General features: G+C 47.1%; 2 protein-coding genes across 3 annotated transcripts; one reads left to right on the forward strand and one right to left on the reverse strand.

Annotated features, from left to right (window-relative positions):
* Nucleotides 1–7448: 7448 nt before the first annotated feature.
* Nucleotides 7449–67781, reverse strand: NDRG1 (N-myc downstream regulated 1). 2 transcript variants are annotated; one of them, XM_004047554.5, is made up of 16 exons: nucleotides 67514–67781; nucleotides 54644–54724; nucleotides 50613–50648; nucleotides 34913–35018; nucleotides 32428–32548; nucleotides 29588–29650; nucleotides 28789–28849; nucleotides 27221–27307; nucleotides 24981–25037; nucleotides 20726–20829; nucleotides 19000–19056; nucleotides 18160–18211; nucleotides 16909–16956; nucleotides 14652–14687; nucleotides 12287–12338; nucleotides 7449–9388 (listed from the first exon to the last, which is right to left on the reverse strand). In XM_004047554.5, the coding sequence occupies exons 2-16, from the start codon at nucleotides 54704–54706 to the stop codon at nucleotides 9147–9149; spliced, it is 1185 nt and encodes a 394-aa protein (XP_004047602.1). In that variant the 5' UTR covers nucleotides 54707–54724; nucleotides 67514–67781; the 3' UTR covers nucleotides 7449–9146. The 2 variants fall into 2 exon arrangements, with proteins under 2 accessions (XP_004047602.1, XP_055205097.1); XM_055349122.2 differs by lacking the exons at nucleotides 50613–50648; nucleotides 54644–54724 and having other exon boundaries at nucleotides 67514–67652.
* Nucleotides 67782–95878: 28097 nt separating this feature from the next.
* Nucleotides 95879–96286, forward strand: LOC101151223 (large ribosomal subunit protein eL32-like). The gene is given in 1 exon segment (XM_055349123.1): nucleotides 95879–96286. A coding segment is annotated over 1 exon segment (408 nt).
* Nucleotides 96287–111677: the final 15391 nt, after the last annotated feature.

Genomic DNA, 111677 nt, shown 5'->3' on the forward strand with positions numbered 1-111677 from the left:
TTGTGTAGCGTGGAATGTGTTTGCTCAATGTGAAGGGTTTTCATTGCTCAATTTCTCTGTGTAAGTCTTTTCCTTAAGGTAATAAACCATCAGCAAAGTCACATACTGGAGCTGGTGGCTTTTCTTGTACAGGCAGTTGTCATGAGACAGTGATGGAGCATTGAGCATGTTCAATAAATGTGCAGATGGTGGAAACGAGGTCCCAGATACTTAATATACTGAAATTAAAATGGCTAAAAAAGTTTGGAAATGGGCTTAGAAACACAAATTTTAGAACTCAGAGAAGACAAGGGCTGCCAGTGTATCCAGGCTGGAAGACACCTCATGTAAATATAAAATGAAATTTTTGGCATTCATTCATTCACTTACTCACATATTCAGTGTCTTTCTACATCCCCAACGAGACTGAGTATCATGAGGTCAGGGACTGTAACTGCGTCCTCTGAGCCTAGCTCAGAAGCAGGCGCATGTCAAGAACTGAGTAAGCAAGGACTGGATGGATGGACAGAGTATCTATTGCCAGCTGCCTCAGGAAACAAGAGGAGGAAAAAGAAGCCTAAGGGAGGGTACAGATGCAATGGAAACAATCCTGACTTTGGGCCTCAAGTGGATCTTGATATACCTTTTTCCTGACTAGGCCCATCTGAGCCTCAGTTTCTCCAGCTGTAAGATGTAGAAAATGATAGTACCTACCCCTCAGTGGGATGCATATTGCATACAAAATTTTAAAATAGAACTTAGAATACTAAGCACTTAATAAACTTAGAACATTAAACACTTACTAAATACATCTATTATTAGCTGAGTTTCTTCATAAACTGGGGGTAATCAGCAAGGCAACAGTAAGAATTAATGTCAATGTGTGTGTTTGTATATTTACTTTATGTAGCCCTTATTTAAAATAGCAAATGTAAAGAAAACTATCTGTACTCAGTTATAGTGTCACTATCTATACTCAGTTGAATGCTCTTTTACCTCAACCATGGACTGCTTAGCCCCTTAAATTTTTGCTTTTTATGTTTTCATTTTATGCTGTAACTTGATTTGAAACCCAGCTTCTCTAAAGTAGGAAGGGTGTGTTATACTTTTCCATGTCTCCCAAGCCCAACACAGCACACAGCATATGCTGAGCTGTATGAACAGATGTGCAGATGGCTGGGGCACATTAAGTGAATGCCTCTTTTGATACCTCTTGGCCAAATCCCTCTCATCTACTTGCCCCCAGAACACATGATGAGAGTATAAAGAGTCAAGGGGAGGCTCCATTCCAATAAAAATATAATTGTCACACGAATTCTTTCTAGGAACACCTCTATCCTGAAGCATATTGGTTTCAAAATTGGAACTTAGATCGTGGAGTCCTGTGGGTGCCTCAGATTAAGATGAATGTATAGATGTTAGGGCAATGTTTTAGGACGTCAGGCGGCTGAATTGGGGGGGAAATGGGATTTAGGGGAAACGGCCAGAGCATTTTATTATGAAGCATTTTATTTTCAAAAGCATATTGCAGAGATGCCAGTGTTCTCCATCACCCCTACTGACAAAATCGGAATTCAAAGGCATCCTCTGTATTCAGAGAGCCAATTTCTAGTTGAATCTGGGTTCTTTCCAAATGTAGGACTGAGCAAAAATGGCTTCTGAGGAGACAAACAAGCTGTCACAAAGCCCGTGCACTGTTTCATATGTTTTATTCTGTAGCGAATGTCTCCAGATCTCCAGCCTAAACCTCACTGCTCTTGTTTTTCACACAACCCTAACAATGTAGATTTCTGAGTCCATTCCATAAAAAGGGAGAGGAAGCTGCCCGAAGCAGGCTTATTGATAGCAGAGGCCAGCCTGGCAGCAGAGGAGGAGGTGGAAAAATTAAAAACCAGATGAAAGATATAAAAGCAGGTCACCCAAGTCAGAGTGGGACTATCTAATAACAGAGGGACAAACACCCGCCGCAGTCAGTAACAACCTTACAGGCATCCACAGTCTTAGTTAGTCCCAGGAACTTACTGATGCTCCACAATCCCAAGACATCAATAGGTGGTGGCATGAGTCACGTGCTCAGTGAACTGTTTTAAAAGACAACAAGACAACAAGGGATTTAATCCGTTTTAGAAATGGCTGGGCAAGTGATTTAATCTCTCCGAGCCTTGGTTTTCTCATCTATGAAGCAAGGACAAGTCCTCACAAATAAATAGTAAAAACGGGGAAGAATCTATAAAGCACACTAAATATTATTAAAGGAAGTGTGCATCTGTTAATTTAACAAAAGTCTCCTGTTATGTGCCTTGCTCTATGCTGGCCCTGTCAATACAGAAGAAATCCCACCCGCCTGGCCAACATGGCAAAACCCCATCTCTACTAAAAATACCAAAAGTTAGCCAGGCATGGTGGCACGCCTGTAGTCCCAGCTACTTGGGAGGCTAAGGTAGGAGAATCGCTTGAATCCGGGAAGCAGAGGTTGCGGGGAGCCGAGATCACGCCACTACACTCCAGCCTGGGTGACAGAGCAAGACTCCATCTAAAAAAAAAAAAGAAGAAAAAAAAATCCCTAGTTTGCGAGAGAAAGGACACCCACAGTGACATGTGTTACAAATGCTAGATGTCCCATCTCTGCAGAGTGGCGCCTGCCTCGTGGGGCAGGCTGGGCATTCAGCAGACACTTCTCAAAGCAGGGATGAGAAAGGGCATGTTCTGCCACAGTGAGCTTGGCTGTCAATGGGCTCAATCATGCAACAGATACACTCAATTCACCACCACAACTACATCAATTACTCAGACACCTGCTGCATGTATGTGGGGGGAAGGGGGCAGGAGTAACATGAGCCCAGTCACAGTTGATTAGACAGGGAGTGGCACCTGAGTAGAGCTGGACCGATGAGATTCTTCCCCTTAAGAGACAGAAACACCTGATTAGTTTGGGGTTCAAGAACCAAAAGGTCAGGTAGCCCTTGGGTTAGGGCCACCATTTTATGCTTCAGAGTTACACAAAAATCTGATCTTAGAAAGGAGGAGGCTAACTCCTCCCCAGTCCTGTCTCCCACCCCATAAGGCCAAGCCTCACCTTCTGCTCTTGGATTCCATGTGGGACGCTAGCGAAGGGTTTCCATGTAGCCCATGAAGCCCAATATAAATACGTAAGCCAATGGATTTAGGCCAGATCTAGGGGTCAACCTAATGACTCTCTTAGGGAAACTACGGAAAGGGCCAAGGACAGACCCTGCACATCCTAATCTCAGCACACATTTGGCCTCCCAGATGCTGCTGAAACCCAAGAGTCAGGAGATTTGAAACCAAAACAAGCAGCTAGGAGACCAGAATCAGATCCCCAGCTGGCCAAACAGCCTTTGGGCATGTAGCTCTAAATAGCACTGATACATGTAAACACCTGCAACAGTTCCTTCCTCGAGGAAGCCAGACCACAGCAAGTCTCTGTGCCACACTGACTCCTCAAAGCTGGCACAGCCCCCCTGCTGTGATGCTTCCTCGCCAGTTCCTTCACCATCCGCTTTATCTTAGTTCCCGACTCACACAGGACACAGAGTAGGAAAGGCACTTCTTATGTTTGTTGAATAATCACAAGCCAACATGCTCCTCCCTCCCCTGACTTTAAACAGGGCTTCTTAACCTGGGGTCTCTGGGCCCTCCAAGGATCTATGTATAGAATTCAGAGGGCCCTGTTCTCAGATGGGGAAAAAAATGCATCTTTGTTGTTCCTAACCACCAATTGCAACTTAGCATTTCCTTCTATCTAAATGTAGGCGGCAAACCCTAATAGTATCAGCAACTGTAATCACAGATAATCCTCTTATTTCAATTGCAGCAGATAGCTCAAAGTACAGGACTTTGAAATTGCAGCGATGTTGAGATCTGCTTCCACATTACTGCTGAAGAAGCGCATGTGACTAGGTCACACAATAGTCACATCTGGATAATTATACTTCGCTATAAGTGGTTTTTGTAGTCTTATGTATTTTATTTTATGCATTTAAAACTCTTCGGAGGAGTCTGAAGCCTTCTCTTACTTATCAATAGGGCCATCCGTGGCACAAAGAAGCCCGAGGACCCTGCCTTCCCCTGAGCTCCTGCTGGGACAGGGTGGAGTTGTAAGGGAGTCACTCTCTCTGAAAGCATCACTCCAACCTCACCTCCTGCCATGCATAGCTCACAAGGTCATCTGCCCAGGTCTACATGGCACGTTCTTCACAAGGACACATACCAGGCTGGGCACGGTGGCTCACTCCTGTAATCCCAGCACTTTGGAGGCTGAGGCAGGCGGATCACCTGAGATCAGGAGTTCAAGACCTGCCTGACCAATGTGGTGAAATCCTGTCTCTACTAAAAATACAAAAAATTAGCTGGGCATGGTGGCACATGCTTGTAATCCCAGCTACTCCAGAGGCTGAGGCAGGAGAATCGCTTGAACCCAGGAGGCAGAAGTTGCAGTGAGCCGAGATCATGCCATTGCACTCCAGCCTGGGTGACAAGGGCAAAACTCCATCTCAAAAAAAAAAAAAAAAAAAAAGATGCATACCATCCACCCTCAGTGCTGGTGCCCAAACTGGCCCCTCTGCTGGGAACGCCCCCTTGCTCTTCTGTGCTGAGGTGATGTCCCCTCCTTCTTCCAAGTCTAGATCCTAAACAGCAGGGCTGTGAACTATGGCACATCCACATGCTGCACGATGGTGCAGACTTAGAAAGTGTTTACAGCTAAACATTTTACGCAGCCTAAGAAACTCTTCAAGGGAAGTGAAGAAAAACCAACATAGGGAACAGCATGATAGCTGTTTTCAGTGGAGGCATGTCCTTGAATGTGGGCTGCACTTAGTGACTTGCTTCTATGAAAGGAGAATCTTGGGGCCCCCAAAATCTCTAAGCTAAAGGGGAAAGTCAAGTTGGAAATTGATCAGGGCAAACCTGCCTATTTTATTCAAAGTCATCCCTCTGCTCCCTGAGATAGACGCATGTTCTGATTGCTTCCTTCGGAAAGGCTAACCAGAAGCTCAAAATGTGCATGTTGTGCACATGTACCCTAAAACTTAAAGTATAATAATAATAAAATAAAAATTAAAAAGAATGGAACCAAGTGTCTGTCTCTCACCTAACTGTGACCTGGAATTCCCCTCCCTGCTTCTAGTTGTCCCCGTTTCTGGATGGAACCTATGTACGGCTCTTTTTTTTTTTCTTTTTTTTTTTTTTTGAGACGGAGTCTCACTGTGTCACCCGGGCTGGAGTGCAGTGGTGCAATCTTGGCTCACTGCAGACTCCGCTTTCCGGGTTCACACCATTCTCCTGCCTCAGCTGGGACTACAGGCATCTGCCACCATGCCCGGCTAATTTTTTTGTATTTTTCGTAGAGACAGGGTTTCACCATGTTAGCCAGGATGGTCTCTATCTCCTGACCTCGTGACCCACCTGCCTCGGCCTCCCAAAGTGCTGGGATTACAGGCATGAGCCACCGCGCCCGGCTGTATGGTTCTTACATGTATGGATTGCGGTCTCATGTCTCCCTAAAATGTATAAAACCAAACTGTGCCCTGATCACCTTGGGCACAGGTCGTCAGGACCTTCTGAGGCTGTCACAGGCGCCTGTCCTCAGCCTTGGCAAAATAAACTTTCTAAATTAACGGAGACCTGTCTCAAATTTTGGGGGTTCACATTTCCAAAGAATGAATATGGAAAAGTGGAAAGGGTAACTTGATGATGGAGAAATCTGGCAAACACTACCCCAGCCAGGCCATCACCATTAATCCCATCAGTGATAAACCACAGTGATAGCGTGTGGCCTGGATATGATGTGAGAAGCAGGACAAATCACCTCTGTGGGTTTCCCCGAAAAACCCACAGCCCCAAGTTGTACTGTGAGAAAAACTACTTACAAACCTCAGTGGGGAGACTTGCGACAGAATGCCTGACTAGTGCTTCTCAACGCTGTCAAAGAAAAAGGAAAATCTGGCCGGTCGCGGTGGCTCACACCTGTAATCCAAGCACTTTGGGAGGCCAAGGCGGGTGGATTACCTGAGCTCAGAAGTTGGAGACCAGCCTGGACAACACAGTGAAAACCCGTCTCTACTAAAATACAAAAAAATTAGCTGGGCGTGGCAGCCTGCACCTGTAATCCCAGTTACTCGGGAGGGTGAGGTAGGAGAATTGCTTGAACCTGGGAGGCAGAGGTTGCAGTGAGCCGAGATCACACCACTGCACTCCAGCCTGGGCGACAGAGCAAGACTCCATCTCAAGTAAAAAAAAAAAAAAAAGTAAAATCTGAGAAACTGTTACAAGCCAGAGGAAGCTGACACATGATGACAAAATGTAATGGGGTGTCCCAGATGGGATCCTGGACAGAGACAGGACATTAGGGGAACCCCAGTGAATTCCCAATATGGTCCAGGGCTTAGTTAACAGCAACGTCCAACTGATCTCCCGGTTGTGACAAGTATGCAGTAAAGTCAGATATTAGTGACAGGGGTCACTAAGTACAGGCTATATGGCAACTCTCTGTATTGTTTGCAACTGTCTGTACATTTTAAACTAATCTTAGTTTAAATAAGAGGTTACACTAAAATCTTTTTTTAATGTAGAGTAGAAAACAAGCATTACAATGGTTGTCATTGGGCATGAGAAAAGGAATGATCTTTCCACATACATTTGTTTGTAATCCAAACAAAATGTAGCCTGGGTACGGTGACTCACGCCTGTAATCCCAGCACTCTGGGAGGCCTAGGTGGACGGATCACTTGAGGTCAGGAGTTCGAGACCAGCCTGGCCATGGCAAAAACCCCATCTCTACTAAAAATAAAAAATAAAAATAAAAATAAATTATCTGGACATGGTGGCGCATGCCTGTAATCCCAGCTACTCAGGCTGAGGCACGAGAACTGCTTGAACCTGGGAGGTGGAGGTTGCAATTAGCGAAGATTGTGCCACTGCACTTGAGCCTGGGTGACAAAGTGAGACTACGTCTCAAAAAATAAAAATAAATATTAAAAATAAAAAAGCTGTTTTCCTCGAATTATAGGTTGAAAAGTTTTTTATCCTCATCACTGTGCTGCCCAAGCTACTGGGCAATTGAAATGCAGCTGGTCTGAATGTGCTGCGAGTGTGAAACACACACTAGAGTTCCTAGAATGAAAAAAGAATGCAAAATACCTGGTCAATAGTTTTTATAGAAGTGGTAATATTTTAGACGTCTTGAGATAAATGAAATGTATTACTAAAATTAATTTCATCTGTTTCTTTCCACTTTTGAAAATGTGGCCACCGGGAAATTAGAATTAACATATGAGCTGACTTAAATTTCTGCTGGATGTGATGCTCTGAGGAAAGAATTCCAGAGATGAGGGGCTGGGGTCCCCTAGGTGTCAAGGACGGGCAACCCCCCAGTGAAACAGCCATCCCTGCACTGCAATGTTTCACACACACACATCTCTCAGGGACAGAAAAAAGACACAAGCCGCTGCAAAGTTACAAATTTATTGGTCTGGAAATAAATACAAATATCTCATTAAGAAACTCCTCTGGAAAGACTTGTGCACAATAGTTTCCCATCCGTACTCAGCCTCTCTTGCCCCGATCCCCGACTTTTCTACTCAAGGCCAGGGAAGGCCTCCAAGGTGATGGGCGGCAGGTAACGAGTCATTGCCTCTCACGCCACCTGGAAGGCTGGACTACTTCCTCCTCCCAACTGCGGGGTCCCAGAAATCCTCGGGTCCCAGTAGCTGACTTACAATATTCAATTCACTCTGACCAAACTTCCTATGAGAAAATCCACGGTGAGCCAAAATGAAAAGTACAAGGCAGTAGTACAGGAACCTGGCAGCCGCACTGGCCGCCCAGAAACGTCAGTGGTGCTGCCCCATTCGGCGAAAGGTTAGGGAGCAGGAAAAGAGGAAGCAGGAGAGGGAAGGAAAGTCCCATGGAATACGTATTCCAGAATCCTTACATTTTCTCAGCCACCGCTCCCCACATGAGTTCCCACCCCCACCCCGACAAGAGCAGAGTTCTGAGGACCCAAGAACGTGACCGGGTCAGACAGGTTCAGCTACTGAGTTCACGTTCTAGCCCAGCTGTCGAAAATTGAAAACTGGATTTAAGCCAATCACACAAAATTCCTGGAACCAAGCTGGGATCCACAGAAATCACAACTGCACTGGATCTCAACACAACCACAAGAAATCCCTTACATCGAGTAACCCCAATTCCGCCCCCACCCCAGTGCTCCTATCCCGGCCCCTGCAAGGACACTCATCACAGCCAGGGCAGCTGTGGAATGTTGCCCTCCATTCTAAGGAATGCAAAACAAATCTAAATGATCTTCTCCCTGAACAAGAATAATCACTGGCTCATGTATCAGGGGTGGGAGGTTGGGGCTGTGGAGGAGAGGCAGAAAGCAGAACTAAAGCCTTCAAAAACCATGATGCGCACCGTTTGCTGAAATATTTTTGTCTGTAAAGCCAGGAGATTTTGTTGCCTGCTTTTGCTGCACATTAAGAGGATGCTAGAAGAATCAAGCTTGTTTGCTTCTGCATTCAAAGCTTTCTAGATGCACCAACTTTAAAAATCGGTTTCTTCAAGTTAACTACATAGATTTGTTGTTGCAAATGCCTCTAGCCTCGACATAAATCCCACCTTTTCCCCCTTCCTGTTTTGCCTGTTTAAAAGAGGTGCCTGCATGTCACTATTACCCCCCTCCCCAAATGAGAAAAGGATTTTGTTTCCGGAAACTGGATCAGCTTCTCAGTTAAAGAGGAAACGGGAAGTGGGCGGCTGGCCTTCTGACCAGGCACCCATTTGAACCAGGATGCTCAGGGCAGCCTAGGCTTGGCTTTGTGAAGTGTGTGCTGCTACGCGTCTTGTTTTTGGCAGTTTGGTGTCTCTGAGGGAGGGGAGGAGAGTGGCAACCGGCCACTGGTTAATGGAAGAGGATGCGATGCGGAGATGCTTGCTTCCCTCCTTTGGTCCACCGCCACCCCGCCTTTGGAGAGGGCACCCATGTAATAGACCCCATTTGTCTCCACCAGAGCTCACTCTTACAAAATAAGCTTTGGATTAATACCGAGTTAGGCGCAGTGTGGCAGGCAGGGGGCGAAAAGGGGCTGGGGAGGAGGGGGCCACTACAAAGATCAGAGTCCGGGGGCGGCAGCTGGGCAGGCCGCCTAGCAGGAGACCTCCATGGACTTGGGCCCGGCGTTGTTCCCAGCAGCACCCGAGTTGGGGGTGATGTCCAGGTGGGCCCCCTCGCTGGTGTGGGAGCGGCTGCGGGTGCCCTCGCTGGTGTGGGAGCGGCTTCGGGTGCCCTCGCTGGTGTGGGAGCGGCTGCGGGTGCCATCCAGAGAAGTGACACTGGAACCAGAGGCTGTGCGGGACCGCATCAGGCGGGTCATACTAGCCGAGGGCACTAGGTGAACAAGAGACAGCCGGTTAGAGGGCAGGAGACTGCCAGGTGAGGAGCCAGGCATGCCCGTCCACCAGCCACATGCTCTTCTACATGCCAGCCCCAGAGAAGACTTGATCCCTGCAGCCATCCAGCTGCTGGTCCCCCATCCTCTCCACGTCCACTCGGAGAGAGAGATGGCGAGGCCCAGATGCGGGAAGGAACTGCCGCAATCACACCATGAGTGACTTGAACCCAGATCTGGGTCTGAACCCCAATTCTGCCACCTCTTAAAAACTGTGTAATTTTGAGAGTGTCCCCCTGAGCCTCCCTGTTGCCATCTGTAAAGCAAGTATGTTAAATACTGACCCCTGGTATCAGCACCTGTGTGTACGCCCATGACCCCATGCTGTCCATGATCACTGGAGCAGGGAGGACACCTGGGGTCAGTGGCCCTGCACATCACAGGTGGGGAAAGGGAGAGGGGCCACACAGCAAGTTCCTGGCACGGCTATTCGTTGTCATCTCTCCCAAAGAAGCCTGTCAGCCCAGGTGCTAACAAGGGCGCTGTCTATTCTTTGGGATCTTCTCTAAGACCTCAAATGCTCTTGCACATGGCACGTGCAAGTGGCACATGCTGATGGGGTGGCACGTGCTGATGGGGTGGAATGAGGAGGAACAATCCTGCCCACCTGTACCGGGTGGGACAGTGTCCCGGAAGATTCACACCTACCTGAAACTTCAGAAGGGAACCTTATTTGGAAATAGGGTCTTTGCATATGTAATTAGTTAAGGATCTTGAGATGAAATCATCCTGGGTTGAGAGGGAACCCTAAACCCAATGACTGTGATGTCCTTATAGAAACAGCACACAGGGATATGCAGGGGAGAAGTCCACGCAAAGACAGAGGCCGAGATTGGAGCGATGCAGCCACAAGCCACGTAAAGCCAAGGATTGCTGGGGCCACCAGAAGCCAGGAAGAGGCATGGAAGGTTCTTCCACAGCAGCGTTGGAGGGAGCAAGGCCCTGCCCACACCTTGATTTTGGACTTTAGGCCTCCTGAACTTTGAGAGAATGGATTTCTATTGTTTTCAGCCACCCAGTATGTGGAGATTTGTTACGGCAGCTTTAGGAAACTAGTACTCCACCCAACTGAAGCATCATGGCTAGGAGGCCACACTGAGTCAGACATCAGAAACAGGGGCAGTTGATCCACACCAAGCATGCAGGGCTTATGTTATCTCCTTGACAGGCACAGGGAGGGGCTTTTGATGGCAGGCACTCCCAAACAGAATTAATCCTTGCTGAATTATCTTAAAGAGCTAGTTTTGAATTCAGAAAGAATCGGGGTCAATGCCACATCCGCAGCTCACATATTTCTCTGAGCCCCTACTTCTCACCCACAAATCTGGAATGTCTACTGAGCAGGATGAGAAGCGTACAGTGAGCACTGATGTCAGGTGTGCAAAGGGTTCATCAAGCCAGCACCCCGTGATGTGCAGAAGGCCAGTGACCGGTTCCTTTTCTTCTCTTTGGCTGATGCCTTTGAGACCACAGCTCTTCCTGTTATTTTCCCCCCAAGACCTGCAGGAGGCTTTGGCTTTCTGGTAATAGAAGCCGATTTGGGGAGAAGGATGAGGTCTAGCATTCACTTCCTTTCTCTCCAGAACACACTCTCAAAGCAGAAATCCAAACCCTGGCGGGACCAAGACAAATGGGAGCCACAATTCACACCGTGCAGGGTAAAGCAGGGCTGCCCCGCGGCTGTCTCCATGGCTGTCTCCAATGACAGCCTTTGCCTGCAACTTCCGTCGGGGAAAGCAGGCTAGAAAGGCAGAAGCCCCACTAGCAGATAGCTTCTGTTGGAAGAGGGCACCTGGGGATGTGGATCCTGCCTGAGCCTGAGGCATGGAAATCAAACCTGCCAGCCTCGCCTTGCTACAGCTAATCATGGCTAAGGCCAATGCTAGGACTGCAGTCAGCTTACCAAGCATACTCTTACTATACATGGGCAAACAGTTTAAGGAAATGATAAAAGGGATCAGAAGTTCAATAACTTCCTAGTAAGGAAGGACACACGAATTATAGTTCCAAACAGTAGGGTCAGAAGAGCCACCAGTCATGTCAGGGCCGGACCATGGCTGACAAGCCCAAAGCACTGAGTGTGGCTGCTGTTCAGCCGAGTTACAACTCGCCAGGGTCTGTCCTAGTCCTGGGACAGCACTTCTGGAAAAAAGGCTGTATGTGTCTAACAAACTATAACTGCAAAATAAGAACGAGTGAGTTCCTGAATGATGCTTCCAATGTATCCTCCACTTCCCAAAGCTCATGACTTCACTATGGCATGCTCCACCCTGAATATAAGCACTTTGTTAGCCACTTCCACAGAGCTTCACAGTCTTCAAAGAATTTCCACAGATCCGCCCTCTGCTCCCTGCTTACAACCCTGAAGCCTCAGCTTCATCATTGATAAGATGGGCTAAGAATATGTCAAAGGAGTACTGTGATGGGTCAGTGAGATAAAATAATGCGTTAGTAATCTTTCATCATCATCGACACCATCTTCATCATCACTATAGCTGGTGGTCCCTTAAAACTTGTGATCAAAATTTTTAAAAATGTTATTGTTTCACTGTTGGTCATTGTCTTGGTGCTTAAAGGGACAGTCCTCATCTAAACCCCCCAAAATCCCTGGTGTGAAACAACTTCTGTTCAACAAAGGAGGAAAAATGAGCCTCACTGATAAATGAGAGGCTAGATCCTCCAGGCTGCCACATGCCCTTCACACACCTGTTTCCTCCCAGAAAGCTGAAGCTGGCCAGGGGGACACAGAATTGCTCATCCAAACCTGGCTCAGGACAGAGCACTTCCAATTCCGACACATGCCCCGACCCACTGCACACGGGGAACGCCATACTCACTGTATCCCATGCCCTGCACGAAGTACTTGAAGGCCTCAGCGAGCTTGGCCGGCTGCGAGAGACAAGGAGAGAAAATGCAGTCAGTTGCTGGGGAACCAGATCACCCGAGGCCATGGGGGGCTGTGCCTGTGGTCACCTTCATTTGAGAGTTTGGCTCAAGACAAAAGCCATCACGTGTTGACGGGACAAAACACAAAAGTAAAAGCAAGAGTATGGGATAATGATGGGAAATGCACCCCACAGCTGTGGAACTTGGACAAGTTACATGACCTGTCTGAGCCAGTTTCCTCACCTGTAATATAGGGCAGAGCATCACAGCTATTTCTGTGTGTTTCTGGGGAGACTACCTTCCACAAAGGGACATGTCTAACCCAGCAAGTGGAACATAACTGCATCGGCATCATGAGCCACTCCCAATGCGAGGGGCTTTGCTGCGTTCATTCATTTACTCCTGACAACCCCTCACGAGGTCAGTGCTACCTTAGATACATTTCATAGCTGAACAGATTTGGACAGGTAAATCCACTCAGGGTCCCACAGCAAGTAAGTGGTGGGTCCTGTACATTAACCCAGGGCTCTCCAAACCTAAAACACTTGTTCTTGAGGCAAGTCACCGTCAGCCTCAACAGCAGGCTGGCTGAAAGAAGGGATGATGGATAGATGGATGGGTGGAAAGAAAAGGATGGATGGAAAGAAGGAAGGAAAAAAGGAAGAAAGGAAGAGAAGGAAGGAAGGAAGGAAACATGGATTAAAAAAGAATTGATGGACAAAAGGAAGAAAAAAAGAGAAATATGAACAAAAGAAGGACAAATAAAAGGAAGAAAGGATATGAAGAAGAATGAACGGATGATGGTTGGACGGTTCGTTGGATGGGTAAACAAACCAATTAATTAACAACTAACTGGGCTTACTTTAAGTGAAATGCGTATGGAATGCTGAGACCACATCCAGTTCTACCAGTTCTCTCAGTTCATTTAATGTAAACTTGGAGGTGAATGCTCAAATATCAAGGGCATACGTGCAAGGCGTATCTGTTCTTCAGTTAATTCCAACTGTTCTATCCAGTGCCCTGGGTCCTATTCTCCTGAGGCAGTGAGAGGGCACTGGTAGAGGCTGGGCTGACCCCCCTCCCTGCTCTCCACTAACTCCTGCCAGGGTTCCACAAAGAGCCAAATGACATTTAAAAGAGCGGCTATGCTCAAATTGCCCTCTGGAATTTGTGTGACAGTGGAAGAAAGAGACAAGAGAAGCAGGTCAGGGCTGTAGGGAACAAGGATGCCTGTGTTCGAGATGGTGGAGAGAACCAAGAATACAGGCTTGAGAATGAGAACACTTGGGCCCAATTTTAGCTCCAGTTATCATGGGCAATCTCTCTCAACTTTTGGCCTCAGTTTCCTCTTCTGTGACACTGGGATAAAATGCTTGCTCTTCCCACCTCTGAGGACTATTGCAAGGACCTAATTTAATCAAGGATGGGAAAACCCTGTGTAAACATGCACCCAACCTGCAAGGGCATGAGGACGACAGTGTTACACAGGAATTGCTCCCCCCTGTGCTGGTGTCCTTGAAGCCTGTGCTCGTTGCACTCCTCTGAAGCTCTGAAAATTCTTTTAATTATGACCAGGGTTACATCTGTTCTCATTTTAAGTAGAGAAAGAAAAAAAGGAGGAAGAAAGGAGGCAGGGCAGGTTTTGGATAAAAAAGATGACCAAAAACTCTTATTTCATTTTAAGATGGAACACAAAACTGTCAGGATATAAAATTATAAGACAACAAATTAAAAGTTTACTTGTTAGGTTGGTGAGATTCTTTATAGGAGGGGAAATTGAAGGGATCTGTTATGTAGCAAACACATTACGTTGATCAATGTGTTTATTTGTACATGTGCACACACATTTACACATGCACACACAGACATGTGTACACATGCACACACAGACATGTGTACACATGCACACACACAGACGTGTACACATGCACACACACAAACATGCATGCACACACACACAATTTGGCTTAATCTCCTCCATGTCCCTCTGCTCTGGGCTGGAGCTCCTTGCAGCCCTTCACTCCAGCAGAAGCCCGTGGTCTTTGGGGCAGACATACACAGATTCTGACCCATGATGACCAAGGTGTGTCTACTCGGCAAATCCCCCAACCTCTGTGAACCGCAGTATCACCTACTCCACAGGGTTTGGTTCCTAGGGAATCAGAGTCCTCCTATATAGCACCTTTTCCCAACAGTCCACAAACTGTCATCCGATGTCACAGCAAGGTAATGAGGGAACAGGTGTCACAGAGGCACATGCACTCCACCCAGGGGGAAGCGACAGCTGTACAATGCAAAAGCCAACGTGGCACTCACCTGGGAGATCTGTGGGAGGCCGCCACAGTCCGCCATCTAGGAGAGAGGGAAGCTCGTTAGTGCCAAACACCACAGCCAAGGCCCTCTGAGCTCTATGAGTTTTTTCCGAAAGGATGCCCATCCGCCTGCTGCCCTGCCCTGCCTTGTCCTGCCTTACAAAGGAGCAACAGGGTGGACCGTGGGTAGGGAACACTCCAGCCCCACCAGGCAAGGCTGCTGGTGTCTCCGTGGCAATCATCACTTGCAGCTTGCTATGTGCCAGGCACTACGCTAGGCCCTACAGATAATTTCACTCCATTCCCCAAGAACCATGGAAGGTACAGCTGTCCCATTTTACAGGCAGAAACTGGGCCAGGAAGAGCTTGAGGGACTCGCAAGGTTCCAGGCCAGGATCTCTCTGACCCGAAAGGGTTTGATAAACAAGACCCTCTTCATATATTCCCTTGAAAGTTTCCCTCAAAAGGAAGTGGTTGAATTTGGGTCTTCAGGCCGGATTCAGCTCCTGACCGGTCCCCTTCCTAAATGGTGGACGTTCGAAGTCCCTGTGAAATCATCGAACCGCAAGAGGCCATTGCAGGCTGTGAGACTGTGCAGCCAGCCTGGAAATGGGCAGGGCTGACGGCAAGGGAGCAGGGGGAGGCTGCGGGGAGGGTGGCCTGGGGTGAAACGGAGCTGGAGGAGTTCGTGGGAGTGGTGAGGCTGTGGGCATCCTACAGCCCAGGGCGCCTCAAGTCTGGACCCCCAACACTAGCTACAAAGCGACACTGACCTGGGGCAGCCCTCAGCTCAACCAGCACGCAGGGAGCAGGATGCCCAAATTTTTCCTCCAGGCGGGGCACTCAGCACATTAGACTGGCACTGTGGAAGTCTCCAGAATCAGGCCTAAGTGAGTTCTGTTTCTGGATCTACCATCAAATCGGCCACCCCACCTCAGTCAGGCCACCTACCCTTCGCTGTAGGTTGTGGTTGAATTGTGTCCCCAAAATAGACATAGTGAAGTCCTAACCCCAGTACCTATCACTGCGGCTATACTTGGAAATAGGGTCTTTGCAGGTAAAATCAAGTTAAGATGAGGTCATATTGGATTAGAGCGGGCCCTAAATCTAACGGCTGATGTTATTAAAAGAAGAAGGAAATTTGGACATAGACGCAGAGATACAATAGGGAGAGTGCTGAGTGAGGATGGAGGCAGAGACTGGAGTGATGTGTCTACTAGCTAAGGTGAACCAATTGTGGCCAGCAGCCACCAGAAGCTGGAAGAGGCAGGCAGCATTCTCCCCTAGCACCTTCAGAGGGAGCACGGCCCTGCCCACACCTTGATTTCGGACTTTTAGCTTCCAGAACTAAAAGCGAATAAATATCTGTTGCTTTAAGCCACCCATTTAGTGATACTTGTGACAACCGCCCTCAAAGTACGGCATTATGCAAGCTTGACGCCCAGCAGCTTCTAATCTTGCAATTTCCTTTTGAGGGAATCTTGAAAGAAAATCTACGTAAAGAGCCCAATACAGGAAAACAGGCTCCCACTCAATAAGTATCGGACACCCCCTACATGCCTTTCAAAGGCATTCTACTTCTATGGGGGAAGTTGAGGGCACGGTGACCTACAGATGCCACCTCTTTGTCCCTCCCCCAGTGCGAGAGAGCTGCCTCATCTCCACCCAGGTCCCGCCAGGCACCCCTGCAGGGGTGCACCCCGGCTGAGAGGCCCCTCTGAAAGGTTCCCACTCTTGGGCTGCATCTCCGGACGAGGCCGCCACAAACAGCCAGTGGTTTGCATTGTGCAATCAGTCATAACTGGCAAGGGACTGGCGGAGGTTGCTACAGACCCTCAAATCCAGCTGCCAGTGAGCTGGCACACCATGTGCTCAGATGAACTTGCTGGACAAAGTCCTGACCTTCCCCGGCCGTGGGACACGTCTCTTCTTACTGTGACAAGCAGAGAGCCCCTCTTGGAGGAATGTCCTGGCCCCAGCCTATGGAGGGCCCTTGCCAAGCCATCCCTGGTCCCTCTATCCCCAAAGCCCCCAGACCAGCAGCCTATTGATTCCTGCAGTCCCAGAGAAGGATCCCTCATCTTTGCAGCCTCAGATCACCAGTCAGCACCCAATATATGTTCATAAACAGATAGATTAAATCATTAATGCTATGGTTTCTGATCGTGTGCCTTGCCTTTTTCAAGCCTAACTCAATGTTGCAGAAAACGTGAGAGTTTCTAAGAAATAACAAACGCGAACCCCCACTGTTTTCCCTGTACCTTGAGGAGAGTGGTCTTTGTTGGGTCCAATTTTGAGTTGCACTCCACCTGCACAAGAGGGAGGAAATCTGTTAATTTTCTACGTGAAGCCAAAGCCAAAACATCTCCCCCTTCTCCGCCACTCTGCCACCGTCACCAGAAACTCCAGTATTTCTGCTGGCAAAGAAGAAAGTATGTGGAGTTTGGGATTCAGCAGATGTGGCTTGAAATCCCAGCCTTGCCATTACCAGCTGTGACAACTTGGATAAGTGATTTAACTTCTTTGGGCCTCAGTTTCCTCATCAATAAAATGGAGCTAATATCTTTTTTCAAAAGGTTATTATGAAGATTAGCTGAAATGTAAACAGTACTGTAGAAATATCTGCTAAATAAATATCCTTGTTTAACCAGCAGCTGCCAGAGATTCTACAGGCTTAATATTCCCAGATCTAACAACTATTCTTCATGTAAAATCACACTGGTTTCTCTCTTCATTTTGTCAGTGACCCTCTTGAAAGGGGCATCTGGAATTGGGCAGAATACCCATATGTAACCCAGGATGTTCAAAATGCTTAAACTATCACCTCCCTTGATTTGAACAGTGTATCTCTATTGATGTATCCCATGATTATCTCCAGTCAGTCAGCCTGTAAGAAACTCATGGTTCACTAAGGCATGCCAGGTATTTACTACATGAACATTTGCAAATGTCACTCTGCAGATCACTGCACAAGGCATGGCAGTACTGCAGGACTCTGATCCATAGCCCCTAAGTCTTCCATCTCCCCAGCTGTGGGGTTGTCTGAAAGGCAGAGTCCTCTCTTTGCTGCCACAAAGTTGCAGATGGGAGTTAAGGGGTGAAAGGAGTCAGGAAGCTTTGCTAAGCCCTGCCTCCCAGTGCCTCTCTCCCCTGCCAGCTCATCAGGCACCAGTCAGTTTGGAAAGATCCAGCTGCTTCCCAAATAAGAGGCGAGTCTCTTGGCCAGGAAGCCAAGTGGCAAACACGCCCATATAAACAAGCCGATGGGACACAGATTGGTGGGTGAGGGGACCTGGGAGAGGAGACACTGCCAAGCAACCAGGGCTGGCAGCCACCAGGGAAAGAGACTGAGTGGCTGGGCCCTCTGCCCAAAGGCCAATATGGCATTTCAAAACACATCACCTGCCCTGATGGGGCAGAGGAGAGAAGAGGCAGGCAGGGCCACTTCAACAAAGTCAACCAGACTTTGCCTGTTGAATTAAACACAGAAATCAGCTGTGATTTCTACATACCACGGCATCCACTGCAGGCGAGCTGTCCCCAACCACCAACAGAGCAGGGCACCTGGGGTCAGGGATAGAGCAGAGAATTAGCACAAGGTTCCTTTAAAGATTGTCCCACTCCCAGGCCTGCCAGGCTGGGGCCTGCATTCTACAAACAATGTCATTTTGGTTTCCTCAACACTCTTTGCTCTTTTACTTCATTCTCCTTTGATCTTAGGATAAAATTGGTTACTAGTCATTCACAACTTAGTATGAATTTCAGCCAGGGAATTTCTGTGACTCAGTGCTTTTATTTTAAAGCATCTTCTCCTCAAGGATGGTTAAGCAGGACTTAGCTGGCAATCAAGACCGAAACAAGAACAGCATGAAGGACAAAGGCAATGACGTGCCAGGTTCCCAAGTGTCACACAATGCGGTGCATTAAGCCACAAAAAGACACCATCATTACTGGTGGAAACCCAGTTAGTTCTGTCCATGACTGTCTTTTCCTCCTAGGTGTATAGAGCACTTTAAGGCTGGGTTCTGTGCTATCCATCCCTAGGCTTCATGGAGCAAAGCCTCACACAGTTATTGATGTAGTAGGTGCTTAATAAATGCTGTCCCAAGTACAATCAACCATCCTTCTCCAAGATCAAAGGCCTAGGTCATGGGGACACCCTAGAAACGGATGCCACCGGCACAGGGAGAAGTCCAAGTCAGGCTGCGTAACGCTCAGTCTCTGGGTGGAATATATCCAGGTCTCACTGACACAATGTCCTGCCACACTCAGAAAGAAGGCCCTGCCAGCAAGGCCACCTTTACAGTGGGCAGCCCCGACTGCAAGTGCTGGGGGAGAGAAAAGCCACTCACTGCAGGGTGACTGTGTGGGTTCCCGGCATTGGTCGCTCAATCTCCAGGTCGCGCCGGCTGCAGGAAAAAATGCATCATTAGCATGAGGACCCCTCCCCTGGAGAAAGCTCCCACTCCCATCCAGCCAAGCCCAGGAGGTCCTGCCAGTGGCCATTCTGGTAAGCCATCCACATCCCCCAACTTGAGAGAGGCCCTGTGGCTTTCAGGACTCCACACCCTCTTGGTGTCCACAGACCTGGTTAGAGGGACAGCAGGACACATGCATTTCAAGCAGAGCCCCCTCATTTTGTCACAAATATTTGTGGGGCTTTTTTTTTCCAGGAGTAGAAGTCAGATTCTCCACCACAGAGGGTCCCCGCCTTCCCTGTCTCCCTAGTCAGAGCCCCCACCTGACAGAGGGGCCACCTCCCAAATGCTCTCGCAGCCTCTTAGTTTAAGTCCCAGCCTCACCAACTCTGAGTCCTCTATAAAGCACCCAAATGATCTCTTTAAAACTCAGGCCTCATCTTTCCATTCCCTGTCTCAAACCCTGTGGTGGTTTCCCACTGCACTCGTGTGAGGCCCAGTGTGGGTCCAGCCCAGTGCCGACCACCTTTCCTGCACGCAGCCACCCACCCTCTCTGCTATCTTGCAGCTCCCAACATGAGAAGCTCTTTCCCAGCTCACAGCCTGGAGTTAGACAAGCAGGATCCAAATCATGCTCTGTCACTTTCTAGCTGTGTGGCCTTGGGGAGAACACAGGATCTCTTTGCGCCTTTGCTTCCTCAACAGGAAATGACAGTAATTCCAGGACCTTCATAGTGGGATTTGGAGAGGGGTCAGTTAATTACGGTGCTATCTGCACGGGCAAGTTAACAGTGTGGAGTCTGCGGGCTGTGCTGGTCTCCTCTGTGTCTCCAGCGCCCAGCCGAATGCCTGACTCGCTCCAGTTCTCAGAAAGTGTTTACTAAGTGAACCGCACTGCCAGGTTTCGGTTTCTTCAGTCACATCCACAGTAAGGATGTTACCACTGAGATGAGGGCAGGATTGTAAAAGGAGGCAGATACTAAGCTCTGTTACAAATGTTAATTTCAAGAAGTCACGTTATTAACATTTGAGCAGAGATAAACACTATGAGGCTCATTTCTGTCTCCTGTTCCGCGAGCGTGGCAGAGCTAGCTCAGCAGGTTGAGCGAGCTCCCTGGAAGATTACAGAGTCTCTGGCTGACACCAATGGCCCTGAGCTGTCTCCTCCCCTAGCTGAGCTCCAGATAAGCGCCTAGCGCTGGTTGAGAGGGCCACGCCTTAGGCAAAGGCCATGTTCAGGTCCTCCTTATCCTTGGAATGACAAACTCCCAGAAGCCTGCCTGGATTATCCCCGGCCTCCAGGAGTGCTTTGCTGCTCTCTCACTTAGCTCTTCTTACATTTGGCCCTTCGTGAAGGTCAGCAGCGGGCACACATATTTACTCTCAACCCTCTGAGTGTGCGACTGCGTCCCTCTCACGTCTGCACCCCCAGTGGTCTGGAGTGTTTGTTCAGATCCCTGCAAGACGAGCTGAACGCCAGGAACCAGCTTACAGGCCAGGTGTCCTTCCTGGGGACACCTGTCCTATTAATCTATTTGCTCAAACTCAGAGCCTGCCTCTTCCGCTCATTTTATACCCTCCCTCTCACCTGTCCCACATTTCGGATCTACAGAAAACACCTCATAAATAGCAATGATGTGGCTGAACAACATCCTGATACCTGTTGTAGGCATTGATGAACAGGTGCAGGTTGCCGGGGTTCATGTCATTCACAATGTGCTGGCGGTAGGTGTGGACCACTTCCACGTTACTCTGCATTTCTTCCTGCATTTAGAGAGGTGAGAAGATGGTCCTCATTGCACTGTGGCCCTGAGCAGCTCCCTACTCTCTCCGTTCTCCAGGTTATTTGGATACAAAGTAAAGATAATAATGCCTAATCCACAAGACAGCGACTGACCAAAAAAAAAAAAACCTTTGGGAAAGCAGCACGACCAACCAGGTGCAGACAGGGGTTTCACTCTCTGCTGGGAGCAGAAAAGACCCCCATCCTGGAAAGGCCACACCCCACCTTTCCAAACTCATTACTTTGGGAGTTTCAATTTGAAGTCAGACATCCTGGATCTAGAGCTTAGCTTCATCACTGTCCCTTTCGTAGGCAAATCTTTCAACCTCTCTGAGCCTCAGATCTCTAAAAAAAAAAAAAAAAAAAAGGGAAGAGAGAGAATGTTGCCTACTTCACTAGGTTGCAGGACTTAATGGAGGTTGTATTCTCACCTCTACTAACAGTAAAAATTGGAGGCAAATGTTAGTAATTGTTTTCCAATGGGAAGAGCTGTAAAGAAGTTTTTCATGCTTGAAAAGCAAAATCAACTCATGCCACAGGAAGTTGCTGAAAAGAAGGGCAATTGCAACTCCCACCATGGCCAACCAGAGCCTTGGGGAAGTCGGCCTCAGCCTCCCCGTCTCTGGGTGCTTTTTGAATGTTATTTGCGACAAACAACTTGTTTGCTCTGTTTCTCGTTTGTACGAGGGCAGACACTGTAGGTTTCACACAAGGGTCTGATATGACCAGTGGCAACCAGATGAGAAGTTGGAGTTGGGGGTCAACGGAAGCCGGTGTCAAGCTTGAGCTGCATCAAACAGTCCAGGATCATTTAGGCAGCAAGGAGGTCAACTGGCTACTAAGAGCAAATTCTGGAAAAAAGAGTCAGGAACCATGCTGGGATTTCAGATCAAAACCAACTGTAGCGATCTGGGGGCACCCTCAGACACCATGGCCGGACCAACCAGTCTCCAAATAACTTGGGGTATAATCAGATCAGATGCTCAACGCTATGTCTGACATCCCTCCTCCAGTGAAACAGAGATAGTGGCTGTGAATTTTTCCCAATTCCTATCAGTTTCAGATTACACACTCAGGACAGGGAAAATGTGTCACATGCTGTGGAATGAATCGTGAAGGGGGAAAGAGGACTCTAGTGGGCTAAACTGTGGCCCTCAAAAGATATGTCCATGTCAAATCTCTTGAACTTGGGAATGCAAACTTGCTGGGAAAAAGGGTTTTTGCAGATGTAATTAATTAAGGATCTTGATATGAGATAATCCTGGATTACATGAGCCGGGATGAAATCCAATGGAAAGTATCCTTAAAAGAGGAAGGAGAGGTGGAAATAAAACAGACACAGAGGAGAAGACCATGTGAAGACAGAGGCACAGAGTGGTGTGAGCAGCCACTAGCCAAGGAATGCCGACAGCGACCTGGAGCAGTAAGAAGCAAGGACAAATTTCCCCTGGAGCCTGTGGCGGAGGGGCGGCCCTGCCAGCGCTTGACATCGGAGTTCTAGACTCAGAGCTGTGAGATAATACACTTTTGTTTTCCTTTTTCTCTTTTTTTTGAGACAGTCTCCCTCTGTCTCACCCAGGCTGCAGTGCATAGTGCAATCTTGGCTCACTACAGCCTCTGCCTCCCAGGTTCAAGTGCTTCTCCTGTCTCAGCCTCCCGCGTAGCTGGGATTACAGGAGCGTGCCACCACATCCGGTTAATTTTGTATTTTCAGTAGAGATGGGGTTTCACCATGTTGGCCAGGCTCGTCTCGAACTCCTGACCTCAGGTGATCCACTCACCTAAGCCTCCCAAAGTGCTGGGATTATAGGTGTGAGCCACCCCGCTCATCCCACTTTCGTTGTTCTAAGCCATCCTGTTTGTGGTAATTTGTTACAGAAGCCACAGGAAACCAACACAACAGGCAAACCTAGCAGTTGTACTCGCCAACTCCAGAGTGGAGCCTCTGTTCCCCTGGTACACCCGCCAACTCCAGAGTGGGGCGTCTATTCCCCGGTACACTCGCCAACTCCAGAGTGCAGCCTCTGTTCCCCGGTACACTCGCCAACTCCAGAGTGGGGCGTCTATTCCCCGGTACACTCGTCAACTCCAGAGTGGGGCATCTGTTTCCCTCATACACTCGCCAACTCCAGAGTGCAGCCTCTGTTCCCTGGTACACTCGCCAACTCCAGAGTCGGGCGTCTATTCCCCTGGTACACTCGCCAACTTCAGAGTGGGGCCTCTGTTTCCCTCGTACACTCGCCAGCTCCAGAGTGGGGCCTCTGTTCCCCTCGTACACTCGCCAACTCCAGAGTGGGGCCTCTATTGCCCTGGTACACTCGCCAACTCCAGAGTCGGGCGTCTATTCCCCTGGTACACTCGCCAACTTCAGAGTGGGGCCTCTGTTTCCCTCGTACACTCGCCAGCTCCAGAGTGGGGCCTCTCTTCCCCTCGTACACTCGCCAGCTCCAGAGTGGGGCCTCTGTTCCCCTCGTACACTCGCCAACTCCAGAGTGGGGCCTCTATTGCCCTGGTACACTTGCCAACTCCAGAGTGGGGCATCTGTTCCCCTGGTGTACTCGCCAGCTCCAGAGTGGAGGCTGTGTCCCCAGGACTCATGGGAGTGTCAGATGGTCACACGTGTTAGCTCAGAAGCAGACAGTGGTATGTAAGCAAAGCAGGTCACTGTAATTTCAGGCAACCAAGGGGTTTTCCAGACCCTGGGCTTGCAACCAAGCCCATGGCATACCCTTCCCGAGGGTAGCTGGCCCCAGCTAGAGACACAAAACCAGTGTCTGGGGCCAGGCAGGCTGGGCTGATAAGATGACCGCTCACTTCTAGCATGCTGTGAGGAGCTTGGCTCAATCCCCTTCAGTGGGGTGACTCTGCAGAACAGCAGCTCATCTCAGAGCCAGGCAGCAGCACAGGCAGCTGCCATCCTGCTGTGGTGACCAGAATGAAGCCAGATTCATAGGTTCTAATACCGGCCCCACCTCTCCCTGGCTGAGACCCTACGCAAGTCACTCAACCTCTCTGGTCTGTTTCCTCTTCCATAAACTGGGAATGAGAACAGAATTTATCACACAGGTCACAGAGCACCCGGGTGGAATCCTATTCCTATAGTTAACACTTGTAAAGCTCTTAGGACTGAGCCCAGCACATAGCTAACTCCACGGACATGTTTGCTACAGACCAGATTTATAACAGCCCAGAACTGGAAACAACTCAAAGGTCTTATCAACAGGTGAATGGAAAAACAAACTGTTGCACATACATAAAATGGAATACTTCTCAGCACTAAAAAGGAATAAACTTTTTTTTAAGAGACACGGCCTCTCTGTCACCTAGGCGGAATACAGTGGGCAATCCCAGCTCACTGCTCACTGTAGCCTCAAACTCCTGGGCTCAAGCAATCCTCCTGCCTCAGCCTCCCAAGTAGCTAGGACTATAGGCATGCAGAACCACCATGCCTGGCCAATTTTTAATTTTTCTGTAGAGACAAGGTGTCACTATGTTGCCCAGGCTGGTCTTGAACTCCTGGGCTCAAGCAATCCTCCTGCCATGGCCTCCCAAAGTGCTGGGATTATAGGAATGAGCACTGCACCCAGACTAGGAATAAACTATTGATCCACTCATTAACATGGACAAATCTCAAAATGGTTATGCTGAGTGAAAGAAGCCAGACCAAAAAAAAAAAAAAAAAAAAAGAGTACCTACTATATAATGCCATTTATATAAAAATCTAGGAATTGCAAAGCAATCTATAGAGGCCAATGATGATCAGAAGTTGCCTGAGGAGGAGGGAGAGGAGGACTATCAAGGGGCACAAGGAAACTCTTGGAGTGATGGAGACGTTATTCTCCTGATTACAGGGATGGTTTTACAAATGTATATACATGTCAATTGTACACTTTAAATATGTGCAGTTAATTGTACTTCAATCAGCTGTTTTTAAAAGACACATAAAAAAGAGAGAGAATGAATGACTTGTTGCTTATGAATGAATAATGTCATATTATCTCATGAGCACCAGCTCGGTGGCCCCCAGTTGATTGTGTCTTGTTCTCTCCACCCCCACATGGGGCCCTGTGCTGAGCACCACACAATGCATGGCTCAGCAGGAACAACAGATTCGCCAGACCACGCAACTCACCTTCCCAAAGAGGTGGGACACCACCATGTCCGGCAGGGCTTGGGTCCATCCGGAGATCTGGAAAGGAGTAAACTGGGTGGATGAGAAACCAGGAGCTAACAGTAGTTAACAAGGTCAGCAAAACCCCACTTCCCTGGGTGCAGGGTGGCATTGCTGGACTCCCCCCTACATGCAGGCCTCAAGGACATCCCCCTTGATAGAAACTCAGTTCCTGTCTCCAGTTCCCTCCTGGATCTGATCCCCCAAATGCAGGGCCTGGGACTATATCCAGTTCCTTATTTTCAGAGGCCCAGGCACAAGATGCACAGCAAATAAGTGCTGAATAAAGACCCAGCTACTGCTAGCTTACCCTGCTCCAAACATTCACCAAGTCCTCAGCAAAGAGGGCCGTCCATTCACCTCTTCTAAAAACACACTGAGCTCCCCAGTCTATACCCCAGGATATGCTTGGCTCCCAACTATCCCTCCTCTCTCATCTCCAAGCCAGTTTCCCCTTTCTAAGTATACTGATATTACCAAAGACACTGACAATCTTCTTTTCCTACCTCTCCCCAGTGACTAGGTTTGCAGCAGGAGCTCTATAAGTCCTAGTATACAGCAGAAGCTCCATAAATGTGTGCTGACCTAAGCATTAGGCAAAAATGAGTAGGAGAGAAGCTCCAGACCTAAGGGTCTTTGGCTGGCCCTTGCCTGCCACAGCCTAGCTGTGTGGCACTGGGCAGTCTGCATACCTCTGGGTCTCAGACTTCTAATCTGGAACTGGGAGTGCCAGGAACTTCAAGGCCACAAGGTCAAGGTAAGGACTGCAAGAAGTAACTGCACACATCACAGTATCTAATACCAATGCCTGGTAATCGAAAGGCTGGAGTTGAAAAAGAAGGGACTAGTACAGCTATTAAAGTTGTACTGAAGGGAACAGTACAGCTATTAAAGACAATCCTCAGGCTTCACATTAGCCAGTGGTCGACATCCCCAGACCTTCGAGTCTCACTCAGAACAGCTATCATGAAGCCCAGCGGGTTGACTGGAATGTCACTTCCTTTGCTGGAAAATCAAATAAAAAACAGGGAGTGTGTTCCACTCCAGAACGTCATACAGGCAGGAGGGAAGGGCTCCTGCATTCTGGAGGAATGTTCAAAGAACAAATGCAAAATCACAGTGGCTGGGACAGGGCGGGAGATGGGGCAAGAGGCAGGGCCCCTTCAAACCCTCGGTCCCTGGCAGCCACCCAAAATTGGGCAAATATGCACTTGCAAAATGAGAAGCTGGGATCACCTCAGCTTGAAAGACTCTGTCCTATTTCAACTGGAATGACCTCCCCCTCTCCTTGGCCAACACTGAGGCCTTTACAGGGAAAAAAAACAAAAACGAAAACACCACAATGATAATTTTTAAAAGATAAACAAGGAACCTTAGGACATCAGCCAGGACAGAGCTTCCCAAGACAGCACAGGTCCCTTCTCCTCCAGGCAGCCCACCCTGCTGGCCAGGCCTGCCTGTCTCCCACCCTGGACAGGAGCCCCAGGGGCAAGGGTGGTCAGGTCCACGAACCACAAAGTCAAAGCAAGCTGCATCCAGTCCCCGTTCTACTGCCTAGCTTTACGTGACCCTGGACAATCCCCTTAGCCACACCGAGTCCTCACCTCTGAAACGGTGATAAAAATTCTCACCTCCTAGAGTTACTATGAAGATTAACTGAGATCATGCACACACAGCAATGTAGGATGAAACTAGCACATGGTAAACTCTCAATCTACGTTAGCTAATTATTATCGTAAAATTCTGTGGCACAGTCCGTACTAAATACACATTTATTTTTCTTTAATAATATGTGAATGAATTCCTAAGATTCATTCCTAGAGGCTTTTGTCTTGTTCATCTCAAGAAGTCTTGTTCTTCAAGATGCTCAGCATCTTGACCAAAGCCTGGCACAAGTTATGTACCCCAGCTAATACTCATTAATCCAAGCAATGCTTCTCCAAGCTGGCTCAGGGACCTGTGTCCCAGTGCTTTCCCTGGCTTAGACAGCTTGGTGGTATTTAAGTCTTCTGAATGGCAAACGGCTGAGGTCATGTGTACTGTTCTAAGTAAAGCAGAGGGAACTGGAGTGGGCAGTAGAGGGTAGTGGAGAAGTGGGTAAAGAGAGAGCTCGTAGCTCCAGGGATCCCCCAGGCAGAGGCTGTGTGCACCTGTCCCTCTTCCTGCAGGGATCCCGCCGGCCTGACAGGCCCCCACCTCACCTTGGAGGCGGCCCAGTCCATCCAGCCTTCCGCACAAGGGTTCACGTTGATAAGGACGAGGCCCTCCACCATCTCAGGGTTGTTTAGCTGCAATTCAAGACACAAAGTGAGACAGACATCCCAGCAATCTGAAACACTAGGAACTTTCCAAGGCAAACCAAAGCTTGAGAGAAGTACCCAGAAAAAGGCAGTGTGGGCAGCAGAGCAGGCTGCTGCTCCCCGGCCCCACCCCATGCAAAACTGAGGTTCCAGCACAGCAGACACGGGATCGGGTCCTAGAGAGAGTGGGAAGGAGACAGAGGAAGTGCAGGAGAAGTAGGAAGCCCGCTGCTTTGCAGACCTGCCTTGGGCAAGTCACTTCAACCCACGGAGGCTCAGCTCCTCCAGCTGTCAAATGGTGTAACACACCATCAACCTCATCAATCAAACAGGGCGCACAAATGCTCTCTAGTTGTGGCAGTAACAACTGTATTACTTACTTCCAGGATAAACACATGCACACACACACACACACACACACACACAGAGTTATGCATCGCTGAATAACAGGGACACTTTCTGAGAAAATTCATCATTAGGAGATTTTGTCATTGTGTGAAGATCTCAGAGTATACTTACACACACCTAGACAGTATAGTCTACAACTCACCAAGGCTGTATAGTACAGCCCTTTGCTCCTAGGTTTGCTGTACAAACCTGTACAGCATATGACGCTACCCAATACTGCAGGGAATTGCAACACGATGCTAAGTATTGATGTATCTAAGCAAATCTAAACATAAAAATGGTACAGTAAAAATGAACCATTATAATCTTATGGAACCACTGTCAAATGTGCAGTCTGTCATTGACCAAAATGTCATTATGTGAGGCAGATACATACAGATATAGATATGTACACCTGGGGTACAGTTGAGACCATTTTTAATTTGCTGAGAGCCTATATGGCCAGACCATTTTGTATTCATGTCAGCATTCCTTTCTTTTTTTTTGTAAGATGGATGTTGTAGAATCATGTCAGTATTCCCAACCTCCAGCAAAGCCCAGCAAATAATGGGTAGTCAAAATACCAATGGATGAACAAAATGAGTATTGTTGCATTCTTACACAATTGCTCAGTGAGGATACAAAGGAACAGTGGCTCTTGACCTGAGCCCAGAGAAATAACAATGACAACTGTCATGAAAACTTCCTGTGTCTGATTCTAGTTTAGAATCAGTTATGACCCAGGAGTGTCCTGACTACAAAAACCTGTACAGCTGTTACAAAGCAGTGTCATAGCAGAGTACTCAGTGAGTGAGGAGCGTCCTCACTAGATGGCTAGGCGGACAAAGCCCATGACAAAAGAATGTGTCTAGTATCATCCTTGAGTGGAGGAAGAGAAAAGGCTGTGAGTATATATATGAGTACCCATGCACCACACACACACACACACACACACACACACAACTGTGGAGCATACGGGTCATTTCTTTTTTCCTTTTGGGTTTTTGATGCTTTTCCAATGTCTTCCTTCATCTTAAAATGTTATTTAAAATGCGATTTTCAAAAAATGCCAAAGCACTCACAGCAAATCGAGTTAGGATGTAGGCGCCTGCTCCTGTTCCCATGCCAATAATGCTTTTCAGCCTGGAAGCAAAAATACAAATGCATGTCACACAAGGACAGAGTGATGGGAGCCTCCAAGGACCCACTTAGAACTTCCTGAGGGTGACCGCCTGGCTAGGCAATGCAGGAGCATGCTGCCGTAACTGCCTGCACAGCTCTGAGGTCACCATGCTTTAGGACTGGACAGAGACCTCGACCTTGGAGAGCCGTGCCCCTTCTCCTCACTTCCCTCCTGGCCGCCACCCAGGCTCTGAGAGACCGTCTGACATTTACGGGAAGGCCCGTTACGGCATCATTTCTTCCCACTCTTAAGCTTTATTTTGGATTCTAAAACTTGGAATGAAAACAAATTGAGCAAGAACCATGAAGTTATCATTCTTTGAAGAGCTCAAGACAGAGAGGAACACTGGAAAAATGGTGTGGAGAGAAAAGCTAAGGTCTCAGGCAACTCCATTCCAGAACATTCCATGGGAAAGAGAAGGGAATGGAAGAACAGGAGGCAAGAGCAAATGGGTGGGGCAGCTGCCATCATGCAACATAACATTCACGCAAGAGGAAAACTGAAGTTACAGGAGACACACTAGAGCTCAGAGACTGTGTGAAGAACAGTGTTCACAGAGTGACGAGCTAATTTCTTGCCTCATCTTTAAATTGCAACCTTAATTTTAGTGGTCAGTCCAGATCAAAGCCAAGGGGCAGGAAGATGCTAGAAACCAGGCTTCTCTGCAGACAGAGGAGGAGCTGATCCTTCGCTCTTACCCAAACTGTTGAAGGACTCCAGGAAGCATTTCAGCCAGCTGATCCATGGAGGGGTACATGTACCTGGGGATGACACAGAGAAGCCATTAGTGAGCACCCGGACAGAAACGGGTAATCCAAACAAGGACACGCTTGAAGGGTGGGGACCATGCAGCAGCCTGCCCCATGCACCCAGGCCCCCCAGTTTAGTCCCTTCCCATCCTCCTTCCAAGACCCCTGCAGCACACTCTATCAGTTGCTTCCTACGCTCCAGGTCCCATGGACACATTCTGGGAATTAGCTCATTCAATTTTCACAATAACTCTAGGAGGCTGCTAGGATTTCCCCTCATAGCAAGATTATAAACATCACTGAGGCTGAGAGATGAGACACTTGGCCTCACAAGAGCAGTAGATGGTTAGCCAGAAACATGTCCTCACTGTGTTTGTCTGGTTTTGGGTCTAGGGTGTTGCAGAAACTGACTAGAAGGCATTTCACAATTCCAACGTCAGGGAGAAGGAATTAAAACAGGCATGAATGAGTTCCATCCGCAAAGGAGTGACTGATCCTCACACATGCCGGGCTCTTGGTGAGGCAATGGCAGGGGTCTGTGAGCAAAGCAGATGCAAACCAGGACAGGAGCCAGCCCTCAAGTCAACAGAAACAGGTGGGTGTGACTCATAACAAAGCCTATCGAAACAGAGACCTGCCGTGATCAGATGATCAGGGAGGGCTTCTTGGAAGAAGTGACGCTGAAGGGGTCATGGGAACCTGATGAGTAAAGCGTGTGGGCAGGGAAGCAGTGTATGCAGACGCCCTGGGAAGAGCCAGAAAGAGCCCGTATGGTGTGGCTCCACATCAACAGAGCCACTGAGCTGAGAAGCCGCAGGGCAGAAGTGGGGCAAAGACATGAAGCTCCTCTGAAATGGCCATGGCTCAATTTGGAGCCAGCAGCTCCTAAGGTGTGACACTGGAGAAGCCACTTAATTGCAGGGCCCTCTGTTTCTTCCCTGTTCCCCAGGGCTGGTGTGAGGCGAGGAAGCAGCAGAATTCTACTTCCAAGGTTCCTCCTGTGTAGGTGGTGGACACCGGGGCCAGGAGGAGCCCAGCCAGGGATCCCCTACCCTGCTCTGCTGTCTCGGCTTCAGAATATAGGGGGCTCACCCTTAAAGGGCCTGGGAGATGCTCCCTCACCCCTCCCAAGCCCCACACTCTCCTCTGCCCTACTCCAGGAGGAAGAAACAAGTCAGGTCCCACTCTGACAGTGGGTCCCACCAGATGCACACGAAAACCACATAGTAAACTAGGGGGAAAATGCGCTGTAATACCCAGACCAACTGAATAAAAATTCCTGGGGGTGGGGCTCAGGCCTCAGAATATTTGTAAAACTTCACCAGGGGGAACTAAGAGTCTCTGCTTTCCCCCAAGTCTTTCACACAACTGGTCCAACCAAAGATTTACGGACACACCTCTGGCTTTATCTGCTGGTTAACAATTAACCATGTCCCACTGTTTTAATACACTTTTAATTTTTGGTCCTGGCCCCATATGGTTGGCTGTCCCTTCCCTTCCTCTCTGATAAAGGTTAATTATTAAGGATAATTCTGAACACTAATAAAAAAAGCATATCTATTTATAAATGCCAAGAAGGACCCTTCTGCAAGACTTTAAGCACAAGAACCTGCTCCTGCCCTAGTTTAAGCACAGGTCGGGTGCAGGGACAAGAGGGGTTCTCTCTGAGGTCTGCCACCCCCACATGATGCTGACTGGGAGATCCAACAAGCTTGACCATAATTGCACAAGGGGAAATTGAAAGGCCATGCCCATACAGATCACGAGCTGACAAGGGCCAGGCAGTGTAAATACTCTCAACTAAGGCAGCCTGATGTTCCAAAGAGGATACACGTCTCAGTAGATAGGATCATAGCCAACTCCCCAGTCATCAGCTGTGCAACCTTTTTTTCTTTTTTGGAGACAGAGTCTTGCTCTGTCACCCAGGCTGGAGTGCAGTGGTGCGATCTTGGCTCACTGTAACCTCTGCCTCCCAGGTTCAAGGGATTCTCTGGCCTCAGCCTCCCGAGTAGCAGGGATTACAGCCACCCGCCACCACGCCCAGCTAATTTTTGTATTTTTAGTGGAGACAGGGTTTCACCATGTTGGCCAGGCTGGTCTCAAACTCCCAACCTCGGTGGTCCGCCCACCTTGGCCTCCCAAAGTGCTGAGATTACAGGCACGAACCACCATGCCCGGCCTCAGCCGTGCAACCTTCAGCAAGGTAGTTAATGCCTCCATGCCTCAATATGTTCGTCTGGAAAACGGAGCTAACAACAGCAGCCACACAGAGCTAGCTGTAAGGATTAAGCCCAATGTTAGATACAAATGAAGCCTAGCCCACAGGAAGGGCTCCATCAATGTTACTTCTCTCCCTGTTTCTCCCCAAACTTCTAGGTTTTTCTTCAGACTATTTGGTGGTGTCAAGTCCTCCTCCACTTCAGTCCTGTCCAGGCTGAGCACACCTATCGTAACGCCAGCCTTGCAGGAAGGCTGGGGGGATGGGGAGATAGCATCTGATAAGTATGTTGTTTCAGTTTGGGAAGATGAAAAAGTCCTGGAGATGGATGGTGGTGACGGCTGCACAACAATGTCTGCATGTCCTTAATGCCACTGAACTATATATTTAAAAATAGTGAAAGTGCTAACTTTTATGTTATGTATCTCTTCCCACAATTTAAAAAGTGCTTAAGATGATACGTTTTATATTTTACCACAGTTAAAAAGTATTTAAAAGAGCAAAGCAGCTGAACCCCTCCCCGACACCCAGTTTCCACCCTGTAGAGCTCATAGGGCAAGAGGCCTCTCACCCTGCAGGGAAGGAGGCTGCGCCGTCCTGCTGGCCAGGGGCGTCCACGTGGCAGACGGCAAAGTGCTGGGTGATCTCCTGCATGTCCTCATAGTTGAAGAGGGGGTTGTAGCAGGTTTTGTCTGAAGAACAGCAGTGAGGGAGAGAAGAGAAAAAAGTAAGATGAGAAAAAAATTAGGTGTCTCGGTGGCAAAGCACATTCATTTTGTTTCACTCCTATTCAGAAGTAGGAAGTGAACTTAGAAGAACACAGATGTTGGCGTTTTTTGTTTTTTGGTTTTGTCCCCATGCCCACTTTCCGCTGGTGATAAAAAGCAAGAGTAAGTTTCATGGGGCAAGGGAGTGGTAGCTGGCAGATGAGTCTTGCAGTTGGTGCTGGAAGGGGCTCCCAGGCTGGCTCCTGTAGCTCCTCCAGTCAGTCAAGGTCAGGATGGCCCTGGCATGAGATGGCTTTGCCCCCCTGATCCTCTCTTTCCATCTGGGTCCACTATACCCTCCCATCTGGGGTACTGGTCCAGAACACACATAATTTTCAAACGAGGAGGAGCATGGGAGGTGAGGCGTGCCTCCTCCTTTCATGTGGCCTGGATGAGTCTCCTCACTGCTGAAGCCTAAGGAAGTTGGGCTGCTCACCCTACCTCCTGTCCCTTTTCCTCCTGGGCACTCAGCTAGACGGTATTTCCCAAGCTCCCTTGCAATGAGAGGCAGCCATGTGATCTGTTTCTGGCCGATAGCCTGTGACCGTCACCATTTCCTCACCATACCTGCCACCCAGATTCTCTAAGATCCTCTAAGTTTCTCTCTTCTCTCATCTACCTGCCAGAAGCAGTTTCCAGCAGAAGGCTCTGCAGCCCCAGGGGATGGCAAACCCAAAAGCTAGAAGGAGCCTGGGTCCTTGAATTGCCAAATAGAACATGTCCCACTAAACACCCACTAAACTGTTACATGAGCGAGAAATAAAACATATACTGTGTTAAGCCACAGAGGGCTTGGCATCTTTTGTTACAGTGGTAAGCCTATTATAAACCAACAATGAGCCTCTCCGAATGCGGAGAGACGCTGCCATATGCAATTCCAGTTCCCTGTCAGAGTCAATAAAATAAGATAGTGTAAATCAAAATACCTAGCATGGACCTGGTACAAAATGGATATAAGGGAAACAGACAGGGGAAGAAGTGAGATAAAAGAAGGTGAGAATGAAGTGAAAAAGTGTTTTCAGTGGATTTCAGTGACACTATCCCCAGCCTCAAGGTATTAATAAGCTTTATAGAAACAAATGAAAATCAGGCAGTCCATCGTCAAAAATCAAGCAAGCTTGCAACACTCAAGTTCATAAAAATTACGGGACCAGTGAAACCTGTGTCTTCTGATTACTCACAGAAGAATTCACCTCTATTCCATGAAATTTCAACATTCAGTAGATTCCATTCCATTCTCATCTACGAAAAATGGGGAACCCACCTATGAAAACCCTCCTGGTAATCTTGGAATTCACAGTCTAAACATTCATAGCAGAGTTACTCACACAGCCAAAAAGTGAAAATGCCCCAAATGCCCATCAACTGAAGAATAGATGGCCGGGCCCAATGGCTCATGCCTGTAATCCCAGCACTTTGGGAGGTGGAGGTGGGTGGATCACCTGAGGTCAGGAGTTCGAGGTCAGCCTGGCCAACACAGTGAAACCCCGTCTCTACTAAAAATACAAAAATTAGCCAGGCGTGGTGGTGGGTGCCTGTAATCCCAGGTACTTGGGAGGCTGAGGCAAAAGAATTGCTTGAACCCAGTAGGTGGAGATTGCAGTGAGCCACGATCACACCGCTGCACTCCAGCCTGGGCAACAGAGCGAGATTCTGTCTCAGAAAAAAAAGAAAAAGAAAGAAAGAAAAAGAAAAAAGAAAGAATAAAGTGTGGTAAATCCATACAATGGAATATTATTATTCAATAAAGGAATAAAGGAAATACAAATATTAATGCATGGCCTGGATAAACCTTGAAAGCACTAAGAAAGAAGCCAGTTACAAAAAAAAATCACATGTTATTTGATTCAATGTATACAAAATTCCAGAATAGGCAAATTCACAGAAAAGGAAAGTCAATGAAGGGTCAGTCATCTGAGGGTGGGGTGACAGATAAAAGGTACAGGATTTTTTGGAAGGATGAAAATGTTCCAAAATTGTGCTGATCGTTGCACAATTCTGTGAAAAGACTGAAAACCATATGCGTGCATTAATATAGAAGTCACTGTCACAGATAGCAAACAGCTTCCTGTGTTCCCAGTGCCTCCGGGCACACAGACAACTCCGTGCCCACATGCAGCGCATTTCTGGCTTTTCCAGGCTGTGGCAAGAGTTCTTCCCAGAACAGCCCCAGGAAGTCCCAGGCAAAAAGAAACCACCAGCTCCCGGCCATCAGCCCTTCTCGGCTGCCTTTTTCCGCCACTCTCTTGGGAACCGGCTGACAGGGAATCAGAGCTCCTCAGAACTTACGGTTCATGCCGATGTCATGGTAGGTGAGGATGACAGGCCGGTTTCCCTTGGGAGTCCCACACAGCGTGACGTGAACAGAGCCGTGTAAAGTCTCAATGTCCTGCTCCTGAGGAGACACAGCAGACAGTGGGCTGGTCATGTGGGGTTCATGGCATCCGCGTGGCTGAAGACAGCCAGCCTGCTTCCAACTGTGTTTTGAGGAAGCTCACTTCTCATCTGGCCATAAAAGCCCTGGCTTCGGGCAGCAGCTCTCTCTGGCCAGAAGCCACTCCAAGGACCAGGGCTAGGAGGGGGACTCCCAGGAGGCAGGGGACAGAGGCCTGGCTCAGACTGTGCTGTTAAATGCACCAAATGCCGGGGAAAGGGCTTGCCCGCGGCCATCTCTGGCCGGTGGACTGTTTGCTCCGTCTGGAAAACAGGCCATCAACAGGCCTGTGCTTCCTTGCTTCCTTGCCCTCAGGCCCCACTGGCCCCACAGGTTACTGTACCTGTGACTAACATCTGCTGGCTTGGGGCTACACAGAATTCACTCCCCATTTCCAAGAACAGCCCTCAGTTTCCTTCAGGAACCCACCCAACCCTCACCCTCAGTCCTAAGTGTTCTGTTGACAGTGACCCCCCTCCCCACATTTCACAAGTCAAGGCCAGTTCATGCACTCCACCTCCCAGTTGCAAGGACTGGATCAGGAAAGAACACATGGGTTGGCTCAGGCCAACTAAAGCCAGCTGCACTTATTTCTAGTAATTGGGGAACTGGATTGGACGTGATGGAGCAAGGTTGGGAGCGCTGGATCTGTAGCAGCCACACTGACACCATGAGGCAAGGGCCTGCCTGAAAGTATGGCCAGCCCAGGGATGGAAAAGAGTGAAAGACGGTTTGGGGATGGCATCCACCACCTGGGATTTTCAGTTACATGGGCCACCAACTTCCAATCCCATGTAAGCCATGTTGAGTTGACCAAAAGATTCTGAATGATACCATGCCCATCCTCCCTCCTGCCCTTCCTTCTTGTTGGGCCAGATGGTTCTTTGGGTCAAGGCCAACTCTCCAGCTCGGCCAGCGACCCCCAGTCATCCCTGCGCCTCTCCGCACCAAACCTTCCTAACAGCTGAAGACCTGCTCACCTTTCTTCCTCTGGAAAAAAAAAAAAAAAAAAGGCACCCTGCCTTGGTTCCAAGCACCCCAGCTCACTCATGGACCAATCTGTCACCTGCCATGTTCATCTAAACTCCTGCAGAGGGTGGTCGTGACTCTTTCTCAATTGTCACTTCCACTCGCCCTTCACCCCATGCCTACCCTGGGCTTCCGCCCTCCTCAAGGTCACCCAGAAGTTCCCGAGGACCCCAGTCACTCATCTCCCTTGAGCAATTTCCACATCTGAGAGCAGTGACCTCCCCTTTGAAGTGCCCCACTCTGGGCTCTGCTCCCACAGGGCAGTTGGGGAGCAGGAGGCAAGGCCATCAGGCTGCTGAGACCTGCCAGGTGTCAAGGCAGTGCTGAACCATGTCCCTCCATGTCCTCACCCTCACAGGAGCCCTGCCAGAGCCATGTGACCCAGCTGGCTGAGGAAGTGAAGTCAGTATCCCAGAGTCACACGGGCAGGCAGCACAGAGGCAGGTCCCCCAGACAATCAGCCTCCGCGGGGCCCCAGGCTTCTCAGCACTTGACCCGCCCGCGAGCGGCGCACACTCAGGCCTCACGAGGCCACCTCAGCTCAGCACGCTGCATTGATTTTCCAAAGATTAAATGAGGCAGTGAAGTGGAACACAGAACACTCTAAATGCTGTTGAACCTGCTTCCAGAAGCTGGCAGAAATGTGACCCATACAGATCACTGCCGTGTGGCAGCAGAGAGGAAGGTCAGCGTTCACAAACTCACGCTTGAGAAGAAGGGATGGGACAGATCACCACTTAGGCACCCTGTGGGGGCAAGTCACCTCCTCCCCAGCTTGAATCTTTAAAACAGGAACAGCCTGGCCCTTCCTACCTCCTAGAGGTGCTGAAGGCCCAGAGAATGTAGGCTGCTCCATCTGCGAGTGACCCCCCGTGAAGTGGTACGAGGCAGCCACCCCCACGCCATCCACACACGCTGGTGATCGGATTCCACCTCTGCTACTTCTTACCCCTGATACTTAAGGCAGTTCAATTTCATCTGAGAAACATTCATTAGGCACCTATTGTATGCCAGGTCCCCTTTGTCCCCGCAGGGACGAGTGGGTGACAACTCACAAGCTAGTGGGAGCAGTGGAAATGGCCCCGGGGGGCTGCAGTTCCTCTGGGTCCTCTGAGAAAAGAGGAGAAAGAGGATTTAACCCACTGGGGGGTTGCTGGGAATGGGACCAGGAAAGCCTCCTGAATACCTTAAGACCAGCGATTCTCAACCTGAGGAACAGGTTCAAAAATAAAGAAAAATGGCATCCAATTCCCAGGTTCCCCCGCAGCGTATGAAAGCTCCGTACTGAGTTTCCAACAAGAACTCACCACCTCCCCCTCCCCAGCGGAGGAGTGCAGGGGCTCCCGACACTCACTTGGAGAACCCCGAAGCCAGCCAGCCCCAGGCCACCATCGTGCTTCTGCAGAAAGGAGACAAGCACCCCAGCTCACTTATGGACCAATCTCTCACCTGCCATGTTCATCTAAACTCCTGCAGAGGGTGGTCGTGACTCTTTCTCAATTGCCACTTCACTCGCCTGCCCTGGGTTTCCGCCCTCCTCAAGGTTACCTAAAAGTTCCCTGTTCCTGAATGGCACAGGGACGCAGCAGTGGTTACCAGGTGAGGGTGGTGACACATAAAGAGGCACTGTACAGAGCCAGGCCCAGCCCCCTGGGAGCACCCGGGCCCGCTCAGCACGGGGTCATCCTGGCACCTGCATTAGCCCCCAACACCGTTAAGTCCCCTGGCACACAGAGCTCAGCCCCATCTCCCTTCTCCCCTCTCTGCCCCTCAGGGCCCAACACTTCTTTCCTGCCCATAACAGGCACTGGAAAAATCCATAGATGAGGGAGCAGTGGCCCAGCTTCCAGCGGGGGCCGGAGATCATCTGCTGGGCCCAGCCCAGCCCTGAAGCCACTGTGGGAACAAAGGTCCATTTGTTTGTGGGGGCACATTCTTCATTGTCTCCCCAGCTGACCCACATGGCTCCCTCTAAAAGACAGGCCAGGGCAGGCGGTGTCCCCACCGCCACGGACATCAGAGTTCAAATCCAAGTCCTACCACTCCCCAAACTCTGAGCCTCCAGGTCCTCACCCCTGAGCTGGGAGAGCCGCCTACACCCCCGACTCCATAGCAGGGGAGGAGTCACCTGCACGGAGCCCAGAGCACAGCACCAGGCAGGATGGGGACTCCCGGTGCAGGCAGCAGAGGGTGCTAATGTGGCAGCAGGTATGGGACACGCCACCCCAGCTGGCATCAAGAATGTCCCTGGCAGCCCCCGGAGTTGCGAGTGGGTAGCAGATTTTTGACTCATCTCTTTGAAGGTCTTAAAATTATACAGCCATGGAACCAGAACTAAATTGGAAGATCTATTCCTCAGTCCAAGAAGGAAAAGCTGCCTGGGTCTCACTCACTTTCTGTCCACAGGCCTCTGCATAGCTGCCTGCTTTCAGTGGGCACCCGGCATCTGCTGGATAAGAGATCTGATCCCGACAGACAATGGTGAGCATTACACCCTAGAAAGGAACTTTATCTCCTAAGGGCATCGATCCATGTTGGGATCTTCCCCACTCTGCTCTTGGATTGGCCATGAGATGCTCAGCTCCCTCCTGATAAGACCCCCAGGGTTGGTGAGAGCCTCACAGAGCACTAACACTTCACCCCAGCTCATGAGTGTCAGGACCCTGGCTGCTGCCTCATCACTGCCCCAAACCTCAGCCTGAGCAGGACTCAAAAAAGAGGCTTTCGACATTGCTAGCCTTGGTGGGAAGGACAAAGACCCCGTCTGAGAACATGGAAGTGAAGTGGTGAAGGTCACACAGGGGCAGGGCTGCTTCCCAGGCATAGGTGAGCAGAGGTGAGGGAAAACATTTGCTAAGTGCCTACGAAGAGTAAGGCAGGGTATCAGACCTCCATGCCACCGGGAGGCCCATCAATCCCATTTTATAGGTAAAGAAGTTGAAGGGATTCTCCCAAGGTCATAGGTTTGTGGTGGTAGAACCAGGATTCGAACTCTCTCCGCTGGGCCCTTGCTCCTTTGTGCCAGGGTCTGCTGGCCCCCATCGGTCCTCCACTCAGTTCCTGGCCCCCCAGCACACACAGGAGGAGGAGGAAAAAAGCAAGTGTTGTCATCTTCCCTGTACCCAAGTCCCATCCCCTAAGTCACACACACACGCACACACATACACACACACACAACAAACACACCCACCAACAAACACACATGCACGCACGCGGTTCTAAGCCAGTCAGGAAGACTGTCTGAGATTGAATGGGAGAATTACAACACTCACAAACACAGGCCTTTGTCCTATTCAGTCCCAAAGGAATGTTCTGTCCTTCTGTCCCTGCGGGGATCAATCACTCAGTGTTCTGGAGAGAGGAACCCATCCCCTGTCTTCTATGTTTTCCCAAAGAGAAAGCACAAGGAACCCAGAACATCAGAACTGCAAGGTGCACTGTTCGTCCTCTTGCCTGAGAGAGCAAATTGCCTGTCTCGAAGCTCATGAGGGACCCCCCAACTTCTGGCTGGGACAAGGCTGGCAACACAAACACAACTCCTCCACCATCCAGAGCCCCACACCCAGCAATTCCACAGTTCAGGACCAGGCCACAGAAGACCCTGCTCACAGGGCCTGATCCAGACAAGAGGATGAAAAGACAAAAACCTGGCTGCACACACTTTCCTCTCACCTGCTCTGGAAGAGTCTAGAAAGCTGTTCTTTCAAGTCTAGAGGAGATGGCAGGGATGGGGGCAGTAATAAACAGCCACTGCATCTTACCCCATGCCCGCTTTGAGTTTCTCACACGTGTTTTCTCATTAAATACACAGAACAACCATTGCAGAGATGAGAAAGCTGAGGCTGAGAGAGATTAAGGACTTCATCCAAGGCCACACAGCTGGAATAATGGGGCAGGATCTGAACCAAGCTTGGATTCGAATGTCTGCATCCAAAGCCTGTTCTCTTTAACATCCTGTTTCACATTCTGTGCCGGGCAGAAGAGGGGAAGGAAACCTTTCTCTGCAACGTGCACTGTGACTCCCTAAAGGGGATGCAGCAAGTCAGATTTCCCACACTTATTTGACTGCAAAACACCTGTACCTCCCCAGCGTCTCCAAGGACGGGCCATCCATGCAGCACAGGCCGTTACACCACCGAACAGAATCGAGAAATAATATCTGCTGCTCCCATCCTCCTAAAACAGGCACCTGCCCCCAAACTGCACGCATGTGTGTCTTTGTGAGGAAGTGTGCCAACATTGGAAACACCTCAGCACAGACATCAGACGTCACCTCCTCCTTCCTGCTACCCACCATACACACGCCATGCAAACCCTGTTCTCTTCTTTGCAGCACGACCACAATTACAAATATATGTGTAACAGCTGCCTCCCCAGCCAGGCCGCCAATTCCCAGAGGGAAAGGCTGGCTCTCCAATTGACAGAGTCTGGCCCGGAGGGTACACTTAGAGATTTACAGTCTACACTGCCTGTATGCTGGCAAGTAGCAAACATGGCACGTACCACTATGGTCTACACCGCCTGGAAGCTGTCAAGTGGGGAAACAGACCTAACACTAAGCATGCCTTAAAGATTTCATCTCTTCGGCTGTCAACCCTGGCTTGGGAGCTTTAAAACTACGGCAGACTCTGTTGGTTGGCATCCCAAACATCTGTTGTTCCCTTCTTTTTGAGGATAGAATTCCAACTGATGTACTAGGCAGCAAAGCACCTGATAAAGTGGTCCCCTTCCTTACTCACCTCCCTTGTAACCAAAGATGGTCAGGAGGTTCAGTTCTGGCCAATGAGATGCCAGCAGAAATTCCTGCAGCTTCAAGGAGAGTATTTTAAAAAGGGTCAAACTTGACCTTTTGATTCTTGTCCTTTCACCCTCCTGCCTGCATCCTACTTGGAACATGGATGAGATGCTTGGGGGTTCGGTGGCTATCCTACCAATCTGAGGACCAAAGCCGCATGCTCAGGTGACAGTAGGAAGCTGTAAGGACTAACTCCAGCTGGGCTGGGTGACATTCATAGCTGGGGTGTTAGCTTTCTAGGTTGGTGAGAATAGCAAACATTTCCTTGGCACAGCACTGTTTTTTGAGCAATACTTATCCTAATGATATAACCACCACGTGCCCTTGGCCAAGTTATCAGCCTTCTCTGACAATCCCTGCCATCAGTTGTAAGCTGAGGTCAATGACAAGGCCTCCTGCTCCATTAAGATGCTCCCAAGACTAAAACCATGGTACAGACCTGAATGTGTTTTGCAAGCTGCAGCATTTCCCTCCATGTCAGTTGTTATGGACAACCGCTCCAGAGATGATTAGTGTGAAGCTCCCAGGGCCAGCCCCACTGGCTTAAGTCAACTCTATGGATGATCCGGAGGGGCTCTGGAGGCCAGCTGTGACTCCCCGCTGCCCCCGGTAATCCCCTCCTTCCCAGCAGGCCCTGGGCAGATGCCGACCGTTCTGGGCTCTAAGAGGATCACCGCATACCCAGGCTCTAAGTCAGTTGCTGGGCTTGTTGACCCTCCCTCAGTCTAGCAAGTGGGGTCCAAGCATGGCCAGAGCAGTTACGGTGCCCTCTGGAACAGCTGTCCAGGAAGCTGACTGTGGCTCATCAGCATAAAGTCAAGGCCCATGGCAGCAAGAAAGGCAAATCATGGGAACAGAGGCTCAAGAGAGAATGTCAGGGGCCTGCCCCCTCCCCACCATCTTTTCATAAAATGATACACTCCTCCCCCTATATTTTCCTGGTTCATCGCCTATGCCCATGGAGGAGGAGGTGGAGACACAGCAGTGCCATTCATCTTAATGATCCATTCCATTAAGTAACAAACATAGGCTAGGTGTGATGGCTCACACCTGTAACTTTGAGTTTGAGACCAGCATCTGCAACATAATGAGACCTCCTCTCTACAAAAAATAAAATTAGCCAGGCATGGTGGCTCACGCCTATAGTCCCAGCTACTAGGGAGGCTGAGGTAGGAGGATCACTTGAGCCCAGGAGGTCACAGTTGCAGTGAGCCGAGATCACACTACTACACTCCAGCGTAGGCAACAAAGGGAGACCCTGTCTAAAAAAAAAAAAAAAAAAAAAAAAAAAAGAGTAAAGAACACATAAAGTACCAGAGATAACCAGGGGAGGTGTGTGTAGCCAGGAGGAACACGATAAAAAGACAGCCACCCACTTACTGAGCAAGTCCGATAAAGCCAGCTTTGTCTCCTGTACTATATCATGACAGCCATTGAACAGCCTTTGGGGCTGAAGTATAGGTGCCCAATGAGATAACAGAATTAAGATTCAAGATAGACAGGTCCTTGGGCTTCCAAAGCCATGATTCACCTGCAAGCCTCACACAATGGAAGACCTTCAAGAGGTCAAGCTGGGCCTGTCACTTCTCGCTTCATTCCCCAGTCTTCTTTTATGTTGACATCAGGTCAAGAGAAATAAACAAAGTTACACAGAGTCAGGGAACAGGCTGCAGTGGGCAGAGGGTGTCAGCCTGGGAATACAGCATGCAACTGGAACCCACGCTGAAGCCCTCAGTTCTCCAAGGAAACAAGAATTAGGAAGAACATCTTTGTTTGGATTAGGGTGAAGAGATGGAGCAGACCCCATCATCCATGGAGCAGGGGAGGGCGACAAAGACCTGTGAGCTGAGCCTGCTGCTGTGTGCATTCAGTGTTTGCAATGCGCTCAGGGACAGCGATGCTCCCCACTGTTTCACAGATTAGGAAACTAAGCCCCAGGGAGGTCAAGCGAGTGGCCAAGGACATGCGAGTAGCAAATGACAGGGCTAGGTCTGCACTCGCTTCCGCTCACTGCACCCTTTCTGGGACACCAGGAGATGAGTGAGGTCAGCCTGGCAGAGCCTGGCCTGGACACACCTCGGAGGCCTGGGTATGAGCCCCACCTCTCCTGTTCCATTGGAGGGTGCTCCTAGGAAACCCACAGCAGAATTGCAGAAGAAGTATGCTGTGTTTATTTTCCAAAGCCTCATTTTGTACTGATCCAGATGAGCGTTCCTGCCATCTGTCACTCTAAGGGTTTGCTCTAAGTCCCAATGGCTTTGCTAGGAAGTAGGGCTGGGGGAGGACGAGAATGGGAAATGGCGAGTTGAGGATTTCCAGGCTTCTATCTGAGTTCTGCCCACCTTCAGTCATGGGGCATGAAAACAAGAAGCAACTGTGTGGAAAGAGAGAAATTAGCAAAAGGTCACCATTTCCATTTTCCCTGTGAGCTGGTCCGCTTCCAAGAAAAGGAGGGAAAACAGGCCCCCCCGAATGGGATTGTACATCCCTAAGACCAGCTCAGCTCTGCTGAACAAGAGGCCTTGCAGCAGAACGGGAGCCAGACCTCCAGAGCCCTGCCCGGCCCTGGTGCTGCCCCAGCCCCCTCCACCGCTCCACACGGAGGTCCTGTGGGTAACATCAGCTCATTTCCCAGGGAGCCCTGGTGAGCACACAAACACAGATTCCCATGGAAACCAAATCAAATCTAACCATCTGAATAACTCAAGATCCAGGTGGAGGGAATTAGAAGCAGCAAATCCAACAGAAAAAGCAATTTGAAGCCACAGAAAGTCACCCGGCCCACGAGGTACAATTTATCGGTGATGAAGTCAACTCTGCTGTCCCTTCCCCAAAACTCGTTAAATGAACTTTGGCTCCAGACGTGCGGATTGAATCAGCTTTCACCATCTATCTCACCATGGCGTGACACTGGGCAAATCCCTTCAGATTTTCTGGGCCTCGTATCTTCAACATAAAACAAGGATGGCAAGGATAGATGGCAAGGATACCTCCCTCAACAAGGTTTCATGAGGATCACATGAGCGGATGCAGGAAAATAGCCCAGCACGGTTTCTGACATACAGCAGAGCTCAAGAGAGGCCAGCCATTACGACTTCCATGACTATAACATTTTTCGGAAGCAGATGGATCTAAATCTAGGCCTATCTCTACAGTACCCTTTGGCAATTTCCGTAACATCTTCAAATGGGTCTCTCGCCTGCAAAAGAGGCCAACACCCCTCACCTTGGCAGGGAAGCCCTGAGACAATAAGTATGCAAATATTCATTCTTCCTCCTCTTCCCTCCCCCAGGTGGCCTTCCACAAAGCTCCCCAACTGGAGCAGAAGTCTTGGACTCTAGAATTCTAGCCAAAGAAAATAAGCTGGAACCCAAAATACTCCCACCCTCCCTACTCATCAAATTTGCAAACACAATTGCCTAAAACCTGATGCCGGAGGTCTCTCAGCAGAGCCAGATCAGACAGTGTCCTTCCTGCAACCCTGACACCTAGGCCAGCAGCCCGCCCACCCCGTGCTCTGAGGGTTCCGGAATCTTTTCAGGAACCAGAGCCAGGTGGGGGCCTGACAGCGCTGGCAGAACCTCATATGCAAATCACCAATCACTTTGCCCGAACATCACCCACGACAAAACAAAGAGACCACCTAAAGGCGATGCCAGTGATGGAGAGATAAGGCCTGATGCCATCTGCTTTGGCAGGCGAGCTGTCTCCAGAGACAGGCCACCCAGCAGCTCAATGCAGACTCCGTCAGCAGCTCCTCAGTGCCGAGCTCTGGGCTCAGTGTGTGTGTTTTGATTCATTTAAAAAACAAACCAAAAAAAAGCCTAAATTATTGACTACATTGGGAAAGGAAGTAGGAATCTGCCTGAGTTAGTCAAAGTGCTGAAGCAGCAATTATTTTTCAAGGAATGACATCGGCTGCTTTCAGATACACAAAATAAAGCAACTCAGACTCCTTAGACTGGACCAGGAGGGAAGCTATGCCCAGGGGAAGAACTGCCCAGGAGGGAGCCCTATTTTAACAAGCAGGTAAGAAACCAACTAAATGAATAGATAAAATTGATTTGCCATTAAGGCACAGCAACTCTTGAGTCCTACAACAACTCATTGTCAGTAGGCTAAACATAAGCCCAATGAAGTGTTGCTTAGATTATCTGCTTGGCTAGATTTTTTGACAAGTAGACGTGTCAAAGGTGAACCACAGTCTAGTCCATAAGGGCTTGATCAGCCTTTCCAGGAACAGGGCTATACTCAAGCATCACGGTTGAGAGAACTGTCTGCGTCAGACAGCCCTGGGCTCAATGTGGCTCATTTCACAGCTGCCGCCCCTGGGAAAGCCTCAGTTTCCTTATCTGTAAAGGAAGGATGATGGTACAGGTCCCCAAAGATTCAGCAAGAGGGCGTGGGAGGCCCTCAGTGCTGGCCTGGCTCATCAGAGGACACTGAAGTGCATGGCAGACAGGTGCTGTCCTGTCGCTTTGCTGCAACTCCCATGTGAATCTGAGGTCAGATTATGCTGACCAGTCCCCGGGCTGATACAGCCTGTAGGCCCCCTTGACCAAAGCTCTGTCCTTCTCAGTTCCTGGCCCTGGAACCCATCAGGCCCCAGAGAACTTCCGTCGTCACACTGCACTGCATCTTCTGAAGGAAATTCTACAGCAACCCTACACCCAAGATTTTGGAGACTGCTGAAAATCTGGGGGACGCTTTCATCAATCTCATGAGTCCCTAACACCTTCCAATCTAAGAAGCCAAATCTAAATGAATACAGTTTTATACAAAGATTTTCTTTTGGTAACAACCTTGAAAAGTGTCATTCAACACTCAGATTTCAGCTCAAATATTGTGACTTACTGGGAACACTGAGCCTGTTAACAGCTTACAGGAATAACACGTTTTTGCCCTTGGAAATTTCAGAATTCAGATCAGAAAGGCCTTTGCTTGTGCTGTTACCTCTGCCTGGAATGATCTATCCCCAGTCTCTTTGTCACGTGACTGGCTCTATCTATCTTTTAGGTTTCAGTGCAATGTCACCACTTAAAAAAAAGCCTCAACCTAAGACAGCACCCCAGCCATGCCCTATCCCATCACCTGGCTCCATATCACCCTTCACTGTTATCTTCAAAGCACCTACAGAAGCTGGAATGCTCACATTTGCTTGTTTGTATGTTTGTTTGACTCTTTCTTCTGAGGAATCAGGATTGGTTTCAAATATGTGCCCTGGAAGCACATGGCTTGAGGTCCCCTTTCCAGCTCTGCGATCTCAGGCAAGTTCCCTAACCTCTCTGTGCTTCAGGTCCTCTCTCTCCGTAGGATGGGGACAGGATCGCCATAAGCACACGTGGGGCACATTTGGCATGCTGCCAGACACATTCTGTGCTCGGCAGTGCTGAGCTATTATTCCAGAATTTAGGTTCCTGAAAACACAGGTCACTGCCTGTCATGCTCATCACTGCATCCCCAGCACCTAAACTAATGCCAGGCACAAAGTGGGCATTTGTTAAAGAAATAAAGGAAGGCACAATAGGGAAAATGCTCCGACCTCATAGGACAGCTTGGGGAATTAACTCAGAGGGCTCAGCCCAGGCTGATGCACAATGCTGGGAGATCTTATCCTGACCTCTGCTCTATCCTTCCAAAGCCTTCTCTGTGTGGTCCTCACTTTAATGATGTCCTAAGGGGCAGCGCCTTAGCTGACCCCAGCCTGAGCCACATAGGTTGACCTTCCCTGGGAGTAGGGGCAGGAGCTCCTATTCTCTGTTCTATCAGTTGCCTGTGTCCTGAGATGGGAGAATGTAAAAGTGTTTTGCAGACTTTCCAGAGAAACAAAAATGTGAGGAATTATCTTCGCAGGGAGCAGATAAACTATGCTTTCTAGGTTTCTCAGAATTGGTAACCAAGATTTTAAAATCCAAAATAACCATATGATCCAGTGATAGGGTTTGGCTGTGTCCCCACCCAAATCTCATCTTGAATTGTAGCTCCCATAATCCCCACGTGTCGTGGGAGGGAACCAGTGGGAGGTAATTGAATCATGGGGTCAGGTTTTGCCTGTGCTGTTCTCATGATAGTGAATGAGTCTCAAGAGATCTCACGGTTTTATAAAGAGCAAGAGATCTCATGGTTTTATAAACGGCAGTTCCCCTGCACACACACACTCTTGCCTGCTGCCATGTAAGGTGTGCCTTTGTTCCTCCTTCACCTTCTGCCATGAATGTGAGGCCTCCCCAGCCATGTGAAACTGTGAGTCCATTAAACCTCTTTTTCTTTATAAATTACCCAGTTTCTGATATGTCCTTATAGCAGCTTGAGAATGGACTGATACCTCTAGCAATTCCACTTCTGGGTATATGTCCCCCAAAACTGAAAGCAGGATCTCAAAGAGATATCTGTACACACATGTTCACAGCAGCAGTATTCACAATAGCCCAAAGTGCCCAAAGTGTCCATCAACGGACAAATGGATAAGCAAAATGTGGGGCATACATACAACAGAATATGATTCAGCCTTAAAAAGGAAGGAAATGCTGACACCTGCTACAACAGGGATGAACCCTGAGGACACGATGCTAACTTATACCAGCCAGACACTGGCAAAGAACAAATCAATGCAAATTAACAGTTTCATAATAATAATATAGTGTATGATTGCACTTGTATGAGGTACTTAGAGTAATCAAAATCTAGAGTAATCAAAATCACAGAGACAGAAAATAGAAGGATGACTGCCTAAAGCTAGAATGAGGAGTTGTTTAATGGGACAGAGTTTCAGTTCTGCAGGTTTTAAAGTTCTAGGGGTACAGTGGCTCAAGCCTCTAATTCCAGCACTTTGGGAGGCTGAGGCAGGCAGATCACTTGAAGTCAGGAGTTCGAGACCAGACTGGCCAACATGGAAAAACCCATCTCTACTAAAAATACAAAAATTAGCCCGGTGTGGTGGCGGGCACCTGTAATCCCAGCCACTCAGGAGGCTGGGGCATGAGAATTGCTTGAACCCAGGAGGTAAAGAAAGGTTGCAGTGAGCCAAGATCGCACCACTACACTCCAACCTGGATGACAGAGCAAGACTCTGTCTAAACACAAATAAAAATAAATAAATAAATACAGCTCTGAAGATGGATGATAGTGATGGTTGCACAGCAATATCCATGTACTTACTATGACGGAACTGTACATTTAAAAGTAGTTACGTTGATAAATTGGATGTTATGTGTATGTTTCCACAACAACAAAAATAATTCGGGAAAACACTCCATGATAGTTAGTGGATAGGGTGTGTGGTGTTTGGCCCGGCACTGATGCGGGAAGCACCACATCATTGGCCCTTGTCAGTGTCCTCTCTCCACTACCACTTAACAAGCCTGGAGCACTGTCTCCATTTCACAGGTGGGGAAACGGAGGTGAAGCATCTCGTGCTAAGGGTCAGTCACCAGGAAAGGACACCCATGGGGCTTGCGGTTCACTCCTCCTGGCTCTGGAATGGGGCCTTCACCTGAGGAGGATGGACAATCACATCCCCACTGCAGGAAGATACAACCTCAGTGCCAGCAAGCCGCTCCCCTGGGGAACACAAGGAGCTGACATTTCAGCCACAGGGAAGGTTGGCAAGGGCAGCTTCGATCAGGCTGAGGGAGGCTGGGGTGGCCCGGCCCATCCCTGAATGAGCAGATGACCCCTGGGGCTAACTTCCAGCTGTTCTCAGCTCAGAGAACCAGTCAAATAACCAAGGCCATGGTGCTGGTGCCACAGCCACTGCATCTATTGCAGCTCTGACTGCCCTGGGTGCATTTTTTCTCATTCTCAGGAGGGTGAAAAAGAGGATCCGCTACCATAACTCTTAGCTGCCCCACCATGCCACCCTCAATGAGTGACTTCCCCCTTTCTCTGTCCCTCAGGTTCCCCAGCTGTAAAATGAAGGCTTGGACTTGATAAACCTCAAGATAGTACATTCACCTCCCACCCTCCTGGAGCACCTTCGCATGCCCAGCGTCCTGCAACATAGAGAGGAACGGGATGGAGCTCTGGCCAGGGCATGGGAGAAGCCTGGACCTCAGCACATGAGTGGTGCAGGAAGAACATGGGCTTCCTTCCTGGTCAGGCAGAGCTAGGTGTGGCTCCCAGTCCCTCCACTCTGGCCTCAGTATACCCATCTGAAAAATAAGGCTAATGGTGCCTCTCATGTTATCATGAGATATTGAGGCATTACATGAGATATTGGCTGGCAAGCTCTCAGCACAGCACCTGGCAGGTAAGAAGCCCTTGCCAACATCATTAAAACCTACACAAGCAGCAAAGGGAGCACTCAGGGCTGGAAGAGGCGAGGCCCAGAGTCTGGCACCACTTCCCCAATCACTGCTGAGTGACCCCAGGCAAGTCACTTCCCAGTGCTGTCTCTCTTCTTCTTTTTTTTTTTTTGAGACAGAGTTTCACTCTTGTTGCCCAGGCTGGAGTGCAATGACGTGGTCTCGGCTCACTACAACCTCTGCCTCCCAGGTTCAAGCAATTCTCCTGCCTCAGCCCCCAAGTAGCTGGGGTTATAGGCGCTTACCACCATGCCTGGCTAATTTTTGTATTTTTAGTAGAGACAGGGTTTCTCCATGTTGGCCAGGCTGGTCTCGATCTCCTGACCTCAGGTGATCTGCCTGCCTCGGCCTTCCAAAGTGCTAGGATTACAGGCATGAGCCACTGCATCTGGCCCTTCTTCTTAAACACTGAGGTCAGGGTGATCTCTAGGGACAGCCTGACACAACCAGGATGATGAGAAAATACACACCTTGGTGGTGGTATAGAAAGCCTTGATCATCTACTAGCCAATGCTTCCAGCCCCTCTCCCATCCTTTCCTTTCCTTCCAAAGACAGTGCAAGATTCCTCGCCTCGGGATGGATGGGGGAGCATTCATGAAATCAGAGATTCAAGAGGAAAAGCGGAGTTGTTCTGAGGTAAGGAGATAAAATAGAGGAGTGAGATGCAGAGTGCAGAATGGGTCCCAAACTGGGGACACCTGTGCAACACATGGGTAGAGGTTCAGGTGAGAACACCTCAGCCACCTCTGGCTGGTCCAGGAGTGCGCTTCTCCTCCTTCAAGGAGACCACAAGCTCGCCATATGCTCAGGCTTTCTGCCCCACCCTCCAGAGCCCAGCACAGCATGGGACCCACCCGAGCTTGGGGCTAACGAGTCCAGGACTTAGATTTCCTGAAGTTCTGACCCAGCCCTCGGCTGAGAGAGCCCAGCCTGTTCTCCTGAGAGCCTGTTCTTGGACACGGCTGAGCTGCACCCCCTGGCCCGCCCTGCAATCCTGAGTGGGAATGGAGATACTTCAGTTCTGGGCCAGTAAACCACAGAGAAGGCTGGTTTCAGTTTCCCAAGTGGAGCCAAGAACATCAAGCTTTTGCTTCCGTTCCCTCCCCTCACAGGGTCCCAAGCCAGCCCAGCATCACACCATTTTCCCCACACACGCCCCACCGTTCTGGCCAGCTCTTTGGGGCTGAAACAGGCGGTGTCTCTGTCCTGCTTTCGTGGGAAGTGACTGGTTCCTGATTCTCTGGCCAGCACTCAAGTCAGCTTCTGTCTGGGAGCAGCAGCTGAGGGTGAGGACCTAGCTGAGACCACTGCCTTCTCTTCCCTTGCCCGCAATGTTTGCGCAATGATCTACTTAAACCAATGGAAAGAAAAAGGAAAAAGAGAAGATGGGATGAGGAAGGGGAAGGAAAGCCACATCCTCTACTTGCCTGGACATCAAACTCTTGCAGGAGGCCGGTGATGGTCTGTGGAAAGACAAAAAAATTGTCAATTTCATCTGTTTTTCTCTGTAAGAGAAATAATGTTGGGACATATGGGCCTTTCTATGACCTGAATCTGTACCTACACTTCCTCCTTTGTGGGGTCTCCTTAATTCCTCACAAAGGCAGGCTTTCCTTTTCTCTTTTTTTTTTTTTTTTTTTTTTTTTGAGACGGAGTCTTGCTCTGTCGCCCAGGTTAGAGTACAGTGGTGTGATCGCAGCTCACTGCAAGCTCCGCCTCCCAGGGTCACGCCATTCTCCTGCCTCAGCCTCCTGAGTAGCTGGGACTACAGGCACCCGCCACCACACCCAGTTAATTTTTTTTTTTTTTTTGTATTTTCAGTAGAGACGGGGTTTCACCATGTTAGCCAGGATGGTCTCAATTTCCTGACCTCACGATCCACCTGCCTCGGCCTCCCAAAGTGCTGGGATTACAGGTGTGAGCCACCACGCCCAGCCCAGACTTTCCTTTTCATCTCAAAATAGAAGTCCAGCGGAAAAGCAGACACATTAACTGGACTCCTTTCTGACAATAGCCTTGATAGATAAAAATCTGAAGGTCTAAGCTGATCACAAGCTTGAGAGATACAGAAATTTGATATCTGACTATTAACTGGTCTCCCTGGCTCCACCCATGTGCTATACTTTTAAAACTCAAACCTGACCACATCATGGTCCTCCTTACATTTTTTCCATGGCTGCTGTCATCTGGACCTGGATTAAATTTCAGTCTCTTGTGAGTAGAAGAGGCAGTGGAGACCTCTAAGCATTTCCCTCAATCTAAAAATTCTGAGTTTCAGGCTGGGTGCTGTGGCTCACGCCTGTAATCTCAGCACTTTGGGAGGCTGAGGCAGGAGGATCACCTGAGGTCGGGAGTTCGAGTCCAGCTTGACCAACATGGAGAAACCCCGTCTCTACTAAAAATACAAAATTAGCCAGACATGATGGCACATGCCTGTAATCCCAGCTACTCGGGAGGCTAAGGCAGGAGAATTCCTTGAACCCAGGAGACAGAGGTTGCAGTGAGCCTAGATCACACCATGGCACTCCAGCCTGGGCAACAAGAGTGAAACTCCGTCTCAAAAAAAAAAAAAAAAAAAAAAATCTGAGTTTCAGCCCAAATTCTATCTTTTACCAGAGCTGTCCATGGCAGGACAGGTCCAGGAAGACAGAGAAAAGTCCTGTGTCCCCTCTGGCCTGGTGAAAGTGTGACTCGGAGGACCAACTGGAGTCTTGGCTGGCCAACATTTCTAAGAGATGTTGCTGGCATGTTTTCCTCCTGACCCAGAGATGGAGTCCCAACACTCTGTGAAAACTGAGCCCCAGCCTCACCCACCACAAACCCCCAGAAAAGAAGACGGCTCAGCAGAGCGAAATGCAAAAGCGATGAGGGGAACAGGATGATGGAATGGAGCTCCCATTAGATGGCAGGGATTGGAAGACTAGATGACAACACAGGCCCTCGTGCTGGGGATTCAAATAGCTCCACATCCCCTGAGCTGTGGGCAAGAACATCAGGGACTTTGGGTAAATTCAAGTGGAAGCAAACGTGGCTGGCACCTATACCATTGCCCTGTGTGTGTATATGTGCATGTGAGTGTGTACTGGTGGGAAAGAATGGGGAAAGCCATTCTGTACAGCAAACACCAACCTTCAAAACGTCAGCAGAGTATAGTGGCAATCTAGATTGAGGACAGACGCAAGGAAGAACTTCCCAGTAGTCAAGTCTAACTCTAAATACTTTGCTGAGTCAATCTAAGGAACTGAAAGAAATTTATTTCCGTCTAAACCTTGAAAGAAAGGGTAAATATTCACTGAGAGATGCACTGGCATGTAACCCTGAATGGACAAGCTCTTAGACATGTGTTTCATACATAAAATGTTCTAAGGATTCCAGTAGGCTGCCTGAAATAAATAAAAAATGTTGTTTTAAATGCATTTACCCTTGGACCCAGCGATGCCACTTCTGAGAACTTTTTTCTAGGGCTGTACCTGCACATGTATGTAATGACACACATGAAAGATACAAGGGTGCAAATTTCTTGCAGTGCTGTCTGTAATAGCAAAAGGCTGGAAAGACACATGTGTTCATATACTGGGCACTGGGCAAATACATGTAGTGGAATACTATGTACCTAAAAAGAGAAAAGCAAGTGGATTATGGACTGATGTTGAAAAGATCTCCCAGAAATGTCAAGTGAATAAAGCAAAGTGTGGGATACTATTTTCACAGGGTTTTTTAAAAGGGAGAAATAAGAATATGGTGATATGTATTTGTTCTATCTAGAAGTTTCTGTTTGATTATTTCAGAAGACTATGTCACAGACCCAGAGTTAAGAGGACACGGATTTAGAAATTGCATAGTATACAGTAGGGGTTGGCACACTGCAATCTGCCTCACCACATTTTAAATTTTTGCTGGAACACATTAAGTACATTCACTTATATACTGTCTATGGCTGCTTTCTTGCTACAATGGCAAAGTTGAGCAGTTGCAACAGAGATCATGTGGCCTTCAGTGCCTAAGATATTTACTATTTGACCCTTTGCAGAAAAGGTTTGCAGACCCTAGTGTGGAATGATAAGCAAGCATCTGTAGCCTCCCCAGGCTTGGTTTCTAACTCTAGTTGTACCAGCTATCTGGATGAACTTCACCAATCCCCTTCCTGTCTAGGACCAGTTTGTTTTTATTTTTAAATCTGCAAAAGGGGAAAAGAGATGGTTGCCTCACACATTTGTAAAGAAAAGTCTATGAAATTATGAACCTAAAACAGAGCAGCCACATGTAGAGTCATAAGGAAATTAAATGAACAGTCTATTCACCAATGTCAGCTGGCCTGGGTTTGATTCCATGTCCCACACTTTGTAACTATGCAAAGAAGACAAATTAACCTCCCTAAGACCCAACTTCCTCCTCTACAAAATGAGTACAATCACAGAACCTGGGACCTGCATGAACCAAAGTTGAAATACGGTCGGCGGAGAAGCAGGCATGCAGGATGTGGTTAGTGCATGGTAATTATCACTTTTAAAAGCATTTAGTTGGCTTTAGACTAACTTCACTTTTGGACCAAAGCTTCCACATTTTTAAAAAGACATATCAGAGGCAGTTATGAGACTAAGTGAGAATTGGGATGTAAACATGTTTTGAAGCTACAGTGTCAACTGTGCAAATGTAAAGGTTCATTCATCTTCAGAACAATCAGCCCAGGCTGGGCCCTGCCAGCCCAGCCTATAGGACAGGGGCTTCTGTTTCCAACAGGAAGAGCTCTGTTGACAGAAGAGGTTTGCCCAAAAAGATAATAATAGCAAGTGAAAAAGTGACTATGCATTGCCCATCTCCTCTATGGCAAAGTTCTAACTGCTCCCTATGAAGTAGGTCACTCCATCCTCACTTGGCCCCATGAGGTAAGTCCTAATGTCACCATTTTACAGATGAAGAACTAGAATATGAAGATACTGAGAGGTTAGCAAGTGGACACCAAGCTGCAAAGTGTCACAGCTAGGATTTAAGCCCAGACAGTGCAGCCCCAGAGTATGTGGCTTTAATGAGAGCTGAGGCAGGCAGTCCCTATGGGCAACTGGGCCCCATGTTGCATGTTCTATAACCACAGAATGTTAGAGACGGGAAAGCTGAGAGAACCTCTGGTTCGATGTCTTCACTTTACAAATGACAGCAGAAAGGCCCAGAGAAGTGGGCAAGGGGCCCAGCCCTCGATCCTATGGGACTTGAACCAGAGCCTCTCACAACTTTGCATTTCAAGGAAGCAGTGGACACCTGTGTTATGTGTGTACGCATGTGTGTCTGTATGCTATGTACATGTGTGTGCAGCATGTTTGTATGCCGTGTGTATGCTGTATACATGTGTATTTGTGCAGTGTTTGCATGCCCATAAGTACAAGTGTGAGCTCCGGTGTGCCTGTGTGTGTCTATGTGCACATGTGCCTGTGATGGGGTAGCCAGGAAGATCTCCACTCACCTCCCCTTTCTCCACCAAAGGCTTCACCTCAGCGAGGTCTACGTCCTGCATCTCCCGAGACATGTCCCTGCTGTCACCTGCCTGCAAGGAGACAAAGGCCAAAAGGTCAACACTTCCTGCTGAGAGGTTTCCTAAAGGAAGCAAATCCAAGACCAATGGCAAGAAGGCCAGGCCTGCGCTCTGCCCAGCAGCTTCACCTCCCTCGTGATGCACTGCAGGGGATGAGGAAGCCCCTTGTACACACAGCCCATGGACCCAACCCAGTCTTCCCATTGGGGCCAGTGCAGTGGATTTCCTGGGAGAGGATACTGAGGCTCACAGACACTACCCTCCCAATGAAATGGATAGATCAGGCTCACAAACAGGTCCCCATACCAAGTTCAGGTCCACCACCGTACCCAGGACGCAGCTCACTGCATTCTAGAAGAGGACCTGCATTGCTGATCCCAAAGTCAGGCAGCCCCAGTGTGACAATGAAAGGGGAACACAAGCTCACACGATGCTTACCATGTATAGGCATAGTGCAAGCTTCAGCCTCACAGTTAGCCCTAACAGAAGGCTGGTGATGCGGATGCACAGACACACAGGCACACACATGCGCGTGCACACACATACACACCCCACGGTGCAGGACTCTCGGCTGCCTGCTAAAAGGGAAGAGGGGCAGAGGAAAACCTTAAGTCAAGGAGTTTGGCAGGCATTTGAATGCACAGTACAATTTTGTAAGAAAAAGGACCTCCAAGGCAGAAAGCACTTCCTGGATCAAAGCAGGGGATGGACCAGAGGGGTTACCTGTGCTCTAACACAGGGCAGGTGCTGAAGTGTGGGCTGCAAAACCAGACTGAAGCACAGCCCAGGAAGACTCGGAATGCTGCCACTGACTCCCTGGGGTGCAAGGCTTAGGCAGGTGGTGATATCTATTAAGCATGCCTCCAAGAGCTGAATCTAGAAACCAGAAGTATAAGCATGTATTCTTCTAGATCAGTAGTCAAGTTAGAAAAACGAAATGCCCATCAATCCCTGGGGTGAAGCATCAAAAATGCAGAATAAGGTCAAGTCTTACAGACAGCAGCAGAGGACCGGGGAAGAAGGAGTAAGTGACAAGAAGGAAGAGCCCAGGCCACCCACCCAGTTCACAGATCCAGACTTTCTGAATGGAAAACGCCTGACCAAAGCCCTCACACAGCCAGCTTCAGAGTGGGAACCTGGGCCCCGCACTGCCCAAGGCCCCTCGGATGCAATGGTCGAGAGAATGCTGTAAGCCTCTGAAATTCCTGCCTAGGGCTCCGCTGAAGACCCAGGAACTCCCAAGAACCTGGTGAAACACCTCTTAGAGGTCAGCCGGCAAGCGCGGGCCACCCCGAATCCACCCCGGATCCATCCCGTGTGCCAACACGTGGCATTCCGTGGGCAGATCCCGCTCTCCACTGGGGTGCTCTGGTCTGGGGCCCCAGCATGATTTTCCCCAGTAGATAACCAGCCCCACAAGAATGGCTTTATACAGACTTTGGAGTCTACGCTCCAGAACATTCTGAAAACAAAGTCGGTTTTATATTTGTGAGCATTCCTGGGCAGCTGCCAGCTTGGAGGCAGGAGGCATGAAAGGCCCGGGTCTGTTAGCCTTGCTAATTCAGCAGGTTTGTGGTCCCAAGACCCTGGCCTGTGGGACACCTCGCCTACACGGCCTAGGGAGCCTTCCAGAAACCCAGGGCCCTGCCAACACCACCCCTCATTCTGGGAGTGAAAGGACTTCTCATTTCACAGGAGCTTCTTAGCATACCCTGCTCAGCAAAACGCGCTAGGGTGAAGTCAGGGGGCTCTCACTGTCCCACGAGGTGGGTTCAAGCAGTCCTACCTGTGAGCTTCATCAAGCAGGTAGCTTGTTCTTTTCTCTACCTCTAGCTCCCAGCACGAGAGACTCTCCTAGGCAGAAAGTCAGGCTGCAACTCCCTCTCTGAATAAATGAGCAATGTAGCTCAACAGCATGCTTTCAGTAAAATTCACTTTTAAATTGTTGCTAAACCCCAAGAGTGCAATGTCTGGAAAACAACTTCTACATTTAAAAGGACTCGAGAAATGGTTCAGTCCAGTTTGGTCAGTTCTCTTTGGCTTCCAGAAACCGTGATCACATTAGGATATAGTGTCAGTCTCCACCAGCTCTCTCCTTCTCCAGAACAGAAAAGACAGAAATGTCCACCTTCCCCGTTTCCTCTATCTGGTGAAACCTCTTTACCCTACCCGGCACCTTTTTTATTCCTACAGCTTAGCTTCCCAGACCACATGAGGCAATGGGTTAAAAAATCGCTGTGTCTCCAAGAAATATCAAGTTCTTGAGCATCTGCTTTTGGGAGCTGGTGGGGCCTTCTCTGACCCAGCCCCCTCACTGCTAAAGGCCTTTGGGAAGTCTAGAGAAAAAACTGCTGAGGATGATCACGGGGTATATCTAAACTAGGGGGGATTTTCTCTCCCCGGGGACATTTGGCAATGTCTAGTGACATTATTTATTGTCCCCCAAATGATTCCATTGATTTTGAACCATTTAGGAAGTGTCCTAGACTCTGAAGTCTGCCGGGAGACTGGATAAAGCTTTGCACTAGTCTGGGGGGACTGTGGGGGCTGCAGGCCTCGGGGTAGCCTGCATGTTGGTCGCGTCCTGCAATACTAAGGCCGCATGAACCAAGGACTGCAGAAGGTGCTCTCTGCAGGTTGACTCAGCCAGCTGCTGGCGCTCCACCATCTGGCCAGCCTGCAGGGCAGGAAGAGAGCGGCTCCCTCACCTCAGTTCTCCCGAGTTGGGCCCATCAAGCAGCCCTTACCTTGTCCCTGATGCCTCAACCAAAAAACTTTTCAAACTTTTTTTGCAGGAGCTTTTATCCAAAGGAAATCATGTAAGGAGGTTCAACATATAAAAATGTTAAAAAATAAAAATTTTAAAATTTAAAAAGCCAAGGTGCTTCGGCTCAAGCCAGGGAAAGGGGCCTGAACCCCACTCCACCCCAGGACTTGGCTCCCTACAATCTGCCCACTCCCAGCCCCCACGCCACCAGGCTGGCCCTCAAAGAACATCTGAGTTCTCGGAAGCAGGCTGGAAAACTCAGGATTTATTCAGAGGTTTCTTCCCACTAGGTTCTATGTGCCCAACACAGAGCTCAGAACAAAAATAACACCAGCTATGGTGATGAGACTGGCTATGGGACTCACCTGGGGATCATGAGCAAACAGACCCAGTTCCTGCCCCCACGGAGCTCACAGTCCCGAGGGGACAGGCGCTCCCTTGGGCTCACTCATCAGGCTGCATCTGGGCTGTGTCCACTGTCCTGTCTGTCTCCCTAGAGGGCAGAGCGGATGCTGTCTGGACAGCATCCAGGACAGCATCTGTGCCTCCTGGACAGAGATCCTCAGCTCAGCACTGCTGACATTTGGGCCCCGCAAGCAGCCTCTGCCTTAGGGGCTGCCCTGAGCACGGGAGGAGGCTCAGCAGCATCCCTGGCCTCTGCCCACCACATGCCCACAGCATACACCCCACGCTGTGACCAGCAAAAGAATCTGCAAACGTTGCCAAATGTCCCCTGGTGCGACATCCACCCTCCTTTGGAATAGCTGATTTTAGTAATTCCTAGTAGGTAACAGTATCCAGAAAATGTCAGTTGGATGCATTCTTATTTAATCTAGTGCACGTGCGCGCACACACACACACACACACACTCTCGAATGCACTCACACAGTCCCTCACACTGACACACTTGCAAACTTTCATTCTCACACTCATGCTCACATTCACACACTTATACTCACACATACATACATTCTCACAAACACACTCATTCTCACACACTCACACTTTCTTACACACGGATACATTCTCACTTTCATGGACTCTCACATCCACAGTCATTTATACTCACATGCACTCACACGCACACGTGCACTCCCCACCACCTTCATTCACGGAGAAGGGGGCTGGGCCCAAGCGGCTGCCAGCTGTCCTGAGCTCACCCTGCTGGCTGCAGCACAGGGGCTGGAGTGGAACCAGATCCAATGTTCACACTCTTCCTTCACTCCACTCTCCCCAAAACACTTTTTCTGGGATTCAAAGTCACCACCCGAGAATCATGGAAGGACCCAGTTCTGACAGAAGCTGCTGTCTTCTGGTGTCTGTGATCTCCTTCTGCCAGCAGGAAATGGCAGGTGATACGTGACCTGGTTTGGCGGCTCGAGCTGGTACTTCTACTCCTGCTCCCTCCTCCCGGGCACCTGAGGCCCTCATGGCTTAGCAGGTGTGGCAGGTGGAGCCTGTCCCTGGGCTTGAGGTCCTTGCTGGACTCCAGTCCCTGCCCTCCCTCTGCCTCATGCAAAGTCCTAATCACAGAATGTTGGGACCCACTAGAAAGCATCAAAGAGGTCCTCCAGCAGGTGGGGTGGCAAGGCAGGGCCACACACAGCATGGCGGGGGAACCAGGACTGACTCGTAGCCCACCTGCCCACCTTTGGAGTGGCTTGGGACTGACAAACCGTGTCTCCATCTCCAAGGCCATCTTTGCTCCCCAAGAAGCACAGAAGAAACCCCTCCAGCAGGTCTCCTTCAGCTAAAACCCGGCTTAGCACCAAAAACAGGGCTCCAGGTCACAGCACCAGCTGCCAGCCTGTATCTTCACTTCTTTTCCCATCCACCTGCCTGGGAGGAATTCCGAGAAGACCAACGCCAGAGAAATGAAAGGTAGCCAGGAGCTGGGGGAAGGCTTGCAGGCCATGGTGTCACCATTTATTAGCTCTGTGATCCTGCATAATTTATCGAATCTCTTTTTAAAAATGTATTCTTCATCTTGTTTTTTAGAGAGACGGGGTCTTGCTATGTTGCCCAGACTGGTCTCAAACTCCTGGGTTCAAGTGATCCTCCTACTCCAGCCTCCTGAGTAGCTGAGATTACAGGCATATGCCACCACGCCTGGCTATCTAACCTCTTTGCCTCAGTTTGCTTGTCTGTCAATGGGCATGCTAACTCCTGCTCCCAATGATCAGCAGTGGGGCTTAAATTCAAGAATGGCATGGAGAACCTGGCAAACAGCTGCTTAATTCATCAGCATACTTTCCTTTCAGGGTTGCCTTGGAGATGCCAGGACATCTGTGAGGATGTGGCCTGGGTTTCAGTCCTAGAGTCCCAGCGAGGAGAGGGACACGTGGAAAATGCTCAGCAAATGCCACCAAGGTTTCTGATTATCAGGCCCAGTGCATCACCACTGGGGCCCTTCTCTCCACCAGCACTGTCTGTCAATGAGTAACGAGGGCCCAAGAGGGGCTACACAAATACCCTTCCAGTCCAGCAGACCCAGGAGAGTCAGAGGAGAGCTGGATCACAGGTTCCAGGCAAAGCCAAGGCCAGGATCTGCCCGAGGAAGAAAAGAACGTGACCCGTGACCCTGGGGCCTGGGAGGGCAGTGGGCAGAGGCATCTTCGGTAATCCGACACCACTTGAGAACTGTTCAACAGCCCCTGGGGGACTGAGGGGGACACACAGAGCCTGTGATTCCCAAAAACCTCAGTGGGGCAGCAGGAACGCTGGCCTAGGAATCAGGGCATGGGGACCCTGCCACTTTCCTATTCCGTGACTCTGAGCAAGTCACTTCCTCTCTGGGCCTTGGTTTCTCCATCTGTAAAGTAGGCACAGTGTACGTCTATGGAGATCACGCTGTCCACAACAAACTTACAGGCAAATGGAAACCCAGGCAGGAAGGTGCTTCACCAAGACAAAAGGGCCACAGGGTCTTACCAAGGCCCTGCCGGGCTCAGCTCTGGCCAGATTAGCCCCGCACCTTGGACCAAGGCCCCCACTTCTGCCAGCCTCAGACTCCTGTCTGTTAAGACTAGTGCCTTGCTCCAGCTCTGCCACCCATCTGCACACCCTCTTGAGCAAACTCTCCTGGGCCCCCCCACAACTCCCACAGGGTGGGGCTGAAGGGGTATCCAGCAGAGAAACATCCATGATCTGTTCTAGAAGTTCCAGGTTCCACCCACCAGGAAGAGCAGCCACAGGAAGGCAACAATGTAACCCTACACAGACACACCACAAAAACAGCACCAGGAACAGTATCTGTGGCACTAACTGGACTCTAAACCCGGTACTTCCTTTAAGCCTCACAGAAACCCTAGGAGGGAGGTGCCAGCATGTCACCATTTAACAGATGGGGAAACTGAGGCATCAAGAGGTTAAGATGTGTGCCCCAAGTCAGCAAGCATCAAGCTGGCTGCTTTAAGGTTAAAGCAACCTTAAAGGGAACGTTGACAATGATCTCACATTGCCCTAAATATATCCACAGCCCTCACCACCACCCGTGGCCCAGATACAACGTTGTAAGGTGGGCTGCACGTGACCGTGAGGCTTTCAGCGTGTGGAGGTCAGCTGGGACAGTCACATGCCTCTCCTCCACCCTGCAGTCACCACTGAGCCATCATGAGCAGGCTTGAGCTTTTGGCAAAACCGGCGTCTTGAACTTTTCTCCCTTCACAACACCCAGAAGGTTCTCTGTTTTCAGCTCCCCCCATAGTACCTTCCTAAGATGGCCAACTCAATGCTTTGGAAAAGCGTTCACTCAGCACACTGTTTCACTTGCTCCTCAAGGAGGCTGTCCCGGGAGAGGCTGGGTATTATACCCAGTTCACAAATGGGTAACCTGAGGCTCAAAAACAAACACAAAGGCCCACTTGACTTCCAAAGGCCACATGTCTAGATTCCTCCCTACTGAGGGAAAGGTGAAAAACTCACTGGTTTGTTGTGGGTGCAGGTGTGGCACTCACTCCCTCGGGGGAGGGCGGACAACAGTCCCCTGGAGGCCTTCAGTGAAGCAGATAAAGGGAGAGCAGGCGGGAATTGCTGACAAGGGTAGCATCGATTGTCACCAACAGCAACTGGCCCAGATTCCACCCTCCGTAACATGCCTGCTTTTAAGGCCACATGAAAGCCAGTGTTCTCTCCAGCACATTGTGCTCTTTATAGAACAGATTTTTAAAAGGAGGGAAAAAAATCAACGTGTGCTGTGGCTGTTTGCTGTAGCAACTTCCCCAGAAAATTGCCGAGAACAGCACCATTTCTGCCTGAACCTCAAGGAAAACCACCTTGAGACAGGCCCTGGATAGCCCTGCCTTACTGTGGATACAATCCTTTGTCATTTCTTTGCCAAAAGAGATTTTGAAGTCAAGCTACAAAGCAGTTCATGGGCTCTCTTGGTGTTTTCTGGCCCTTCGGAAACTCAAGGCCTTGGGGAGGGTGAGGAAGTTGGCAGTCTTCACGCACTGTCTTTCTTAACTAATCAACTCAGCAAACAATATGCGTGGATTCACTGGACCTTCAAGAAAGTTCCCTAGTTTAGAGGTTAGGGAAATGTATCAGAGCAATCAGAATCAAGGAAACAGTACAAATGTCACACAGAGAACAAAACCACACTAGGAACTCCTCGAGGGCCCCTGTACTTTGCAGTGGAGCCTGAAACCCAGGAGGCATCAGTGATGTCTGATATTCAAGGAATGAAAAAGGGATCACTAAGAAGGTGAACCCCACTGTCTCCCTCTCAGACAAGCCAAAGCCGCATTCACTCCCTGGGTGTGGGTCCAGAGGGGCTGGAGCTGAAACTGAACTGCTGTGTGTTCAACTTGAGCACAGCACCAGGGAGGTCAGCAAGAGTGTCCCAAACACAACAGCAGGAAGAGGGAGGTGTCAGGAATCTCGTCAGGGCCCACCTCTTTTCTGCAATACAACCGAGATCTTCCTGGAGATTCTCAGTGGAGTTTTGGCAGCACGAGTAATTTGTTTGGCAGACAGAAGACGATCGTCTGAGGGGACGAGGTGAATAACTGGAAGCCCAAAGGAGGACACTGGTCTCCTTAGAGGATTATTTTGTGAAATTGCAGGACAGGCATGAGCTGCGCTGGATGGTCTGAGATAATTTGTGGAAATCACACAAACGGAGCCAGTGTTAGCAGAGGACGAGGAAATGGCTTCCTCATACAGAACCCTTTGTCCCGAGATGGGATGCTAGCCACGCTAACAGGATCCTTCCCCAGAATGGTCTTGCAGTTTCCACCCTCTAGAATGGGCCTCCGATCTTGTCTATGCAAGATGGTCCAAGTTACTTCCTTAATCAATGGAGATGTCCTTTCCACCACCACTAACCCAACACCTGCTAAGGACAGGCTCTCAGGTTTCATGGGAGACATGGACAGGTCCCAGGAAGGACCCAACCCAGCCTCCCCTCCAGCAGAGGACAGCCAAGGAGGCCTTTCTGGAGAAAGGAGGAGAGTTCCATGATTAAAAAGGAGGAAGGAGAGGTGGTAAGCATTCCCAGCTGAGAGAGGCCATAGACCCACCTCCTAAATGGCCCTCTCACATCCATATTTGAAGAGGGTTACTTGGAATCTTCTTAGGTTCCGTGGGGGTGGGGCAGAGGGTGAAGGCAGGAGAACAGGGTGGAGACCCGGGCTCCCACCCACCTCTCTTCAAACAGAACTCCACACAGATTTAAAATGTATAGCTGCAGAAAGTCTCCCCACAGATTTAAAGAAAGGAAAGATTAAACTGCTGGGGAGGGCACTCAAGGCCCCCAGACTGTTAAGGAGCCTCACTTTCTACCAGCTCAGTTGCAAGAAAACCCGCTGGACTCAAAAGGTCAGAGATGGAGCCCAGGCAGGTAGGGCATAGGCAGGTCTGCAAACAATGTTAGGTGGGAAAGTCAAAGATCTGGGTCAAAGAGACCTGCTTATGGCCCCGATTGTGTAATCCATTCCCATTCTGTAGTGCTGGGGCTTACGCCCCACCCGAGGGAGCCCAGGTTTCTTTTCACATGGCCCCCACCCTGAGAACACGGCTCCAGGTTGGCACCTACTCATGGCCCTCTACCTCTGCAGCTGCCTTCCTGTGGGGCCTCAGTGTCCCCAGCCCTTCTGCCTACCTGCCTGGGCCAAGTTCTCAGCCAAGACCGCTATCTAGCCTGCCTCTGTCTCCAAGTTGAAAGATAAAAAGCAAGTGGACGCGCAGTACTTCCATCACACAGCCATCAAGAGAGAGAGGAACAACAGCCTGGGGTGGATCCAGCAAACCAAGCTCATTCTCAAAAGGTGGGCCCAGAGGGTGTGGGTGGCCTCCAAGTGCAATGTTGGAGTGTGGAAAGGGCTCAGGAGGCTCACCTTGGGCAGAACCCCACTCACGGGACTCTGGACAGAAGAGTCACCAGCCTGAGCCTCAATTTTCTGACCTGAGAGGTGGAAAGAATGTCTTCTATCTCAGTTAGCTGGTGTGATGCATTGAACCTCCAAGGCACTATAGCAAACAAGAGCTATTTACTGAGCACTTACTAATTCCCTGGCACTGTGGACACAGGGTGGCCTGAAGGTACAGCGGCATGTATGACTACACCTTCCTTTCTTCTCTCCCCTGTCATTCCAGAGCAGAGGTTCTCAACTCTGTCTGCCTGCAGGATACCCCATTCCCAGCCCAGCCAAAGGAGCTTTGAAACAATAGCATATCCCCTGATGGAGAGAGAATCACAGGAGACTGGGCCTGGAAATGTGCATTTCAGACAAGATTTTCATGACACTATTATGCAACCTACATAAGCTTAGCAAAAAGCAATACCTAGGTCAAGCATTTGCAGGCACTTTCACAGCCTTGGGTAGGTTTAGGACAAAGGGTCCCAGACTCTGCTTGCCAAGAAGACGCCTTGAGAATGTCTTCTGTGGGTGTTACTGACGGCAAACACCTACACGCTGTTTTCCACATGCTGAGTGCTGTTCTCAGGTTACACAGATTAATAGTTACACATTCTGATGACACCATGTCTGTTACTCTCATTTTACAGAAAAGCAAACTGAGGCATGGAGCTCCTGATTGCCTTTTCATTTGAGCCTGATTTCTTCAGGCGCCCCAACATGTTGTCATGGAAAAAAAACAAAGGCTCTGAAGTCCAACTGTCCGGGTTCAAAGTGTGGCTCTCCCACCTGAGCCATATGGTTACAGGCAAATCCTGAAACTCTCCTGGCCTCAGTTGCCTCATCCATTCAATGGAGCAATACAATCTAGGCAACGTTCTTGCGAGGATGAAGGCAGATGGAGGGAGACAGTGGCTGCTCTGGAGGGGGAGAGATGTCATGTCCCTCCCTGGCCTTCCTTCCAGGCTGAGTCAAACCTGAACCCTGCTTGAGTCTGAGATGCTGAGTCATCGTGCTTTCTCTCCCAGGACAATGCCTCTGAGTCACGTCTGGAGTGGGATTCTCTGGGGTTGGGTCCCAAGGAAGAACTGCAGCTTTGGGCCACCCGAAAAACACAATGCTATCTTTCTTTCAGGTCCATGTGGAGGCAAGTTCAGGCCAGCGGATTTCAACGTACCCCAGGGGGGCCCTCAGCTCAGTTGAGATCTGTCTTCTGTCATGGGGGGGCAGCCCCATTCAGTCAAAGGCCAACTCAGGGGGCTGCAGCCTCTAAGCCCCTGCTCTTCAGGCTGGCTTTGCTAATCTCTCAAGAACACCTGATTTACACTTAAAAAAAATCATTCCGCTCTGCCCCTTTGGCCTCAAAAGTTTCCTCACCAGAAATTCAGTGAAGATGCAATTTCCTTTCGCCCCTCCATAGCAGGCAGGCAAAATCCTGCCAGGAACCCTCTCCACTGCCTTCAGTCCCGCCCAGGAGCCTCTCACAAAGCTGAGCTCCAGCTCAGTTCAGCCTGGGCACATCCCTCCCCATCCCTGCGCCTCATTTTGCATCTGTAAAATGGAAAGAAGTTGGACTAGGTAGGTCCTGTGTGAGTTTTTTATTCCATTCCAAATGATCAAACTTTGTTGCTTCAAAAGAACTTCCTCACAAGAGACCCAAACAGACACTCCAGGATCCCTCAAAAGCAAAACCCAACACCTCCACCCATGCACAGTCTATTACCTCGCCCGAAACTCAACCTGCTGGTTCACAGGAGAATGGGGCAGAAGACCCAGAGCCATCCACTTCATCCCATGTGCGTATTTCAAATCCTCCCACCTGCCAGGCGCTGGGCCAGGGGCCAGGTTACAGGGCAGGGCAGGCAAATCCTCCTCCTTGCCCAGATGCAGTGGGAGACACGGTCCCACAAAGCTAAGAAGTCACAGGTCAAGGGAACACCCAGTTTTCCATCCACACCAAAACCCTCTCTCTCCCTTACACCTTCCTTCATCCCCGACATTGTGCCACCCCAGCCTGGGGCTGGCTCTGCCGCCACACACACCACACAGAACCGGTCTGCGTCTCCAGCCGTGTGTCTTCCCGACCAGAAGGCAGCCCTTCCAAGACAGGCGCTGGGGTTTGCCCCCTCTGTACCTTGCTTATTTCAATCACATTTGTGAAACTCAATAAGGACGCCAGAATTTCTCAACAGGAAGAGTCTAGACTGAAAAATTCGCCTTGAAACTGCATTTCTGCAGCAAGAACAGGGGGTTTGTATTTAGATATGTTCATTTGAGGCAGCTTAGGAGAAGGTCCCGTGCAGCTGATGGGTATTATTATAAGGATGTCTACCACCCTCCTGCCTGGCCACTGGCTGACTTCTGAATCTTAGGTATTTCCCAGTAGCTTAAAGAAACCAAACAAACTGAAGTGCCCCCAGCGTCCGTGAGGAAGGGGTGTTCTTGGATGGGCATAAGATAACCAAGGGCCCTGCCTCCCCCACCCACTGCCAGGCATCTCCCACTTCCAAGCCACAGAGGCGTGCTGTTCAGGGCCCCCAGGGACAGCAGGGACAACAGGCGGGGGGTATGGGGGAGGGGTGGGTAAGGAACCGACCCACTAAATCCCAGCTCCAGCTACTAATTTGACAGAGGCGTGACAGCGTGTTTCCCCCAGAACCAGCCGCATTCCCCAAGCCCAGCCCGAATCTCCTCTCCAGGCTGAATCAGAGACCGCGGCGAATCCCCCAAGAACGTCGAAGTAATTCCAGCTGTTTTCCCCCGTGGAGGGCAGGAGCAGCCAGCACCGGAGGCAGGGGAGGGGAGGAAAGCGGGGGAGGGTGGGCGGAGGCGAAAATGACGCCACTCCTAGCTGCAGCCAGCTCAAGGGGCCGCCAAATGTCCGCGAGACCCCTCTCGCCCAGGCCACTTCTCCCACGCCACCGATGCGCCAATCCCGGGTTCCTCCGGGGGCGCACCCTGCCCAGCGGCGCTCGCAGACACTTGCTCCGGCTCGCGTGTTGCACTGTGACACACCCTGGACCCTCCCCCCACACACACGCTTACACTCACACTCACATGCACACCGCCCTGTGTGTGCTACGGGACTGAAGCGCCACCAGCCTCTCGGATCCACACCCGTTCCCGACCCAGTCTGCAAGCCAGACACACCCACGCCCCCCTCTCCAGCCTCCTTGCCAGCGCCACTCACCTCTACCAACCCCTCATCTACACACTCCCGCGCAATCTCTCCGTTCCCAGACACAGACACACACACACACATACACACACACACTCACCTAGTCCCTTCTGCACCCACGTCCAGCGCGCACCCCTGCCAGCGGCGCCAGCTGGGATTCGGAGAGGACGCCAGGAAACGCTATCCTGGTATTTTTTCGGACCGTCTCATCGCCCCCTTCCCGACCTCCAGAACCCCAATCCCCAGCTAGGGGGGAGATGAATGGGACCCTGTCTTTTTTTCCTCCCTTTCCGTAATTGAACCCCCCACTTCAGCGGTGTCTGCACCCAAAGCCCCCTAGCGCCCGCGCCCCGGGGTGACCGCGCACTTGCAGCTCCGGGGCGCTTACTCCTGGAGTCCGCGGGGCTACAAAGGGCTGTCCTGGCGCTCCAGCGGCACCGCACGGGCGGCCCCTTTCTGCTCCGCGTCGCGCCTGGGAGAAGAAGGCGCGGGCTTACCTAACGCGAGGGAGAAAGGAAAGGACGGTGCCGAGGCTGGCGGCCCAGCGCCCCGCGGAAGCCGAAGGCGGATGGTGAGCTGACGAGCTTCTGCACCAGCTGGGAGCCAGGCGAGGTTTGTTTACGTCCGGGCGGAGGGCGACTTTATAGGCGCCGCGGCCCCGCCCCCGCGCCTCGCCCCTCCCAGACCCTCGCAGTCCCAGCACGCAGCCGGGACACACCCCTTCCCCGCTCCCTGCTCCCTCCTCCCGGGCGCGCCGGGCCGGGCTGGGCTCCGGCTTCGCGCGGCGGGCGCCCACTGGAGCCGCCGCCTGTTGCGCAAGCCGTCGTAGGGGCGCGGCCGGGAGGGGCATCGGGGCCCGGGTTGTGGGTCGGCTCTGCAGTCCCCTCCGAGTCCAGGGCCTCGGCCTGTGCAGCGGGCGCGTGTGCCCTGCCCGGAGGAGGCGTTTGTGTGCTTGTGCGTGTTCATGTGCGCGCTCGTGCGTGTGCATGTGGACTTCCTTGTGTCTCCGTATGGGCGGAGGTCCCCCATCTCTGCCTCAGAGTTTCTTCTAAGAGTCTCGTTGCGCCACGCCCTGAGCGACTCCCTTCACTTCCTGTAGGTCTCACCAGCTCGGCTCTCCAGCCGGATTCAGCTGCCTGCCCAGCAGCCGCCTTCCCTTTCGCCCTACAGGCTCCCTCCGATTCTCACCCTTCCTTGTCGCCAAAGCTCTCGCTGAAATCCTCGCTCCCGTTTAATCTCGTCCATCTTGCCCACCGCCGCCCAGCGCTTCCCCTTCCCCTCATCTTCCCAGTTCTAAGCACACTCACTGGACCTTGCCCACTGGGCTCTTCTCTCCTGCCCCACAAGCCCAGATGAGAGGATTCTCACCCCTTCCTATTCTGATTTCCTGAACTTTCATGACTCACCCTTTCCAACCTTAGCACTGTCCTGCTCTGCTGCTCTGTTTGTGCGTAACTATTGGCCTGCATGTTCCCATCTGGCCAAAGAAACCAGCAATTCTCAACCCCTACTGCATATGAGAAGTCCCAGAGGAGCCGCCAAATTAAAAAATAAATAAATAGATAGATAATAAAAAGAGAGAGATGGACTCCAGAACAGTTTAATCAGAATCTCAGGGGGTGCAAACCAACTGGGCATTGGGGTTTTTACAAAGCTACCCAGGAGGCTCCTAACGTGCAGCCAGGTTGAGAAGCACTGCATGGAGGAACATGATTTTATGAATAAAGGAAGTCTGACTCACAGCTGGCACCGTCATTGTCCTCAGGCCACCTGCCCAGCGTTGAATTTGCCACTGAGCCCAGGACCAGACCCAGGGCAAGCTCAGGTGACCCTCCCTGCGCCTCCACAGACACACGCGCGCACGCACAGCACTTCCTGCTGAATTGTAAACCTCTTTTCTGTGCCAACCCATGCTGTCCCCAAGGCAGGGGCCATGACTTTCCCCTCTGTATCCCCTCTGATTGTTAGGGCCAGTTTTGGAGAAGGGTTTTCTGGAACAAAAGAAATATGGAGAGGGGCAAACAGCACCTCTAGGACCCAGGACATCTGTGTTTCAGGCCTGTCTTTGACACTCTCGATCACAAATCAACAAATCTGGGCTTCAGAATTCTCACTGGCAAAGGGAGAGGATTAGACTCAATGATCTTTCAGAACCTATCTAGTGCTAAAACTCTGTTATTCTATTACAAATGACCAGTGTGAAGAACAGAGTTCCAGTGTCATGGGTTTTGCTGCTAGAAGAGTTTGGCTAAACTACAAAGTTTGGCTATTAGCTATGAAGTTTGGCTAAACTACAAAGTTGGCTACATTCAAGAATGCCTTGAATGTAGGACCACATTCCCCCACCCTAGAAAATTTAACATCTAGAATTAATGAGTGAATGAATGACCACTGGGCAGTCTTCCATTCTTTATGGATTTGATCTAGTTCAACTGCGGCATTCCCAGTGAGGGAAAATTTTTCTTATTTCAAATAAAATGTTGTGTCCAGGTAGAGTGGCTTACACCTGTAATCCCAGCACTTTGGGAGGCCAATGCAGAAGCCTCTCTTGAGTCCAGGAGTTTGAGACCAGCCTTCACAACATAGTGATGTCCCATCTCTACAAAAAATGTAAACAGTCAGTGCAATTGCACCCACATTCAGCTCCGTGAGCTTCTGCCACCTCAGCTGGCTGCAGTGGGGGATGTGGAGGTGCATGCAGCTCCTGGTGGCAAGTACCTGTAGTCCCAGCTACTTCAGAGGCAGAGGTGGGAGGATTGCTTGAGCCCAGGAGTTCCAGACAAGGCTGAGCAACATAATGAGACATCATCTCTACAAGAAAATAAAAAATCAGGTGGGCTTAGTGGCATGCAGCTGTAGTTCCAGCTACTTGGGAGGCTAAGGCAGGAGCCTTGCCTCCCTAGGCCCTGAAACTTATTTATTCTGTCATTCCACAAATGACAGAATTGAGCTGCTCTTATGAGCTGGGTCCTGTACTCCACCACTGGGAAAGGACTGAAAAGGCAAAAACATTTTCTACAGGTGCATAGCATGGTACAGCCCCAAGACGCAGTTTCTCCATCCATACAGCATGGTTGAGATGAACTCATTCATTCCCTAACTATATTAAGGACCTACTATGCCCAGGCACCATTCTAGACCCTGGGGACATGATCATGAACAACAACAACAACAAAAGTGCATCTCTGGGAGCCATCCTGCTGTCTAAAGACCCTCCCAGATCAAGCAGCCTGTGTGCCTGTTATCCTTTAGCCAGCTTACACATACCCATTTTCCCATAGGCTCCCCATTGCGGCGATTTATTGAGTGAGCACCTTTGGTTTTTTACCTGCTAAAGATACAAGAGTGTCAAGTTCAAAAGTGCGGAGTGTCAAGATAGGGAATGTCAAGTTCAAAGGCACAGGGAAGGCGGCCCATTTCTTCAGTAACAAATGGAACTCCTAGTGCGTGGAATTAGAAGGGCATTTTGCCAGGGGAGGCCCTTGCCTATCTCTTTGAGGAGGTCCTCAGGACAGAATGCGAAGAGCAGCCCAGATTTGCAGCTTGAAACCCCTAGGAGGTTGCCTGGCAGGAGGCTGGGCTTGTGTGGGAAGCCTAACCTTCTGGAAGACCATTAGCATTGAATAGGTCAGAAGACAGAGGAAGGAGAGTGGAGCCAAGAGAAAAGAGCAGAGAGGGGAGGCAAGAATTTGAGCAATGGAACACAATTTTCCAAGTGATGGCATTCTAAAATCAGAGTCCACATCACCTTGGAGAAGGCCTGAGGAAGACACCATTTGGATTCCACACTCCCCTCCCTCAGCCCAACACAGCCAATTTTCCTTCCCTGTTGAAAAGGATGTTTCCTTCCGCTGAGCACCAGATGAAGTAGTTTTCTTAGCTAAGTGTCACGCTGCAGGAGAAAGACTGTCTTTAGTACAGGCCTGGATGCACATAAAGCATAGAGGATGCCCACCCTATACAGAGGCCCCTCACTGGGACCTGGGAGCTGCATGCACCTCCACATCCCCCACCGCAGCCAGCTGAGGTGGCAGAAGCTCACGGAGCTGAATGTGGGTGCAATTGCACTGACTGTTTACATTATTCCTCTTTCTCGCTGGTCAGCAGTAGAATCAGATTTGCTTAGTAAATGCACACGCGCTGCAAATCCGTCACAGGACGAGACTGGATTTTCTGGACTAATGTCCACTGGAAATTTCTACTTAACAACAACTTAGATTTTATACTAGAATATTCTAACCAAATGTTCCAAAAATGACCATAGGAATCACCTATTCCCAACTGTCTTTCTTAAAACTCATGGGTACTCGGGGTTGGGAGAGACCAAAATGCAGCAGGGATTCATGGAGAAGAACCCAGTGGTCTGTGGCCCCCAACTCCAACTTCACCACTTATGAGCTGTAGTACCTGGGGCAAATTACTCCACCTCCCTGTGCGTGGAGGAAACGAGTGAGAGAAACCATCAGAACTTTCAATCACAATTTATGGGTCTACTGCTGCAGACCATCATCTTTTCTGTCTGTCAAAATGAAAAAGTGTCCGTAAAAGTGAGTGTCTTCCCACCTCCAGTCCTGGGCTCCCTCGGGACCCCCTCTCTCCTCCAGCATCCAGCTCTCCCTTTCTTCCGGATCAAACTAATCAACAAGTAAATATTCACTGCAATCAATGACCCACCCTAAACCAATCCCCTCTGATTCCCAAGTCCCCCATTCGTGTACTGCAGCCCAGTTCCTCTCACCCCTTCCTCCCTAAACTTTCCAAAACAAGCATCTGTACCCAAAGGCCCACCTCATCTCCTCTTCCTTTTGCTTTGTAGTGATTATCAAGTTTTTCTTGAACCTGGTCAAATAAGTCTTCAAAACTTGTTAGGAAAAACAACAGCCTTTGTCTCCCCACTTTTCCACTTCCCTATCCCCAGAAGTCACCACTGTCTGCTCTTGGAGAATTATTTCTATCTTATCTTTGCCACTTGCAGACTCTATGCTCTTGGGCAAGTTATTTCATTTCCTGCCTCTGCCTCCTCATGTATAAGATACACATAACAATATAGGGTCATTGTGATAAATATATGTGTTAATATATGTAAAGTGCCTAGAACAGTCCCTGGCACATAGAAAGCTCTCATTAAAGTGTTCACCCTCATCCTTACTGTCATCATCACCATCATCATCATCATCATCATCATCATCTTGTCTCATCCCTCTTGGCATCTTGCACACCTGACCGTAGAGAAGTTCAGTAAATATTGGTTGAAGAACTGAGCAAATGCAGATGTTTCTCTTTGAATTCATCCCATCTTATTCGGTCTTACTGCTTGGACTCTGTTAGGAGGGAAAAGGGGACCCTACCTGCTTCATGATCCCAGGTGGAGGGACCGCCATCTGGGATTTTTACTTAAGTAAAAGTAAATTATCCCAGTTATCTGCAAGCATGCCTGGCCTGTAATATCATGTTGTGAGCAATGAAAATTAAAAAAAAAAAAAAACCATGAAAGGAAAACAATTCCAAATGAGGGTGAAGGGTAGGCTATGTTCAGGATGTGTAATAAATCCTTTACTTTGAACATAAATGAAGAGTTGTGCAATGTTTGGCCCTTAGAAAATCAGTTTCTCCTCACTCCTTGCTTGCATGAGTTTCCTAGGACTGTCATAACAAATCACCATAAACTGGGTGGCTTGCAACAGCAGCCATGTATTCTCCCACCATTCTGGAGGCTAGAAATAAAAACTCCAGATGTGGACAGGGACCTGCTGCCTCTGAAGTCTCAGGGAAAAATCCTACCTTGCCCCTTCCTGGCTCCTGGTAGTTACTGGCAGTCCCTGCTGCTCCTTAGCTTATACATGCATCACTTCAATCTCGGCCTCTGTCAGCACATTCCTTCCTCTCTCGTCTCTCTGTGACCTCTCATCTTAACCTACCTAATTATATTCTGCAAACACCCTGTTTCCAAATACGGTAATTTTTGTTTGTTTGTTTTTTTAGAGATGGAATCTTGCTATCTTACTCAGGCTGGCCTCCAACTCCTGGGCTCAAGAGATCTTGCAATCTCAGCCTCCCAAGTAGCTGATACTACAGACATGCACCACCACACCAGGCTCTTTTGAAGTTTTGCATGGACGTGAATTTTTGGAGAGAAACTGTTCAACCCCATACATGGCTAATATGGATTTAGCAAGTATTTGTTCCATATTTGCTGAGAGATGTACTCAAGGGGCTGCTCAGAGCAGCCATGACAACACTGCAGTCGTAGGATCCCCCAGCAGCCCCCTTTTGTTCTCTGTCCCTCCCATGCACTTGATCACATGGCCGGTTCCATTGTCATCTTGATCCATCTAAATCATAGGTTCTGCCTCATTAGGCCTTTCATTGCTCCTGTTGCCTGCCGAGTTCACTACGCCATCCGTGGTGTGGCAATAGGGATATTCCTCGGTGAGCCCAAGCTTGTGTCTGCCTCCCCACATTCTCCTCCAGCCAGTCACTCACTGCTTTTCCTGAAAATACTCATCTTCACCTACATCTCTGAACTTTTGACTAAGCTGCTTTCTCCTCCTAGAGAGCCTTGCCACCCTCTTCACCTATGGTGACTTCACTCATTCACTCTTTCTGGAAACACAGCAGGGTTGATCACCACCCATTTCCGTTCCCCTTCTTCCTGCCCCTCCTTCCTTGAAGTCAGGCATGTCAGGGTGACTTGCACCGTCGATGGATGATGAGTGGAAGTGACCTGTGTCACTGTTGGGTGGGAACTTTTGTAACCACTGTGTGACTCAGCTGCTCTTCTGACTCTTGCCACTGTAACTAGCCAAACACCAAATGGTGGAGGCTCCATTCCCTGGGGCTTGGAGGAAGGAAACACGACGCAGAGCCTGCAACTGACCTAAAATGGACATGTAACGTGGCAGTTGCTAAGGCAGGAATGTGTGTGTCCCCACTGCCCCACAGATTCACATATTGAAAGCCAACCCTCAATGTGATGGTGTTAGCAGGTGGGGCTTCTGGAAGGATATCAGGTCATGAGCGTGAAGCCCTCCTGGATGGGACCAGTGCTCTTATCAAAGAAACCCCAGAGAGATGCTTTTACCCTTCTGCCTTGTGAGATTATAGTCAAAAGATGACTGTCTATGAGGAACAGGCCCTCACCAGGCACCAGGGCCTTGATCTGGGACTTCCCAGCCTTCAGAACCATGAGAAATAAATTTCTGCTGTTTATAAGCTACTCTGGTTATAATATTTTGTAACAGTAGACAGGAAAGAAAGAAAACCTGTTTCCATCTGTGGCTAAGATTATGAGGGAGGTTGTTACTGCAGCTTAACATGGCCCATCCTGACTGATCCCCATCCTCCAGGGCCCATGCAAACTGCCAGCTCCCCCAGCTAACCTCTCATTCTCCTGCAATGAAATTCTTTTTTAAAAATTCAGTACACATTTGTTGAGAATTCATATCCCACCAGGCACTGTGTGAGATACTAAGAATAAACAGATAAGCAACAAAAAAAGCATATTCCCTACCCTCATGACAGCCACATCAGACCAAAAAAATGGCATAATTATATAATTGCGATTGTTGCAAGTGAAGACTATATAACCCAAGAATCTCACCTACTCTGGAAAGTCAGGAAAAGCCCGCATGGATGAGCATGACCTTAACACCTTCAGATCTCCTGAGTATTGTGTATTTTTATTTTTATTAGTTAGAACTCTTTAATGCAGCCGGGCGTGGTGGCTGACATCTATAATTCCAGCACTTTGGAAGGCCGAGGCAGGCAGGTCACTTGAGGTCAGGAGTTCGAGACCAGCCTGGCCAACATGGCAAAACCCCGTCTCTACAAAAAGTACAAAACTGGCTGGGCTTGGTGGCGCATGCCTGTAATCCCAGCTACTCGGGAGGGTGAAGCAAGAGAATTGCTTGAACCCAGGAGGCGGAGGTTGCAGTGAGCCAAGATGGCACCACTGCACTCCAGCCTGGGTGACAGAGTGAGACTCCATCTCAAAAAAAAAAAAAAAAAAAAAGAGAAAAAAAGAACTCGTTAATGTATACCTGGCATCAATATAATCTTGAATGTCTTCAGCAATAAAGCGGGGCAGGGAGTAGTTATGGGCTCATGCAGCAGTAAGGTCCAGAGGAGAGGCGGGTTCAGCGTGGAAGATCCAGGGCTCTGTCTCTAGATCTCAGCATCACCCAGGTTAGTCTTATTTGGTTTTGGCTTTGTTCTCTGACAGGTTCTTTCTAGATTAAATCACAAGGCTGTCAGGTTGTATTAGGTCAATTAATTAGGGACCTCATCTCTGAGGAAAGTAGATCCCTGAAAATTTTTCCCCATTTTTGGAGAGGTTTGGGGGAGCTTTGATACGCCTTCTTATATGCGTGGCAGCCACTTGTTCTGAAATTGCTGGCCCTTCACACTCTACTCATGTTTTTTGCCTCCCCTGATCATCTGCCTCCACCACCATCACCACCAACTGCACCTTCCAGTCAAACTGCCTGCCTGCCTCATTCCATCAGGCCAGCCAACTTCATGTCTTTGTGCCTTTGCTGTTGCCTCTGCAGGGTGGAACTCGTTGTTGGGGGGCAATGGCTCCTCTATCTTGGAAACACAATACCTTACATAGGATGGATGAGACTGAAGTGATCTTTGTTAACTAAAGGGAAGGAAAGGAGTGAGAGGAGGGAAGAAGAAGAGAGAGAGAGATGGAAAGAAGGAAGGAAGGGAGCAGAGGAAGAAAGAAGGAAAAGAGAGGGTTGAAGAGAGGAAGGGAGAGAAGGGGAGGGAAGGAGAAAGTGAGAAGGAAGGGAGGGAGGAAGGAAGGAAGGAAGGGAGATAGATTTCAGTCTAATATACAGACAATTGGCTTAAAACTACCCTCATTCATCCAGGATTAGAATACAGGATGGTTCTTTGGCATTTTCTAAGCTTTAACCTGCCTCCAAGGCTGCATTTACCTTATTAAGAGAGGGGCTCAATGACTTTCTGAGAGAGAATGATTGTAGAGAGAATGATTGTCTTTACTGGGAGAAAAGTTAGATTTAGCCTCACTGGATCTCCCACCTGGCTCTTGACTGATGAGTCCCTGCCGCCATCACCTGGGATCTGGCTTAAGCATTGCAAAAGGACTTTGTAGCAATCATTCAACTTATTCCCTAACCTGATTGTGGGATAATGACACCTGACTTTGCATTTTTTGTACATAATTAAATTTCAAGTAGGACATACCTTTGCTGGACCTGGAGGTACATTCCATCTTGGTCAATAAATTATCCTGCTCAATGTGATTAGAATTAGAAATGCAAGTGTAAGCCTTTTATTTGTTCATTTGTAATGCTTTCTGAAGCTAAAGTCTAAATGGCTCTTAGATTCATTCCTGACGTGTAGCCTACTAACCCACAACTCAGCAACAGCACTGATTCTGTGGGAGCCTGTTGCTCCCACTTTCTGGAAAGAGACTGAAACGTCTACCCCATCCAGGCATCCCAGCAATGTGTAATTTTGGCTCCCACCAGGACAAGATGCAAGAAGAGAGGGGAAATTCACCCCAATTCTAGGCAACACAGGGGAGACTATTCACCCTGTGTGCTGCAAAAAATCAGACATATGCACAGGGAATGACAGGCTGCAGCACAGAAGAGCTGATGTTATCTTCAAATTACAAGACAGACCAAAGCACAGCTGCCCTGTTGTTAAGCAAAAAGGAGAGGAGAAACCAATGGGCTTTTGTGAAAATTGTCAGAATCAAAATGGGGTCAATTGTGTTAAAAAAAAAATTTGAAAATGGAGTGAGGGAAGGCCATAAGGACAAGCAAGGTGCTCATGCAAAAATGCCAGATAATAAAAAGTATCACAAAAGACTACAAATAATAAAAAGTATCACAAAAGACTACAAAAAGCACAACCTTACACAAAGGCCATTGCAACCTTACACACACACAAAAATACCTCTGCAAGGGTATCCTCCCAGTAAGTCCCTGCCCAGCCTTGGACTGATGCCATCCTTGTTATTAATTCTTGTAGCCAAGGATAATTACCAAAAACAATTATGTGGCCCTCCTCATTTTTCCTTTAAAAGTCTTTGGCTTTTTTTTTAACCTCCCTAAATATGAATATAGTTTAGTATTACCCATGTATTCCCATTGCAATGTTCATTCTCAGAGAAATATTATTTTCTTTAAGAGATTCTCCCTCTCTATTATTTAGGATAACGTAACTGGTGTCAGAAGTGGGATTTGAAGCCCGATAATCTTTGGAGAAAGTGTGTGATTCTTGGAACTGGTGTGCAGTCAGCACATCTGAGTCCTTTGAGCTCTTTTCTTCCACAGCTCACCTTTTCATCCCTGGTGAGCATTCTCTTAGGCCAAGACTCCATTTTTTTTGGTAAAAGCTCTTTGACTTTATTTGAGACCTGATTTGGGCAAAGCCAACTCAAATAAAAGACCTTACATTCCTCCTGGGAAAATAAGACTTTTTTTGTTTTTTTCTGACAAGTCCCTTCTAGTACAAAGTGATCTTGTCTTTCTGATGGGTATACTTTTCTGGTTTCTATGGAACTTATGTTCTGTTAGTGAGGCATGCCTTTACTGGTGCATTCACTATTGATTCCTTCTGCATACCTGGTTTAATATTTTGCTTGATCTGCATGCCTGGCTTAAAATTTTTGTAAACACTTTGATTTTGGTTTATTTTAGTTTGGCTATGCATGTCTATATATAATTTGGATTATTTTCCCCCATGCTTGTTTCTGAGCATTTTCTGAGAACAAAAATAAACATTCTAAATGGTGGATGTGAGATGACCAACTAAAAGCCTCTGGGGAGCTTGCCATCATCTAAAACACTGGTCTAAACTCTTGACATTCCCTGACAGGATTTATAGGATTTACTCTGCTCTCAAGAGAATAAGAAATGAAATGGGATTCTCAAATATTAAGGCATGCCAGTTTTCTGGGACTCCATCCAGCTACATGGCTTTTCCTCATGCGCATTTTTAAATCAGTGGCCCTCCTAGGAATCATCAGAACTCCCCAAGCTTGTTTTCCTTGGTACCAAATTTTAAAACTGCAACTATAAGGTCAAAATAAAATGCCAGCACGTAAAAGCTCTTAATTTATCTATCTCTCTTTATTTTCTTTTTTTTACCTCCTCTCCCATTGCTTTAAATCTGCTCTCTTTTTCACTGTTATTAAGATAATCTACTGTTGTTAATTTCAAAAACTCTAAAAGGTTTTTCTTAGGGCGCTTCAGCCAAGACTTTAAAAGCGAGAGAGTGCTTTCAAATTACAACAGCTCCATGATAACCAACAACCTAACCTTGCACACCTAAGAGCCATCCCTTTTGGAAATGCAAATTTAGGTTTACTGCGCTATAATCACTTAGTGTGATGGAACAGTTAATTAAAAGATTGATAGTCTAAAAGAGAAAGAACAAGACAGCGTGTTTATAAAAGTTATGTTCTCAGATCAAACAGGTCAAAGTCTTGAGATCAGAACAATAATATAAGGTTTCCCTATCCAGCATAAAAGTTTTGCTTTGTCTGCCACACATACACCAGCAAAAGCCAAGGAAAAAACCCCGAAACTATAAACATCTTTTTCTAAAATGTTCCCTGCCCACATCAACTAATCAAGCAAACCAGACCTATAAACAAAAAGATAAATGTGTTGCTAAAATTCAAGGCCACCTGGATATTTTCCCCTTGTACAATTTAGCCAGTCATAACTAAAATATAAACATTTAAATATTTAAACCCTGAACTCATTTAAGCTAAAAAAAAATGATAAAAAGAGGTTTTTAAAAATCAAACTGCAATGAAAACCTCTTTACTCGAAGCTTTGGTACACAGCCTTCATGAGATTACCTACTGAGTAAAGTAAAATGTAGCCAGAAAAACAGGTTCCAGTTTATCAGAAATATCATTTGGATCCAACTGTCCTTGCATAAATCAGTGAATTTATATTGCTATGTTTTACTGGTAGAGAATCTGCTTTTGTGTATGTATTTATGTTGTCTGTCTGTTTTCATTTTGTTTGTATATTTTTCTACCAAAATATATTAAAAAGCCTTAATTAATTAATTGACTTAAAAGGAAACCTTAAGTACTTAAATCAAGTATTTCATCAAAAATATACTAACTCGGTTTTAAGTTCATAAAACTTAGATAAATCTTTGGTAAATAAAATAATTTAAAAATGGTTGGTAAAATAAAAATAGAAATGTCTTCAGAATTGCCAACATATGTTTTTCCCTGGGTTTGGTGATCAGATCATTTTATATTTGTCTTTGCTAGATGCTTTAACATGTCAGGCAAGGTTTAACACTAAGGTCATAAAACGATAAACCCAGCCTAAAAAGAGAATGATCTTTGTTTATGTAACTCTTTGGTAATTAAAACTAATTTAATATTATTGATTTAATGAAAACAGCTATAGTTTTGAAGTTATCCACAAAATGCTCAAATATTTAACTTTAAGGTCCTTACTTGGGTGATAAACACCTGATTTATTCACAGGCTATAAAAATGGTTAACAAAATAATAGCTTACGATAATGACTAGCCTTGTCTAATATCTCAGTTTTCATAAATAATCTAAGTATAATTGTGAAAAATAAATAAATTAGGTAAACGTAAATGGCACAAATGTTTATGAACTCTTCATAGTTTCAAAAAATCTTTTTGGTAACTTTAAATCTCAAAATTATATTAAATTAAGAAATAAATACTCATTAAGCATCTGGGTCATTTTCAAATAAGATCAAATACTAAAACATACATTGCTAAACATAAATATATTTGTTCCTGGCTTTTTAAATTTTATAAAAAGACCAAATAAATGTATGTCTATTAATACTCCTTGAAAATTATGTTATGGAGAAATATGTTTCTAATGTTATAAAATGATTCTCATCTATAAAATATTGATATGTGACAGAAAGTTCAAACTTTCTTACTTCCTATGTTTCACTAAAATTTAAGGTTACTAAGAGTTAAAATTCTCTTTTTTTTTTTTTGAGACGGAGTCTCGCTCTGTCTCCCAGGCTGGAGTGCAGCGGCGCGATCTCTGCTCACTGCGAACTCCACCTCCTTGGTTCCTGCCATTCTCCTGCCTCAGCCTCCCGAGTAGCTGGGACTACAGGCGCCCGCCACTGCACCTGGCTAATTTTTTTGTATTTTTCAGTACAGACGGGGTTTCACCGTGTTAGCCAGGATGGTCTCGATCTCCTGACCTTGTGATCCACCTGCCTCGGCCTCCCAAAGTGCTGGGATTACAGGCGTGAGCCACCGTGCCCGGCCAAGAGTTAAAATTCTATTAATTTATATATATTACTGTATACAAAGTATACCAAAAAAGTAAAATATCTTTTAAATGAGAAAAATAATAAGAAGGACATAAAACATGTTCTTTATTGAAAAAAACCTTTTTTCTAATTCATAAATTATTTAAAGATTATTTCAAAGTATGAATTTAAAAAGAAAATCAAACCAAGACATAAGGAAGCTAATAAGTAACACAGAGAGAGAGGTTAAAAAAAAAAACTGTTACAGATACAAAAATGTATTTTTGGTAAGAAAAATTAAAAAGAAAAAAGGAATTTTCAAAACAATAATTTAAAAATTTGTTCTATGGTAAAATGAGTGGCTATTTATAAAAGAAAAGTGAAACAAAACTAAAGACTTAAGCCTGTTGTCAAAGATCTGCACAGGTCATGAAGATTCCTAAAGGATAAATTTATTTTTAAAAATGTGTGTGTAATCCTCATGTTCTCACTTATAAGTGGGAGTTGAACAATGAGAACACATGGACACCGGGAGAGGAACATCACACTCTGGGGCCTGTTCCTGGATGAGGGCAAGGGGAGGGAGAGCATTAGGACAAATACCTAATGTATCTGGGGCTTAAAACCTAGATGACAGGTTGATAGGTGCAGCAAACCACCAGGGCACATGTATACCTATGTAACAAACCTGCACATTCTGCACATGTATCCCAGAACTTAAAGTAAAATAAAAATAAATAAATAAAAAAACTTGTGTTTAATCAAGTTGAGTAAAAGAAAATTATTTATAAGTCTTTCTAAAGATTGAGACATACACACACACACAGATACAAGTTTTCTATGTTATAACTACAAAGTTTTCTTACAATATTGATCTTCTATAGTAATATTTACAAGAAGTTACAAGTTTTGACTTTAAATTCTGAAAATTTTCAGCCATCATCTGAACCACAGCTTTTATTTGTTTTATTGTCTCCATTTAATGTCCCTGGTTTCAGGCTAACAATACTGTCGTCTTCACTTAAAAAGGCAATTTCATTTCTAGAGGTAGAGTGTTTTTCTATAAACTTTTCAATTCAATTTTGCTGTATCTCGCAACACAGAATTTACAGGTCATATACATCATTGCCTTTTGTTCTTCCTTTTTCTCCCCTTAAACAGATTCTCTTTGCTTGGCTGGGGTGATAATGCTCTCTTTCAACCTTTTTTGTCTGCCCCAGTAACTTTTTCCTCTGGTCCTGACTGTTGGCATGGCCCAGTGTGAAAATGTTTGTCTTAAAGGCCTAAAAAAGCAATATTTTCTTCCAGTATAACTTGGTTCTGTACTGTTGACTTTTCTTGGTATGTTTTGATTGTGCCATTTAGCAGGAAATTTTACACACTTTTACTTTTTTTAAGAGCCATGTACTCCTCTGCTTAAAGCAGTAGTTTTCTTGTTTACTTCTTCTATGATATGGTGTAAACGTTAACCTTAGACACATACTTTTCTTGTGTCTGATTAAAGTTAAGTACCTTTTCACCAGGTTTAACTTCCAGATTATCTAAGCAGGCTTTCCCTAATGCAAAACGATCCCACTGTACGTTTTTTCTTTACCTTTTGGTAACTGGCCTATAAAATAAAGAATTTATAATTTCCTGTGCTTCATGTTGCTTTTATTAGTTTTTCTGATTACTTTAAAAAACTAAGCTTTATAAGGGTTATGGTTTCTTTTTAATATCCAGGTAACTTTCTGTATTGCTTTTGAAGTCTTTGATTGTCACTCTGGTTAAATAAATGACTACTATTTCCGTGACCTGTTAACTTGTTTGATCAAATGTTTTGAAACTTTCGACTTCTCTGACAGGGTTTTCCAGGACCAAGTTCTAAATTAAGTCATTTTGACCTAAAATTAACTTTGAGATTTTCCAGTTGGGGCCCTGGAGAATCTGAAAGGATATATCTCTCAGTTTGTAGAGATATTAAATAATTAGGTTTATTTTGTAGATTGCATTGGAAGAAACATTGCCAAATGATAAGTGATGCTAGATTTTCTTTTAATTACATATATGGGTATGTTATTGATATAAATGTTCTAAAATTATAGAAAACTCTTAAAAATATTTTATCAGACTTGATTCTGGTTATTATGCTGTATACCACAAAATAACCAAATTTCCTTGTCAATTTCTGGTTCTGATAAACTTTCATCAGGTTTTTAACCATGGTTATTCTAAGTTTTTGTATCTACAGTTATTATTTAAAATAGTTCTCTAAAGGCATCTGCAATCAGATTCATGAAAAAAACCTCTAATGAGTACATTTAAATACAGGCTTCTAAAAACTTAAAGATCAATGGATTAAATAAAAATTTTTTAAATTATGGTTTTTAAAAAAACCTGATAAATTCATGAAACTGCTAACTAAGATCAAGTACAACAAAATTAATTACATGAAACTAACTGAACTAATGAAAAAAGTATGGTTTTTACGGCCTCTGTTGACCAGGCTGGACTGCAGTGGCGTGATCTCACTGCAACCTCTGCCTCCCAGGTTTAAGCGATTCTCTCCTTCCTCAGCCTCCCGAGTAGCTGGGATTAAAGGCACCCACCACCATGCCTGGCTAATTTTTGTATTTTTAGTAGAGTTGGGATTTCACCATGTTGGCCAGGCTAGTCTCGAACTCCTGGCCTCAAGTGATCCGCATGCCTTGGCCTCCCAAAGTGCTGGGATTACAGGAGTGAGCCACCACACCCGACCACAATGCTGATTCTTTATTTAAATGTTTTGCCTTCCAGATTTAAGAAGACTTTCTGTCTTAAACTACCTATAATTTATAGCAGGCTGGGCACAGTGGCTCACGCCTGTAATCCCAGAACTTTGGGAGGCCAAGGTTGGCCAATTGCTTGAGACCAGGAGTTTGTTGGAGACCAGCCCAGGAAACATGTGGAAGCCCCATCTCTACAGAAAATACAAAAATTAGCCGAGCATACTGACAATTGCCTGTAATACTAGCTACTCTGGGACTGAGGCAAGAGGATCCCTTGAGCCTGGGGGTTTGAGGCTTCAGTGAGCCTCAAACAGTGATCATACCACTGCACTCTAGCCTGGGCAACAGAGAGAGACTCTGTCTCAAAATAAACAAACAACAAACAAATAAATAAATAAAAGAGTATAAAGCAATTTAGTAAAGTATATCTTTGTAAACAAAAGAGAACATTTACCTTTTCTCTGCACACTTGATTCTTCCAAAATTTGAAAACTATTCATAAGTCTTCTCATTCTTTATGAAAATATAGCCGTTTATGTAAGTTCAGTAAGATTCAGCTCTTTTTATAACAAGATACAATTGAAAATACTGGTTAAATTAACAATGTTTGACTAAAATATCATATTTATATTGTTTATAGGTACTACAGGTCGAAATCTGCCCGGGTTTGGCTTCCTAGGGACAAAAAGATTTTTTTTTTTGAGTTGAGACAGAGTCTCGCTCTGCTGCCCAGGCTGGAGTGCAGTGGCGAAATCTCTGCTCACTGCGACCTCCACCTCCCGGGTTCCAGTGATTCTCCTGCCTCAGCCTCCTGAGTAACTGGGACTACAGGTGTGTGCCACCACACCCAGCTAATTTTTGTATTTTTTTAGTAGAGAAGGGGTGTCATCATGTTGGCCAGGCTGGTCTCAAATTCCTGAACTCAGGTGATCCAACTGCCTCAGCCTCCCAAACTTCTGGGATTACGGGCATGACCCACTGTGCCCAGCCCTCAAAAGGTTTTTAAATCTGAGAATAATATGTGGTCAAATCACTATTCTCACAGACAACATTTGCTAAAACGAAGGTTATCTAAAAAACAAATGTCTTACTCTGATTGATAAAAATCAGGATGTCTATAGAGAAAAAAAGTTTGACTCTAAAGAAAAACCTAAGCCGGGCACCGTGGCTCACGCCTGTAATCCCACCACTTTGGGAGGCTGAGGCGGGCGGATCACCTGAGGTCAAAAGTTCGAGACCAGCCTGACCAACATGGAGGAACTCTGTCTCTACTAAAAATACAAAATTAGCCGGGTGTGGTGGTGCATTCCTGTACTCCCAGCTACTCGGGAGGCTGAGGCAGGAGAATCTCTCGAACCCTGGAGGTGGAGGTTGTGGTGAGCCGAGATCATGCCATTGCACTCTAGCCTGGGCAACAAGAGTGAAACTTTGTCTCAAAAAAAAAAAAGAAAAGAAAAAGAAAAAGCTATGATACACCTATTGGTAGATTGCAGCCCTGTACATGGTTTCCACATTCTCATTTACCTGTAGAGTGGACGTAGATCCTGAATTTTCTTGATTGCCTCCAATATTCAGCCACAACTCTCCAATAAGAACAAAAATTGCTCTGTTCTTAAAGTCCTGAATGCTAAAGCTAGTTAACTTAATGTAAATTTCAAGGGACAAGTCTCATGCCTAATATATGGACCACACAAGAAGCTCACCAAACCTGATGTCATAACCAGACACAAGCAGTTGATGACTTCATGCTGTGGATGACTTTCCCAAGACAACAGAACAACACCCCTCATATGACAGTCTTGTCCATCTTAATTTTTTCTTTCTTATGCCTACCTTTCTCGTGCTTTACCCGGATACATTCCTCCATGAAAGCTGAGACCCAAAACACAAAATTTGTTTTAAAAGCAGACCACATGGTTATGATAGGTCTCACCTAATTCCCCATGGCCATTTGATTTATTCAATTGGTTGCCTTTAAGCTTTTTTTTCTGAGACAGAGTCTTGCTCTGTTGCCCAGGCTCGAGTGCAGTGGCATGATCTCAGCTCACTGCAACCTCTGCCTCCCGGGTTCAAGCAATTCTCCTACCTCAGCCTCCCAAGTAGCTGGGATTACAGGCACGTGCCACCACGCCCAGCTAATTTTTGTATTGTTAGTAGAGACAGGGTTTCACCATGTTGGTCAGGCTGGTTTCAAACTCCTGACCTCTTGACCCACCCACCTCAGCCTCACAAAGTGCTGGGATTATCGGCATGAGCCACCGTGCCCAGCCGCCTTTAAGTCTATTATTATAGCTCAAAACTATTAAACAAACTGGAGTTGTCATATTACTATGACGTACTAAATGTTACTTTGTATTTTTCTTTGAAACTTTGTACGTGTTACTTGTCTAATTTCTGCAAAAGTATGATTCCTATCAAAATGATGTTGTCCCTGCACTTTGAGATAATGGCCAAAAGACTACAGAACAGACAAAATTAAACTTAACAGTGGACTTCAGGTAGACTTAGCCTAAATGTCACTTCCTCCAAACCTTAGATGCCTTGTTGCTCAAATGTGGCTAAGACCAACAACCCAGGACAAGTCCATCACAGCACTGAGGAGCAATCAGATCATAACTGCAGGATGATTCATCAGTGACACCTTTGAAAAAAAAATATTTTTTGAGACAGGGTCTTTCTCTCTGTTGCCCAGGCTGGAGTGCAGTGGTGCAATCACAGCTTACTGCAGCGTTGACCTCCCTGGCTCAAGTGATCCTCCCTCCTCAGCCTCCTGAGTAGCTGGGACCACAGGCAGGTGTATTGTTTGTAGAGACAGTCTCATTGTGTTGCCCAGGCTGGTCTTGAACTCCTGGGCTCAAGCAATCCTCCTACTTCAGCCTCCCAAAGTGCTGGTGTTACAGGCGTGAGTCACTGCACCCAGCTTTGAAAAAAGATTTTAATCAAAAGGGAGAAATACGTAAGTTGTCAGAATCAAAATGGAGTCACTTGTGTTAAACAAACTCTTAAAAAGTAGAGCTGAGGAAAACCATAAAGGAAGGGTTCTCATGCACAAATGCCTGATAACAAAAACTATCACAAAAGTCTCTACAAAAAAACACAACTTATCCAAAGCCATTGCAACTTTACACAAAAGAATGCTTCTGCTAGGACATCTGTCTAGCAACTGCCTGTCCGACCCTGGACTGATTCCATCCTTCTTATTGATCCTTGTAGTCAAGACCAATGATCTTAAAACAATTATATAGTCTTCCTCATTATTCCTTTAAAAACTTTCATCTTTCTTTGCCTCCGTGAATCCACACATAGTTTACTGTGACACACGCGTCTCCATCACAATGCTCAGTCGCAAATAAATGATATTTTATTTTAGAGAGTCTCCCTGTCTGTTATTCTCTGTTATTCTCACCTAATTCCCCATGGCCATTTGATTTATTCAGTTGGTTGCCTTTAAGCCTTTTTTTTTTTTTTTTTTCTGAGACAGAGTCTTGCTCTGTTGCCCAGGCTGGAGTGCGGTGGCGTGATCTCGGCTCACTGCAACCTCTGCCCTTACCTTAAACCTAAACTTAAGGATGATGCCCTTAACTTAAACCTAAGCAGGTTCAAAGAGTTCACCTGAGTAGGTGGGGAGGTTGCACCTAATAATTTTCCTTACAAGTGTAGAGCACAGGGAGTTTTCAGAGGGAATTCCCATCTGTCCTGTTATTTCACAGATGAGGAAGCTGAAGCCACACTTGACTAGTACCAAAAAGAAATCCAACTCCTGGCCTAGGCTTGGGAAAGGGGTCTCAATGACCCAGGGCCTGCATAGTTGCTGGACAGGATCTGGTGACATGGGCAGTCTATTGGACCCTAAGGAAACATGCAACCAGTGGCTGTGACCATGGAGGAGGAAGCAAAGCCAGCGAGCACCAGGAGAAGAGAAAACGTGGCTACAGCTGCCCAAGCAGCCAGCTGGACGAAGCTGAGGACAGGGTGGATTCTGAATTGCACATCTGCCTAAAACAAATGGGCCATCCGTAGTTTTATAGCAGGTCAATACTTATATTTGCCCAGGTAGACAGAGACTTTATCTTCAGCACATGAGCATCTAGTGTAAGTAGATCAAGTTTTTTTTTTTTTTTAAGAGACAGGATGGGATCTCACTATGTTGCCCAGGCTGGAGTGCAGTTGCTGTTCACTGGCACGACCATATCGTACTACAGCCTCAAACTCCTGGGCTCAAGTGATCCTCCTGCCTCAGCCTCCTGGATAACTGGAACTGACTGCAGGCACCCACCACCACACCCAGCTATTAGACTTAGTTTTTTTCTTGAGCTGATAGTAAACTAAGAAAAGCTATAGAAATGATTGTTACTGTCATAATAACTATTTTTAAGCTTTTAGAAAGAAATGCTTCATGTACAACTATTAGAAAATTCAGATACTCACAAAATACATACACATATACATATATATGTACATGCATCAAAAAAGGAAATCACAAAAGTTAAAATAAACTACCACTCAGAAATAATCACTATTAATATTTTTATGCTTATCCTTCCAGATGTTATTCTATGAGTGTGTGTGTAAATATATATTTAAAATATATTGATAGAATTCAAGTATAAATAGAATTTTTTTTTTTTTTTTTGAGATAGAGTCTCGCTCTGTCACCAAGCTGGAGTCCAATGGCAAGATCTCGGCTCACTGCGACCTCTGCCTCCCAGGTTCAAGCGATTTTCCTGCCTCAGCCTCCTGAGTAGCTGGGACTACAAGCACACGCCATCACGCTCAGCTGATTTTTGTATTTTTAGTAGAGATGGGGTTTCACTATGTTAGCCAGAATGGTCTCGATCTCTTGACCTCATGATCTGTTCGCCTCAGCCTCCCGGAGTGCTGGGATTACAGGCATGAGCCACCACACCCGGCCATAAATAGGTATTTTGATGACAGCATTTAAAAATGATCTCATACTATATCGACTTTTTAATAACCTGCTTCTTTTTTCCCATAACCGTACATGATGAACATCTTTGCATTTTTAAAAATCTGACCACATTTTTAAAAAACTTTCTTATTATAAAATACAACATGCATAAAACTGAAGTATACAGTATAACAGAATAAATATAAAATGAACGCTCAAGGATACAGCAGCTACCTGGGATAAGCTGGAGAACACGGCCACTCCACAGGGGCTCCCGACTCCCTCCAGCACCACCACCACCACCCATAAGGCTACATGACCTTTTCTAAGAACCCATAATACTTGCTCCGTCACATGGATGAACCACAGTTCATTTAATGTAATGTGTCAAATTGTTGGGCATTTTGAGTGTTTCTGGTTTCTGCTGGAGTGAATGTTCCATAGGTACTTCCGCATACTTACTTGTGTCTCTCAGTGATTTTTTTGGGGTAAAGTCATAGAAGGGAAATCTCTGGTTCAAAGGGTGTACACATTTTTTAAGGCTTTTGATACATTGTTGCGAGTTGCCGGTTTTTTTTTTGAGACGGAGTCTCACTCTGTCACCCAGGCTGGAGTGCAGTGGCGAGATCTCGGCTCACTGCAAGCTCCGCCTCCCGGGTTCACGCCATTCTCCTGCCTCAGCCTCCTGAGTAGCTGGGACTACAGGGGCCCACCAGCATGCCCGGCTAATTTTTTGTATTTTTTTAGTAGAGACGGGTTTCACCGTGCTAGCCAGGATGGTCTCGATCTCCTGACCTCGTGATCCGCCCGCCTCAGCCTCCCAAAGTGCTGGGATTACAGGCGTGAGCCACCGCTCCTGGCCGCCTTTTTATAAGCAGTAGGAGGGTTGGGTCTCACCAGGCCTTCAGCTTGGTGGATGTTTGCTCATCTGATAGGTGAAAGTATCTCATTGTCTTGATGCCTTTGCATATCTTTTCTGTTGATGAGATGACATCATTTATGTCATGTAATTATACTTGTCCTCCAGGAATTACCAGTGAGAGATCCTATTATTAAAATATATAATCTCAAGAACTTGTCGTGTCTCTATGTCCACCCATAAGTAATAAAAATCCCACCCCACCCTTTCTCTTCCCCACTCAACGTCTGGAGCAATTTATCAGCTCCCAGACTTGAAGCCAAACCTGACCTCATTGCAAAGTCGTTGGTTGTGCTAATAAGCAGCTACCGGGAACTGGGCTAAGTCACTCCCCTCTCTGAGCCTCAGCTGACAAAGGCTTAGCAAATGAGAGAAACATGGAAGTGGAATAGAATTATGAACTCTAACTTTAATAAACTAATATATGTTGAACATCTATTATATTCCAGGTACTGTGCTACATACTTTGCGTGCTTCATTTCTGAATTTTGCAACAACCCTGTGAAGCAAGTATTATAATCTCCATTTTACACATGAGGAAACTGAGGCTAAGAGAGGTGAAGTGACTTGCCCATGGTCCCACCGCTGGGAAGACTAACAGGCCTGGCTGATTCCCAAGAATCTGCTCTTTCTGGGAGGACCCAGCGCCATCAACATCTCTGGACAGGCATATGGAGTGACTGTCATTAAATGGTATCTGGAGCATGTCTTATCAGAAATGTTCTTGGGGAATCCCTTTTTTCCCCTATGCTGGTCCTATTGCTGTTTGTTCCATGCACCCCTCCAGAATGTGGTGGGGACTCTTCCTTGCTGGAAGACCTCCCCAGGGCTCAGGGCCCACTTTAGTTAAGATCTGCAAGAATGAGAGGAGGCTCATCCCTCCTTTGGCTCTGTTCTTTGTCTTCACCTCCTGTTACCACCACTTTCCCCACCTTCTCTTGGCTTCTCTGAGTCTCACCTGTCCAGGAAGCCCTCCATGATAAAAACTCAGAGTTAACTTGAAGGGCTTTCAGAAGAAAAGAACAAGAAGAGAGGGCTTGCCATGACTAAATGTCAACCCTACACAGGGACTTCACCTACATCATTTCATGCAATTAGCACTCCAACTGTAGGAGTTATTATATCCGCATTTTGCCAATGGGGAAGCGAAGCTTCAGGCAGGTAAATTTCTGGACCAAGTGTTCATCGCTAATGAGAAGAATTAATACTTATTTAGCATATAAGTACCAGGGATGGTTATAAACCACTTGTATGTAATAACCATAGTCTTCAACACATCTCCAAAAGGTAAGGTACTGTTTTTATCATCCCCACTGTATAAATGGAAATACCAAGGCAGAAAAAAAGTAATTTGCCGAAGACGTCCAGTAGAGCTGGGATTGGAACCCAGGCAGTCAGTCAAGTGTGTCCCTAACCACCATTATCTGGATGACCCCAAACCTCCATGGTTTCTTTTTCCTAAGCAACCAAGTGCCTTCTGAATGCAAAGGTTGGTGGGGAAACGCTTGAAGTCAACATTCTCCCTGTGTAGTCTGAGGAACCTGACACCCAGAGAGAGTGTTCCTGGCTCTATGTCCCAGGTCTTATGACTGCAGATCCAGTCTTACCACAATCCAGCCCACACTGCCTCTACTCAAAGGGAGAAAGGGCATTGCTGCTGATCTCACCTCCTCCCTGCCCCCTCGGTGGTGGTGGGCCAGGACTCTCTCTGAAACAGTGATCATGGTTTAATCATTAGGTGAGTAACCGTGGGAGGCTTCCTCGCTGATTATTAATAGAAGCTGGAGAAGGTGTGCGTGTTTAGCAACAGGCCAGCAGTTTGGGATGCCAGGCTGGCTTGGTCTTTTGGTTTCTGGAGTCATCTGAATGATTTGACTCATCTCCTGGCTAAGGGCTTGGCTTCTTACTTCTGAGACACCCCATTCCCAAGGCAAATTGCTGCCTTGCCTCTCTCCTTACACTCATTTACATCATCTGTTTCCAGGCTGCCTGCACGAACTGAAGCTTCTAGACAAAGAGACCTGGGTTTAATCCTTGCAGACCTTAGCTATATTGTCTAACCTCTTGGGACCTCAGTTTCCTCGTCTTTGAAATGGGCATGCCAACATCCAACTTGTCATGAGGACTTATGGAGATGATTGCACAGCAGACACTCAGGAAGCTGCCACCATTGTGACTAGTACCATTCGGAGGCTGCCACGCTGGAACCTGCTGGCCACAGGCCCTAACAAAACTGTTCCTTTGCTGCAAATGTCTTTTCCAGGTCTTTCCCCCTTTTCTTCACATTGGGAGTGACGGTCCTATGAGGAAGAATAATGTGTTGCAATATTAGAGAGTGAGGTTCTTCTTTTTGTTTTTTTCAGCAGGGCTCTTGGGAAGAAACCTGGCCATTTGAGCCCACTTTACCTGGGGGTAAGGGTGACTGGGCCTAAAGCAAGACACAGTCATTGCTGGCTTTTGTTTTGATAAAACTTAACGCATGAAAATATTTGATCAAGAATTCCAGAAGGGAAGGAGAGAAACTTAAAGTTGGAGAAGGAAGAACACTTTGCCTCAGCTGGGGGCAGGGTCTGGGGTTCTGTTAGCAGCAGGGACCCTTGCTCCTGCCCTAGGGAGGTAGACAGGCTGCTATGTCCTCAGCCTACCCTCTCTGGAGAGCCTGGTGCCCAGGCAGCAACCCCTGCTCCGAAGAAAGCCTGAGTTCCCCAATGCCTGCCTGCTCTGTAACACAACCCGTGAAACTTTGCCTGACATTGGTGCAGGGGAACTGGGTGCCCACTCATGACAGAGACTGAGTTTCCCCACTGAGCCAGCGGAATGAGGGCTGCAAGTCCCCACGGACTGAAAAAAAAGTAAGAAAAATGGATATTTCTTGCACACCTGAACTTGTGACCTCAGATCTCTGCCCACCACCCCTGTGTTGGGACCTCTGCCTCACTGCAAGGGTCAGGGCAGCAGTGCATGAAGCTCCCATATAGAAAACAAGTCTTGAGAAGAAATGTCCATGATAATACAGTGGCTGCAGTTCTGCGAAGGAGCAGCCCCCGATGGCTAGACCTGTGCCGTTTAATACAACAACCGGTAGCCACACAGGTCTGTGTTTAAATTCATTCAAAGGAAATGAAATTAAAAATTAGCCATGTTTCAAGTGCTCAATAACCCTTGTGACCAGTGGCTACTGAGACTGGCCAGCACACAGTTCTATCACTGCAGAATGTTCTATTGGTCTACTGGTTTATTTGTCTAGACAATTCTATCTAGAGTAAGGAACACGGAACAATTCCCCAAAAAGCACTGGAAAAAAACTTTCTTTACCCTCTGCACAACAGGTGAAGATTACCTCTGTTTTCAGGGACAGTTTTAATGATTTCTAACAGTCAATGTGGAGGAGGAGGCCTACAATTACGCATGGGGGTGGATACAATTTGTGCAGAGGAAGGATGTGTGTGCAAACAACTTCTACCTGGCAGGCACAGGAAGTTTGTGGACACTTTGTTCCTCGAAACACATCTGTAGGGCCCTCCTTTGGAGACCTTCCAAGCTGGCCTCTCCAGCCAAGTCTCCATTGCCCACGTGTCCCAGCCCCTCATGGTGATGACTCTGAAAAAAGGTATTTTGGAAAAGCAATGTCACGTGTAAGCCCCATTTTCTGTTTGCAGGCCTATCTCTCCTCTGTGGGGGTTAGTTCTTTGAGAAACATCTCCAGTGTATCCCCAGCATCCAGAGCCTGGCTACACACAGTAGAGGCTTAACAAGTGTTGAGATGAATGGGCACGTTGGCAGATGGCAGGCTGACTTGGGGCGGCTGCCTTTGACCTCCAACAAAACTGGGTGTAAACTTCATCTTCTCCAGAACATCTTTGTGGACTCCAATCCCCAACTCTGGGCGCCATGGTATTCCTAGATTCCGTGATTGCTTTCCTAGATTCCCAGAATGGGTTGTGGTATAACAGGTGGAAAAGCTGACGATCCATAACCAGAAAACGGGGAAGGTTGGGAAGGGGAGGGCTCAGATAGAAACTCAGTAGACAAGGCAGAAGAAGAAAGCCTCATGGGGGACATTGGGGGTGGACAGGCCCTTCTGTCCAGGGGTTTCCCCAGCAGTGGGGGGAAGTAAGTACCAGGTAACACCTCTTTGTGTTGCTCAGAATCTTTTAAAATTTGTGCAGGGAGAATACAATGGAATATTTCACATGCGTCTTATATCCAAGCAACAGAAATTCCATTGCAGATAGGTGCTGCAGAAGCCTTTTATAAAGTTTCCTGGGGCAGGGCAGGAGAAGGAGCCAGGCCCAGGAGTCAGTCCCAAGTCTGGAGGGTAGGCCCTGCCCTGGGCGACCCGCCAGGCAGCTGGGTGACCCCCTATCCAAGGGCCTTGTTCAGCCCCTGTCGGCTCTGCTGGCGGCATCTGGGGGCTTCTCTGCAGGATGCTGGTGCAGAGCGCTGTTCTGCCAGGTGGCCCAGCCCAACAGGTGTCTCCCTAGCTTCTCCGACAGCTTTGCCACCTTGCACCCACTTGCCCGCCTGCTCAGTCACGTCCTCCTCGTCGGCCGCGTTCCCCAGGCAGCTGCGTCAGCCTCCCAAAATACAGGTAAGCCTCTGGCCTGGGGCCGGTGTCTCTGGCCTGGCTCACCTGCCGGGTAGGTGACTGTTAGCATCGCTGCCTCTCCCCTAAAAGAAATCCCCTATTTTCACCCTTGGGCACTCACGTACCGTACCCACTACCAACAGTTTCATCTCTGCCTTTAAGCATTTACAATTAAGATATCCGCCGGTGTTGATTGAAACACTTGTTTCCAGTAAACGTTCAAGGCTGCATTCATTCATTCATCATGCATTGAGTCAGCTCAGGCCTGGTTTGTCCAGGAGTGTTCCCTACTAGGAGCACAGCCCCCAGTTCCACTGAATGCTAGAGGGAGGGGCATAGACAGGAACCTCGGCCTTTGAGGTCTGGAGAGGAGGTGGGCGGGTACTCACCATCATAATTGTAGCTTATGCTTACTGAGAGCAAATCCTGTGTCAGGCCCTGTTCTAAGTACTCTCCATGTTGATAGCCTCAGAACATTCTTATGAGGGAGATGTTACTGTACTACCAGTTTTGTAAATGAGGAAAGTGAACACAGAAAGTTTAAGTGAAAAAGGTGTCACATCACAGAGCTCGTAGCAGTTTGCTAGGGCTGCCATAATAAACAACTGCAGGCTATGGGGCTCAAACAACAGAAACTGATTCTCTCACGGGTCTGGAGGCCAGAAGTCTGAGATCAAAATGTTGGCAGGGTTGGTTTCTTCTGAGGTCTCTCTGGCTTGTAGGTGGCTGTCTCCTCTGTGTGTCTTCACATGGTCTTCCCTCTGTACCTGTGCCCATGTTTTCTCCTCTCCTAAGGACACCAGTCACACTGGATTAGGCCACCCTAGTAATCTTGTTTTAACTTGAGGACCTCTGTAAAGACCTGTCTTCCAATACAGTCACATCCTGAGGTACTGGAGGTTAGGGTATCATCCTATGAATTTGTGGGACACAATTTAGCGCATACTATAAGCTAGTAGGTGACAGAGTCAGGATTTAAATTCAGGCTGACGGGCTCCAGAATCCACGTGCTGCCTCTCAGAGAGACTCCCCACCCTGGGTAAAAGGGCTGCAATGATCCTCTACCCTAGGGTTAGAGAAAATTTTCCAGAGTCAGGCTGCTGTGGGGAGTGAGTGGGAGACCGTTGGTGCCCTCCAACCTCCCCCGAGAGCTTCCAAACCCTGGGCACCCCATACTCCCTGGATGTCCTGAAGCTCCAAATGCATTCTGTTTACATGGCCAGGGAATTTCTTTCTTCTTTAGAACAGACAGGGAGACATATAAACAAAAGACCCCCTTCTCTGCCAGGCACCTTTCTGGGCACTTCCCCATCGGACCCACCCAATTTAAATAATAACCCAGCAAGTTAGTGATTGTTATCCCCAAGGAGTAAGTGGAAGCCAGGTTCTTTATCATCTGACCTTTCTCCTAAATCTCAGAGACACCTCATCAGGGAATATGCTAGCTAGAAAGTGCTTATCAGTTACAGGATCCAACAATTCTGTAGATAACAAAACCAACGCTCAGAGAAGGACGTGGTGTATTGGAGTCACAAAGCGCGTTAAAGTCAGAGGAATGACTTTAACTGTATGACTATGAACTACAAGACTACGGCAGCAGAGACTGTGTCTGTCTTAGTTACCCTGGGTCCCCAGGATGGAGAATCAGATGAGCACAAAGGAAACCCTTCCTACATATTTGTTTTAAGAATAAATAAATTATTCAACAATGAATACGTTAATTCCCAGCCCAGGCCCTTGTTTTGGCCTCAAATAAAGAAATAATGGGTTGTATTCAATCTCCTCTTCATCTTTCATAACAGAACACCATATTTTAACAGATAACCAGCCTAAATAAATATTTCCCAGTTTCCCTTGTATGTGACAATGTTTTGACCAAAGCGATCTAATTAGAAGTGTTTGAAACCTTCTAGAAAATATGCTTCAAGAAAAAGCATGCACAAGTTAATTTGTTTCTTCCTTTATGCTGGCAAGAGTGAAATGCAATGGCTGGAGCTCCAGCAGTTACTGTGGACCACGAGGTGACCTTAGGCATGAAACCAATGCAGCACAGAACAACGGAGTGAAGGAACCTGATTCATCGATACTCTGGGGCTCCATACCAGCCCAGAGAGCTCCTTGGAATGCCTTGGACACAACAGAGAAGTAAACGTCTATGTTGCTTAAACTGCTGTTATTTGGGTTTTTTTCTATTACTCATAATTAGACATAATCTAACTACTACAAGTCTCTAATGAAGGAGCCCATTAGAGGCAACATAGATTAGTCGAGAGCTCAGAATGTAAATCCAGATGCACTTGCTAAGGGCATGACCTTATACAAGCTACTTCACCCTCTGGAGTCTCAGTTTCCTCATCCGTACAATGGGTTTAATAATAGCATTTATCCTCTTCCTCAGCACTGCCTATGAGGTGGCAGCCATCTCCTCAGCATCATGGCTGCCCTTAGACCCCTTGTGAAGTCCAAGATTGTCAAAAAGAGAACCAAGAAGTTCATCCGTCACCAGTCAGACTGATACGTCAGAATTAAGTGTAACTGACAGGAACCCAGAGGTATTGACAACAGGGTTCACAGAATGTTCAAAGGCCAGATCTTGATGCCCAACATTGGTTATGGGAGCAACCAAAAAACAAAGCACATGCTGCCCAGTGGCTTCTGGAAGTTCCTGGTCCACAATGTCAAGGAGCTGGAAGTGCTGCTGATGTGCAATAAATCTTACTGTGCTGACATCGCTCACAATGTTTCCTCCAAGAACCACAAAGCCATCATGGAAAGAGCTGCCCAGCTAGCCATCGGAGTCACCAACCCTAATGCCAGGCAGCGCGGCAAAGAAAATGAGTAGACAGCTCATGTGCACGTTTGTGTTTAAATAAAACTGTAAATACTGCCAAAAGAATTAGCATTTATCCCATGAGGTTGGTATAATCCATGGTGTGGATAAACGGAGATACATCTTATAAAGTACAAGCGCATAGCTCACTCTGAGGCCCAGGCAGTGGCGTGCTCAGCCGAGATCTTGTCTTTAGCACCCAGGCCCCAGCATGGGGACTGGGGTGGGATCAGTTTTTGTCAGATGATGATGACAATGGGGATGCTTTACTTATTGTCACAAGTGACCATGAGCCAGCTTGGTCTTGACGGAGGGGCAGCCCAGGACTCCTGGCTGAACCTTCATCAATGGAGCAGAGGGCTGCCAGAGAGAAAAAGGCACAGTGGGGGACTTCCTTGACAATCCAGCCTTTACCAGCTTGGAGGATTTTTTGGAAAGGTGGGTGGTTCCATAGGGATGTGGGCTGACTATTCCACAGTGCTGCAGAAATCAGAACAAAACAAAATGAGCTATAATCGTGAAACCATGTACACTGTGCATCCAAATTAAACAGTTCTACCACTCTATGGCCCCAGATATGTTCCAACACTTCAAGTTAAGGAACAAACAGAAATCAGATCCAGACAAGTTTCGTTTGGGAGGATTTGTTCTGCCTCATAACTGTTGTTTAAACAGGCAAGAAATTTACTCAGTCAGCTTACTGGCTCTGAGACCTTGGGAAGAAGCCATTTAAACTCTCTGAGCCTTAATTTTACCACTGTACAATGGGGGTAGTAACATCTACCTCAAAAGATGACTAAAAAGAAGAGATTAAATAGATTGTTTAGCAAACAGTCAGTACTAAATAAATATCTTCTGTCCCTTCCCTTTCCCGCAGGTCCACCACAACAAAGCCTAGAGAACTAGTGCCAAGTGAACTGGATACACAGAATTTATTTCAGGCGTGTAAATGTAGGCTGGGTGTGGTGGCTCATCTACAATCCCAGCACTTTGAGAAGCCAAGATGGGAGGATAGCTTGAGGCCAGGAGTTTGAGACCAGCCTGTGAGACCCCGTCTCCACAAAAAATACAAAAAAATTAGCTGGATGGGGTGGTGCATGCCTGTAGTCCCAGCTACTCAGGAGGCTGAGGAGGGAGGATCGCTTGAACCTGTGAGTTTGAGGCTGCAGTAAGCTGTGATTGTGCCAGTGCACTCCAGCCTAGGTGACGCAGCAAGATCTTGTCTCCAAAATAAAGAAACAAAATAAAAAGTGCGAATGCAGAAGAACATGTGTTGGTCCTACAGAATCTCCTGACGAAAGGTGAGCCAGGCAGGGGTCGAGTTCATGCCAGGTGACAGTCCCTCCAGGTACAGTAGGACCTTGCGGGAAAGCTCTGCCTGTGACCTGGTCCACATCACATCAAATGTTTTGATGTTAATTAAATAATGTGAAAGTGGTAATCTATTTTAATGTTCTTTAAAATTAAATATTAAAAGTGTTTTTTATTGTCATTTTTTATAGAATCTGAGAAATCGGAGGAAGCAAGATTGTGATGGGGCTTTAGATATCTATCTAGAATTGCTAAGTGGATTTCACCTCTTCTGCACGGCAGTCAATGGACAATGGCTGTCTGGAACACGGCATTGAGAAGAATTCTCCATGCCATAGGGTAGACTAGTGATGTCTAGGGCAGACTAGCGATGTCTAGGGTAGACTAGTGACGTCTAGGGTAGACTAGAAATGTCTAGGGTAGACTAGAAATGTCTACCCTAGGCATAGAGTAGAAATGTGACATGTACACATGGTCAGGGTATTTGCCATTCCTGAACTAGTCCCTTTGCCCCATCTGGCTAAACCTAGACTATGTAAACATAACCAATTATCTAATGAGGCTAGATAATAGCTAAGTAGTTTCTCAGAGATCTCTCCCCGGTGAAAGTCTCCACTAGGCAGAGCTGGAAGTGAAAGATATGTTAACACATGGATCCCACGTGGTTACCCTGAACTGAGCACAAAATGCCAAGCACTTTACATGCATTATTTCTAATCCTCCCAAGAATTCTGTGAGTTGGGCACAAGCGTACCCATTCCATAGATAGGAAACTGAGTTCTCATGAGCTTCAGTGACTTGTCCGGAGTTACCCTTAACTGTTGAGCATCAGAGCTGGAAGCTGCTCCCCTATCTAACACAGAAACCCACACTGTCTTTCCTTGGGCTACACAGTGTTTTCAGGAAGGAAAGGGAGTGAACCATCTGACTGGGTGATGGCTGATGGAAGCTCTCTTTTTCCTCTGCCATTGCTGGGTTTTCTGGACAACCTCCTTGGGCCTCTATTTGGCTTTGACTGTGGGACACAACCTTGGCTTTCGCCACAGACAGCTGGGTGTGTCTTCCAGTTGGGAAAGTTTGGTAAAGCCTGCGTTTTGCCCCAGACAGGTAACTCAGGCCAGAAGTACGTTCTTCATGGACTCACCTTGAGAAAACCACTTCTCTGCATGCAGAGGCAGGGCTGGATGCTGACTCAGGGCTGCCTGGATGGTCTGGGGTTGCTCATTCTCACACAACTGGGAGTATTATGACCTGTGGTCTGCTGGCCAGCCCCTCACCTGTGAGCAGAGACTCTGAGGGGCCTATCCAGGCTCCTCCTTGGAGAACCGGAGCCATTCCTCCCCTCTGCCTTGCACCCCTCCATCTCCACAGTGACTTTGTGCTAACTTTGCAAAGGTTTCAATGCTTATCAAGTGACTTTGAATACGAAATACATTTCAATAGCTTACAAAATAAGCAGTTTCAAAAGGCACACAGGAAAAGTTCTTATTCCCATTTTTGCCTGCTATCCACTGAGTTCCCCACCCCCGCCATAATAACCGCCTTTATTATCTTCCTGAGATTCCTACAGAAAACAAACATGTATAAAGGTATATGCTCATCACCACGCACTTCCATCACACAAAGTAGCATACCTAAACACCTCTTGCGTCCTATTTCAAGTACCAATACATCCCGAATCTCTTATAATATATAAAAATATTTGTATTCTTTTTGGCATCTGCATATATTCCACGGAATGGATATACTAGGATTATTTAATTAGTCTCCTCTTGAGGGACATTATGTATGTTTCCAAGGTTTTACTACAAGCAATACTGCAATAATTTGTCACTTAGTAACTGAGCAAGCTTATCAGTTGGGTAAATTCCCAGAAATGAGATCGATGGCTCAAAGGGTATATATGCTTTTATGGCTTTGCTAGTATTCCAAAATTGCCCTCCATAGAGTTTGTACCAGTTTACACTCTCTCCTGCAATTTACCGGTTTCTACCCAACCTCACACACACGATGTGTGGTCAATATTTAATTTTTTTACCAACCTGATAGATGAAAAATGGCATCTCAGTGTTGTTTCAATTTGATTATCTCTTATGTTGTGTCTTTCTGTATTTTAAAAACCATTTATGTTTTTTACTGTGAACTTTCTATTCATATCTTCTGCCCATTTTTCTTTTTAGTTATTACTCTTTTTATCATTTCTAAGAGCTCTTTACATATTATGAAGATTAAAAGCTTGATCTGTAATATGACTTGCAAATATTTTGCCTAGCTTGATTTTGTCTTTTGATTTTGCTAATGGTTTTATTATGCTAGGTAGAAATTTTTAAAAATTGTTTATCATATAATTTATCAATCAATTCTTTTATAAATATTGGATTCTGAACTGTAACTAAATAAACCTTCTTACTCCATATTTTCTTCTAATATTTTTATAGTTTGAGATTTTGTATTTAACTATTTTATCTATTTGGAGTTTATTCTAGTGTATGAAGTGAGCTATGTTTAGACCGGTATTCAGTTGACCTACTATTCTTTATTGAATATCTTTTCTCTGCTGACTTAAGATACCACTTTTATCTTATTTTATACTACATTACCGAATGTATCTCATTGTATTAATCAACTTTCTCTCCTGTTCCATTGGACTATTTATGTAATAGTGCAATACTAATTTAATTAATGGTTAATTAAATTCATTAATTATTGAGCTCCATGACATATTTTAATATCTGATATGACTGGACCCCTAGTCATTGTTATTTTTGTTCAGATTTGTCCTTGTTTGTTTTCAATATAAACTTTAGAATCATCTAGTTTACTTTTTTTTTTTTTTTTTTTTGAGACAGTGTCTCACTCTGTTGCCCAGGCTGGAGTGCAATGGTGCGATCTCGGCTCACTGCAACCTCTGCCTCCCAGGTTCAAGCAATTCTCCTGCCTCAGCCTCCCAAGTAGCTGGGATTACAGGTGCCCACAACCACGTCCAGCTAATTTTTTGTGTTTTTAGTAGAGACAGGGTTTTACTATGTTGGTCAGGCTGGTCTCAAACTCCTGACCTCAGGTGATTCCCAGCCTCTGCCGGCCTCTCAAAGTGCTGGGATTTCAGGGGTGAGCCACCGTGCCTGGTCCATCTAGTCTATTTCTAAAACCAAAACCAAAACTTGATACTTTTGTTAGGATTACACTAAATTTAGAAACCAACCTAGAGAGATTTGGCATTGTTACACGATTGAATTTCCCTAACCAAGAACAGATTACATAATTTCCTTTGTTCAAGTGTAACTTTGTGTTTTATATAATTATTGTAATAAATTATGTTAACAGATTTTATAATAGTGAACACATTCTTGAATTCTTGCATAAATTCTACCAGGTCATAATGTTTAATTTTCTTAGTGTCATGCTAGATTTTATTTGTTAATATATTATTTAAAATTTTTGCTTTAACGTCTATTAGGGAGACATTGTTTTTTCCTTTTTTTGTGAAATCTTTCTCGATATTTGGTGCTGATGTGTTTTTCACTTCATGAAAGAATTATAGAATTTCCCTTTTCTCTATGTACTGGAATAATATAAATTGCGTTGGAACTGTTTACCTTCCAAGGATTTGGCAGACGTCCTCTGTGAAAACATCTTTTTCCTTTTGCTGGGAGGTGGGGAAGAAGAGAAGGTTAACTTTCTGGCAACTTTTTATATTTATTCTCTGGTAATTACAAAGTTTGAATTTTCATTATTTTCTGGGGTCAAATTTCATAAATTTTTTTTTCCGGAAATGTTTATATTTCAACTGGATTCCAAACATTTTTACAAATTTATTTGTATTATGAAAAATTTTAGACATATATAAAGTTACGAAAGAATAGTATACTGAGCTCCAGCTACCCAGGACCCAGCAACTATCGGTTCACAATCACTCCTATTGCATGTGGAATCCCACCCTACTTCCCCCCACCCTCCTCCTGAGTCTGGAGTATTTTGTAGCAATCCTGGGATATTGTATTCTTTTGCTTGCAGAACTTTCGGGCTGTGTCACTAAAACATAAGTATTATTATTATTATTTTTTTCTGAGACGGAGTCTCGCTCTGTCACCCAGGCTGGAGTGCAGTGGCGCAATCTCGGCTCACTGCAAGCTCCGCCTCCCGGGTTCACGCCATTCTCCTGCCTCAGCCTCCCCAGTAGCTGGGACTACAGGCGCCCGCCACCACACCTGGCTAATTTTTTGTATTTTTAGTAGAGATGGGGTTTCTCCGTGCTAGCCAGGATGGTCTCGATCACCTGACCTCGTGATCCGCCTGCCTCGGCCTCCCAAAGTGCTGGGATTACAGGCGTGAGCCACCGCACCCGGCCCATAAGTATTATTTTTTAAACAGGAAGTCATTCAGTTATTTGTTGAAATCAGGGTCCAGATAAGTTCTAGACAATTACACCTGCTGGATATGTGTCTTAAATCTCTTCATTTATAGGTTTTTCTATAAATCTCACCTCCTCCTCTGCCAGATATCTTTCCTCAAAATTTATTTGTTGAATAAACAAGGTCATCTTCCTGGCAGACTTTTTTTTTTTTTTTTTGAGATGAAGTCTCACTCTGTCACCCAGGCTGGAGTGCAGTGGAATGATCTCGGCTCACTGCAGCCTCCACCTCCCAGGTTCAAGTGATTCTTCTGCCTCAGCCTTTTGAGTAGCTGGGACTACAGGCCCATGCCACCACGCCTAGCTAATTTTTGTATTTTTAATAGAGATGGGGGTTTCACCATGTGTGCCAGGCTGGTCTTGAACTCCTGACTTCAAGTGATCCACGCGCCTCGGCCTCCCAAAGTGCTGGGATTATAGGCATGAGCCACCGTACCTGGCCTTCCTGGTGGACTTTTTATAATCTGAAATGTGCTGATTTTCTCTTTAGGTATCATTTAGCATGTTCTTATTTCCCCTGTATTGGTTCATCTGGAGGCTAGATCAAATTCAGGGTTTTTTTGTTTGTTTGTTTGTTTGTTTTTTGGCTAAGAGTACGTTATAAGTAGAAGTGTGTCAAATTTATTTGAAAGTTGAGCAACGTGGTCTCATGATTCTTTTAATTTTCTCTCTTTTCATGATTATTTCCTACTTATCATTTCTTATTTATTGAATTTTTTTCCTTTTTTTCTTAAGCAGGTTGGATTATAGTTCATCTATTTTATCTTACAAGTTTTTCAAATCAATACATGTTAGTTTCACTTATTAGTTTGCTTTCTGCTTTTGTCCTTAAAGTTACTTCTCTCTAGTCACATATTTCAATGTTCTTTTTCTAACTTTTGTGTCTAATGCATACGTTATTTAATTTTACATAATTATTTAAGTCTATGAATTTTTCTACGAGCACTTTTTATCTCTATCCATATGTTCGGCTGTTAGACATTCTGCAGTTTGGGTTTGTATTTCCTTTTTTACCAAAGAGTTATTTAGAAGATAACACTTTATAGAGTTTCCAAGTAGAAGAGCCTATAGTTTTATTATTAATTTCTAGTCTTATTGAATTATAGTCAGAAAATGGTTTGTATTGTTTTGACATTTTGGAATTTATTAAGGTTTCCTTTTGGCCTAGTATGTTCAGTTGTAGATGTTTTAAAAACATCTAAGAAGGGAGGCTGAGGCAGGAGAATTGCTTGAACCTGGGAGGTGAAGGTTGCAGTGAAAGTGAGCCGAGATCGCGCCACTGCACTCCATCCTGGGCAACGAGAGCAAAATTCTGTCTCAAAAAAAAAAAAAAATAAATCTAAAAAATAAAAAAGGAATATATTCTATTTTCACGGTACGGCATTTGAAATATATGCCAAATATAGCTTATGCATTATATTTTAAATTCTCTATTTGAATGTTTGGATCTGTCACGGACTTAAACAAAAATGAATTAAATTCTCCTAATAACCAGTGTGTTTTTGTTTCTTCCTCCTTTTAGCTTCTATAATTTGTACTTTATGGCTATTATTACTATTATATTTAGTTATCAATATTTATAACTTTAATTTTTATCATGAATTATACCCTTTAGTATTATAAGTTTCCAATTTTGTCTTATTTAATGCTTTTTTTGCAAGAACTCCACTTTGTCTGATATTAAGATTGTGACCACCACTTTCTCTTGGTTGCTTTTGCCTGCAAATGTTGCACATCTTTGCATTTTCAATTTGTATGAACCACTTTATTTTAAATATGTCTAAATGTGATACATTATACGTTGAGTTTTTCTCTGTAGTTCAATCTGGGAACTTTTTTCTTTACTAGGCAAGCTAAACTCATTTATAGTGACTGATAAGACAAATAACATTTAGTCTTTTTTTGTCATATGATTTTATGTATTCTTTTCTATTTTAAGAGTTTAAAAATTTAACAGATGGTCTCTGTGTGCATGTGTGTGTGTGTGTGTGATTCTTATAAAATTTGGAAAGTTAATATTTTTATTATAATACCTATCTGCATAATTATATCTTGGTCTATTTCTTTAGTTTCTTTTATATTTCACTCCCATAAGTAATAACAAAATTCACAGTCCCTGATCAGATTTCAGTTAAGACTATTATTTTTCTTAGCAGTACCTTTTAATTATTAACTATGCTTAGAACTCTACTATTTGATGTGTCAACTGTTAACAACAATTCTTACACTTTCAACTATTGCAGATGAAGGTATCAGCAAAATTACAATCTTCCCATCCCACTTTTTGCTAGCTATATTTGCATTCAGCTCTGTCACCTAAACTCCGTCTTTGTTTTAGCCTCAACTTACCAGTTAAATATATTTAAATATATCCATGCTCACAATCAACTTTTGTCAAAGTTCTCCATGACATTTTGGTGAGCTGAAATGAGGTTCACCTTTCAGTACTTCTTTCCCTCAAAAAGGACTCATGAGAACGTTTCCTGAGTTCTTGTATAGTTAAACCTGTTTGTCTTTAAGACCAGCCTTGCTGGGTATAAATCTTTGTCTCACACATTCTTTTCTTGAAGGTATCGTGCTGTTGTGTCATTCCACTTCATAGTCTGATATTGAATCTTCTGATATTGACTTGCTGTGGCCTGTAGAAAATCAGACTGATTTTTAACCCTTTATTATATGTGACTTGAGCTTTTTGCCTGGCTGGCCAAATAATTATTTCTTTACCTTTAGTTCAATAAATTTATAGGCATATATTATCAGTATTGACTACTTTGGATCAGTGTTCTCTGATATACAGTACCCTTTGAATATATATATTCAAGTCTTCTCTTATTTGAGGAAAATAAATAAGTTCATCTCAATATTCACAAATTGTGTTTAATAGTTTCTACCACATAGGGTGGTTGTGAAGATTACTGTGCTAATGCATGGGAACCACATGTTTCAGTGTCTAATTTCATCTTCAGAAATAAAATTACCATTATTATTATTACTATTTTAAAAGAATTGAATGAGTGCCTTCTCTCAGTTAAGCACAAAGTAATGCCAAAAATAGGTAAGTCACACACCTTATCCTTAAATACCCATGTGTGGTCATCATGTGGTGTGTGCTTTCATCGTGTAAACACATAATACCAAAGAGCCCCGAGGAAGGATGCAGAAACCAGGGAGGATCAAAGACATTTTCATGGAAGTAGAGACTTTAATTAAGTTGAATGTTGAAGGTTATTAAATTTTATATGGAAGTGAGATGATGAAATCAAGTAAAAAGTTGTAGGCAGGGGCATTTTGGGCAAAGAGAACTGCATGAACCAAGGTTTGGAGGTGAGAGAGAGCATGGTATATTTGAGAAACTGCATATGGCTATAGAAAGGAAGAGTGATGAGTGGAGAAGTGGGAGAAGCAGATGGAGGCCATGTCTTGCCAAGTCCTGGGAGCCAGGGAGGAGCTGGGCTCCATGATACAGGATGTGAGGGGCTTCTGCAAGACTATAAATAGAATGTCCTAGTTACATGGGGGCTTTATATTGGTCACTCTGGCTACAGGATGGGCAATGGATTGAGGAGAGTGGCAAGACTAGGAAGGACAGGGAGGGGACAGTTCCACTCATCTAGGTAAGCTGTGCTGGTATTCTGGCCCTCAATTGCATCTGTATTAGTTAGTTCTCACATTGCTATAAATACCTGAGACTGAGTCATTTATGAAGAAAAGAAACTTAATTTGTTCATAGTTCTGCAGGCTGTACAGGAAACATAACAACTTCTGCTTCTGCGGAGGCCTCAGGAAACTTAACAAGCATGGTGAAAGGGGCGGGGGAAGCAGTCACAGCTTACGTGGCCATAGCAGAAGCAAGAGAGAGGGGTGAGGTGCCACACACTTTTAAACCACTAGATCTCAAAATAATTCATTATCATGAGGACAGGACCAAGGGGGAAATCTGCCCTCATGATTCAATCGCCTCCCACCAGGTACCATCTCCAACATTAAGGATTACAATTTGACTTGACATTTAGGCAAGGAAAGAGATCTAATCCGTATTATTCCACCCCTGGCCCCTCCAAATCTCATGTCCTTCTCACATTGCAAAATACAATCATGCCTCCCTAATGAGTTCCCCAAAGTCTTCACTCATTCTAGCATTAACTCCAAAGTCTCATCTGAGACAAGGCAAGTCCATTCCACCTATCAGCCTATAAAATCAAAAACAGGTCATTTACTTCCAAGATACAATGGAGGTATAGGCATTGGGTAAATACTTCTGGTCCTAATGGTAGAAATTGGCCAAAAGAAAGGAGCTACAGGCCCCAAGCAAGTATGAAACCCAGCAGGGCAGTCATTAAACCTAAAAGCACCAAAATAATATCCTTTGACTCTATGTTCCACATCAAGGACACACTGGTGTGAGGGGTGGGCTCCCAAGGCTTTGGGTAGCTCTGCTCTGGTGGCTTAGCAGGGTTTAGCCTCTGTGGATGCTCTCACAGGCTGACGTTGAATGCCTTTGTCTTTTGCAGCTGCAGGGTGCAAGCTGCCTGTGGATCTCCTATTCTGGTGAAGGATGGCCCACTTCTCACAGCTCCACTAGGCAGTGCCCCAATGGGGACTCTGTGTGGGCTCCAACCCCACATTTCGCCTCTGACTGACCTTGTAGAGGTTCTCTGTGAGGGCTCCATCCCTGCAGCAGATTTCTGCCTAGACATCCAGGCTTTTCCATACATCCTCTGAAATCTAGGCAGAGGCTCCCGAGCCTCAACTGTTGCACTCTGTGCACCCATGGGCTTAACACCACATAGAAGCCAGCAAGGCTTACAGCTTGTACCCTCTGAAGCAGTGGCCCGAGCTGTATCTGGGGCCTTTTGAGCTGAGGCCTCCCAGGATGCAGGGAGCATTGTCCAGAGGCTGTGGAGGGCAGCAGGGCCCTGGGCCTGGCCCACAAAACCATTTTTCACTCCTAGGCCTCCAGGCCTGTGATGGGAGGGGCTGCCATGAAGGTCTCTGAAATGCCTTTGAAGCCTTCTCCCCATTTTCTTGGCTAATAGCACCGGGCTCCTTTTTACTCATGTAAATTTCTGCAGCCTCCTTGAATTCCTCCCCTGAAAATGGGCTTTTTTTCTACCACATGACCAGGCTGCAAGTTTTTCAAACTTTTATGCTCTGCTTCTTCTTTAAATATAAGTTCCAATTTCAGGTCACTTCTTTGGTCATCCATCTGAACATAAGCTGTTAGAAGCAGCCAGTCCACATCTTGAACACTTTATTGGTTAGACATTTCTTCCACAATATACCCTAAATCATCAATTTCAAGTTCAACATTCCACAGATACCTACAGCAGGGGCACCATGCAGCCAGACTCTTTGCTAAGGTACAGCAAAAGTGCCCTTTACTCTACTTCCCAGTAAGTTCCTCATCTCCATCTGAGACCTTATCAGTCTGGCCATCTCTGTCCATATTACTATGAGCATTCAGGTCTCAACCATTCAACAAGTTTCTAGGATGTTCCCTCATCTTCCTGTCTTCTTCTGAGCCTTCTAAACTCTTCCAACCTCTGTCCATTACTGAGTTTCAAGCCACTTCCACATTTTCAGGTATCTTTTTAGTAATGCCTTACTCCTTGGTACCAATTTTCTCTGTTAGTCAGTTCTTGCACTGCTATAAAGAAATACCTGAGACTAGGTAATTTATAAAGAAAAGGTTTAATTGGCTCATGGTTTTGCAGGCTGTATAGGAAGCATAGTGGCTTCTGCTTCTTGGGGGGCTTCAGACAACTTACAATCATGGTTGTGGGAGATTAAAGGGAAGGAGGTGCATCTTACATGGCCAGAGCCATAGCAAGAGAGAGAGGGGGGAGGTGCTACCTACTTTTTTTGTTTGTTCGTTTGTTTTTGTTTTTGAGATGGAGTTTCACTCTTGTTCCCCAGGCTGGAGTGCAATGGCGTAATCTTGGTTCACTGCAACCTCCGCCTCCCAGGTACAAGTGATTCTCCTGCATCAGCCTCCCGAGTAGCTGGTATTACAGGCATGCACCACCACACCTGGCTAATTTTGTATTTTTAGTACAGATGGGGTTTCTCCATGTTGGTCCGGCTGGTCTCGAACTCTTGACCTCAGGTGATCCACCCACCTCGGCCTCCCAAAGTGCTGGGATTACAGATGTGAGCCACTGCTCCTGGTCGTGCCACATACTTTTAGACAACCAGAACTCATGAGAACTCACCATCACAAGGACAGTACCAAGCGGGATATCCACCCCCACGTTCCAATCACCTCACGCCAGGCCCCACCTCCAATACTGGGGATTACAATTCAACTTGTAATTTGGGCAGGGACACAGATCTAAACCATATCGGCATCTATGTGGATCAGGGCTCCTGCCAGCCCCACTGCCCCTAAGCTAAGTGCCCTTTGCTGGCTACCGTGTACTTAACTGAACCCTTGGTCCCAGTGGAGTGGAGAGTGAACAGCTCTAAGACAAAGGATGGCATGACTCAGTTGGTTGACTGAGACAGATGAGGAAGAGGAAGAAGTTAAGATGACTCCCTAGGTTTCTGGTTTGAGCAAGGATGAGCCTGGAGAAGCCATTCACAGAGACCAGAAACACAAGGGAAGATGTGGGCCTGGTGTCAGATGAGTTCAGATGCCTTGGGGACATGGCAATGGAAACACCTTGGAAATGTCCAATAGATGATTGGTTACATATTTCTGGAGCAGGAAAATATCTGATCTGGAGTGATCAGTATATTGTAGGTGGCATCTGAAAGCAGGGCACATATTTTACCTTCCGTAGATTAGAAATGTATTTCCTAAGATATGGTCATAAAAGTTCTGGACCAGTGGTTCTTAACCAAGATAATTTTGCCCCTAGGGGATACTTGGCAATATCTGGAGACATTTTTGGTTAACATAATTGATGAGAGGGGCTACTGGCATCTGTTGGGTAGGGACCAAAGATGCTGCCACATATTTTACAATGCATAGGGCAACCCCCTTAACAAAGAACTATGTTCACATTGTCAATAAAGTGATCTGATCCATAAAGCAACAGTGAGATCTTAATGATTAAGGACTCAGTGTGTTACCTCGGCAAGTAAGATCATATCTCAAATCCCATTTCCCACCTGGGTGACCAGCTGAGAAATTTACTTGCTCACCCAGGCCTCCAGTTTTCTTGTCTTTAAAAACAGGCGTAAATCAGGCCAGGTGTGGTGGTTCACAGCTGTAATCCCAGCACTTTTGGAGGCTGAGGCAGGTGGATCACTTGAGGTCAGGAGTTCGAGACCAGCCTGGTCAAAATCGTGAAACCCCGTCTCTACCAAAAACACAAAAATTAGCCAGATGTGGTGGCGGGCACCTATAGTCCCAACTACTCGGGAGGCTGAGGCAGGAGAATCGCTTGAACCTGGGAGGCAGACGTTGCAGTGAGACGAGATTGCGCCACTGCACTCCAGCCTGGGCGACAAGAGCAAAACTTTGTCTCGCAAATTTTTTTTTAAAAAGGTATAACTCATCCTTACCTCATTAATTTTGTAGGATACTTAATTACACATTAAAATGTGTATATAATAAGTACTCAGCCAATGTTAGTTTTTTTTCTCTTGCCCTACAAATCTCCTACCTTAGAAATCTAATTTCCATGGGGAGCTTGGGCATTCCAACCCTCCTCAATCAGGAGCCAGGTGGCAGGTGGTGGCAGACACAGTGGCCTTCAGACCTCATGTCAACTCTTGGCTGTACCGCAGGGCTCTCCATCACCTCTATTCAAAGATGTCTACCTCTCATTCTCCCTCTATCGCATGAATCTGTCTCATGCTCACCATGGCACTCAGTATGATGGTGTTTCTGTCTTTGCTAGCTGACCTGTTGCTTGCTTTCCCACAAAGTGTAAGACCAGGAGGAAAGGGGCCCTGTTTGTCATAGAATTCTTTGTGCATAAAACACTGCCTAGAACATCATGGGCACTCGATACATATTTTGCACATGAAATGAATAAATACACAAATAATTCTGCCCCAGTTTAAGAACAAAACAAACAAACAAAAACCTGTCAGAGCAAAGCTATAGTCACAGCCCTCTGTGACTTAGGGCTGAGTGTCTTCAAAGACAGAGACGGAGGTGGGGGAGGTGGCCTATTGGCCACAGAGACCCTGCTTGGGGAGCACACACTTGGAGCAGGTCTAGATACAAGGCAAGCTCCTGGAGCTCAGAGCTCTGGAGGGAGCTGAGAATAAACTGTGGGAGGGAAGATGCACATAGCTTCAGATACCTCAGAAGGTGCTGTCTGCCTGACCTTCTTAGTGCAGAAGAATTTGGAGCTCAGCTCCTGCTTGGTGGAAACTAAAAGAGCATCCACAGATAAGTAAGTCCATTTCCTTGCTGCTCAGGAAAATACCCAGGTCTGCAGAGGAGCAAGACCTGCCCAAGCCACAAGGAGAGGTAAGGAGAGGGAGGTACCAGGACTGCAGAGAAAGTTTAGAATCACATTTATTTGTCAGAAGGTCATTCTTACTGGCCTTTTCATTCACACCCCTGTTACTAAAATCGCAGCATTGTCTTTCAAAACAGCCCCTTGAATGCAGCATCCTTTACTGTATGGTGGCTCAAAGCTGTCTCTGAGACTACCCAGGTTGCTCCAGTGTTGGCTATCAGGAAGCATTCTCCTCTGCCCAACCCTCAACAAGAACTCATTCATTCGAAAGTAATTTCCTGAGCATCCCTCCTGTCTGAAGGATGCAGACACAGAGGAGTAAGATGCTGTCCATGATCTTGAGGAGTTCACAGTCCGGCAATGGAAGCAAACATGGGGGACAGCTTCACCTGGATGGCAATAGGTGGAAAGACATTTGTGGGGTCTCTAACAACCACAGAAATCTTTATAGAGTTAGAGAAACGGAGGCAGTTGGTCTAAAGAAGCTTGTCTGGAATGCTCAAGTCAAAATGAGAAAGCTGAGAAAACACGGAGTGCCCTCTTAGGTGACTTGAGACTCTCTCATAATGCCACCCATAGTTTTCCCTTCTCCTCCAAGGCCCCAGGTAGAATTTTCCCTTCTCCTCCAAGGCTCCAGGTAGACAGGCCCCCTGAAGCCATGTCACATGACTAGGCGTGGCCAATGGGTCAATAAGGTGCGAGCAGAAGTGACTGGTGGCACCTGCAGTTGGCATCTCCAGTGTCCACTCTGCAGGCTCCCCCCCTTCCTGCTGCAATGCTGAGCAGTAATGCTCCTAATGGTGGCGGCCCCACCAGCTTGGGCCCTAAAGGTAGGACAAGTGTGTGAGCCCTCACCTGCTCCATGACAGTTACATAGGGAAAGAAAGAAATAAACTTCTATTGGTTAAAGTCACTGAGATTTGGGTTTTCCTTGAAGCATAATCTAGTGTGCCCTGACTGATACCACCCAACCCCAAATGACCTAACTCACAAAGTCTACAATTTAACCCCTAGAAATTTCTTTTTTCAGGGTAAAGATGGATACATTTTATTGTATTAGTCAGGCGTAGCTAGTTTAGTCAACAACAAAAATTCCCTAATCTAAGATGGATTTATGTGGTCCTCAGGTCAGAGTCAGATTTGAGTCATGTGGCTGTACTCTATATTGTACCTCTGCCATCAGGACACATAGCCTGCAAGGCTGCTGTAACAGGAGAAAAGGGAGGCAGCAGATTGACTTGTAACTGACAAAAGCCACTCT

This window comes from Gorilla gorilla, chromosome 7 (assembly GCF_029281585.2).
Source record: "Gorilla gorilla gorilla isolate KB3781 chromosome 7, NHGRI_mGorGor1-v2.1_pri, whole genome shotgun sequence".
Lineage (NCBI taxonomy): Eukaryota > Metazoa > Chordata > Mammalia > Primates > Hominidae > Gorilla > Gorilla gorilla.

Coding starts and splice junctions, on each gene's coding strand:
- NDRG1 (XM_004047554.5), bottom strand. CDS start 54,706: ATGTCTCGGGAGATGCAGGACGTAGACCTCGCTGAGGTGAAGCCTTTG. Junction 50,649..54,643: donor CTTTGGTGGAGAAAGGGGAG/GTGAGTGGAGAT, acceptor GTCTTTCCACAG/ACCATCACCGGCCTCCTGCA. Junction 28,850..29,587: donor GGAGTCCTTCAACAGTTTGG/GTAAGAGCGAAG, acceptor TTTTGCTTCCAG/GCTGAAAAGCATTATTGGCA.